Genomic DNA, 122,132 nt, shown 5'->3' with positions numbered 1-122,132 from the left:
GAAGAGTCATGAAGAGGGCGGAGGCAAAGTTATCTTCACGTAGGCACCATCTCAGATTGCTTGGGGAAAACAATGGGGAGGAAGGGACAGGCAGCTGTGGAGAAGGGGGGACCGTCAGTCTCAGCAAATGCTTCATGGCAGCAAGACCTGTCGGAGATGATTTGCTCTACTCATTAGGGCTGACATCCCTGTATAGATCCTGTCTTTGCGAATAAAGAGTTGACTCCAACTTGCTCAGTGTGATTTATTGCTGGCTTACTCCTGTCACTGCCTCACTCTGCTTAATGGTAGGTCCAGTCTTGATCACATAGTGCCCCCACTTGCCAGGAGCAGCTACAGCTGTGAGAGTTAAGGAAACGTACATGATTATGACATCACTAGCACATGACATTGCTGGCATGTGACATCACAAAAAGTGATACTGCTGGTGGGACAATAATGGGCAACTTCATTCCCCTCTTGTTTCCCAGAACCAGAAGAGGCATTAAAAGGATGGAGAAGAGGTTGGCTTCACAGAGGCGCAATCTCAGATTGCTTGGGGGAAACTCTGGAGGCGAGAAAACTTAGATGGCTGTGGAGAGGCAGAGTCTTTCAGTCTCGGCAACTGATCCATGGGGCAAGGCGTACTGGAGATAAGTTGTTGTGCTCATTAGGCCTGGCATTCTGCCAAGTCTGCACAGATCATGTTCTTGCAAATGAAGAGTTAACTTCAACTTGCACAGTGTGATTTATTGCTGGCTCGCCCATGAAAACTACCCTCTGTAAAGCATAACACATAGCCACTCTGTTGTACCAAACAGCCTGCATGGTTGGTCTGGTTTTAAGGCCCAGTATACCTTGGGTGGCGCTGTGGGTTAAACCACAGAGCCTAGAACTTGCCAATCAGAAGGTCGGCAGTTTGAATCCCTGTGATGGAGTGAGCTCCCGTGGCTCGTTCCCTGCTCCTGCTAACCTAGCAGTTTGAAAGCATGTCAAAGTGCAAGTAGATAAATAGGTACCGCTCCGGTGGGAAGATAAACGGTGTTTCTGTGCGCTGCTCTGGTTCACCAGAAGCGGCTTAGTCATCCTGGCCACATGACCCAACAGCTGTACGCCGGCTCCCACGGCCAGTAAAGCGAGATGAGCGCCGCAACCCCAGAGTTGGTCACGACTGGACCTAATGGTCAGGGGTCCCTTTACCTTTACCTTTATACATGAAGGAGCATCTCCACCCCATTGTTCAGCCCAGACACTGAAGTCCAGCTTCAAGGGCCTTCTGGTGGTTCCCTCACTGCAAGAAGTGAGGTTTCAGGGAACCAGGCAGAGGGCCTTCTCGGTAGTGGTGCCCGCCCTGTGGAATGCCCTCCCATCAGATGTCAAGGAAATAAACAACTATCTGACTTTTAGAAGACATCTGAAGTGAAGAAAGGAGAGTGGGAGCCTTGAAGCTAGCTGCCTAGCACATAGATAGCAGTGACAATAACTATTTTTGAATTAGCGTCTATAAATAAAAATTAGTATATGCATTTGTTCTGCAAATCTGTCTCTTTTACTCTCTCCCCCTCTCCCTTTAATGGGGCACAAGCAGCGATGGGGGAAATCTGTCAACTCTGGTTTCTTGTTTTCCCAATTTTAACTTTAGCTACATTTCCACATCAGTTTGTGATTTTTAAAAAAAGGCCATGTGAAAATTCACCAGCAGTTTAATGCGAATTTATTTTTGTATGCATTTTTGCATCCAATACACACATTTTTGCAAAGCGGTTCCCTCTAACAGAATGCATTTTTGTATGTAGTTTTAAACAAGATGTGCATTTTATGCATACTCTATATCCTAGTGCAAATTAATTGGCTGGAAAACTGCACTGCAAAATTTGGAGATCTGCAATTTTTGACAGATGGTTGTGTTCCGACTCATGGATAACTTTGGAAAGTGCCGATTAGGTAGGTTTGCCTTTAAAATGTGACCTGAATCTAATTTCTTCCCTTTCCTCTGTTGAAGTTGCCACCCTAAGTTGAGGACAGGCTTAAATCTCTCCTTCTAAAACTGGCGGCATTGAAGCTAATATTTCTAGCATATTTCCCTTCATCTCTCCTTAACTTCTTTAACAACACCATAAACATTCTGAGCCTGAGGGATAAGGCAGCGTATAAATTGCTCTAAATCGAAGGGACGTATAACTGTAACTTGATTAATCTGCTCATTAACTAAATTTAGCACCTGGCACAGCATAGCCTCACATGCAGTAAACTGGGTGGAATTATTAAGGGCTGCATTTTAACCACTCTTCACCCCATACCTCAAACATTTTGAAAGGTGGGTTTATATTCGCAAGGTTATTCTAACTGATTTGTGTGCTAAAACATGTTCTTTTGTATTTAATAAAGATCAAAGATTGTTGTACAGTTCTACCTTGGATGCTGAATGCCTTGCAAGTCGAACGTTTTGGCTCCCGAACGCCGCAAATCCGGAAGTGAGTGTTCCAGTTTGTGAACGTTCTTTGGAATCCGAAGATCCAGCGTGGCTTCCGATTGGCTGCAGGAGCTTCCTACAGCCAATCAGAAGAGGTGCCTTGGTTTCCAAACATTTTGGAAGTCGAACGGACTTCCGGAACGGATTCTGTTCTATTTCTGAGGTTGTATTTCTTATTCTTGCAATTTAAAACAATTTTAGCAGTTTCAAGGTTTGTGCTTTTCATTGTTTACTACATCTGTTTTTGAAAATTGAAATTAGCAATTCTGGCTGGGTGTGTAAGTAGTTAGCCTTGCCTAGAGTGCATCTGTCTCCTGAGAAATCTCAATGTGGGACAAGAAGCTACAGTTAGAACTGGATATGGAACAACTGATTGGTTCAAAATTGGGAAAGGAGTACGACAAGGCTGTATATTGTCTCCCTGCTTATTTAACTTACCGTATTTTTCGCTCTATAAGACGCACCAGACCACAAGACGCACCTAGTTTTTGGAGGAGGAAAACAAGAAAAAAAAATTTTGAATCTCAGAAGCCAGAACAGCAAGAGGGATCACTGCACAGTGAAAGCAGCAATCCCTCTTGCTGTTCTGGCTTCTGGGATAGCTGCGCAGCCTGCATTCGCTCCATAAGACGCACACACATTTCCTTATATGCAGAATTCATCATGCGAAAGGCTGGGCTGGATGAATCCCTAGCCGGAATTAAGATTGCTGGAAGAAATATCAACAACCTCAGATATGCAGATGACACAACATTGATGACAGAAAATGAGGAGGAATTAAAGAACCTTTTAATGAGGGTGAAAGAGGAGAGTGCAAAATATGGTCTGAAGCACAACATCACAAAAAATGAAGATCATGGCCACTGGTCCCATCACCTCCTGGCAAATAGAAGGGGAAGAAATGGAGGCAGTGAGAGATTTTACTTTCTTCGGCTCCATGATCATTGCAGATGGTGACAGCAGCCACGAAATTAAAAGACGCCTGCTTCTTGGGAGAAAAGCAATGACAAACCTAGATAGCATCTTGAAAAGCAGAGACATCACCTTGCCAACAAAGGTCCATATACTTAAAGCTATGGTTTTCCCAGTAGTGATGTATGGAAGTGAAAGCTGGACCATAAAGAAGGCTGATGGCCGAAGAATTGATGCTTTTGAATTATAGTGCTGGAGGAGACTCTTGAGAGTCCCATGGACTGCAAGAAGATCAAACCTATCCTTTCTAAGGAAATCAGCCCTGCGTGCTCACTGGAAGGACAGATCGTGAAGCTGAGTCTCCAAGACTTTGGCCACCTCATGAGAAGAGAAGACTCCCTGGAAAAGACCCTGATGTTGGGAAAGATGGAGGGCACAAGGAGAAGGGGATGACAGAGGATGAGATGGTTTGATAGTGTTCTCGAAGCTACCAGCATGAGTTTGACTAAACTGCGGGAGGCAGTGGAGGTCAGAAGTGTCTGGCGTGCTCTGGTCCATGGGGTCACAAAGAGTCAGACACGACTAAATGACTAAAGAACAACAAATAGTGCAAAATAGCCTGGCACCTACACGGCTGCCAGGCCACACTTCTCATCAACCCCAGAAGATTGCCCGCATGGGTTATTGCCCCTGGTCTGGGGCGTTTGGTGTCTTTTCTTCCTCCAGTAGCTGTGCCTTTCCACCATAGATTCCCTGGAGAATACAGTCTTGAGAATGTTGTTGCATCTCACACAGGATCAGATCACTGGGTTGTCTTCTGTAGCCCAGTTCACAAAGGCCAATGAGCTGGTGGTTTCAAGGAGAAGAACAGGATCCATTAATCATGTAAGTTTCTTTCAAGATGGAACCCAGAGATACGATACTTTGAATAAAGGCAAGGAAGAGTGCTAGTTTGCCAACGCAGCGTTCCAAGATCAATGTGGTCAAATCAAAGGCTGCCTGGTTGATGGAAGAGATCCAGAGCAGGTGTGTGTGTGATATCACTGCAGGTGATCAAACTGGAAACCACACAACTAGCAGCCTCCATACCAGGAAGCAAGTTGGTGAGAAAGCCTCTAAGGCCCATCAGAGTGGAGTTAGGTAAGTCATGCCATCTCAAAGAAGCCACACGGTGACATAAATTAAGGGTGACCAGATGCAATGGAGGACAGGCCATCTCTGCTTTTAGGAATTGTGCAAAAGAGAAGGTCTGGGGGAAGTTCTGTCGCCTATGTGTGAGACAATGCCCCTGAAACAGTTGCCTGCACAACTACTAACTCCAACCAGAAGGTTATTGTGAGAAACTGGGTTGCCAGATCACTACTCGGGGAAGCCAACTTTTTCCTTTAGTATTAGTATATGGAATCTGCAACAAAATGCTGCAGTGTGGAATTCTTTTCTTTAGGTTATTTGGGAAGAGCTGTAGCTTGGTGATTTTATAGGAATGTTTCCAAGCACAGTTCAAAGTGTTGGTGCTGACCTTTAAAGCCCTAAACGGCCTCGGTCCAGTATACCTGAAGGAGCATCTCCACCCCCATCGTTCTACCTGGACACTGAGGTCCAGTGCCGAGGGCCTTCTGGCGGTTCCCTCACTGTGAGAAGTGAGGTTACAGGGAACCAGGCAGAGGGCCTTCTCGGTAGTGGCACCCGCCCTGTGGAATGCCCTGCCACCAGATGTCAAAGAGAAAAACAACTACCAGACTTTTAGAAGACATATGAAGGCATCCCTGTTTAGGGAAGCTTTTAATGTTTAACAGACTATTGTATTTTAATATTTTGTTGGAAGCCGCCCAGAGTGGCTGGGGAAACCCAGCCAGATGGGCAGGGTGCAAATAAATAAATAAAAATTATTATTATTATTATCCCATTCAGGTTTTTTTATAATTTCATTTTTCATTTTTTTCATTTTGAACAAAAAAAATATTTACAAATCCAATTTACTTTCCCTTTGACTTGCCTCCCCTCCTTTCTGCAGTTATTTGTTTTATATCTTTTTATTGCTGCATATCCAGTTAAAATCTATTTACTAATTCCCCCTTAGGTTCTCCCTAGCTGACTCTTGCTGCACGGGTCTCTATATCAATCCTGCTAATGTTTTAGTTTGTTTGCAATGTGCATGGAGGGAGTCCAGATCTTACAGCAAGTCATTCATTGCAAGAGGGCCTTGTCCCCTACAGCGGCGCAGCTAACCTTCAGCCAGCCTGCCCAAGATGGATCCCAGTCTTTCTTCTTCTTCTTCCCAGCACCCTTTGCTCAAAAATCTCTCTTTTCCAGTCACTTCAAACACCCCCCATCACCTTGGCAACATCTGTCTCCCCAGGCCAAAGGATTCCTCTTGGATAGCCCATCAGCCCCTTTTGTCATGTTAACAGACAGATGCTTTGCATAAGCCAAGCGAGGGATTCCTTGTTTGGCACAGTTCTGCAGCTTTCTTTCTTTCTTTCTTTCTTTCTTTCTTTCTTTCTTTCTTTCTTTCTTTGCAAATTTATTTATTTGGGTTTTTCAAATTAAAAAAGAATCTCCTGGACTTTCCTCCTCACCTTTGTGGGTCCTATTGTTAGTCCTTTCCTCCTGCATCTTTTACAGTAGCACCTCGGGTTAAGTACTTAATTCGTTCTGGAGGTCTGTACTTAATCTGAAACTTTTCTTAACCTGAAGCACCATTTTAGCTAATGGGAACGATTTCTGTTCTCATCCTGAAGCAAAGTTCTTAACCTGAAGCACTATTTCTGGCTTAGTGGAGTGTGTAACCTGAAGCGTATGTAACCTGAAGCGTATGTAACCCGAGGTACCACTGTATAATAATCCAAATCTTTTGCATCTCCATTATGTCCCAAATTCACCATTAAATTGCAAGTGTTATTCCAATCCCACTAAAAATTTTAGCTGTTTACAATGGTTTTTTAGATTATAAATTCCCCCCATTCCGCTTGTACTTTCACCCACATCCCAACTCATCAAAATCCTACCACTTATCAATTTCTAGGGTTTAGGGGGGGTTCCCCCCCAACTCAATAACACCTCTAAATGTATAATGTGGAGATGCCTTTAGTGGCAAATCTTCTCATGTTGCCTTTCCTTTCTTGGGAGTGCCATTGCCACATTCCAGCAACCCAAGACCAAACATGCAGTGACCGTGGAGAGCTATAATTTAAAAAGCATTAAACCTGGAATCTTCCGAGCTTCTGAGAGCAGTAAAGGAAGTTGAAGAAAACGTCCCTTGTTCTCATTCGGTGTGTTTCTCCCTGTGTGTGTTTTTAATGGAGCGACGAGCTTACTTAATGAGGATCCACCTCTCTTTTAATAAGTATCACTGTGCGGTTTGTTGCACAGCATGGGAGAGGCATCGCAGAACCTCCCAGGTTTACTGGAGAACTCGAAACACATTTATAATTAACTGGTGGCAAGATCAGGGCTTGCAAGATGTGATTACTTTTATTGCTCTCAATTGGATTAAGAACAGAAAGCTGTCAAAGGGAACTTCCTGGGGCCGTAGGATTGCCAACTTTACAGCTGACAGTCGTAGCCGGTGCTTTTAACAGGGGCTTCTTGCGCAAAAGTAATTGGGTGATCCTCTTTGTCTCCCCCTGCTGATTTCTGCACTTCAGGCTGCAGTTAGGGGCACAAGAGCAGGCTGGACCGGGAGAGCTCAGTCGGTTAAAGTGTGGTGCTGATAATGTCAACGTTGCAGGTTTGATCCCTGTTTCAGACAGTGGCATATTCCTGCATTGCAGAGGGTTGGACTAGATATACCTGAAGGAGCATGTGATGGCCTGGGATTCAGACTCAGAGGCTGAACCTGAGGAATCCCAGCCTGCAAAGGAATTCCCCGCCACCAGAACCAGCTGAGCCGAGGCTGGGGCTTGAACCTGAAGGGTCCTCACCTGTGCTGGATCCTCAGGTGCAGGTACCTGCTGAGTCTGCTCTGGCTCCTGAGGCGATGGAGGACCCATTGCCTGCAGGTGCTCCACTCTCAGCCCCGTCAGGGGAAGCTGAGGTTGCCTCTGGGTCTGGTAACCCTCCAGCCTCTCCTGAGCTGCAGAGGCTCAGGGCAGAGAGGCGGAGGGAACTAAGTTCCCGCAGGAGGAGGGCTCACCTCCAGGCCAGGAGAGGCGAGTCACCTGTGGACCGGGGCCGCCCTATGCCTTGGGGCAGATAAAAGCCGGCCAGCCCTAGTCCCAGGTTGCGGGAGCAACGTTGTTGCTAGCCGGTTTCTGCCTGTACCCTGTCCTGCTCTTCTGCCAGAGTTCCTGACCTCACCCAACTCCCTGCCTTGGATGCAGCTACAGCTTCGACAGACAGCCTCCATACTGCACCATCAACCTCGGACTGGACTCAGACCTCGCCTCTCAGTTAGCCCCCGGGACCAACACAGAGTGTCTCCACCCCCATCGTTCAGCCCGGACACTGAGGTCCAGCTCCGAGGGCCTTCTGGTGGTTCCCTCACTGCGAGAAGCAAAGTTACAGGGAACCAGGCAGAGGGCCTTTTTGGTAGTGGCGCCCACCCTTTGGAACGCCCTCCCATCAGATGTCAAATAAACAAACAACAATCTGACTTTCAGAAGACATCTGAAGGCAGTCCTGTTTAGGAAAGTTTTTAAGGTTTGATGTTTTCTTGTGTTTTTGATTTTCTGTTGGGAGCCACCCAGACTGGCCGGGGAAACCCAGCCAGATGGGTGGGGTATAAATAATATACAATTGTACCTTGGGTTACATATGCTTCAGGTTACATACACTTCAGGTTGCAGACTCCACTAACCCAGAAATAGTGCTTCAGGTTAAGAACTTTGCTTCAGGATAAGAACAGAAATCATGCTCTGGGGGTGCAGCGGCAGCAGGTGGCCCCATTAGCTAAAGTGGTGCTTCAGGTTAAGAACAGTTTCAGGTTAAAAACAGACCTCCGGAACGAATTAAGTACTTAACCCGAGGTACCACTGTAATAATAATAATAATAATAATAATAATAATAATAATAATAATAATTATTATTATTATTATTATTATTATTATTATTATTGATCCTCAGGGTCCCTTCCAATCTATGGTCCTTCTTTTTGATCATGTAGCACATTGTTCTATGTAGCCCATTTCTTTAAAAGGATGTGAGGTAATGTGAAATCTATTTCAATTATGCACTTAAGGCTACAATCCTGTATCGACTTCCCCACTTTAACCCCTCCCCATTTATGGGATTTTCTTTATATGTATGTACAGGGCTTTTGTTTTAGCAGGAACTCACCAGAACTCAGTTCCAGCACCTCTCAGGCTGGTGCCATTGCCATTATAAGAGAACAAGAGAGGTGTTCATGGTGTGTTCCGGCACCTCTTTTTCTAGAAATAACAGCACTGTTAGGTGTATGTGTGAGGATAGGAGTACACCTACCCACCCACACCAATGATTTATTTCATTTATTGGCCATAACAATCTATATACCACTTAGCACCATAGTCTCTAAGCAGTTAAAAAAAAAGGCCCAATGAGTATTCACAAACTGAGGCGGAAGACTGGAAAAATGAGAAACTGAAATTGATATATTTGCCGATCCATAACTGAGGATTTTAAATAAAAGAAAACGGTTCTCAACCGATTTCATGTTTAAATCAGTCATATATTTATTGCTAATCCCTTAAAAAAAACACCACCACACACACCATAGCCCTCAGGTTCCATGAACCTGTTTCTCTCCCATAGCTTCATTTCTCCTGATAATCTATCATTAGATATAGATAGATGATAGATAGATAGATAGATAGATAGATGATAGATAGATAGATAGATAGATAGATATAGATAGATAGTCCCAGACTATGCTTGCTTAGGGGACGACAGAGGACGAGATGGTTGGACAGTGTTCTTGAAGCTACAAACATGAGTCTGACCAAACTGTGGCAGGCAGTGGAAGACAGGAGTGCCTGGCGTGCTCTGGTCCATGGCATAGCTGTCAAGTGTCCCTTATTTGAAGGGACAGTCCCTTATTCCAGCGCCATGTCCCACTGCTGTCCCTTATTGATGGATGTCCCTTAAATGTCCCTTAAATGATGTCCCTTAAATATTAAAGGAAGCAGCTCCTCTCCCTCCCTCCTTGCCGGCCAGGGAGGAGGGAGGCTCCAACTGTGTTGCTTGGCTGTGTTGCTCACCCAATAAGAAGTCTAAGAATGACTGGGGGGTGGAGCTTGAATGCCTTGTGTGTGGCTAGTTAATGCAAGCTGAGGGGGTTTTTGAATGCTGGACGCCATTTTGCTGCACGTGCTGCTGCAAACTTTGCAATGCAAAGCCAGGCTGGGGAGCCATCTTAAGTTGAGGCTGCATAGGCCTTGTGGTGCATGTGATTCAAGATTCTATTCAGTTGAACCTCTGGTTACAAAGTTGGTTGGACAGTGTTCTTGAAGCTACCAGCATGAGTTTGACCAGACTGCAGGAAGACAGGAAGACTGGAGTGCCTGGAACAGGTGAGGCTGCAGGTCCCTTATTTTGGCTGCTGGTCCCTTATTTTCAAGGCTGCTAGTCTCTTAGTTTCAAATCTGTAAGTTGACAGCTATGGTCCATGGGGTCACGAAGAGTCGGACATGACTAAACGACTAAACAACAACAACAATGCTTGCTTTTAAACTTTTCAAAAACTGCACAAACATCCCTAATAGGGTTTGGATTTATAACTGTGAAATCCTTCCTGCTAATACCAAAGATTTATTTTTCAGTAGACAGACCAGTTTGTTCACTTTTTCCTGTAACAGCTGAACTTTCAAGCCACATCTTTAATGTCCAAGCACAGCAGCACAATAATATTTTGCATTAGGAAATGCCGCCCTCTGACTTATTTATTTCTGCTGGCAGAGCATTTTGTGTGTAACTCTAAGGTCCTTGCCTGCCCATAAAAAGATAAACCAAAGATCTTGCCATTTTTAAATTAAACAGTCATTTACTTTTAACATTATATTTAATCTTAGGAAAAAAATACAAGGCTTTACATTCATTTTTATAACCAGGCCAGCCACAAGAGATTTATGCCTCCCCAGCTGGATCAGTCTTTTCTTACTTCCTGCATCAGTTTGGAGTGATTATATTGAATTAAATCTTCCAGATCTTGAGTAATCCAAATCCCCAGGTATCGTTTGGGGGGTCTTTCTCCATGGAATTCAATATCTTTTCACAATATTATCTTTCATATCCCTCTGGCATATGATAAGCAAACCACTTTTGCTTTTACAGTTTGAAATCTGCCCAAGTTCATTGAGCAAGCTTGTTTCAAATGATTTCTCTGAATCCCTCAAAATTATTTGCATTTTGAATGATTACCTATTATTTGCATCCTTGATAATTATCAGGTCCATTTTGACGGCCTCCGCCGCCATTAAAAGGTAAAGGGACCCCTGATCATTAGGTCCAGTCGTGACTGACTCTGGGGTTGCGGTGCTCATCTCGCTTTATTGGCCAAGGGAGCCGGCGTACAGCTTCCAGGTCATGTGGCCAGCATGACTAAGCCGCTTCTGGCGAACCAGAGCAGCGCACGGAAACGCCGCTTACCTTCCCGCCGGAGCAGTACCTATTTATTTACTTGCACTTTGATGTGCTTTCGAACTGCTAGGTTGGCAGGAGCAGGGACTGAGCAACGGGAACTCACCCCGTCGCAGGGATTCGAACCACTGACCTTCTGATCAGCAAGTCCTAGGCTCTGTGGTTTAACCCACAGCGCCACCCACGTCCCTCCTCCGCCATTACTTATATCCAAATGTTGAATCACAGTGGTGTCAATGAGCCTCCTTGTTGAGTCTGCAGTTTAAAATGTTACCTTATTTACAAATATTGAGGCTGTAGGATTAGTATAAATCAGTTTGATTCATGTGATGAAATTCTTAATGACATCTTCCTTTGAGTAGATATGTACAGGAGTGCACCTGGATGTTGATTCCTGGCAAGATTAAGCAGAACTGAACAATGGGGTCAGGGAAGGCTAATTCAAGCTGTGGGGCCAAGCAGTGTGTGCGGGTGGTGCTGAGGTCTAAACCATTGAGCCTCTTGGTCTTGCCGATCAAAAGGTCGGCGGTTCAAATCCCTGCAATGAAATGAGCTCCAGTTGCTCTGTCCCAGCTCCTGCCAACCTAGCAGTTCGAAAGCACACCAGTGCAAGTAGATAAATAGGTACCGCTTCGGCGGGAAGGTAAACGGTGTTTCCGTGCGCTCTGGTTTCTATCATGGTGTCCTGTTGTGCCAGAAGCAGTTTAGTCATGCTGGCCACATGAACGGGAAAGCTGTCTGTGGACAAGCGCTGGCTCCCTTGGCCTGAAAGCAAGATGAGTGCCACAACCCCATAGTTGCCTTTGACTGGACTTAACTGTCCAGGGGTCCTTACCTTTTACCTTTTTAACTTTCCTTGTAACACTAAACTGGGGTGAGTGGGTGATGGGGAACTTGCAGGTGTGAAGTAGCACATGGGAGGGTTGCTTAACCCTCCACCCACCCCTCTCCTGCAAATACCATTCCTAGGTTGTTTTACCCTCTGGGCTTTGACACTGAAAGTGAGCCAGGTGGTGGTTAAAGAGACCTGGGGGTGGTAGAGGGATTGCATAGGATGACCAGTGAGCACAAGAAAAGTTAAGCACCCCTTCCTCTTCAATGATCCTTCCCCCGAAAGCCCCCCTTCCCATTATCTTAGCAGATGTGGGACTGGAATCATGCATTTTGCAGAACTGCATTTTGTTCCACCCTGAGTCAGATTTGAGAAGAAAACATGAGGCAACCAACCTCATATAATCAATATGCTTGAGTCTAATTAATGCATGAAAGGGTTAATACCATAGAGTAAGTTGTCCTGCTAGGCTTAGCTATGTCACTTCCCTAACGTTGAGAGGAGATAGGTAATCAAGTCTATTGTCCCCTGGCCCCCAGTCTACCTGAGAGGCTCAGTGTATGAAGAGGTTTGCACTGGCTGTTTCAGCTCAACCGCATGGCTCTCACCAGCCATTATTGAGTTCCTATACCAATAATTTAGGAGCTTATACCACTTTGTAACTAAGCTAAGTTTTACTGCCTATGCAACTTTTCTGACTGCTGTATCGAAAAGCCCATGAATCTGACCTTTGGAGAGTTTGTAAGTAAGCCATTTTTTAAGTTACCAAATGTGTGGCCTTTCCCTACGCTGGGGGAAGAGGGATATTTTAATGGTCCAACAGCCAATATTTCCATGTTTTACTTTGCTGCATATTTTGTGGTTTTAAATCTCTGCTGGGGTTCTCTCACCAAAGAGTACTTGCCCAAAACTTGGATCGTGGCATCTAGAGATTTCTCCCTCCCCACACCGCCCCACAGTTGCCACCAAAAGAAAAGGGCGTATTTCTTAAGTCTCTCAACAGCAAAGCAAAGCAATAAAAACTCAGCACATAGGTAAGCATTAGACATTATATCTGATTCCACTCTGCCAGGATACAATGCTAAGTTTAAGTTACACCGTAAAAGCTGTTATTGAGCAGAAACTATGCAGAGTCCAAAACCACAACCATTTAGAGAGTTGAGTTCAGTGTCCTTTCCTTTATCCTCTCTGCCTGTGGACTGGTTTGAGCTGGAGGTTATTAAAGTGGGGAGAGGCTAAAGTTTTCTTCTGGAGGCTCTGTGTGCAGTACAGTTTTGATACGTAGCCAGCGGACCCCTCCAATGTGCTTTCAGACAATTATCTGAAAGGAACACACATAAAAATCACATGACTGCACCAACAGTGGTTGCAAGCGTTTTGTGCAAATTTTGCTCTGACCCTTCGTCTCATTTCGTCAAGGAATGAGCCTTGGATCGCTCAAAGCAGCACATAGCTGACACAGCAACACACCTAAGCAGTAATAAAAACATGGATGCTGAATTCCAAAACACAGTGGCCATATCAGCCATTAGTTAAAAGCCTTGGTAGATCAATGTGGGTGGAATGCAAACTGCAAGAACAGAAATCCCAAAACAGGGGCCAATGCTGAAAAGGTCCTGCTCTGTCCCCTGACAAATGCCACTCAGTTTATCTCAATGAACAGGGCAGTGTGTCCTGTGTCATTGTCTGAGGCCAAATGGGAACGTATCGTCCCAAAGCAGTGCTACCATCGAGTCTCAGCTAGATCTCGTGAGATTTCAATGAGATCTTGCAAGATCTCATGAGATTTTGGCAAGATCTCGTGAGATCTCACCAGAAGCTGGTGCCACTGCCAGCACCACTCCTCTGTTGATGGTGGAGGTGACGGCTGTGATGGTCAGGGGACTTCAGGTGCAGATGTCTCATCCTGCCTCAAGGGTAGGCCAGCCCCGTCAATGAAATGAGAGCAGATCCTTACTGGATAATCTAAACCAGGGTTTCCCAAATTTGGGTTCTAGCTGTTTTTGGACTACAACTCCCATCATCCCCAGGTAGCAGGACCAGTGGTCAGGGATGATGGGAACTGTAGTCCAATAACAGCTGGAAACCATGATTGAAATATAAGGAAATGCTTCAGTTGTTTATCTGAATCAATTCATTCTGTAACTGAAAGAAAGAATGAATGAAAGAGGAAAAGGTTTTCCTGTACTGGAAGAATGAGATAGAAGAGCCCAGATGGTTAACCTGTGGCCCTCCAGATGTTGTTGGACTGCAACTCCTGTCTGTGCCAGCTGGAAGGCCCATGATCAAGGTTGATGGGAGTTGTAGTCCAACAGCATTTGCAGGGCAACCTCATCCTTGTATAGGGCATTGCACCATTTCAGAGTGCAGGTGGAGCATATAATTTTTAAATGCTCCTTCACATGAAAAAATTCCCGGCATGTAGAAACTTAGCACACAAGGATGGAGAAAGGTTCTAACTCAGTGCTTCCCTTGCTGTGAGAATTCTGTGTGTTTGTTTTATGTGGAGGGACTCTCAATGTGTCAGGGACTGTGCTGAGGAGGGCTGCACTGAGGAAGAATAGTGAGAGCCTCTCCCTCCCCCTGCTCCTGATCAGGGTCCTGAATCTTCCCAGGAGGACAGTATAGATTTGGAACAGTGGTTTGCAGAGGGGCATAGTTCAGAAGGCAGAAGCTGGGAAATACTGGATGGGGAACAGCTAGAAGAAGAAGAAACACTGGAAGAGAGAGGGTTAACAGATTCACAGTCTCTGGACAGCATTCACCCCCCTTCTCTAAAGTCACAGAGAGCTCAGAAAGTGTCAGAACAGAAAGCGCAGAGGGCACAAGCTCAGATCACAAGACGTAGGAGTGACGTAGATTAATAGGGATGGAGAGGGGGAGTGACCCTTAATTGGGAGCACCACCATTTCTAGGAGATTGGTTCTTTGTTCTCACTGTGATTATTAAAGATTCTAATTGGTAAGACATTCCTTTATTTGATCTTCTTATCTACTGCCACGGGGGAAAGCCGATTCCCTGAAGCCTGACAGCATCCCAGCAGACCCCATTGCTGATAATGGTCCCTGGCCACCATCCCCCCCTTTAAAATAACTTTGTCGGACATGAGCAGCCTAATTTTACCAGCCATTTTAATTTCCCACAATGCTCCTGACATCATTTGGGGCACTGCTCTGAGTGCTGCTGCCTACTGCCCCCATCACCAGGTGAGCCTTCCAGGGGCCACCAATGGACCACTAAACTCCAGCCTCTTCATACCTGGAGCTGGTCCTGCACTTCGCCAAAGCACCACCTTTCTCAGCCAACCAATTGCCCCCTCTTTCTGCCAATTCTGACGCTTACGGTTGCATCCTCACACCCTGCCCATTGAGGTCTGTTGTACAGTTGCTGTCTCCATCACTTTTGCTGCTTCCTCTGTCACAAACACCTGACCCAATACTCATGGCTTTGTGACATCAACAGTAATGTGGCCAATACCCACCCTCTGCTCAGAAAACTCTGCATACCTAGCAACCAGTGCACTTAAGGCATGGGACAAAAAGAGATTAGGGTTCTTTGTTTTCTCACTGTGATTATCAAAGTTTCTAATTGGTAAGAAGACTCCTGTTCCTTTGTTCTGCTTATCTACTGCCATGGGGGGAGGAAGCCAGTTCCCTGAAGCCTGACACAAAGATGTGATTGTTGTACCTGCAGTCTGAAGCGGTACGGTCTGTTCTACCATCCCAGGGCTCTCCCACTGCATTCTGTTGTGGGTTTAGATACAACCTGGTTTCCGCTGCCAGCCCGTTACATAATTTCCAAAATTATTAATTTGTTCAGGGCGCTAGCCAGTCTTCTCTTTGGAGGCTCACTGTTCAAATCAGTCTGCAGCTCAGCAAGGCATTAATACTCTGTGCCAGGACTTGGATAGAAGAAGGGTGGCAACTTTGCTTGACAAATCTATCAAAACAGAGTTTGACCTTTGATGGTTATTCATTGAGCTGATCGTCTTTGTAAGTGACTAAGGTAGTTAACGCATCATAAAAATCTACACAAGCAACTTGGCAAGTGTCCTCTTGGTTGCCTTGGCCAATTACCGCATCCATCACTTAGGCTGATGGAATGAAAGAGCAATGTTTTATATGTAAATCACTCGCTGTACCATTTTCATTTTTCATGGGAAGTCTGCACAAGCCTTTTAAAATATCCATCTCCGGCACCCAGAGATTTGCTTTTATCTTTCACCATTAATATTTACCACCACCCAGGCATAGGAGATAGTCGCTGGGAAGTTCCAGTTTCCTTGCCAAGACAGACTTTTGTTTAAATTTATAATGGTCGCTCTTTGGGGAATTGCTGAGAAGTTAAGTCTGTGCTTTGTTTTCGATCGGCTTGGATTCGGAGCATCTCAAGTCAGAAAAAAGGTATCGCACATCTGGAGAGTGTCATGTACAGTAGTGCTTTGAGTGTTCTGCTAAGACTGGGGAAGAGACCGAGGTGCAAATCTTCACCACCCAGTTATGAAGCTTACTGGGTGATCTTGGATGAGTCTCTATCTCTCTCAGCCTAACCCACCCCACAGGGTTGTTGTGAGAGTAAAAGTGGAGGGAGATAATGTTTGAATTCATAGGCTACCCTGTGTGCTGGTACGGGAGGGGGGGTTTACCGTGTGGCGTGGTCCGTGTCCGGTCTGAGGCTGAAGCAGGGTCCAAGGCAGGGAGTCGGGCGTGGTCAGGAACTCTGGCAGAAAGCAGGACAGGGTGCCAGCAGGAACAGGTAACCAACGATGTTGCTCTTACGATATGGATGCAATGCAGCTGCAAACTGCTAGCTTGAAAACATCACATGATGGGAATGTTGGAGCTGACTGTGGGAAACAGCCTTCCAGCCAGCTCACAGGGCGGTTCACCGGAAATTGCACCGAGTGTAATTTGAGCTCTTCCTCTTGCTCTTGTACAGGAAGTACAGGAAGTGTTTGTCACTTGACTGCTGGAGTTTGAAGAGAGCAGTCATGTTTTCTGTAATGCTGCAAAGACAGAAATAAAAGCATGTAAATACGTTTCTGTCTATCTCCTTTTCCCTGCCGGGGAGCAGGAGGGAGGGGGTGTGTTCTTCCCATGTTTGGGAAGAATCGCCTATCGTGACCTAGCCTGGATCTTGCTAGGAGGGAACAGCCAGGGAGGTCAACAGGAGACCAAGCCAGGTGCCTGGGAGAGTTGCCAGTTTCTCCCGATAAAGGCTTGATTTCCGACAGTTGCTCCCGCAACCTGGGACTGGGCAGGCTGGCCTTTATCTTCTCTGAGGCATAGGGCGGCCCCGGTCGACAGGTGACTCGCCTCTCCTGGCCTGGAGGTGAGCACTCCTCCTGCAGGAACTTAGTTCCCTCCGCCTCTCCGCCTCTCTGCCCTGAGCCTCTGCAGCTCAAGAGAGGCTGGAGGGTTACTGAACCCAGAGGCAACCTCAGCTTCCCCTGACGGGGCTGAGAGTGGAGCACATGCAGGCAATGGATCCTCCATCACCTCCGGAGTCAGAGCAGACTCAGCCGGTGCCTGCACCTGAGGATCCAGCACAGGTGAGGGCCCTTCAGGTTCAAGCCCCTGCCCCAGCTCAGCCGGCCCTGGAGGTGGGGACTCCTGTGCAGGCTGGGATTCCTCAGGTTCAGCCTCTGAATCAGATTCCCAGGCCATCACACCCTGAGAGTGTTTGTGTGGAAGGGTGGGATTTAAAACATTGCACAAATAAGTAAAGAAAAAAAGGAGGGACAGAACAGAAGAGACTATGGGTCATGCAATTTAATTGAACAGCAAACAGGATGAGAGCTGAGTTGTAACTGGTTGTTGAGTGCAACTATAGTCAGGAACTCGAGGCCAGGATGACTCAAGTCCCTGGCCCTCAAGACTTTCCCCAAGCCACGCCACGCTCTTCCCAGTTGGTTACATTCTGTCCTACAGGGAAGTGGGTGGCGCTGTGGTCTAAACCACAGTGCCTAGGACTTGCTGATCAGAAGGTTGGTGGTTCAAATCCCCGCAACCGGGTGAGCTCCCGTTGCTCTGTCCCAGCTCCTGCCAACCTAGCAGTTCGAAAGCATGCCAGTGCAAGTAGATAAATAGGTACCACTGTGGTGGGAAGGTAAACGGTGTTTCCGTGCGCTCTGGTTTCCGTCACTATGTTCTGTTGCACCAGAAGCAGTTTAGTCATGCTGGCCATATGACCCGGAAAGCTGCCTGTGGACAAACGCCAGCTCCCTCAGCCTGAAAACGAGATGTGCACCGCAACCCCATAGTCACCTTTGACTGGACTTCACTGTCCAGAGGTCCTTTACCTTTACTTTACCTTACATCCTGTCCTGACACTTATCTGCTTCCTTTTCATGTGCTGGAATGTGCCCTTGTCCTGTGACAGTTCCACTTTCTTGTCTGAATGAAGGCTGAGGGAGGGTGTAGTAACCTTGAACTTTTAAACACACACACACACACACACACACACACACACACACACACAAATTCATTGGTTTTTAGGCAAATACAGATACAAGAACCATTAAACACTTATCCAGCAGTACACCTAATGGTGTTTGTTCTATCCATTGACTTTAGACACAAGCTTACACATTCCATTCCATGTTAAAACCTATTACTTAACATAACCTCTTCGCTGAGAAGATTGAGCAGTTAGTATAACAAGTTCTTGATGTGGGTCATTAACATACTTAAAGCAAGGGGTTCACCTTGGACAGTGTCTCTATTTGTCATGCCTTTAATTTCACTTCTGTGTCTGGTGAGATGCTAAGACATTGCTGTATTCCAGATATTATTTTCCCTATCTTCTTCTTCTTTAAATATCTATTTTATTTGCTTTTCTGTTATGTCTCATAATCAACACATGCTATGTTACAGTCATACATAAAAAAATAGCATAGGTATAAAACATAAACATATGATAGTGATAATAACGTATCTAGATTCTAACGTATCTGGGAATGGCGGGGTATAATAATAATAATAATAATAATAATAATAATAATAATAATAATTTCTTCCAAGATTATTTAAATCCTCTATGTCTTTTCTTTCTTTTATTTTCTTTTACACAGTAGTCATCATAAATAAATGAGAATAAAAATGTGCACCCCACTATCCAACCTCCCAAAATTTCAACACCTCTTGCAATAGTTTGACCTCTTTCCGTTTTAACAGTAGAAACACCCTCCATATCTCCTCATAATCATTTCTCCTGCTTTCCCCCCATCTTACTTTAATGGCACATGTTAATTTATCATTAATAGCTATATCCCATTCCCTTATCTTCTGTCCTCAACATCTCACTGCCTCTCCCCAGCATATGTCAGCAGAGGCAATTGCCTCACATTGCCCAATGACAGGGCTGGCTCTGACCTTTATGTATTGCAGCAGCAGCAGAGATCCAGACTTTAGGTCCACCCAGGCACGCCAGAGTTAAATTTGCTGGTGTTCCAAAGGGAGCACCTTTCTTCTAACCTAATGAATGGAAGAGGGACAAAAGGCAGGAGGTAAACAGTGAACCCAGGCACCAGGCCCACAAACTTTTGTTTGGTCCTCCGGTGAACAAGTGGCCTTTTGTTTTCTTCTTGTACCAGCCTATGGAGTGCATCTCCAATTAGTGTAATTCAGCCCAGCTCTTCCCTGGAACTCTGCTGACAGTCACCACCCGCAGATGTCCTTTTAACAAGACTTGGACTGCACCGCCTGCCAGTTACATCGCTCTGCCGTTTCATTATATTGTGCAGATTATCACTGATATTCATTTTTAACTTGGTATTCATCCCTTGGCATTCTCATGTAGGAGGCCACTGCATTTAGCTCAGAAAAGCCTTAGAGTGGCATAATCATTTCTTCCAGTGATTCAAGTTCTCATTTATTCCTCTTGTGTGCACCATGAATCCCCAAGGGACTAGAGCAGTCTTACCTTCTTCTTCTTCTTTGGCGACCACTCATAGCTGATTAAGATTGTCTTCCATGAACATGGTTTTAACAGTGAGTCCGTAAGTGACTGTGGAGGCCAATTCTGGATCCACACGTCCTTCCACAGTGGGGACATAGGTTTCCGGGCGGGAGTTGATCAAGGTGAAGGTTTGTCAAGCGTGCCTTCCTCTTAGCACGTTTCTCCTTTTCGTCCTGAGTTTGAGTGTCTTCAAAGCCCATGGCACCTTTGGTAAAGGCTGTTCTCCAATTGGAGTGCTTGCAAGCCAGTGTTCCCCAGTTGTCGGTGTTTATACTACATTTTTAAAGATTTGCCTTGAGAGAGTCTTTAAATCTCTTTTGTTGACCACCAGCATTACGCTTTCCATTTTTAAATTTGGAATAGAGTAGTTCCTTTATCTAAAATGTATAAACTGTTGTTATATTGGAATTTGGAAGACGAAGAAGTTAAGTCGGTGATGATCAGCTGGGCCAGGGATGTGGGTCATAATATACAATTCGAAGAGTGGGAGAAACTGTGGAGTGAGGGACTAAAATTCACTGCTTGTATGACGTTAAAAGAAAACACGATGAAGATGTTCTATAGATGGTACATGACGCCGGTGAAACTGGCAAAAATGTACAAGACATGCAATCGGTGTTGGAAATGCAGGGATAAAGAGGGTAGTTTCTTCCATTTGTGGTGGGACTGTAAGAAAGTGAAAGACTTCTGGGAGAAAATATACAATGAGTTAAAGAAGATTTTAAAATACACATTTACGAAAAAACCAGAAGTCTTTCTGTTGGGAATGGTAGGAAGTGAGATAAAAAGGGAAGACTGCAAATTCTTTAGATACGCAATCACAGCCGCAAGAGTGTTACTGGCCCAGGGTTGGAAACAACAAGATATACTGACCATAGAAGAGTGGAGAATAAAACTGTTAGATTACGCAGAGCTAGACAAATTGACAGGGAAGATCAGATACTTAAGAGACCAAAAATTCATCGAGAACTGGGGGAAATTTGTGGAATATCTGGAATGTTTAAGTGAAGGACAGATGACGCTCAAGGGATTTAAAGAAGCACTGTAAGAAAAGTAAGAAGTATTGTCTAAAGGGAATAGAAAAAAAGGAGATAAATAATGTCAATACAAATTGGAGAAATGTGTAATCAAATTATGACTATGAATGATTTACGGAACAGTTGAGGGAAGTCCAAAAGAGAAATAAGTAATGGAAAAGATGTGAAATTTATGCACGTTGTTTTGTTTTATTTGTGGATTAATTATTTATTTTTGTTTTGTTATTATTTATTTTTGTTTAATTTGTGGATTAATAAAAATTACATGGAAAAAAAAAAGATTGTCTTCCATGAACATGGTTTTAACAGTGAGTCCGTAAGTGACTGTGGAGGCCAATTCTGGATCCACACGTCCTTCCACAGTGGGGACATAGGTTCCCGGGCGGGAGTTGATCAAGGTGAAGGTTTGTCAAGCGTGCCTTCCTCTTAGCACGTTTCTCCTTTTCGTCCTGAGTTTGAGTGTCTTCAAAGCCCATGGCACCTTTGGTAAAGGCTGTTCTCCAATTGGAGTGCTTGCAAGCCAGTGTTCCCCAGTTGTCGATGTTTATACTACATTTTTAAAGATTTGCCTTGAGAGAGTCTTTAAATCTCTTTTGTTGACCACCAGCATTACGCTTTCCATTTTTAAATTTGGAATAGAGTAGTTCCTTTGGAAGATGATAATCAGGCATCTGAACATAACCAGTCCAACAAAGTTGATGTTGAAGACCACGTTATGATAGACGGCAGAGGCCCCTGGGTCTAGTAGCACTTTTGTGATGTCACATGCCAGCAATGTCATGTGCTAGTGATGTCATAATCATGTATGTTTCCTTAACTCTCACAGCTGTAGCTGCTCCTGGCAAGGGGCCCACTATGTGATCAAGACTGGACCTACCATTAGGCAGAGTGAGGCAGTGACAGAAGTAAGCAAGCAATAAATCACACTGAGCAAGTTGGAGTCAACTCTTTATTCACAAACACAGGAATGTCAGCCCCAATGAGAACGGCAACTCATCTCTGGCAGGTCTTGCTGCCACGAAGCACTTGCTGAGACTGAAGGTCCCTGCCTCTCCACAGCTGCCTGTCCCTTCCTCCCCAGGGTTTCTCCCAAGCAATCTGAGATGATGCCTGCATGAAGATAACTTTGGCCTCCATCCTCTTCATGAGGTTCTGGGAGAGAAGCTGTGAGGGGAGCTTGTCACAGCTTCAGGGGGAGACACCCATGCCTCTTCACCAGCCTGACTCACCTCTGCTTCTTGGCCTCCCTCATCTCCTACTTCAGTTTCTGCCACTTATTCTAGACTTCTTTCTGTCACAGAGTCTCCCTTCTCACAAAGCCCTGTTACCTCTTCAGTTTCCAACACCTCCTCTTCCCAGTCATCCCACCAACAATCCATTCCTCTGAGTCGTCTTTCCTTGGGGGTTCCCCAGCTGGTTCCGCCCAACATTCCTTTGCATCCATCCAGTCCATGACGGACAGCTGTCTCAGGTGGAAAATGCTGGGAGACAGGCAGTAGGGAATAGGATGGTGGTTCAGTAGCAGGGAGGCTGGTGCAGGGCAAATGTACTAGTGGAGCCATTCTGGCACTCCTCCCTGCACCCTGATACCCACAGCTCAAGTAGATATTCCCCATTTCTGCCAAACCATTGTGGCAAGTGAAGTTACAACTCAGTCTAGTTACCGTTGGTATTCAACTCCCAGTAAACTCGCAAAAATGTATAAAACAGGGTCAAATATATGTTGGAAATGCATTGAAAAAGAAGGCACCTTTTATCATATTTGGTGGATGTGTAAGGTAGGAAAAGAATTTTGGGAAATGATATATAATGAATTGAAAAAAAATGTTTAAAATAACTTTTTCTAAAAAAACAACCCTGAAGCCTTTATTTTAGGACTTACAGGTGCCGAAATCTCAATAGAGCAGAAAATATTATTTATGTATGTGACCACGATTGCGTGGATGTTATTGGCCCAGAGGTGGAAAGAAAATAAAGTCCCGACCAGAGAAGAATGGCAGATGAAGTTGATTATGTTGAAATGGAAAAAATAACCGGAAGGGTCAGAAATCAGGAAGACCAAAACTTTAATAAGGAATGGGGAAAATTTATAATTTATCTTAGAAATCATTGTAAACAGTTATAATTGTTAGTAGGATTGGGATAACACTTGTAGTTTGATGGTGTATTTTGGATACACAGTCATACCTTGAGTTGAATGCGCTTCGGGTTGAGCTCGTTTGAGTTGTGCTCCGCGGCAACCCGGAAGTAATGGAGCACATTACTTCCGGGTTTCGCCGCTCGCGCAGGCGCAGATGCTCAAAATTATGTCACGCGCATGCGCGGTAGCAGCGAAACACGACCTGCGCACACGCAGCCGCACCGTCGCGTCTTGCGTTCCATTCGGGATGCGAACGGGGCTCCAGAATGGATCCCGTTCGCATCCCGAGGTACCACTGTAATGGAGATGTAAAAAATCTGGATAATTATAAAAAATGCAGAAGGAAATGATTAACAGTAGGACCCACAAAGGAGAGGAGGGAAGTCCAGGAGATTCTTTGGAATCTTGTTTCTATGATGTAGGATATTTGATGGTAAAACTTTAATTGGAAAAACCAAATAAATAAATTTATAAAAAACAATAACAACAACTCAGTCTAGTTTGAATTCTCAGACTGCCTCACTCTTCTCATTCTGGCTACTAGGGCTCTGTCGACATTTCCCCCCCCCCCCTTCCCATAGGGAACCTGAGGTTATTGTTGACAGGGCATTAGAGTGAAGTTTATTGTACGCGCTGCAAGACAGATTACGGCAAAATCAAACATCAGATTTTCTACCTTGGAAATAAACCGCCAAGTGACTAAGAAATAAAATGTACTTTCCCCGGAAATATGTAAACAACTATCATTCATGCTGAAGTTCCAATGGCAGTATATGAGTTTTTCAATTAAATTCAAGTCAGCCATGCAGGGACTATGACATCCGTAATTAAAATGTGTTACTTGGGAACTAATAACTTCGAAGCCGAGAGGACGTTTTTGTAAATCAAGTGTAAATACCATTCGCTGCCTCGGATGCTAGAATTATGCTCTCAAGTTTATTCCTGATTAACCACATTGCATCTGTCTGAACTAGGACTATCATCCATTTTTATTGATCAGTCATCTGCTTTTTTAACCAACTGATCCATTAATCACATAGATTTAAATAATGTGCATGTTGATGCAAACCTCAATATAAGTGTCTTTTGAGACACGGATTGAACGATAACTTACAACCGAACAAGGAAAAATCAGCTGCTGCTGATTTGTTAGAGGAAATATTAAAGCTGAACATTTGTTTGTTTTCATTCATTGCCACAGTAACTCACAGTAACATTGCCACAGTAACTAAAATAGCTGGGGGGTGGGGGGGGTGAGAGATGAATACTTAAGGTGCAGTCATCACCAAAGAATGTAAATTAAAATACAGCCCCTTGCAATTCTCCATCTTATTTGTGGCCAAGAACCACAGGGGGAACCATATCACCAGATTTCTCCAGGAGGAGCAGAAATACCCAAGTGTTTTTGGCAGTCGGGCTCCTCATTAGCAATGGCAGTAGCACAAGTGCTTTCTTAAAAAAAACAAAAACATTTTCCTGAAGGAGTATCAGCACAGTCTGGCAGCCATTTTGAAATTTCCGCAAATCCTTCGCCTCCACATTACCAAGCTAGGGGCATGGGTGTAGCAAGGGCGGGGGGGGGGCAGTAAATAAATAAAAATACTTAACTAAAAGCAGAGATAATCAGAATATTTGACACTGAAATGTATTGTAGTGCGGTCATTCAGGACCTTGCGGAGAGTAAAGACCTGGTTAAAGTCGATGATGGCAGTCGACGGTGAGAATCTCAATGGGCTTGGGGGAAAAGGAGGAATTTGAGAAGGAAGTGCTGAAAAGTTTGTTTTAGTTTAGATTTTTTTAAAAATCAGATGAAAAAAGCGTGTTCTCTGTAATTTTGCAAAATATACCGTATTTTTTGCCCTATAGGACGCACTTTTCCCCCTCCAAAAATGAAGGGGAAATGTGGGTGCGTCCTATGGGGGCAAATGCAGGCTTTCGCTGAAGCCTGGAGAGCGAGAGGGGTCGGTGCGCACTGACCCCTCTCGCTTTCCAGGCTTCAGGAAGCTCTGCGCTACCCTCCCGAGCCCGGTGCAGCTTCACGCCAGGCTCTGGAGGGTTGTGCAGAGCTGCCTGCATTCCGAAGCCTCGGGCGCACTGAAGAGCGCACCCGGGCTTTGCACAGCTGTCCGCAAGCCTGGGGAGACTGGCGCAGCTCCCTAGGCTTGCGGATAGCAAGCTGTTCTGGGGGCTGGGGTCAGGGGAAGCTCGGGCTTCCCCCGCGCCAGCCCCGTGCCTGGGGGGGGAAATATATATTTTTTCTTTATTCCCCCCCCAAAAAACCTAGGTGCGTCCTATAGGGCGGTGCGTCCTATGGGGCGAAAAATACGGTACTCATTAACTGCATGAAAGGTACTCCCTGATGTTATTTTTTTAAAAATTAACTTTTTAGTTTTCAAATGACTGAAGATTTTGACAGATTTTTCTGAACACTTGGGATCAAAAGAAAGTAATTTATAACAAATGGGTGTTGTTGTTTTTTAAAATTATTTATGCTTTTCGGGTTTCTACATTTCACTAATTTTGCAATCATTTTAACATTTCAAAACTTGACTTCCTTCCCCTTCTTCCTGTGGTTCCTTAAATTTATTTTTAATATCTTCTGCATATCCAGATTAGCTTAATTAGTTCATTTATGTGTCTACTTTAAATATGTACTCTTATCAAACTGCAGGGTATTACAATAATCCTGCCAATGTTCTCATGTGTTTGTGATTTATTTGTAAATAGTCAAGAAACAATTTCCATTTTTTAAATAAAAAGTTTGTTATCTTGATTTCTTATTCTTCTGCTAAGCTTTGCCATTTCTGCATATTCCATAAGTTTTTGTATCCCTTTGCTGGGACTTCTGCTTCTTTCCATTTGGGGGCGAGTAACATTCTCTTCACTTTAGTCGCAGACGTGAATAAGTTTCTATACAGTTTCGATACTTCTGTCCCTGTAATTTCCAAAATTATAAATTGTTGAGACATTTCATTCCTTATCTGCTGGACAGAGGATGCTGACAGGTTGCTGTCCTGCCCTCCAACATAAATCCCAGCTATTCCCCTGCCCCAGGGTTAACACTAATACTTCCTTTGTTGCTAGGCACACAACATTTCCCCTATTGAAATGAATCCTTCTAACTCCCATGGAGGTCAATCTGCATAGCTAGGGTCTTATCCAAAGATCTCAAGAGAATCGGTGAAGAGGAGACTGTGGGATGTGATACACAAGGAGCAGTCAAATACGACATTCCTTGTTTTCCTAGAGTGGACATGCAAGGGGATGTTTGGTCCAGCCATTTGGAACTTCCTGTTTCCTCCTGGGCTGGGTGATACTTCCTTTGCATGTGACCAGAGGTGGGCATGACCTTACCTGTGCAGGTAACAAAAGCACATGGCACGCAGCACTCTCTCTTTCTCTTTGACTTCTTCCGTCGTGGGAGCAATAGCTTTTTAGCTAGAGATGCTCTATTGGCTTTCAGCCAAAAGAGGACACTGGGATTATTCCCATTTGGAATAGTTCCGCATGTACCGTAAATACTTTGCAACTAAATCTGCCTTCAGGGAGCCAACTGTGGACTGATGATGTTGTGAGTAAACTTCTTTAATTGACTTTAAATAAGATTGTCATGTGTTTATTCTTTTGAGAGGGATAAAATGGGGAACTTACCAGGAACATTGAATTGTATGATAAAAGGTAAAGGTAAAGGGACTCCTGACCATTAGGTCCAGTCACGGGCGACTCTGGGGTTGCGGCGCTCATCTCGCTTTTCTGGCCGAGGGAGCCGGCGTACAGCTTCCGGGTCATGTGGCCAGCATGACTAAGCCGCTTCTGGCGAACCAGAGCAGAGCACGGAAACGCCGTTTACTTTCCCCCTGGAGCGGTACCTATTTATCTACTTGCACTTTGGCATGCTTTCAAACTGCTAGGTTGGCAGGAGCAGGGACCGAGCAACGGGAGCTCACCCCATTGCGGGGATTTGAACCACCGACCTTCTGATCAGCAAGTCCTAGGCTCTGTGGTTTAACCCACAGCACCACCCACGAATTGTATGATAGTGAGAGGCTTAAACAAGCCTACAACCAGCTACCCGCTGTGCGTTTGAAAGGGGAATGCACTCTGCTAACTAAAGGGATTTGCTAACACAAGTTAGGAAGGATATTAATAAACAATATATCCTCTCCTGCCTTCCTGAACATTCCCACAGAGACAAGGCAAATGGATACCTGATGCCTTGAAGACCATTGAATTACATTACTGGAGAGCATCAAGAGACTACATATGATCAGAATAGTAGAGAGAACCCTTCTGTAGATGAGGACCAGAAAGTTTTCCTGCTAGTCGCCTCTAGCTCAGTCTTCCAAATCTGCCCACAATCCTGTGGGCCAGTTCATCTCATTCATGGCTTGGTGTTTGTTTGATAGATTGAGCTTTATTTAAGTTAAAAAAGCCACCCCACATTATTTAATTAGTGCTAAAACACTAAGCGTGATTGCCCAATTATTGCCTACAAAACATCAAAAGTGTTTACTTTTTTTTGCATAGCAATTGTAGTTCAAAAGTGGTTAATTTAAAAAAGGGTGGGCATTATTGCATTGGTGGATAGTGGAAATGCACCAAGTTTTGAAAATAAAATAAAAAACCAATTCTTCAATTAGTGCTATAATGCTCTTTTATTTCAATGCTAATTGCACATATATTTCACTATTTTAAAAATACAGCCCTGGAAAGCATTTTTTAAAACGCTGATTAAAAAAAAGCATGGCACCCACAGAAATAGTCTTAAATATAGCAAAGGGGTGTGCCAAGAGATGACCCTTTTCTAGCTCAATACATCACTAGGCATGTTGAAACCATTCCATTTTTTAATTTTTCATTTCACTTTTATTTGTAATATTGCCTTTCTACATTACTATACGCAAAATGGTTTATAAGCTGAAGAAACAACGAAGATCATACACCTTATAAATAACCTGTACAAAAATGTCTTCTAGGGCTGGAGGTTGGGGCAAGGCTGGTGGAAAAAGACTTTGCCGGCCAAGCAGAAAGTCTCTCTCCCTCATCATGACTCTGGGAAGGGCAGAACAAGAGGCAGAACAATGGGTTCCTTTCCCATTCCTTCCAAAAGCATTTCCTGCAGTTGGGGGGGGGGAGGGACTGTGGGTGTTATGTACTGAAGTTCTCACCCTGGGCCAGCAGGGGGATAATGTAGATAGCTATGCAAATGAAGGATCGAAAGTGACGTTCAGTGATTGGATAGTTTTGGAAAGTTGCTACAGTAACGTTGTAGAGGAGCTCAATATAAGCAGGCTGACTGAGCCCTTCAGTTCAGTTCTGTTCTGGCCTGTGAATAAACAAGAGCTGTTTGAAGAATCACTGTGTCGTCTGATATGTTCACCCACAACTTAACAGTGGGGGTGGAAAAACTGCAGGGAAAACACAGGAGGACAAATATTTGATTATAATGTCTGTCAGATGACGCAGAAAAAGTGAATGTTTGGCCCACTTTCAGAGAGAGTGCATCTGATGAATATTCTGCATTTGTGAATATTAATCCCTCCCCTGCTGAACTTCCCCCTGCTGTATCTCCCTCCCTTCCCTGTTTTGTTGTTTCTTCCGCTGCTAACAGTTAAGATTTGTAGACCTATTAGGGCAGGAGCAGGCATTTCGCTGATATCAACACCGCCAGGGACATCAACATTTGCAGCTGAGAATTCCAAGGAGAATTTGGGGAACAGATTTCTGTTGCAGTACATGACGTGAAGGGAATTCTAGGCGAACAGGAGATACTGCAGGGGGTACTTGAGTAATTTCCAGTGCTGCGGCAGAGCTCTGCCTGATAAGATGGCATCTGCAGGAGGGGTGAGATGATATTTCAGGTATCCTGAGTCCAAGGTGCATAGCAGGAGTTTATATACCAAGATCAGCACCTTATAGATAAAGGTAAAGGACCCCTGGATGGCTAAGACCAGTTAAAGGTGACTATGGGGTTGTGACACTCATCTTGCTTTCAGGCTGAGGGAGCCAGTGTTTGTCCACAGACAGCTTCCTGGGTCATGTGGCCAGCAGGACTAAACCGCTTCTGGTGCAAAAGGACACCGTGGTGGAAACCAGTGCAAACGGAAACACCATTTACTTTCCCACCAGAGCAGTACCTATTTATCTACTTGCACTGGCTTGCTTTTGAACTGCTAGGTTGGCAGGAGCTGGGACAGAGAAATGGGAGCTCACTCCGTCATGGGGATTCGAACCGCCAACTTTCTGATCGGCAAGCCCAAGAGGCTCAGTGGTTCAGACCACAGTGCCACCCATGTCCCAACTCCAACTCCAAGGAGCGAGTGGCAATGGCAGCAGCAGTGGGCAATGCATTTGCTGGAGGCCAGATCTGCTGCCTCTGTGGATTCTGCCGCCTGAGGTGGTTGTTTCACCTTTCCTCATGGGTGGGTCAACCTGGGCTGGAAAGTTCATAGTAGGTGCCACAACCCATCTCTTCTGTCTTTCTTTCTTTCCTCATTCCAGTTATATATATATATATACACACACACAGTGGAACCTCAGGTTGCGAACGTGATTCGTGCGGGAAGCACGTTCGCAACCTGCAGGGTTCACAACCCGCAGTGCCGCGTCTGCTCACATGCGGGTCACAATTCGGTGCTTCTGCGCATGTGCAAAGCACGATTTACTGCTTATGTGCGAGCGCCGAAACCCAGAGGTCACCTGTTCCAGTACTTCCGGGTTCGGCATGGTGTGCAACCCGAAAGGCATAACCTGAAACGTCTGTAACCCAAGGTACCACTATACCGTATTTTTCGCTCTATAGGACACACTTCCCCCCTCCAAAAATTAAGGGGAAATGTGTGTGCGTCCTATGGAGCGAATGCAGGCTCCTTGGCTTCAGCGACAGCAACGCGAAGCCTCCAAAGCGCAGAGGGAGTGCACCGACCCCTCTCACTCTGCAGGCTTCAGGGATAGCCGCCTGAAGCCTTCGGAGCACAGCGCGAGTTCCCACTGTGCTCCGGAGGCTTCGGGTTCCTTTTGCTGAAGCTGGGATAGCAAGAAATGGAAGGGACTCTGTTTCTCCTGCTGCTTTGCTGAAGGGGCGCTGAGCAAAGAGGGGGAGATATATTTTTTCTTGTTCTCCCCCTCTAAAACAAGGTGCGTCTTATGGTCAGGTGTGTCCTATAGAGCGAAAAATACAGTATATATATATATCTCTATCTATCTATATATCTACACACACACACACACAGAGAGAGAGAGAGAGAGAGAGAGAGAGAGAGAGAGAGAGACCTTTTTTTCTTTATGCTCTACAAATTGGAGAAGACAGGAGATTATTTGGATGGCCTCATGGCTTGATTGTGAATGTTATAATTGCACTTGAAACATTATGCAAGTCTCAGCCATGAGGGCAGGCGCTTTTATTACATTGTCTAGCGCGTGACTGGCGAAGGCTCATTCTGAGCTGGCCAGCCTTGGCCAGATGCTGAGCTTCATAAAGCACCGATATTTATACAATATTTATTGGAAGCAGATTTTGGCTCGGCATCAAGGCAGCCGCATCAGAGCAGATGTGTGAGTCACTGAAAGGCTCCTTCTACACTCTGGCAAGTCACCGCAGCTGCTTTGGTTAACCGACAGCTCTTTAGATTATAATGAATAATTGGCAGTCAGACAAAACAACGGCTCTTCCTACATGAACTCATTAGCCTAAACTGTTCAGCAAAAGTATACAGAAAAGGGAGAGCCTTAACCAAACAGTGGTGGAACTAGGCCAGAGGCCTCGGAAATGGCAAAATACAAAAGTGTTCTGTTCGTTCTGCCTTTGCTTGCTTTCAGCCAATGGCTACTGAACCATAGCTGTCAACTTACAGATTTGAAAATAAGGGACCAGCAGCCTCGAAAATAAGGGATCAGCAGCCAAAATAAGGGATTTTCCAAGCACAGGTATGTTCAACTTCTGAGCACCTCCGAGCCAAAGGCAGAAAGCCCAGCCAGCAGCCAAACGAAGCCTCAAGCGGTGGTTCCCACGGCGCAGCAACCCAGCAAAGGGAATGCAGCAAGGAAAAACACCGTCACCTCTCCGCTGGGAAGCGCTGAGCAAAGGCGAGTCTCCAGGCAACGCGGCCAATTTGATTGGCACAAGACATGCAAGCTCCATCCCCCAGTCGTTCTTAGACTCCTTATTGGGTGAGCAACACAGCCAAGCAACACAGTTGGAGCCTCCCTCCTCCCTGGCCGGCAGGGAGGGAGGGAGAGGAGCTGCTTCCTTTGAAACCCAGGATATTTAAGGGACATCATCAATAAGGGACAGCAGCGGGACACTGCGCTGGGATAAGGGACTTTCCCACCAAATAAGGGACGGTTGACACCTATGTACGGAACCTATAAAGGTCCTTCTGGCTTTAAGGACTGCAATCCTCAAGACATTGCAGCATACGCTCCAACTTTCCTCAGATGACAAAAAGGGACATTTCTCACTCCTCCCCTAACTGACCCTCCTCAGCCCCCAATTTTTTGTGTCCCCTCCACCCGCAGAGCATTTGCTAACAGAATAACGGCGAGTGCCATCGCCACTTCACCAATGGGATACAGCACACATGCCCTCCACCGTCCTGAGGAATCCCCTTAATCTCTAATTTTATTTAATTCTTTGGTAGATTGACAAAAAGAACAATGCACACCAATAAATGAATTTTAGAAAGGGCCAAGATTAGACGCAGATGCAGAAAGGATTTAAAAAATTAATCAAGACTGGTTGCATCTCACTCTGTTCCCTCTTTCTTTCCACCCAGGGCGGCCCTGCCCTCTGCTTGCCCCTCAGAGCCAGTGTATCATTCAGGTCTGGACCTCTGCTCCTCCTCGCCCTCAGCCTCTTTGATCTGCCCAAGGGAGGAAGCTGGTAGCGGCGGCCATGGAGAGTCAACTGGGTGCTCTCTTGCAGCTGCCACCATTTTCGTCACTCAGGACAAGCACCGACTCATCCTCCTCCCTGAATGTGGCACTGGTGGGGGAAATAGGGACACCCCAAGATCAAATCAGAAGCCGGGACTTTTGCAAAACAAATTATGGTGTAAAAGATTAAAATACAGTGGTACCTCAGGTTAAGAACTTAATTTGTTCCGGAGGTCCGTTCTTAACCTGAAATTGTTCTTAACCTGAAGCAGCACTTTAGCTAATGGGGCCTCCCGCTGCCGCCGTGCCGCCAGAGCACGATTTCTGTTCTTATCCTGAAGCAGAGTTCTTAGCCCAAGGTACTATCTCTGGGTTAGCAGAGTCTGTAACCTGAAGCATATGTAACCTGAAGCGTATGTAACCTGAGGTACCACTGTAGAAAGAAAGGGGGGGGGGGAGAAGTGAGAAGGAAACAATTTACTAAATATGACAGTAGAACCGTGCTGAGGACAAAGGAAGTCAATTAGAAGAAAAGAAGAACTGAAATACGGTTACATGTTCATTGTCCATTATTTGTTCCGTATTGGTTTTTGTCTCTTCTTTTGAAGTTTTCTCCCCCCCCCTTTTTTCTTTTATTAGTGTTATGTGTTTTTGTGTTGCAAAATAAAATAAACATATTAAAAAAACCCAAACAAACCGGAAGCCAGGATGGCTTTTGCAATTCCGGACTGTCCCTGGAAAATCGGGACGCTTGGAGTGTATGTTGCAGCGCTCCCACAATTTAGCTAGGTTTGCCCAGTTGTGCTTGTGCCAATACAGTCATACCTCATGTTACGTCCGCTTCATGTTACCCGCTTCATGTTAAGTTCTTTCAGGTTACGTCCCGCGGTGACCCAGAAGTACCAGAAGGGGTTACTTCCGGGTTTCGCCGCTCACGCATACGCAGACGCGCAAAATGACGTCACACGTGTGCGCAGACGCGGCTAATTGCAACCCGCGCATGCGCAGACGCGCCACTGCAGGTTGCGTTCTTTTCATGTTGCGAACGGGTCTCCAGAACGGATCTCGTTCGCAACCAGAGGTACCACTGTACTGATTTTATTATTTTTGTGGAGTAGGATGATTTCAAAAGCAGGCCAAACGGGCGGCCAAATGGGCAGGGAACTCTGTGCCCTAAAAAAGGGACAATGGCCTATTTTAAGGGATGAGTAGCAACCCTCATTTCTGCACACACTCATATCTTGCATCCAGGAAAACAGAGGCATCATTAGAGTCCAGCAGCCACTCCAGCCAGGAAATTAAGGAGGGTATAAAGCAGGTTTTAAGGGATGCGGGTGGCGCTGTGGATTAAACCACAGAGCCTAGGACTTGCCGATCAGAAGGTCGGCAGTTCGAATCCCCGTGACGGGGTGAGCTCCCGTTGCTCGGTCCCTGCTCACCTAGCAGTTCGAAAGCGCATCAAAGTGCAAGTAGATCAATAGGTACCACCCCGGTGGGAAGGTAAACGGCGTTTCCGTGCGCTGCTCTGGTTCGCCAGAAGCGGCTTAGTCATGCTGGCCACATGACCCGGAAGCTGTACGCTGGCTCCCTCGGCCAATAAAGCGAGATGAGCGCCACAGCCCCAGAGTCGGTCATGACTGGACCTAATGGTCAGGGGTCCCTTTACCTAAAGCAGGTTTGGTAGGGGTATGGCTGGGGAGGCAGACTCTGAAGTGCTGCATAAGTACTTTAATGCTAAGCATGATAGTTATGCTTATCTGGCTATTGGTGCTGTTCCACAGGATCTGGGCACAGAGGGGAAAAACACCCTAGAATTTGAAGTCTGGTGTTGTTATCTGGGGGGTGTGAATGTACAGAATCCATTACAGTAGATGCAAGAAGGCCCATTCAAAGCTCCATATCCATAGAATGTGGTTATGTCATAAGTTGTTTCTCCTGCACCACTCCCCCAACTGCTCAACTTCCTTCCTATAGGCCGCCTCCCCCTCTCCAGCCATGATTAAACCAACCACCGTTTTAGCATCTGCAAACTTAATGATCTTATTACTGGGGTATTTGGGGGCACAGTCAGCTGTATAGAGTGTATATAAAAGCGGGCTCAACACACACCCCTGCGGCGTCCCCGTATTCATGATGAGATCCCCAGAGACATGGAAACCCAACCTGACCCTTTGGGAACAGTTTGATAGAAAATCTAATATCCACCTACACAAACACTGTGGAAGTCCCAGGTCTAATAATTATGGGGTGAAACTTGAGGAAAACTTAAGACTCGAGTTAAACACCGTGTCTAATAACTAGATTGCCAGCTCTGCCGGCTATGTTCACAACTCCGTCATTTACGCAGACAGCTAGGGAGGAATTGGACAGCCGTATCAGATCAGCCCGAAAGAGCTAATGAGCGCTTGTATGTTTCCCTGTGCCTGGGGCGAGTGTCACTGCCATGCCCAGGGGGCAGAGGATGCCAGCAGCCAGCCAACGTTGTATCCCATCTTGTGCTCACATATGCTTCATTCCGGCATCTGGTCCTCTCCTTTAATTAATGCTCATTTCTATGTGATAGAATGTGTCCGGCCACAGCTGAGAAGGTTGAATTTGCATCCCAATGTTTGAGGCAGTGAAATTCACTATCTGTTACCAGTATGGGACCAGGAGCTAATTTTTTCAGCAGGTCCAGTTGGCTGTCAATCATACTTTTCGTTTGGCTTTTCCCTGCAAAAGATAATATGTCATGATGGCTCAAGATGTCTGGCGATATTATTTACAGACACCACTTAGTTTTGCTGGGCATTATAGAAGTATGTTTATATTATTGTAAACTGTTTTTATTGCATTTTAAAAGCAATGTTTTAAAAGAGGACCATAAAGAAGGCTGATCGCCGAAGAAGTGATGCTTTTGAATTATGGTGCTGGAGGAGACTCTTGAGAGTCCCATGGACTGCAAGAAGATCAAACCTATCCATTCTGAAGGAAATCAGCCCTGAGTGCTCACTGGAAGGACAGATCGTGAAGCTGAGGCTCCAATACTTTGGCCACCTCATGAGAAGAGAAGACTCCCTGGAAAAGACCCTGATGTTGGGAAAGATGGAGGGCACAAGGAGAAGGGGACGACAGAGGATGAGATGGTTGGACAGTGTTCTTGAAGCTACCAGCATGAGTTTGACCAAACTGCAGGAGGCAGTGGAAGATAGGAGTGCCTGGCGTGCTCTGGTCCATGAGGTCACGAAGAGTCGGACACAACTAAACGACTAAACAACAACAACAAAAACAATGTGTATTCAACACAGCACAAAGGGGACTTAGCTGCATTTATTGTTTATATTTATATATATTTATCTTTATTGAATTTATATACCGGCCTATACCCGAAGGTCTCAGGGCAGCTCACAGAACAGATCACAATATATAAAATTAAAATAATAATAACCCAATAACACCCCCTCCCCCCAAAAAGCCACATTTTAAAAAGGTATAGGATGTCAATCAGGTCAACCAAAGTCTGGTTAAAAAGGAACCTTTTATCTTCTTTTGAAGGTAGAAGACTATTTATGTATGCCACAACTGTGGCAAGAATTCTTTTAGCCCAGAAATGAAAACAACAAGAAGTACCAGTGAAAGAAGAGTGGCAAATGCAAATGATGGACTTTGCAGAACTGGCGAAGCTGACAGGAAAAATCTGAAACCAGCATGATCAAGTATTCCAAAAGGACTGGAGTAAATTTATACGATATCTGAAAGATTATTGTGTACGCAATAAACATCACTAGCAGGGTTGGTGGGAAAGTCCCTTATCACTAGCAGGGTTGTCTGAAGACTGGCAACGAGAAATTTTCTTTTTTTATAATTTTTTTTTATTAGTTTTCCAACACAAATTAAAAACAAAACAACACACAATACATAAACAAACAAAACGTATAAAACATGTATAATTTAAATCCTCTTTTTCATAAACCTTACTTCCCAGACTTCCCCTTACCTCTCCTTTTCTGCATCCCTATTTTAAAGTTTTTTCAACAACTCCTCACACCAATTGTCTAATTACTTATTTTCTTTTTTTAGCTTCTTCTCATACAGCTATAATTCTATATTTTCATTTCCCTTGACATTTTAGCACTCTTCAATTTTGCAACAGTTCTTAAGATATACTTTAAATTTCTTCCAATCTTCTTCCACCGTCTCTTTTTCTTGGTCACGGATCAAGTGGACACGGATACTGTGGACAATATGGAGAGATACAAAATATAGACTATGATAGAATATGAAGCTGAAAACGTTGACATTAGGAGCCACGGAGGGGAGGGGGAGGTCTTGAGATTCAGAGAAATCTGTACAGTGGTACCTCGGGTTAAGTACTTAATTCGTTCCGGAGGTCCGTTCTTAACCTGAAACTGTTCTTAACCTGAAGCACCACTTTGGCTAATGGGGCCTCCTGCTGCTGCCGCGCTGCCAGAGCACAATTTCTGTTCTCATCCTGCAGCAAAGTTCTTAACCCAAGGTACTATTTCTGGGTTAGCGGAGTCTGTAACCTGAAGCGTATGTAACCTGAGGTACCACTGTATATGGAAATGTATTTGCTTTTGTTATAAATTCATATTTGAAAAAACAAATAAAAACATCTTTTTAAATAATAATAATAATAATCTCAGATACGAAAATAGCTCCTCCCCACCCCAACCTCAATTCTCTTTCCACCATCACTCCACCTGCTGCCTAAACCTACCTGTCGAATGCGCAAAGCACGCTTGCCTGTCACGTTTCAAAATATGAAATTCAAACAAAGGCATTCCCCTGACAGCGCCAGTTTCAGAATGTTCCACTTCATCCTTTGCTTTGTTATTTGCAGCTCAGCCGCAATCATCTGCTTCAGGAATTTGCATAACCCTGGAGCGGCTGCCTCGGTATGCAGATTAAGCATTCAAATAAGGCAAGGAGCCTTCAGCTCCTGGAGAACAACAAGGCTGGATTTGAGGCTCAAACATCACTCTCAACATTGCTCACCACGGGAAACCTCCGGGTAAAAAACACGACCATCCCTTGCTCAGTCGATGGTCTGATCCGATGAGCTGTTGTGGCAGAAAAAGAAGTGGATTTTTAGGCACGATGGCTGATGATCCAGATCAGTGACCCGGCATGGCCTTGCGCCTATGTCACGAATGACCCAGGGCACTTTGCCAACTCAGAAACTTGGGGCTATTGCCTAAATAATAATTTTAAAAATGGTGCTGTGCTGGACACATTAGTAAACTGGCTTACAGTCTAACAGGGACCCCTGACCATTAGGTCCAGTCATGACTGACTCTGGGGTTGCGGCGCTCATCTCGCTTTCTTGGCCGAGGGAGCCGGCGTACAGCTTCCGGGTCATGTGGCCAGCATGAGTAAGCCGCTTCTGGCGAACCAGAGCAGCGCATGGAAACGCCATTTACCTTCCCACCGGAGCGGTACCTATTTATCTCCTTGCACTTTATGTGCTTTCAAACTGCTGGGTTGGCAGTAGCAGGGACCGAGCCAGAACTCCTTTCGCCCATTGTGATCACCAATGGACTCTTCATGCTCCCTGGTCATCCCATCTTTCAGTTACACTTCTGTTGGCTATGGTTTTAAGACAAAACTGCTCCCTTTCCCTTATGGGGTATCCAAGAGCCCATATAGAGTCCTTATGTAGGTTCTCTATCGGTAGGAGAAGATAACCGAGGCCAACCAGAGAATATTGAGAAGCAAGGAAGCCAGCAAGCCTGATCTTTATTAACTGCTGCAACAGGGTGCTCGCTCACCACACGGAGGAGGCAGGAGGGACCCTGAACAATGGTGCGCAAGCCCTTATATAGACTTTTGAAATTGCCTATCCTGTAGCTCAAGACCACCCCCCAAAACACCATACATACATCACTGAAGGAGGCGTTCTCCAACACAAATCCTGTTTGTCAGGATACCTGATAATGGTCACTGATTGCTTTACTTGGGCAGCCTGACCATTCCTTTTGAGATGCTAAATACTTATTTCCTGAATCTAGGTCACAGGCTCACCCTATTCCTACACAAAGACAAGATTTGTGAGCAAAGAGACAAAGGGGAGGCTTTTCCCATTTCCTTCCTCACTGCAGAAGAATATTTGAGGTCACTGGGAGAGTCAAAATGGTTTCAGGATTGTTCTCCTGTACTATTTCAGACACATGGTTTATATACTTATGTATGTGTTTGCCTTGTACATTTATGAACATTTAATATATATATTTGAGACCTTAAATTCTTATAACACTATGATTATTAATGTCTTGCTTGCTTAACCTGACTACTGCCATTTTCATTTTAAAGCAGAAAATGCCTTTGGGAGATGGGAATGCTTTTGAGTCTGCAAAGTCAGCCATTTGTAATTGATACGCACGCAACCCCAAAAGTCTTGTTGCCTTATCAGCCTCTTGCAGAGTTCTATTATTATTAGTGATGAATGTTCGTCTTTTTTTTTTTGAAAAAAAAGGCAATAGTTGTATCACACACAAAGGACAAAGCAGCCAAAGGAACAATGACCCCCCCCCCCGATTATACTTACATCTCAATGTAAAAAACAGCTAATCAATACAGTAGCACCTCGGGTTATGCAACCCTCAGGTTACGTAAACTTCAGGTTGCGAAAGTGGCAAACCCGGAAGTATTTGACCGGGTTTCGCCGTGTGCGCATGTGCAGAAGTGGTCTACCACTGTGTGCATGCGTATAACAGTGATCCTCGGGTTGCGAAAACCTCGGGATCCGGCTGGACCTCCAGAACGGATCCCGTTCGCAACCCAAGGTTCCAGTGTACATCCCTGGCTAATATGGGCTGTTGTTGTATTGTGAGGGGGGTGCAGTAAGGTGCATCCTTCTAACAGAAACAGAAGAAGACCAAAGCATAGTTCATACATAAGCAATAAGGTGAAAGCCAAACAACTGAATCATAATTACAATGGACACATTGGAACTTACAGGAGCTGGGTTGTTTTAGCAGACTGAAATAGTTTACTGAAGAACTGGGTTTCCTCCAGAATTAATAGTTTTGCATCATTGAAAGGGGCCGGACGCTTCTGCCAAGGGGGGAAAAAAGCAGCCCCAGGTTTTCTTCTTCTTTTTCTCCTGCCTGCTGAGCTTGTAATTGGAATTTTAATAAGTATTGTTACCTGGGGGAAGGAGGGGTGGCAGCCTATGACGTCACTCATGATCTCACAGTGGAGACATGGAGGTTTGTCCTGATTATTTAGAGGCAGCAAAGCTTCCTATTTCAAAAGGACAGTGGTGTTAAGGGGCAGATTTCTCTTCATCCGACGAGACGCTTGCCTAGGAGACAGGTAGGGTTGTTAGACAGATACCAGAGCACCAATAGATGCAAGCTCAGGAGCCTTGCTGATTTTTCTGCCATTGTGCCTGTGCTATATTTCTCTGATCCATATTTCCCAGTTAAACACATTATGGTCTTGCCCAACCTGGTGTCCTTTGCTGATTGGGGCTGATGGAAGCTGTAAAATAAAATCTGGAGGGCCCTGGGATGTAGAAAGGCGGATCTGCCATTACACAACGTAAGCTTTGCACCTGTTTACTTTCTTATTATTACTCCCACCCTGCAGAAATAGTGGAAGGTAGGTGGAAGTAGGAGGAGGGCAGAGGAGACAGGTAAGTAGTTAGTGTGGTGTAGTGGTTAAGAGCAGTAGACTCATAATCTGGTGATCCAGGTTCACGCATAGCTGTCAACTTTCAGATTTGAAAATAAGGGATCAGCAGCCTCACCTGTTCCAGGGACAGTCTACGGGATATCTAACAATTTGGGATAGCAGCGGGAAACGACGCTGGAATAAGGGAATTTCCCGCCCAAAAACGGAAGGTTGACAGCTATTTGTTCGCGTCTCCACTCCTCCACATGTAGCTGCTGGGTGACCTTGGGCCAGTCACACTTCTCTGAAGTCTCTCAGCCTCACTCACCTCACAGAGTGTTTGTTGTGGGGGAGGAAGGGAAAGGAGAATGTTAGACGATTTGAGACTCCTTTGGGTAGTGATAAAGTGGGATATCAAATCCAAACTACTACTACTACTACTACTATTCTTCTTCTTCTTCTTCTTCTTCTTCTTCTTCTTCTTCTTCTTCTTCTTCTTCTTCTTCTTCTTCTTCTGTCACCATCAACTGAAAGTCCCTCTAGTAGCACCTGATCCAACCTTTGCTGCTGGAATTTTATTTAAGCAATAGCGAAAGAAACTAAACTTCCCCCACAATAGCCCTGAGGATAGACTGCCTGGTTTCCCAAACTTGGGTCGCCAGCTGTTTTGGGACTACAACTCCCATCATCCCTGACCCCTGGTCTTGCTAGCTAGGGATGACGGGAGCTGTAGTCCAGCTGGAGACCCAGGTTTGGGAAAAACCCAGAAAACTGGGGAAACTGATAAAGTGTGTCAATTTCAATGTGATGAGGAACCTGGAAATCCCATGCCGTCCACCTGCAGCTGGCACAGTAGGCAGAACAGGTCTCTTCCCTCTGCAACCCCAAATAATCTGGTGTGAAAGGGGGGCAGATTTGGTGGGGAGGAGGCTGTGTGTGGGGTGTGTGTGTGTGTGTGTGTGTGTATGCAATCTTGCCCTCAGGATTGTGGGTGCCCACGTTGCAATGGCCGGCGTCAACTCTTTCTCCTCCTATCCGTAACCAGCGAGGCACCCTTTTCCGTGGGAGAGACTCGGACTCATAGGCAGAGAGGCTGTGAGCCCCACACCTGGAAAAGGTGTGGGATGTAATCCATTGGAGCAGTCAAACACAACATTCCTTGTTTCCCTAGAGTGGTACAGGCAGGGGGAAGTTATGCCAGCCAGTATAACTTCCTGTTCCACTGGAGCCTCCTCCCCCTACATGTGACCAGGGAGACTAGCTCATATATAAGAGTTGGTGAATAAATAAGGGAATGTTTTTATCCTTTTCGTCAAGCCACCTGCCGCAATAAACCACCTTTTTGTCCAGCGTTTTATTTAGAGCTGCAGGAATGAAAAGCAGGGGGGAAAGCTTTCCGTTTGCTCATTTTTAGCCTTGTTTGGTTGAAGTTGGTATTATTAAAAGCATGCAGAGAAGAGGGGATAATGAACTTAACTTCCCAGTGGTAATTAAGAACCTCAGTCAAGCATGAGGATGAAAGAATGAACAATCATTTCCACTGGGAAACTGGCTTAGAGAAAGAATGCGCTTTTGAGAACTCATACTTGCACAAGGCAGCCACATAAGCAAAATTATTATCTCCTAACCCCCCCCCCCCACTTTCTTCTGCATTTCCCTCAAGCCAAATTCTCAGATAATTTTTTTTGTACCAGTTAAGTCCTTCTTGGCAGGCCTGTTTACATTGGTTCTTTTTCGGTTGTCGATAACTAGTTAGGGCTGCCATATGTCTGGGAATTCCAAGATATGTCCTCTTTTTTGGGGGGGCCTACATGTCCATCCGGGGGAAATTTTACACTTTAAAACAAATGTCCTGGATTTTGGCCACCCTTGTTGTTGTTTAGTCGTTTAGTCGTGTCCGACTCTTCATGACCCCCCTGGACCAGAGTACGCCAGGCACTCCTTCCACTGCCTCCCGCAGTTTGGTCAGACTCATGCTGATAGCTTCGAGAACACCATCCAACCATCTTGTCCTCTGTCGTCCCCTTCTCCTTGTGCCCTCCATCTTTCCCAACACCAGGGTCTTTTCCAGGGAGTCTTCTCTTCTCATGAGGTGGCCAAAGTATTGGAGCCTCAGCTTCATGATCTGTCCTACCAGTGAGCACTCAGGGCTGACTTCCTTCAGAATGGATAGGTTTGATCTTCTTGCAGTCCATGGGACTCTCAAGAGTCTCCTCCAGCACCATAATTCAAAAGCATCAATTCTTTGACGATCAGCCTTCTTTATGGTCCAGCTCTCACCTCCATACATCACTACTGGGAAAACCATGGCTTTAACTATACGGACCTTTGTTGGCAAGGGTATGGTCAGGGAACTGCCATCAGTGCCGGAGGGAGAGAGCAAAAGCCAGAGGGATTCCAGAGAGCGTCCAGGGATCGGGAGAAGCAGCCTATCTTCTGGGGAAGAGAATCAGCGTAGCACCAGTGGAGAAGGGGGGCAGATGGGGGAAGCGGCGAGGCGGTCCCATGACTCTTTGCCTGGGACCAGCGGGGAGAGTAGGGGTCCTCCATTGCCCACGCCCTCCTTGCGCAGAAGGCTTTCGCACAGAGAGAGTAGGAGGAGACTAGGCGTCAAAGAGCTTCTTTGCTGGAAGAAGTTTAAGAAACGCCCACTGATGGATTCTGCCAGCGATTGAGTCAGCCACGGGCGAGTGGCTGTCCGGACAGAAAACGTTCACTTTGGCAACCCAGCCAGGTGTTTGCACCCAGCCGGGGAGATAAACACCGGCTTACGCACGAGCAACCCCTAGAACCATTATAGGTATGTCTCTGCTTTTTAAGCTGCTGTCTAGGTTTGTCATTGCTTTTCTCCCAAGAAGCAGGCGTCTTTTAATTTCGTGGCTGCTGTCACCATCTGCAGTGATTTGGCCACCCTATAACTAGTCATTTCTACACCCAGAGCTCCCAGCCTCTTTCCTTGCCCCTAAGAATAAGCAAGAGCTGAATTAGGAATGGTTGAACACAGGTTGAACACAGGAAGAAGATCTCTCCTGGATCAGATCAAAGGACCATCTCAACCCAGCGGTTGAGCTAGTCGCTCTGGCACCTGGGGCGGTGTCCATGCCGTGCATCTGGGCACGGGGCAATGGCCACGATTGTGCCAGTGGTGCCATCCAGTGCGCAGTGGCGGAGCAAGGTCTGGTTGATTGCTGTACAGCATTTTGTCACCCCCCTCGGAGGTGGCACCTGGGGCGCACTGCACCCCACCGCACCCACCTTGCGACACCTCTGTCTCATCCAACCTCCTGTTTTCACATTGGCCAGCCAGATGCCATCGGAAACCCATGAGCATTTCAGTGATGTCAGATAGCAGATAGGAGAACTGAATTAGATGGTTATAGCAAAATATGCAGGAATGGTGGGAAAACTAAATGAACCATGGAAGGCGAAGGAGGGAAGTCGCTGAACGTATGGTATAATGCAAGATGTTTATTTTGAGATGTAAAATTGAAAACTTAATTGTTTATATATATATGGAGACCCATGAGCAGGACCTGAGTACAACAGCACTCTCTCTTCTTCCAGTTCCCAGCAACAGATTTTCAAAGTTTTACAGCTTCCAAGAGTGGAGGTAGAAAGCAGGGGTGAGCAACCTGCAGCCTAAAGGTCACTTAATTTCACGTTGCTGGCAAAGTTGACCACAACTTTATTTTTTGGGACACAATGGAAACTGAAAGAAGGTCCTGCCTTGGATTTCCTTTTTTCCCCCCCTCAATTAATTTTTTATTAAGTTTCAATTTTGTAAACAAATGAACATGAAATTTACTATCAAATTTAATACACAATTTAAAAGCTGACTTCCCACCCTTCTTCCATGCTGTTGCTATTCCCCACCCTTCTATGCTGCATTATACAGTGGTACCTCAGGATACATACGCTTCAGGTTACAGACTCCGCTAACCCAGAAATAGAGCTTCAGGTTAAGAACTTTGCTTCAGGATGAGAACAGAAATTGTGCTCCGGCGGCACGACAGCATCGGGAGGCCCCATTAGCTAAAGTGGTGCTTCAGGTTAAGAACAGTTTCAGGTTAAGAACGGACCTCCGGAACGATTTAAGTACTTAACCCGAGGTACCACTGTACTGTTATCTATTCCACAATTCTTTCATTACTATTATTCTTTACTTTCTAACTCCTGTCCTGCTCATAATTTAGTCCTGCCTGTGATTCCATTTAACATATAACATTGCCACATTATCCAAATAGGGAGTTTCTTTTTTCAAATCAAATTCATCCCTTGAACTCTTCTTTGCTGTCATCTTTGCCATGTCCACATAGGTGTTTACAAATAATTCTTATATTAGCCTCCTCCTTGGACTTCCTGTGACACCACAGATTTTGGTGGAGCACCATGAAAATCTGAACTCAAATGAGACCTACCGCCTTTGCCTTCATCCAACCAACAGCAGAGCCAGGGTACGGATGTTTGAAATAGAGGAAGGGGTGTAAGATAAGATGCAATCTCCTACCGGCAAGTTACCATAGGTCTAAGCGTATTGTCACATGCTAGGTAGAACACATATTTTTTGGCAGGAGGTTGGAAGAAGTGGGTCATCTGCCATTTGGATAGTTCGTACAAATATCCTGAGGTGCATGTGATTCTCCACTTTCCTAAGGAAAAAGGAAATTTCTGGGGCTATCACTACAGGGTCTTTTTGCTTGGAAGGAGACTCACGACATTTTGGTGGCATCTGTTTGTTTACAAATCTGCAAACTGAGCACGGCTAAGGTAGCACCCAGACAGATGGCATTAGTTGAAGAAACCGCACCACTTCCCCTAAAGGTAGACAACAACCAGTAAGAGGCCCCCTCCCTGTTCCTTCTTCCAGACATTGCAAAACCAGGTTTCTGTCTCTCTTGGCAAAATTCTCAAACTATTTTATCTTTAGAATGGTCCTAACAGTGTTATAGGTCTTGGGCACCAACTATGTTAAAGGAAACATTCTAGCCAGCTAGACTCTTCATCTGCCCATTAGCAAACAATCAAATGTACAAAAGGCAGTTCTCTCTTCATTTGAGACTGTTGAAGCAATGATTCTTCAACATCAACTTCGTTGGACTGGTCATGTTGTTCTGATGCCTGATTATCATCTTCCAAAGCAATTACTCTATCCCAAACTTAAAAATGGAAAGCGTAATGCTGGTGGTCAACAAAAGAGGTTTAAAGACTGTAGACTGTCTCAAGGCAAATCTAAATAAATGTAGTATAAACACCGACAACTGGGAAACGCTGGCCTGTGAGTGCTCCAGTTGGAGAACTGCCTTTACTAAAGGTGTCATGGACTTTGAAGACACTCGAACTCAGGACACAAGGGAGAAACGCGCTAAGAGGAAGGTACGCTTGTTAAATCCGCAGCGTGATCAACTCCCACTAGGGAACCAATGTCCCCACTGTGGAAGGACGTGTGGGTCCAGAATTGGCCTCCACAGTCACTTATGGATTCACTGTTAAAACCGTTTTTATGGAAGTCAATCTTACTCGGCTACAAGTGATCGCCAAAGAAGAAGCACAATAGCACTGTTGGCATCTTGTCTGTCTTGAGAGACAATGGAGTGTGCCTCTGGGGGTGAAGTCATACCGCTGGAGAATCACAGCACCTCCTTGGGCTGCTGTATTAGTAGTGATCTCTCTGGGGTGCAAGCCTGGGCAGTGTGTATGGAGGTCCCAGTGATGTGGTTCAAAGGAGAGTGGATCAATACATTTGGCACCAAGCTTGGCTGCAGGAGTTGCTGGAAGGAGGCATAAAAGCCACCATCCAACCATCTTAGGGACTTCATCTTAGGGAATTGAGTATACTCCTTAGCCTTTTCTTCTGAGAGCCACTGAGAGCCAGTGTGGTGTAGTGGTTAAGAGCGTTAGATTCGTAATCTGGGGAACCGAGTTCGCGTCTCCGCTCCTCCACATGCAGCTGCTGGGTGACCTTGGGCTAGTCCCACTTCTTTGAAGTCTCTCAGCCCCACTCACCTCACAGAGTGTTTGTTGTGGGGGAGGAAGGGAAAGGAGAAGTTAGCCGCTTTGAGACTCCTTCAGGTAGTGATAAAGTGGGATATCAAATCCAAACTCCTCTTCCTCCTCCTCCTCCTCCTCCTCCTCCTCCTCCTCCTCCTCTTCTTCTTCTTCTTCTTCTTCTTCTTCTTCTTCTTCTTCTTCTTCTCCCGATGATGTCCCACAAGGAACTGGGTACAGATTTTTCTTCAGAGTTTACTTCCGAAGCCTTTTTCACTTAGCATTCCCAAAGTTTACATATGTTTGCATGGGTGTGTGTATTTGGGACCAATGAACCCATTGCTCCCTGCGTTCTCAATAGATCCCACACAGTCCCCATCAGAAGTCTCTTTTATCATCAATTGCAAGATGCAATTAGCCCAATTACATTGACTTTGCAAAGGGACACGCCTTACAACTTAAAAGCTTTGTCCTTGGAGAAGTGGTTTCTGAAAGCATATAACTAAGAGGAATGGCCTTTTTTTTAAAAAAAAAAAAATGAACGAAAGAGCTTTCCCCTTTCCATCTCCTCTGTATCAAGGCACCTCTATCTGGAACACAGATAATGATCAAGGAGCCTCGTTTCTCTGTTCAATAAGATGGACATGAAAAACACTTTGCCTTTTCATCATGGAAATAAAAAGGATCTGAAACTTGAAAACTCATTAGGCACGGATTGATGTTCAACTCAGCTTCCGAATGATCCTCACAGCAATGGTGTAGGAGCAAGATTTTCCCCTCGTGAAGACAATAATCCAGGCAGGTATTTTGCCGCTTGAAATGTGCTCAAAATGCAGCCCTTCTACTTTTAAGGAAATGTGAAACCATAATTGTTTTCTGTCAGACACCCATTTCTCAGAGACAGGCAATAGAGGCGCCCAAAGAAACGGTCTCTGGTCTATCAGCTAAAATCTCCCTCCCTCTCCTTAACCTGTACAATTTTGGGAGAGGGGAGACTGTGGCACTGGGGAGAAGGAGGGCTGGTGAGGCCCCCTAGATTTAGAGGCCCTAGGCTTCAGCCTACTTAGCCTATACATAAATCTGGCACTGCAGATGCCTGATTATCGTCTCCCAAAGCAACTACTCTATTCCAAACTTAAAAATGGAAAGCATAATGCTGGCGGTAAACAAAAGAGGTTAAAAGACTCAAGGCAAATCTAAAAAAAATGTGGTATAAACACTGACAACTGGGAAACACAGGCCTGTGAACATTCCAGTTGGAGAACAGCCTTTACCAAAGGTGTCATGGACTTTGAAGACGCTCGAACTCAGAATGAAAGGGAGAAATGTGCTAAGAGGAAGGCATGCTTGGCAAATCCACGCTGTGGTCAACTCCCACCCGGAAACCTATGATGTCTCTACTGTGGAAGAACATGTGGATCCAGAATTGGCCTCCACAATCACTTACGGACTCACTGTTAAAACCGTGTTCATGGAAGACAATCTTACTCAGCTATGAGTGATTGCCAAAGAAGAAGAAGAGCTACTGCAAGCTAGAGAATTACCTCCCATATTAAGGAAAACCCAGGTTCTCCAATTAGCGGCGACCAGCCCATCAGACCATGCCAGAGGCACTACTCTTCTCCCGCCTCAGACATCTTTGGCAGAGCGCCAAACTGCCAGCCCAATTGCTTGAGAGAGGAATTTGAAAAAGGGTGAAGCTACATCGGCGGCAGGCTGCTCCCCTGGATTTTGGCACTCTGACTCCAATTCTTTCTGGCTAGGATTATGTTTTATTCATCAAAATATGCATAATAGCATGCTCTAAAAGTTTGGTTAAGACATGCAGTATCTAAAAGCATGCAATTGGAAGAATGTTGGTGCTCAAACGTTGGCTCCCACCCCCATGTAAAAACCAAATATCCAATGCATTTTAGTCACACTGAATCCCGAATGGCATGTAAATTTAAAGTGTTGTTTTGTCAGATGGTACGGGATTTGTTCTTCAAGATTAGTCTTGAGTTTTATCCCAAAATGGTTGTTGTTGTTGTTTAGTCGTTAGTCGTTTAGTCGTGTCCAACTCTTCGTGACCCCCTGGACCAGAGCACACCAGGCACTCCTGTCTTCCACTGCCTCCCGCAGTTTGGTCAAACTCATGCTGGTAGCTTCAAGAACAGTATCCAACCATCTCGTCCTCTGTCATCTCCTTCTCCTTGTGCCCCCCATCTTTCCCAACATCAGGGTCTTTTCCAGGGAGTCTTCTCTTCTCATGAGGTGGCCAAAGTATTGGAGCCTCAGCTTCAGGATCTGTCCTTCCCGTGAGCACTCAGGGCTGATTTCCTTAATAATGGATAGGTTTGATCTTCTTGCAGTCCATGGGACTCTCAAGAGTCTCCTCCAGCACCATAATTCAAAAGCATCAATTCTTCAGCGATCAGCCTTCTTTATGGTCCAGCTCTCACTTCCATACATCACTACTGGGAAAACCATGGCTTTAACTATACGGAAATAACAACAACCATTGCTTTTTTCTAAAAAAATGTTTTCTTGACTCAAGAAAATCACCATTTTATAATTCAAATTGGAAAAAATAAATACAGTGGTCCCTCTGGATACGAATTTAATTCATTCCGGGGGTCCGTGTGCACACCGAAAAATCCATATCCAGAGGCGCCACTTCTGTGTGCACAGTGTGATAGAACGCTTCTGCGCATGCGCGAGCAGTGAAACCTGGAAAAATACTTCCGGGTTTGCCACTTTCACAACCCAAAGTTTATGTTACTCGAGAGTAACATAACCCAAGGGTCTAAAGGTAAAGGTAAAGGGACCCCTGACCATTAGGTCCAGTTGTGACCGACTCTGGGGTTGCAGTGTTCATCTCGCTTTACTGGCCGAGGGAGCCGGCGTACAGCTTCCAGGTCATGTGGCCAGCATGACTAAGCCGCTTCTGGCGAAGCAGAGCAGCGCATGGAAATGCCGTTTACCTTCCCGCTGAAGCGGTACCCATTTATCTACTTGCACTTTGACGTGCTTTTGAACTCCTAGGTTGGCAGGAGCAGGGACCGAGCAACGGGAGCTCACCCCGTCACGGGGATTCGAACCGCTGACCTTCTGATCGGCAAGTCCTAGGCTCTGTGGTTTAACCCACAGCGCCACCTGTGTCCCAGTAACCCGAGGGTCTACTGTACAGAAAATGGACAGAAGTACAAAGATTCACAAACTGTTTAGAGGTATGCGTACCCCTGCATACCCCCAGAAAAAAGCACTGATGATGATGATAAAATAAAATAAAAAAACACAATTCTTGGTTTACTCACAACGATGTCAATATTAATTGAGAATAAAAGTAAACATTGGTCCCAGCTGCGCAGGAGAAGGAGACACTCATTTCGACTTGTTCCAGCTCATTCACATCACACTAAATCATGGTTTAGGTCAGTGGTTTTCAACCAGTGTGCCGTGGCACCCTGGGGTGCCCTGAATGATGGTCAGGGTGCCAGGCAACTCTGTCCCTCTTCCCTCCCTCCTCTGATGCCCTCTCATGTCTCTGCCTCCCAAAGGCTCACACAGCTGTTTGTTGCAGCAGCCCTGGCTACAAGCTACGCAGGTGAATGGTGCCTCAGGCGCTGGCCAGGGGGTGCTGGTTGTCAGGAACTGAGACAGCATCAGAGTAAGCAGGCAAGTGGGTGAGGGAGCCCAGCCAGCGAGTCCATCTGCCCTTGCTGTTGGGAATGGGCAGACAAGTCCCAGGCGCCTTGGGGCACTGTGAGGAGGCACCTCTCTTTGGGGCGGGGGTGGGGCAGGACCAGAAGGAGAAAAGAGGAGGCTGAGGGAACACTCCACAAGGGAGGGTGTTCGAAAAAGGGTGGGATGCCGCCAGCTCTGCAGGCAAGGGGTGACATAAATGGGCTCCTGAGCCCCACAGGGGTGCCACAGAAAAAAATGTGGTTGGTCAAGGGAGCCGTGGACTCAAAAAGGTTGAAAAAAGGTTTAGGGTGTTATTCAAACATAGCCACAGTTTCTTGGACCTTTGCCTCAATTTCATGTTTTATTACAACTTTTTTAACAATACAAGGACTGAAATATACTCAGTCAAGAGTGGATCTCATGCTCTTTATTCAGCTCATAGTGGTGAAGAGGAATGAAAGTCCCCTCAAAGTATCTGCTTTATATACATTATTTACACAATGGGCTGCACGTGATTGGCTAATTCCGGAAGTCTCCTGTAGGCCAATCAGGTTGTGGATTCACTTCCATCTGGAGCTGGATTGGGTGGGTCCTGCAGACCAATCATACTGCTGCGTTGTTCTAGGACCAATCAGACTGCTGCATTCTGGACCCTATTGTTCTAGGACCAATCAGACTGCTGCATTTTGGATCCTATTCAACTCAGTACATAACAAGGACTATTATTTGTTGTCATACACAGATTGGACATTTCTATCCCAGCTTTCTGTCCACTAAGTTATAGAGCAAATCTTGCAAGGAAATTGGAATGGCGGAGGCTGACTCGGTCTGATTGTCAGATGCCATCACAGATATGAGATGCCATCATAGATATGTTTGGGCCATAAAAAAGAGCTGTTGATGGAAGGAAGGGGCAATTCCATCATTGCCTATGGGCAGCAAACTGTGCAGAAAGAGAGAGTCTCCGCTTCAGCCATTGCGTTCTCTTCACCTCTCCTCCTGCTCCTTTAACTCGTTTAATGAAGCTGTCACTCAATACAAGATCTTTCCTTCAGCAGAACAGCAGCCAAGGTCACTTCTTCATTTCACAGACTCCACAAAAAGATCAGGGGCTTGAAGCAAAGGTCAGATAAATCACCCCTTTCCCTGGAGAATTTAGTTCCCTGGACTCTGTTTGCTGCTCTTTGTACTTTTGCGAGGTAAGTTCTACAATGCAATCATATTCAAGGGGTTCGGTTAGTGCCAGTTTACATAATACTTTATCAGTGAGAGAAGTTTTGATCCAAATGCTTGCGGATATGCACTCATGTGGGGAAACTTAAGTGTGTGAAGCACACAATCTTTCAGGGACTGGGCCAGGGAGGAGTGGTGGAGACCGCCTCCCCATCCTGACCCTTCCAGGGAGGAGGAAGAGGGAAACAGTACAGTGGTACCCTGGGTTACAGACACTTCAGTTACAGATGCTACAGGTAACAGACCCCGCTAACCTAGAAATAGTACCTCAGGTTAAGAACTTTACTTCAAGATGAGAACAGAAATCACGTGGCAGCATCAGGAGGCCCCATTAGCTAAAGTGGTACCTCAGGTTAAGAACAGTTTCAGGTTAAGAACGGACCTCCAGAACAAATTAAGTTCTTAACCCAAGGTACCACTGTATAAATTTATAACAGGGGTTTGAGGGAGGTAGCAGTTCAGAGTCCGATGAGGGGAAAAGCTCATACCATCACCTCCATTGCAATAGAACAGCCCTGAAAGAAGCTGATGAGCAGGGGGCCTGTGTTGCAGTGGCGTAGCGTGGGGGGTGCAGGGGGGGCCGGCCGCACCAGGCGCAACATCTGGGGGTTAGGGTTAGGGTGCGCAAATCCACGGGTTAGGGGGTGCAAATTACTTGTCTTGCCCCAGGTGCTGACAACCCATGCTACGCCACTGCTGTGTTGTGTTTTCAATTGTCCAACTAAATGCAATGTAGAAAAGATGCGGTTTGATGAGTGCATCTGGGGCAGTGTAGCAGACATTCCTCCATACTCACGATAGCAGTTTCTTTTTTGAGATATTTTTTATTTGGTTTTACAAATCTAAAATTACAGTAATACCGCATCACACATTCACAATTAAAAGATTCCTCTGAATCTCTGGACTTCCCACCTTTTCTTCCATGGGTACTGTTGTTAAACTTTTTTTACTGCATCTTTTCCAGTAATCTATATTTCTTTATAACTCCATAGTTCTGGTTCCATTAGAAGTGTTATCGCAATTCTGCTAGTGTTTTCAACTGCTTACAGTGGTCTCCATACCAAATATGGAGTCTGGTTGTACCAAAATGGAGGACTAATGACTCTACAAAAATCCACATAGCGTGTTCTCACTAGCAGAGAGCACGTGTTGCGGTTGGGGAACAGGCCACCATCATGACTAGGCAAATTTGGTGAGAACCCAAGCCTGTAAAGGGTTAACTGGGTTGCTGGGGATTTTTGAGTGTTGCCAATTCGGAGGAGGGGTAAGAGTCTATAAATAGAGGAGATAGACGAGAGGACGTCCTCTTGGCCGTTTTGCATCGGATCACCCGCCCCCCTCCCTTTTATAGGGTGGTTCTTGGGTTCATTTGACCTTGCTATGCCTGTCATGGGGTCGTTCGCCTTTGAGCGGGGGCCTGGTAGGAATTTTGCCATTTGGCTGATTGGCTGTTGCCATTTGGTTTTTGCCTACTGCGTAGCAAATCGTCACAACTTGTAAGGTTGGCGGTTAGGCATTGGTTAAATTGGTGCTTGGAGGGGTAAGGTGCCTATCCCTCCAAATGATGCGAATGGGAATTCCGTTAAAGGAATCCAGGGGCTTGCCATTCTTTCGTCCTTGTCCGTGGTGCCGGGCTTGGGCCGTGCAAGCCCCACCGGAACATGAGGGTGAGCGGTGTTGGACTGGTTCCCAGCCTCATTTCTCTCCCAATACTTGTTTCCCACGCTGGCTTCCGAGGTGCCCGGAAGTGCCAGCTCTGTCCTTGGGGGGCAAGGACAGATAGTCATAACCAATGCCTAAGCAACCACTCACATTTTCTGTATTTTAATAAAGTTGTGGCCAAAAATAAGCCAAAAACCTTAAACAAAAATTAACGTGTGATGTGTGAATTTTTGGGGGGTGGCACTGTGGAACTCAACACGCAACCCTGTTTAGGTTTGCATAGGACGTTTTTAGTGAAAATCAGGAGTTCTCAAATGGGTTGTTGAGGCTAATTTTCAAACGTACTGATACCCAGAGCAAGGCTATGAGGTCAACCAGGCATGCCAGAGGAAGAACTAGAATGAAACATGGTAGATTACGAGTGGAAGTGATTGGCAGACTCTGGAGTTTGCTGGTCACCTGCGATAACTGGTTTTACTGGTCAGTTCAAGAAAACATGTGTTAATTGGTAACCCTGCCACCATTCAGCTGACGCCTTTGCCTGAATTCTCATTACTAGCTTTTACTTTTAATGTAGGAGCAGCGGGTAATGGCATATTCTATTCCCCCGCCCACCCTGGAATATAACAAATAAACAAACCCTACATTCTCCTGGTTATCCGCGAGGGAATCTGTCTCTGAAAGCTAGGTTTCTGCTCTTGAACTTCCATACCAGCAATTTTTAGCCAGAAGGCATTTAGAGTAGAAAGGGCAGGAAGGTAGCCACCCCCTCCCCACACGTCCATTCCTCCTAAAGCTCTTCTTCATAAATAAATGCATCTTAAATAATCCAATAAGTAAACACCACCACTGAAATGTAAGCAGATTTACTGAAAGATCCTGCCGGTTTGTTGGCAGAGTTGGAAGATACGATAGCCCGGAAAGAAATCAATAAGCACTCGGGTCTTAAGCAAGAAAAGAAAAGAAACTTGGCAAAGCTTGAAACTGTTTAATTATTTTGATGAGAGTGAGGAAGAAAGAAAGAGGGAGCAAGGGAGGGAGGGAGCTTTTGGTGGAACCTGCTGCATCAGCGAAATTTCCTTTTTAAGTGTGCGACAGGCACCGCCGTGCAGCGGACAGGACATTTTGCAACGCACAACACGGGTGGGAGCGGGTGGGAAAAAGCACAGGAAAGGAGGAAGAACGATGCGGCCTCCCTTGGGTGCAGACGGATCTGAACAGCGGGGTCTGTATCTCAAAGGTATCTCCGGACTGTCGCTATTCTGTAAGAGCGATTTGACTGCAGACCAGAACTCCAAGTCTGAACAATTCAAGTGTTCTTCTTGCCACAGTGCAACAAATCCACTGTAAAAACACAAAGAAGACATTTTGCAGTCGGGAAAGTGATGGGAAATGCATCAAAAAGTGTGGGATGAATGAATGAATGATTAATGGGGAAATATGTTTTTTTAAAACACCTCCTGAATGCAGTATGAATACTCATTGACCTATAAGCATATCAGATCAAATGCTCCATTGTCAGGCTTCGGGGAATTGGTGCCCCCCCCCCATGGCAGTCGATAAGAGATCAAACGAAAGCAACGCCTTACCAGTTAGAATCTTTAATAACCACAATGAGAGAACAAAGAACCCATCTCCTAGAAATGGCGGTGCTCCCAATTAAGGGATACTCCCCCCACTGTCCCTATTAATCTACGTCACTCTTGTAATCTGAGCTTGTACCCTCTGTGCTTTCTGTTCTGACACTTTCTGAGCTCTCTCTGACTTTGGAGAAGGGGGTTGGATGCTGTCCAGAGACTGTGAATCTGTTTAACCCTCTCTCTTACAGTGCTTCTTCTCCTAGCTGTTCCCCGTCCAGTATTTCCCAGCTTCTGCCTTTGGAACTATGCCCCTCTGCAAACCACTGTTCCAAATCTATACTGTCCTCCTACTCCTGGGAAGATTCAGGAGCTGGAGCAGGGGGAGGGGATGGCTCCTACCAATCCGTCTCAGTGTAGGCCTCCACAGCATGGTCCTGGACATCCATAGAGACCTGACATAGTTTAACCAGCATGTAAGCTTGGCACAAGCAAATCAGGATGAATGCTGAATATGGGTGTCTGGAGGAGCCTACAAGTTTATTGGTCCTGTTCCTCAACACATGTGTGTGTGCATCTCTCAGTGCTGACACTTCTCCATCCACTCAACCCCTTGAAAATGACGCCTTATAAGAACACAAGAATTACTGTGCTGGGTCAGGCAATGGCATCCAATTCCCACCATCTGATGCCTAGGGAAATCCCACAAGGAGGACCTGAGTGCAACAGCAGCCCTCTCCCATCTTCTGATTCCTCTGATGGTCCAGGAAGAGCATGGCTGTTGTGGCCCTTCTCAGTGCCGGCTGTGAGGAAACTGGTCAAACTCCCCTAAAAATCCCCTACAGGTAAAGGTAAAGGGACCCCTGACCATTAGGTCCAGTCGTGACCAACTCTGGGGTTGCGGCGCTCATCTTGCTTTATGGGCCGAAGGAGCCGGCATACAGCTTCCGGGTCATGTGGCCAGCATGACTAAGCCGCTTCTGGCGAGCCAGAGCAACACACAGAAACGCCGTTTACCTTTCCGCCGGAGTGGTACCTATTTATCTACTTGCACTTTGGCGTGCTTTTGAATTGCTAGGTTGGCAAGAGCTGGGACCAAGCAATGGGAGCTCACCCCGTCTCAGGGATTCGAACCGCTGACCTTCTGATCGGCAAGTCCTAGGCTCTGTGGTTTAACCCACAGCGCCACCTGAGTCCCTAAACTCCCCTAAAACCACCTTTGCAGTGGCCCTCCTCGCAGTGGGGCAGCATTTTCAGTTTTGCTTAGAGCAGCAAAATGTCCTGGGCAGCAGAGCATCTTCCAAATACAGCGGATGCTCGGGTTGCGAATGTGATCCATGCGGGATGCACGTTCACAACCCACAGTGTTCGCAACCCGCAGCAGCATGTCTGCACACACGCGGGTTGCGATTTAGCACTTCTGTGCATGCGTGACCGCCAAAACCCAGAAGTAACCCATTCCGGTACTTCCGTGTTTCGGCGAGTCTGTAACCCGAAAAAACGCAACCTGAAGCATCTGTAAGCCAAGGTATAACTGTACGGCCTCATCCATCATGCCAGACTTTCTACTTCATTCCAGACTGGCATGGCTGGGCATCTATTTCTGCTGCATTCCTGAATGATTTGGGGAGCTTGCTCACGTGAGAAAAGCCATCTGCCTCGGACGCCCATCTGCGGAGGCGAGCCTGGGTTGCATAATGAGATTCAAAATACCAGAAAAGAAGAGAGCATTTTTTAGGCAGAAGTCAAACGGCTACAGAAATTTCCCCGAGTAGCTGCTGTCTCCTGCTTGTTCTTTGCACTGTGTTTTGAGCAATGTGCCAAATGATATGATGGGTGATCTTGGGGCATTTGGGCATGCTACAGTGCATTCCCCCAAGACTAATGGCTGCTGTGTTGCTGGCTTTAATTCTATATATATGAGGTTGTCTATTCGTGTTAGGCAGGCTTACTCTTAGTGGCTATATTTCTTGGCATCCAAAATCATGGCCCGATTTCCTAGGAAGTAAAGGGATTGGGAGTGCCATTAAAAGGCTGCTGCAGATCGCCAGTTACTATTCTTGTTGTTTGTGTTCTCTGCTTCCCCCAAGTAGTAGACATTTCCAGGGCAGGTTTTCAAGGTCAAGTGCCTTGTGGGAATAGATTATCGGAGACCTACAGTATTTTAAAAGTCATATTTGATTACCTACAAATACGCAGGTTGAGCGGTCCAGAGGGTGGAAGGAGGAGGCAGGGACAGGGACAGGCTTTGCTAGTGCTAAACCACCAAAATCTCACCACCACCTCAAAAGCAACTACAGTGGTACCTCGGGTTAAGTACTTAATTCCGGAGGTCCATACTTAACCTGAAACTGTTCTTGGTTCAAGCCGTTGGTTCAAGTCCTATCTTCCAGAGCAGGAGAAAGCAAGCTAGCTCCATCTTCCATGTGACAGCCCTTGAGATATTTGAAGATGGCTATCATATCTCCTCTCAGTCTTCTCTTTCCCAGGCTAAACATATCCAGCTCCTTCAACCATTCCTCATAAAACTTGGTTTCCAGACCCTTGATCATCTTAGTTGCCTCCCTCGGCACACATCACAGCTCCATGTGAAGTTGCCTTGTCCTCACCAAAGGTGACCACTGGTGCTTCTGGGCCAGCCCACCCATGAGGCAAGGTGAGGCAAGTGCCTCAGGTGGCAGGATCCATGACAGCAGCAGATACCAATGTTGATCATCCTTCCCTCCTTGTTCCTGATGTAGATCGCCCCTCATCCCTGCTTCCCTAGAGCCATTTTGGGGTCCGCAACAGGTGCCAAAATTTCTTGGGCTGGCCCTGTCTAGAGACCAAGATTGTTTAGACCCATAGCTGAGAGCTGCCAAGAATATAAAAGGCAGAATCTTGCCTTGAAACCATGAACAGCATTGCTGTTGGACCTCCAGGTAAGATCTTTGCTGTGTGTTCTGACAGCTTACCTGGAAAATTAAGATCCCTTGAGTGGCTGGTGTGGTGGCTGAGGGAAGCATTCTGGTCCCTTCTTTAAAGAGTCTGAACCCTTGCCAACTTAAACATAGAATCCTCTTCCCCGGCTGTCCTGCAGAGTGATCTCCCTTGAGGTCTGCATCATCTCTGGACACAGTCCTGACAACCTGAATAAAGGGTGCATCTGTCTTGATGCAACTAATCGTTACACTGGTCTGGATTTATTCCCTATCACCTCCTATACCACAGAAATGGGGACCCTGTGGTCTTCCAGAAGTTGGGCTCCAACTCCCACAATCCCTTTGGCCTTGTTGGCATGGGATGATGGGCAGTTGAGAGTCCAGCCATGTTTGGAGAGCCACACTTTCCCCACCCTGGTCTTATTTACCTCCCAACTCTCTTCCCAGCTCGAAAGCAAACCAATTTATCTACAAGGAATCGGAAACTCGCCCTTCCTTGGTTGAGATCCTGATGGAGCCAGCTGTCATGATGCCACTCTAACCATTTTGAGATCCAGAGGATTTTCCTCCCTGGCAGCCTTTCCAGTACAGTGGTACCTCAGGTTAAGTACTTAATTCGTTCCGGAGGTCCGTTCTTAACCTGAAACTGTTCTTAACCTGAAGCACTATTTCTGGGATAGCGGAGTCTATAACCTGAAGCGTATGTAACCTGAAGGGCATGTAACCCGAGGTACCACTGTATACAAATGTGTCCGGACAAAATTACTGGAGTGATTCCGCCTCCCCAGAATACTTAGCATGCGGGGGATTTTTGAAAGTCAGTTGGGAACGAGCTCATCTGAGTTTAAGTCTTTGTCTCAGACTTGGCTGCAGATCTAATTAAACGATGTTGGCTTGTTGTTAGTTGCTCATTTATCTGATCAGATTGCCCAGAGGCTTCATTCCCTTCTTTCTGTAAGATCTCCCAAGCCTTTGATTAAAAGACAGAAGACAAAATGGCGCCCCTCCCCCTTTCCCATTCATTCTTCACTTTGATGGAGCTTTCTCATTTACCTGCCCTGAGCTTGAAGGGAGGGATGGAGCAGACAGTTCAGAGGAGGAAGGAGCTCTGCCTCCCTGGTTATTATCTTCCAAACCAAGCTCATCCTCCCCACCGCCCCACACGTTGCTGCATGGATTGTAACCACGTGGTCCCAGGCTGCAAGCTCAGACCTTGAAATAAGCTCTGTGCGATGGAGCCCTTCATCCAGAACTAAGACTCTGTGATGGGCAATGGCGAGATGGAGGTAGGGAGGCCTGAGTAGAGCTGGAATGGAGTGAGAAAGAGGGGGTCAGGCCTGAGCGATGCTGTCATACGGAGCCGAAACAAATTTGCTTCCTGAACTCCTGCGACTGTCCTCCCCCGCCCCAATCTGGATGTGCACATATTCGCCGTTCATTGTCAGCATTCGACACAGAAAGATGCTGCAATCCCAGTCATTTGACACTATCTGACAGCTGGCATGCAGCAGCTGTCAGCGCTGAGCATTATCAGATAGGTAGCAGTTAGCATCTGAATGTATATATATATGGACACCACACTGTCTAGCCCTGGGTTAGGCGCATGTGCACTGCTTCTCTCCTTTCGAAAATAGCTTTGGAAGATGTGTGTGTGTGTAAATTAGGTTTGAGTCATTTGGGGGGGGGGGGAGTTGCAGCTGACACATGATAGCTGCCAGGATTTGACACCTGACTCTAGGAGCAGTGAACATTTGACAATATCGGGCTGATGATGTAACCCATGCACCGACTCTCTACTGAGCACATGCAGCAATGTTGTTAAAGGAAGATACACCACTAGGTAAAAAGGTAAAGGACCCCTGGATGGTTAAGTCCAGTCAAAGGCAACTATGGGGTTGTGGTGCTCATCTCGCTTTCAGGCCGAGGGAGCCGGCGCTTGTCCACAGACAGCTTTCTGGGTCATGTGGCCAGCATGACTAAACTGCTTCTGGTACAACAGAACACCATGACAGAAGCCAGAACTCATGGATGAGCCATTTACCTTCCCGTCGCAGTGGTACCTATTTATCTACTTGCACTTGTGTGCTTTTGAACTGCTAGGTTGGCAGGAACTGGGACCGAGAAACGGGAGCTCACCCCGTCACGGGGATTTGACCCGCCAACCTTTCGATCGGCAAGCCCAAGAGGCTCAGTGGTTTAGTGCTGATTCCCTGGCGGTCCGCTGGAATGTGGAGTTAACCAGGGCTATTGACTATTTGGCTCTGAAGCGCCCTCTCCGATTGCATGGAGCCCGGACAGCCCGGTGGTTTTCCATGGATCTGAGAGCAATGAAACAATCGTTGAGACGGCTAGAGCGCCGGTGGCGGATAACTCATTCCGAATCTGACCGGACACAGGTTAGAGCTCAACGTCAAGCCTACCAAGTGGCGATAGTGACGGTGAAGAAGAATTTCTTCACCGCCTCTATTGCATCTGCAGAAAACAGCAGCAGGAGACATTTTCAGGTGGTTCACAATTTAGCGGAACCACCTGCAACATCGGGGCCCAGTACGGGCCACATGTTCACCTGCAATGATTTTGCAAAGTTTTTTGCAGATAAAATCACTCAGATTCGGGAAGAAGTAGACTCCACCGTGGGAGCAGGGCCGGGGCGGGAGAGTGCTAGAGTTTTGTCTAGTCAAGTTGAGTGGGATCAATTCCAATCTGTTACCTCCGAGGATGTGGACAGGCTGCTTGGACGAGTGAAACCAACCACCTGTCTCCTGGATCCTTGCCCATCCTGGCTTATAAAAGCTAGCCGGGAAGGACTGGGTGATGGGCTTCGTGGGTGGTGAATGCTTCCCTCTGTGAGGGAGCCTTCCCAGACCCGCTGAAAGAGGCAGTTATTAAACCGCTTCTTAAAAAACCATCTTTAGATGCGGCCACAATGGCCAACTATCGCCCAGTCTGAAATCTTCCATTCTTGGGCAAGGTGATTGAGCGAGCGGTTGCCGAACAACTCCAGGCACGCCTGGAAGAAGCGGACCATTTGGATCCCTTCCAGTCAGGATTCAGGCCTCATAATGGGACTGAAACTGCCTTGGTCGCACTGGTTGATGATCTCCGGCGGGCTAGGGACAAAGGTGAGAGCTGTTTCCTAGTTCTGCTGGATCTCTCAGCGGCGTTTGATACCATCGACCATAACATCCTTCTGGACTGTCTTGAGGGGCTGGGAGCTGGGGGCACTGTCATACAGTGGTTCCGCTCCTTCCTCCTGGGCCGTGTTCAGAAAGTGGTGGTGGGGGGTGAGTGTTCAGACCCCTGGGCTCTCACTTGTGGGGTGCATCAGGGTTCTGTCCTCTCCCCCATGCTTTTCAACATGCAGCCACTGGGAGAGATCATCAGGAGGTTTGGGCTGGGTATTCATCAATATGCAGATGACAGCCAGCTCTACCTCTCTTTTAAATCAGAACCAGTGAAGGCGGTGAAGGTCCTGTGTGAGTGTCTGGAGGCGGTTGGAGGATGGATGGCGGCTAACAGATTGAGGTTGAATCCTGACAAGACAGAAGTACTGTTTTTGGGGGACAGGAGGCGGGCAGGTGTGGAGGATTCCCTGGTCCTGAATGGGGTAACTGTGCCCCTGAAGGACCAGGTGCGCAGCTTGGGAGTCATTTTGGACTCACAGCTGTCCATGGAGGCACAGGTCAAATCTGTGTCCAGGGCAGCTGTTTACCAGCTCCATCTGGTACGTAGGCTGACACCCTATCTGCCCGCAGACTGCCTCACCAGAGGGGTGCATGCTCTGGTTATCTCCCGCTTGGACTACTGCAATGAACTCTATGTGGGGCTACCTTTGAAGGTGACTCGGAAACTACAACTAATCCAGAATGCAGCAGCTAGACTGGTGACTGGGGGCGGCCGCCGAGACCATATAACACCGGTCTTGAAAGACCTACATTGGCTCCCAGTACGTTTCCAAGCAAAATTCAAAGTGTTGGTGCTGACCTTTAAAGCCCTAAACGGCCTCGGTCCAGTATACCTGAAGGAGCGTCTCCACCCCCATCGTTCTGCCCGGACACTGAGATCCAGTGCCGAGGGCCTTCTGGTGGTTCCCTCATTGCGAGAAGCAAAGCTACAGGGAACCAGGCAGAAGGCCTTCTCGGTAGTGGCACCCGCCCTGTGGAACGCCCTTCCAGCAGATGTCAAAGCGATAAACAACTACCTGACATTCAGAAGACATCTTAAGGCAGCCCTGTTCAGGGAAGTTTTTAACATGTGATATTTTACTGTATTTTTGGTTTTTATGGAAGCCGCCCAGAGTGGCTGGGGAGGCCCAGCCAGATGGGCGGGGTATAAGTAATAAATTATTATAATTATAATTAGACCACAGCGCCACCCGCACCCTCTAACATGCAGTACTAATGTGCCAATAACAAGCAGAAGCAATTTGTATTTGACAATATCTAAGTTATTGCAAATCTGCAACACAACTGAGCACTCTTTATACAGCCTTCCCAACCTATTGTCCTCTGGGTGTTTCTACAGTTCCCATCAGCCTCCGTTGGCAGGGCCAATAGTTGGGAATCATGGGAGTTGTAGTCAAAAACACCTGGGGGGTACAAAGCTGGGGAAGGCTGCTTAGTGATGAAGCCATCACATTTCTTCCATTTCTGCTTCCGTCGGGTGTGTTTCTCAAGCATCCCTTCATTTTTTTGTCTTTTGTCAAAGGCCTGAAAACCTGGAATACACTAAGAGCTGCATACATGCCAAACATCTGAAGCACACCCACCGCAAGAATCTTGGGAACTGTAATTTGTTAAGGGTGCTGGGAGTTGTAGCTCTGTGAGGGGCAGCGGGTGGCGCTGTGGTCTAAACCACGGAGCCTCTTGGGCTTGCCTATCAGAAGGTTGGCAGTTCAAATCCCTATGATGTGGTGAGCTCCCGTTGCTCTGTTCCAGCTCCTGCCAACCTAGCAGTTCGAGAGTACACCAGTGAAAGTAGATAAATAGGTACCGCTGCAGCGGGAAGGTAAACGGCGTTTCTGTGTGCTCTGGTTTCCGTCACAGTGTCCCTATGCATCAGAAGCAGTTTAGTCATATAGGCCACATGACCCGGAAAACTGTCTGTGGACAAACACCAGCTCACTCAGCCTGAAAGCAAAATGAGCGCCGCAACCCTATAGTCGCCTTTGTCTGGACTTACTGTAGCTGTCCAGGAGTCCTTTACTCTTACCTTTTTACAGTTCCCAGTATTCTACACAGAGGTGTGTGTGCTTTAAATGTCCTGTAAATGTATGGTGTGTCCACAGCTGAGATCAGAGTTAAACGACAGCCTGCAAAGGCTGTTTCTTAAGTCTACTCTGGGGAACTGGCCAGGCCTGTACTGACAGATCCAGGGGCCTCAGCAGCTAGAGCCGAATTTAAGGCAGTGTGGATGGTTCCCCTGCATGAGCTGAGAGGGTGCATCATCATAATAATCAGGGCTTTTTTCAGCTGGAACTCACTGGAACTCAGTGCTGGGACATCTCACTTGGGCGCCATTGCCATTATAAGAGAACAAGGGAGGCTTTCATGGTGAGTTATGGCACCTCTTTTTCTAAAATATAGCCCAAAAAAGAATAAGAATTATAAACCTGTATTTATAAAGATACTCAAAGATTTGGGAGGGGGATTTTGTCCTCATTCAGGGCGCCATATTACCAAAGTCCATCCCTGCTCAGTGGGACTTCCTTCTTCTTCATCATCATCATCATCACATTTAATTTGTATACCGTCTTTCTATCTTACAATACCCAGGGCAGTTTACAAGTTCAAGAAACAAAGAATGTACACCTTATAACAATCTAATGCAATACAACAATGTGATAATAAAACATAATTTTAAAATTAGCAACCTACATCAAATAAAGCAACATTCAACAATAGTATTAAATATCAGCATATAAAAATTAAACAAAAATCCACTCTTAAGAATTACAATAAATAATTTCTAAACTACAATCAATAAAACAACAGCAAGCCACAGTGCATAAAATAATAAAATACAAATTGAGACTGGAGAGTGGGGCAAGGCAGGTGGAAAGTTTCCAAAGGGTCGAGCCCTTTCTCTGCCTAGTTTGGAGGACGAATCTCCCTTTCCAAAGCCAGCCCCGGCCGTCTGTGAAGGACAGATTGTATTAACAGCAAGATCCCCATCCCAGGCCCTGCAAGCAGATTGCTGTTTGCCTCTTCATAAATTAGCTTTTATCAAAGGTGTCAGGATTTAAGTGAATTACCGTGCCTTTCAACAAATTACACGAGGTTCCCCCCCCCCGTACTCCTCCTTATCTTGAATTGCTCTTGATAATGGCATCAACTGGACTGTTTCTCTCTGCCCAAATTGATGCGTTCCTCAGACATTCAATTAAATGCTGAGCCATAGATTGCATTATGTAAAGGTTAGATGGGTCCCTGTTTGTGAACGAAAAGACATGAACCCTGCTCACCTTTGAATCGAGGAGGTCAACATGCCATTCATCCCCTACTGAAAGCCGCGCTCAGCCCAACGCCAGTCGACGCTGTTTAAAGGCTTCTTGGAGACAAAGAGTCAGTGACCTTTGCGGGGAAAGTTTTCATGAGCTAAAAGTTACATTCGATTTACACTGAACCAGCAATTGCCAGTGGGATTAAACAAACAAAGCTGATTTGAAGCAGGAGGTCACTTGGAGGAGGCTTGGAGGGCAAAGGTTGCAAGTAGCCCAGATTCTTTTGCTCCTGCCCTTCTTGTTCCCTTTCAGCTGCCGGCTTTGTGAATTTGGCATCTTGCAGATCTGTGTGCTCCCTCCTCCTGTCCTGCTGGTTGGGATTTTCCAGGCCTCTGCAAAGCTGCATGTTAGATGCTCAAACAGTTAAGGGATTTTGTGGCAGTGATGAAGAACCCCCAGGCAACAGCTGGATGGGCAGTGATGATGTCACAAAAGCTGAGGGGATGATGTCACAGTGAATCTGAACAGCAGAGGAGAGCTTAGGAGTTGCTCCCAGAAATGAAACTTACCCCCCAACATTTCTCCATGAAAATAGGGACATCCTATTCAACACCAGCAGCAGCAGCAATAATAATATTTATACCCCACCAATCTGACTCTACCACTCTGGGTGGCTTCCAACATATTTAGAAACATGTTGTTGTTGTTGTTTAGTCGTGTCCGACTCTTCGTGACCCCATGGACCATAGCACACCAGGCACTCCTGTCTTCCACTGCCTCCCGCAGTTTGGACAAACTCATGCTGGTAACCTTGAAAACACTATCCAACCATCTCGTCCTCTGTCGTCCCCTTCTCCTTGTGCCCTCCATCTTTCCCAACATCAGGGTCTTTTCCAGGGAGTCTTCTCTTCTCATGAGGTGGCCAAAGTCTTGGAGCCTCAGCTTCAGGATCTGTCCTTCCAGTGAGCACTCAGGGCTGATTTCCTTAAGAATGGAGAGGTTTGATCTTCCTGCAGTCCGTGGGACTCTCAAGAGTCTCCTCCAGCACCATAATTCAAAAGCATCAATTCTTCGGCGATCAGCCTTCTTTATGGTCCAGCTCTCACTTCCATACATCACGACTGGGAAAACCATAGCTTTAACATTTAACATAATAAAGCATTAAACATTTTTTTAAAACTTCGCTATACAGGGCTGCCTTCAGATGTCTTCTAAAGGTGATATACTTTTCTCCTTGGCTCAGGGGTTGCCCCAACATTTCTCCTATGAAAATAGGGACGTCCTAAGGAAAAGCGGGACGTTCTGGGATCAAATCAGAAATTGGGACGGCTTCTGTAAATCCAAGACTGTCCCTGGAAAATAGGGATACTTGGAAGGTCTGGATGGAGTAACTGGGACCCAATTAAAGAGAAAGTGAAAATGGATAACGGGACGATGAAAAGCATAGCTGTCTACCTTTCCCCTTTCTTGCGAGGAATCCTATTCGGAATAAGGGGATTTCCCTTAAAAAAAGGGAAACGTTGGCAGCTATGATGAAACCCTTTCAGAGAAACTCTTTCAGAGAAGGCTGGGCCAAGGCAGCAGGAGGCAAAGAAGATGGAGTTGAGGACTCTGTGGCTCTCTAGATTTTGCTGGACCACAGATTCCCTAATCCTTGATCGCTGGCCATGTTGACTGAGGCTGACAGATGCTGCAATCCAGCAACATCTGTCTTGAAGAAAGAGTTCTGCACATGGGCAAGGAAATAAGGAGAGAGACAGAGGAGCTTCGAAGCTGGCGGGAGCTAATATTTGGACCTCTAGATGCTGCTGGATCATCTGACCATTGACTGAGATGCACAATCCTGTAGTTTGTTAAGGGTGCTGAGCAGGGTAAACTACAGTCCCAAGGATTCTTTTGGTTGTGCTGTTTTTGTTGTTGTTTATTGAATTTATATACCACCCTATATCCATGGGGTCTCAGTGTTAAATGTATAGTCTTTACATAGTCCGAGCCTCTTGAGAGCCAGTGTGGTGTAGTGGTTAAGAGCAGTAGACTCGTAATCTGGTGAACTGGGTTCGCGTCTCCGCTCCTCCACATGCAGCTGCTGGGTGACCTTGGGCCAGTCACCCTAACCCTAACCTCACTCACCTCACAGAGTGTTTGTTGTGGGGAGGAAGGGAAAGTAGAATGTTAGCCGCTTTGAGACTCCTTCGGGTAGTGATAAAGCCGGATATCAAATCCAAACTACTACTCTTCTTCTTCTTCTTCTTCTTCTTCTTCTTCTTCTTCTTCTTCTTCTTCAAATATCTCATTCCATAGGGAAAAAAGATGCAGGTGGGGAAAGAGGGGGAAAGTGCATTCTGGTTTCAAATTGCGGACTCTGCATTCTGGTTTTTATGTGGTCCCAGCTCTGTTGCTTCTCTCCAAAGGTTCTTATGGGTGACCCATCATTGCCAGATCAGAAGAGTAATTTATTCTGCACACTCTGTCTGTCTCCCTGCTGATGAATTGTTCCCAAATGGAACCTGATTGTCTCAGAGATTTATTCCACCCTGAAAACCCCTTGTGAAAATCTTACAAATAATTCTTGGTGTCTGGTGCCGTGAAAAGTTTGCAGAGAGCATTCAGGTCCGATCGGGTGAGATTTTTGATAGAGCGCTTAAGTCCTACAGGATATTTTTCATCTCTGTTTGGAGGAGACTTAATTACTGTTTTGAAATTTGATGCCAGTGTTTTCGAGCAATGAGGGGCACCGGCCCCTGTTTTATTTTATTTTGAAAAATGTGAATTATTCATGAACCAGCGGGCTGGCTCCTTTCGCTCACTGTCAGAGCCGCTCCACACTTTACACAGCAATTCTGTTTGCTGCGGGTATACTGGCATCTCCTGCAAGGAATGAATGACAGACACGTATCCTTAAATTCCCATTAGCCACAATGGAGGTATGGGGTATTAGGGGAGGGGTGGGTGATATATCTGGCAGCCAAAAAGGTAAAGGTAAAGGGACCCCTGACCATTAGGTCCAGTCGTGACTGACTCTGGGGTTGCGGCGCTCATCTCGCTTTATTGGCCGAGGGAGCCGGCGTACAGCTTCCGGGTCATGTGGCCAGCATGACTAAGCTGCTTCTGGCAAAACAGAGCAGTGCACGGAAATGCCGTTTACCTTCCCGCCAGAGTGGTACCTATTTATCTACTTGCACTTTGATGTGCTTTTGAACTGCTAGGTTGGCAGGAGCAGGGACCGAGCAACAGGAGCTCACCCCGTCATGGGGATTCGAACCGCTGACCTTCTCATCGGCAAGTCCTAGGCTCTGTGGTTTAACCCACAGCGCCACCCACATCCCTTATCTGGCAGCCAAGCAGATGCCAAATGTATCGCTCTGCTTTCCTTTGGACCACATCACCGAGGCCAAGAGTGGGGAGTCTTGTTGTCTGGGCAGCCCAGGACCTCCACACACACTGCCCAGGCTTGCGCCCAGGAGAGAAGGCACACTCCATTGCCTCTCGAGACAGATGGATGCCAACAAGTGCAGGAGTGCCCCTTCAGATGCCCAAAATGCAGTAATATTGGGGAAGCAATGCAGAACAACTGGAAAAGCAAAATTATATGTGGAAAGTCCAGTAAAATTCTGGGAGGTTGACTTCACCCTCAGAGGTGCACTCCACTGTCTATTTTCCCCGTGTGGAGGAAATAGGCCCAGCCTACTGCGGCACCGAGGTTATGGGATGTCCTCCTGAATGAGTCTCACCCAACTCCATTTCTGCTCACCATCTGGCCGGCAGTCAAGACATAATCATTGAAGGGTGTTTTTGAGCTGCCTTATAACTGTATTTTTCTTTCTTTCCAAAAATATGTTGAGGTGGTCTTTTAATCTCCACGGACTGATAACATTTTAAATTTCTGTTTTCTCCTTTCTGTTTTATTAGTTCATTTTGCTCTCTGATGGATTGCATTGTGCGGATTTTGTGAGCCGCGTGAGTATTGTTTAAAATGGAAAAGTAGGTTAAAAGTACCGTGTTATCAACTGTAGTCAATTAATGGCGCAGTGCTATCTCGTTCCTCGGAGAATTGCATAGAACTTAATAGTACACAAAATGGAAATCGTTGGACTGGGCCTCGAATGCTCTTTTTCCGTGAGAAACCCATGCATTTGTCATTAAAAATGAAAACAAAAACCCGCACCCAATTATTGTAAATATCCATCCATTTACTCTTCACCCACTTGCACGGTATTAAAACAAGATTCACATAAATATCCAAGATGCTATGAGTATCAGTGACAATAGGCAAAGGAGAAATAGGGGGCAAAATCCCCCCCCCAATTCCCCTTAAAGGAACTATCACTGGTTATTGGTGAGTTTCTAATAGTAGGGAAATATTGGAGTATAATATGCATTCAGTGAGACCAGTTGTTGTTTAGTCGTGTCTGCCTCTTCGTGACTCCATGGACCAGAGCACGCCAGGCACTCCTGTCTTCCACTGCCTCCCGCACTTTGGTCAAACTCATGCTGGTAGCTTTGAGAACACTATCCAACCATCTCGTCCTCTGTCGTCCACTTCTCCTTGTGCCCTCCATCTTTCCCACCATCAGGGTCTTTTCCGGGGAGTCTTCTCTTCTCATGAGGTGGCCAAAGTCTTGGAGCCTCAGCTTCAGGATCTGTCCTTCCAGTGAGCACTCAGGACTGATTTCCTTCAGAATGGAGAGGTTGGATCTTCTTGCAGTCCATGGGACTCTCAAGAGTCTCCTCCAGCACCAGAATTCAGACCATAACAGACCAGTAGCAGCACACTTACTTTGCATCAGAGGTGTTTGTGTGTGTGGGGGGGGTGGCCCCTTGTCAGGCTGCTACCAATGACTCCCGGCTGGGTCCTGAGAGTGCTGAGTTCTCCCAATGTGGTGCCTGCCAGCATGCCCCCCACCCTCATGCCTCGCCACCGCTACCTGCATGCTGCCAGGCCTGGCCGAGGTGGAGGCGGATGGCGCCACCGGTGCCACCCACCAAGAAGGGAGGAAAGCAGGAAAGTGTCCCAGGGTGGAAACCCCCCACCCCCCCAGCACATTCCTCCACCCAGCTGCCTAATCTACCAGGGGGTGCGACACTTGCCCTGCAACAGCAAGCCATGCTACACCACTGCTTTGTATGCAGAAGTTCCCGTGTTCAGTCCCTGGCATCTTCTGGTGGCACTGGATGAGAGCTCTGCCTGAAACCCTGGAGAGCTGCTGCCACTCACCAATTCTCCTCCCCCCGCCTTCTTTCTTACATTTAGATCTCACCTCTCCTCCAAGGAGCATAGCTGGCATCCCCCCCCCCCATTTTATCGTCACAACCACCCTGTGAAGTTGGTTAGGCTGAGAGTGAGTGACTGGTCCAAGGTCACCTAGTGAACTTCATGTCTGAGTGGGGATTTGATCCCTGGTCTCCCAGGTCCCAGTCCAGCACACTCTAACCACTGCACCACACTGTCTCTCTGTTGACAATATTGAGCGAGATGGACCAATGGTCTGTCTTGGTGTGGCAACTTCTTTTGCCCTGAAATTCAGGGCTCCATGAACAGTTTTATGCAGAAGCAGAAGCTGAAAGACAGTATCCCCCCACCGCTCATTTCCTCACACGTGTCCTAGGCTTTTGCCCTGTCTATTCTGCATTCTTTTATTTTTTTTGCCTGATGCTTCCACTAATTATTTTATTACGTTGTGGATCTGTTCCAGGCATTCTGAGCATTCTTGGCAGCAAATTACTGGCGGTGTGAACGTCGTAGCCTCCAGCTCTTAAATTGGCAGGGTGCAAAAATCGGGTTGAGATCTGTGCTTTTAGATGCGTTTTGGCAAAAAAAATAATAAATGAGAAAGGCTTGCGAGAAGTTCTGTTGGGAGCGTTTAGCCAGAGGTCAGTGGAGCTTCTGACCAAAGTCCACTGAGAGAAAGTAGAGCCAAATGAATGAGAATATTTTTCTGGAGTGCATTTCCTACCCCAGCTTCACTCCGTGGCCTAGTATAGGAATGAATTATCAGACTATAAAGTGGCTGCGGCCATTGCTACCCCTCCCAATGCCCTCCCCGTGTTGTACTGCAAGTTTAATATTCCTGTGAAATTAGCCATCACAGTCAAAAGGCTTTGGGTTATGCCAGCTATTTGCTGGGAGATTCGCATCGCCTCCCTCTTTGGCCCACGCTGAAGAGTAAATAAACTGACAGAGCTCAGCGCGGTGACTCAGACTTTTATCAAGAATTCAAGGAAATGAAGCAGATTCTAATGTATGATTAACCTGGTACAGCAAATATCTCATGTCCTTGCCTATAACCTCCAGGCACCGAGAGTGCGTAACTGCACCAGGGCGGAAGCGAGGAAGTTAGCAATATTTTGCTGTGACCTCCATGGCAGCTCTCTGCTTCTCCCTTCCGTCCCAGGCTGCTCCTGTCTCTGCTTGGCGTAGCCTCCACCTGTTCATGTTTCCTGCTACACACACACACACAAACAGGAGCATTATCTTGCAAATGGCTCCTGAAGATCAGCTTTCCCCCTCTCTGTGTATGATTTTCGTGTGCTCACCCACACCCTCCTGTTTCCCTCTGGTTGCAGTATTAATTACCGTATTTTTTGCTCTATAAGACTCACTTTTTCCCTCCTAAAAAGTAAGGAGAAATGTGTGCGCATCTTATGGAGTGAATGCAGGCTGCGCAGCTATCCCAGAAGCCAGAACAGCAAGAGGGATTGCTGCTTTCACTGCGCAGCAATCCCTCTTGATGTTCTGGCTTCTGAGATTCAGAATATTTATTTTCTTGTCTTCCTCCTCCAAAAACTAGGTGCGTCTTGTGGTCTGGTGCGTCTTATAGAGCGAAAAATACGGTATTTTCTTGCCACTAGGCTTCAGCACCAGGAAACACAGCTTGATGGAATGTCTCGCCTGAATCACTCGTCCTCCACAACACATTTCTCATTTATGACATGGACACAAATACACAAATATGTGTGTACCTGTGCACACACACACACCCTTCAAAAATCCTAGGTAGTGTTATTTGAAGAGCAACTGTAATCAACATATTTCGCTAGTAGGACTACAAGACGTTTTGTAAGGAGAAATATACGAAGTGTTACAAAGTAGAAAAAGATAGAGATATTAATTATGAGATTGAAATGTACTAGGGAAAATAAGAAATGCATACTAAGAGATTTGACTGGAGAATTTTCAGACAGGACTGATGGAAGTCAAAAAAAATGAATAAGATGTAAAAGTATGTTTAATTACTGTTGGAAGTGATATGTTAAAAAACTAATAAAAAATTATATATATATAAATCCTAGGTAGTGTGCAAGAGCACAAAAGCAAAACTTATTCAACCTTCATCATTATGTCTAACAAATGAGGAAATTGAAGCCTTGTGCTTTGGAGATGGGCGTGGTTCTGCCTATTAATACACGTGTGTGTGTGTGTGTGTGTGTGTGTGTGTGTGTGGTGTTATGTACTGAAGTTCTCACCCTGGGCCAGCAGGGGGATACTGTAGATAGTTATGCAAATAAAGGATTGAAAGTGATGTTCAGTGATTGGATAGTTTTAGAAAGTTGTTACAGTAACGTTGTACTGGAGCTCTATATAAGCAGGCTGACTGAACCCTTCAGTTCAGTTCTGCCCTGGCCTGTGAATAAACAAGAGCTGTTTGAAGAATCGCTGTGTCGTCTGATATGTTCACCCACAACTTAACATATGATAAAGGGGTAAAGGGTCCCAGATGTTTACGTCCAGTCAAAGGTGACCCTGAATACATAACATTTGGCATTGACAGCACCACACTCTACCAACTGAGCTACCCAGCTAAAAGAGCTGCTCATAGATGGCTACATTTCCGAGGCAGAGCTGAGGCTATGTTGAGATTTGAACCAAAGACTTTCACAGAGATGCTCACTGGGTAGATTTTAGCACTTATTGCTTAGATTCCATGCAAAATACATAGATTCAGTATCTGGTAGAGTTGCAAGAAATGTATTTTCTCTCTTTTTCTTATAGGAATACATCATAACCAACAATTTCTGCCCAAGAACCGATGTCCCTGTGGTGGGACTGCTCATGCTTGCAATTACCTTGTGTCAAATTTCTACAGGCTGTTACTCAGTGTCACCTAAAATGGTTTCAACGCAGAGCTACCGCTGGGGACATGTGAACCCTGCCACGGAAAGGGCTCGTCCCTTGGTGGTTTGCTTGTTAAATCTGTTGTAGAAAGCGGACGTGCCGGGGCCTGTTGGGGAATGTGACAGTGTGGATGTGCCAAGCATAGCAGCTTCACGAGCCTGTAGCTGAGCTGTTGATGTTTCTGCCTTGAAATGAGTAGCTAATAACTCATTTGCTTGGTCTAGCTGACTGCATTCATTGTCTCACCTGTCATTTACAAATGCTGGGGGGAAGATACTGTTTCAGAATCAATAAAAAGCAGTGAAATGCCCACTAAGTCATGGATATCTATGGAAATTTGGTCCTGGAGATACACTGTGTGCCACCCTCAACTTCCTTTCCAAGTTGAATTTCCTCCTAACTTGCTTTTCCCCATGGCTCCCATTTCCTGTTTCTCTTCACCCCAAGTTTGTGGACCTCTTCTATGCCCCTGGGATGCGGGTGATGCTGTGATCTAAACCACTGAGCCTCTTGGGCTTGCCGATCAGAAGGTCGGCAGTTTGAATCCCCATGATGGGGTGACCTCCCGTTACTCTGTCCCAGCTCCTGCCAACCTAGCAGTTTGAAAGCACATTAGTGCAAGTAGATAAATAGGTACCACTGCGGCAGTAAATGGTAGTTCCATGCACTCTGGTTTCCGTCACAGTGTTCCGTTGCACCAGAAGCGGTTTAGTCATGCTGGCCACATGACCCGGAAAGCTGCCTGTGGACAAACGCTGGTTCCCTTGGCCTGAAAGTGAGATAAGTGAGATGAGTGCTGCAACCCCATAGACACCTTTGACGGGACTTAACCGTCCAGGGATCTGTTTTTATGCCACTGGGAAACCCACCAACCCACCCACAAATGGCTTACTTGACGTCAACCAAAATGGCACTCTTCTGATTGGCGATGCCAGGCCACAACATAGTTTCAAAGCTGAACACTGGAGAGGGAGATTAGAAGGGGCCAAGGTAGGTATTAGCAGTAGGTCCTTTCAAAGCGCTATGGCCCTAACCAGTGCCAGAGGACCCTGTGTACTGATTCTGAGCCTGATCCATTAGAGCAGAATTCCTGAACCTCAGCCCTCCAGATGTTTTGAGACTACAATTCCCATCATCCCTGACCACTGCTCCTGCTAGCTAGGAAACATGGGAGTTGTAGGCCAAAAACATCTGGAGGGCCGAGGTTGAGGAAGCCTGCATTAGGGAGTGGGGAAGAAATTTGGTTTGCTTTACATCTTAAAGAGAACCAGCTGGATTCACACTTCTCCCCGAAACAGTACCCAAGCTGAAACACAGCTATTCTTCAAAATGTTCACCCTTAATTTTTTTTGGAATGTAGTCTTCCAACTAAACGATGGGTACAAAACTGACCCTTGGGGAAAGTGCGGATTAAAAATGCATCTATCATTAACATACAGAAAACTGCTGCATCAGGGAAAATTAATTGATGAAATGTATGTCAAAGAAAGTGTGCACGGAAATGCTGATGTATTTTTGACTTTTAAAAAAAAGTGCAGAAATGTGGCAAACTGGGAAATGATTGAAAAATGAGAAACTGGGACAAATCAAAATTGACATATTCATTCATATTCATTGGTTCATTGACATATTCATTCATCCCTACATCACCTCTGCTTACTGACAGTTGCAGCCTAGCTTCAGCCCCTCACTCTTCCCAAGGTCCCCAGGGTCTGGGTTCAATGGGATCCTGACAGGTTCCTAGAGGGGGAGGGGACTGACTGCACAATGAGCAGAGTTTGTGTGTTTTGTTCACCTCAGACTCTAGAGAAGATGTTCCACTGTTGCCTTTTCAGGACAGGAATTATGCTGGCATTAGAGGACTGTCTTCAGACATCTTCTGAAGGTTGTATAGTTGGTCATCTTCTTGGCTCAGGTGTCGCATAACGCAAACCCTCCAACATTTCTCCAATGACAATAACAACATCCTAAGGAAAAGGGGACGTGGGTGGCGCTGTGGGTTAAACCACAGTCCCTAGGACTTGCCATCAGAAGGTCGGCGGTTCAAATCCCTGTGACGGGGTGAGCTCCCATTGCTCGGTCCCTGCTCCTGCCAACCTAGCAGTTCGAAAGCACGCCAGTGCAAGTAGATAAATAGGTACTGCTCCAGTGGAAAGGTAAATGGCATTTCCGTGCGCTGCTCTGGTTCGCCAGAAGTGGCTTAGTCGTGCTGGCCACATGACCCGGAAACAGTACGCCGGCTTCCTCGGCCAATAAAGCGAGATGAGCGCCGCAACCCCAGAGTCGGCCATGATTGGACCTAATGGTCAGGGTTCCCTTTACCTTTACTAAGGAAAAGTGGGACATTCTGGGATCAAATAAGAAACTGTGACAGCTTCTGTAAATCCTAGACTGTCCTTGGAAAATAGGGAGACTTGGAGGGTCTACATTTCGAAGCTCCATAATAATAATAATAATAATAATAATAATAATATATTTATACCCTGCCCATATAAAAGGTAAAGGTACCCCTGCCCGTATGGGCCAGTCTTGCCAGACTCTAGGGTTGTGCGCTCATCTCACTCTATAGGCCGGGAGCCAGCGCTGTCCGCAGACACTTCCGGGTCACGTGGCCAGCATGACAAGCTGCATCAGGCGAGCCAGCGCAGCACACGGAACGCTGTTTACCTTCCCGCTAGTGAGCGGTCCCTATTTATCTACTTGCACCCGGAGGTGCTTTCGAACTGCTAGGTTGCCAGGCGCTGGGACCGAGCGACGGGAGCGCACCCCGCCGCGGGGATTCGAACCGCCAACCTTTCGATTGGCAAGTCCTAGGCGCTGAGGCTTTAACCCACAGCGCCACCCACGTCCCTACCCCTGCCCATATGGCAGCTCCCAAAAAACATGATAAAACATCAAACATTAAAAACTTCCCTAAACAGGGTTGCCTTCAGATGTTGAATACAATATTGTAGTAAAAGCAATCATGAAACTTATGGCAAACATGCTATGTTGTGATAGTATGGAGCATACTGGTTGCTAAGCATGCAAATGTGAATGAGATCAAGATAGGAATTGCTGTTATGTCAGCTGGTGCCACAGAAGTAACGGTGGCTCTCTAAAGCAGGAGAATGCAGTCCTGTTCTAAGGGGGAGAAGCCATGATTACTGAGTATTCTCTCCCAGGTGAGGTATTAATATAGAGTGCCATGGCATGCAGAAGAAGAAGCATGTTGGATCAGGTCAGAGGTCACCTCGCAGGTGGGCACCATTGCCATTATAAGTTGGATTGTGGGGAGGGGAGGTGCGGCCATCAGCTGCCCCTCCAGGAACTGGGTATTCCGTAAAAGGAATCTGGGGGTCCTGGATCTCGTCCGAAGTCCGCTTGAGGGGCTACGGCCATGCCAGGACCACAGGAACCCCGGGGTGAGCTTAGGTTGGTCCTCATCGACCTAGTTCCCTCGTTTGGTTTACCCCATTGGACAATCGCCCTGAGAGGTGGAGCCAGTTATAGTGGGGAGTCAATGCCTAAGCCAATACCGCTCACGTGATTGTATTTCAATAAAGTTGTGGCCAAAAATTTTGCCCAATAACTTAAACTAATACAAGTGTCCGTGTGTATTTATTTTGGGGGTGGGTCTTGGGGCCTCGAGACGCAATTGTAGTTCAACAACATCTGGGGACCCGGAGGTTGAGAAAGGCTGCTCTAGAAGAATAGAGCTGGTCCTCACATACTCTGCCCAGTGTATGAAGCTGCTCCTTCCTTCTATCTCAAGCTCCATGCTGTTCATTTTCACTTGGGGTGAGCCCAGAGTTTTACTATTATGAGTGAGAGAGGGAAGAAAGCCCCACTCTCCACTATTATATTCATAATTTGATAAGCCCCTCTCCCCACTTTCCTCCCTCTCCATGCTCCCTCTGTTCTGTTATTGAACTGAAGGTAGCCTCAATCAGTCAGCAAACAAGCCATAGATGGAGGCGGGCATCGCAGTGCCTACTGTGGCAGAGCTTGATCTTAAGGAACCATCAGGATTACAGATCATTGCCTGGCTGAATGATGTCTTTCCTGGAGGAAGCTTATTAACGATGCTGCACTCTGAGGCTTGGCTTCGAGTAATAATTCTTTTAGCTGCACAAGGGAGCTTGTCACTGCAATCATACTTCTTCACCGCAGGAGCCGAGTAGGACCTTCCATGTGAATCGAAGAGCAAGCCACTTATCTCCTGTAACTAACTCTGTGTTGGCCATTTCCATAAAGAAAGTTTTCATTTCCTTCCTTGCCTCTGGAAACCATATTTTTAAATGTTGAAACCTGTGACCCTCCAGACATTGTGGGACTGGAGCTGATGGAAGGTGTAGTTTAATTTCTACTTTAAAAGACCAGTACATATTCCAGTGCTTGGGGTTCCCTAGCCCTCCAGATATTTGGACTGAATATGAGGAAATATGAGGAAAGCTGAAGCACTCCTTAACAGCAGGGCCTCTGGTATTATTTACAATACCTCTATATCTGGCTGGGGCAGCGGGGATAGTATAGCATCAATAGGAGTATAGCATCTAGATCAAGGGAAGTAATAGTGCCACTGTATTCTGCTCTGGTCAGACCTCACCTGGAGTACTGTGTCCAGTTCTGGGCACCACAGTTCAAGAAGGACACTGACAAACTGGAACGTGTCCAGAGGAGGGCAACCAAAATGGTCAAAGGCCTGGAAACGATGCCTTATGAGGAACGGCTAAGGGAGCTGGGCATGTTTAGCCTGGAGAAGAGGAGGTTAAGGGGTGATATGATAGCCATGTTCAAATATATAAAAGGATGTCACATAGAGGAGGGAAAAAGTTTGTTTTCTGCTGCTCCAGAGAAGCGGACACGGAGCAATGGATCCAAACTACAAGAAAGAAGATTCCACGTAAAGATTAGGAAGAACTTCCTGACAGTAAGAGCTGTTCGACAGTGGAATTTGCTGCCAAGGAGTGTGGTGGAGTCTCCTTCTTTGGAGGTCTTTAAGCAAAGGCTTGACAACCATATGTCAGGAGTGCTCTGATGGTGTTTCCTGCTTGGCAGGGGGTTGGACTCGATGGCCCTTGGGGTCTCTTCCAACTCTATGATTCTATGATTCTAACTTTTCTGAAAATCGACATGGCTTGTTGCAGAATGATGTTTTTATAGTGCCTTAAATTATTTCCATTCTGTTCTGTTGACGAAACAGCTGGCTTGCTATTGCAACAGATAGTTAAAGCTATGAAAGAAGCATTTCAACTTGTTTAGAAAACTTAATTTTAAGCATTTGTGATTTAAAGAATTGGGGAATTTTACTTCCTCAGAGTTAGGAAAGGATGATTTTGTCAGTTTTGGTTTCTTTCAGTTCTAATTTTTCCAATCATAAATTCAGTCCTCTACATTTCTGCAGCAGTTTACAAATTTGTTTACATTTAAAAAATAATAATAATAAATCATCATGAAAACTCATTAGCATCTTTCTTCTAATTTCTTCTAACCCAGACATTTTTGCACGCAATCCCCCCATTACATTGCATTTTAATGTGCTGTTTTCATTCATTTTAAGAGAGTTTTCTGTTTTTATGATGAATTTTAATTGTTCTTGTTCTCTGTGTGGTTCTTAAAAAACATTCTTTGCACACCACTTAGAAATTCTGAATATTATACGGTACAGTTGTACCTCAGAAGTCAAACGCCTTGTGACTCGAACTTTTTTGCTCCCGAATGCCACAAATCCGGAAGTGAGTGTTCCACTTTGTGAACGTTTTTTGAAACCTGTACCTCTGACGCGGGTTCCTGCAGCCAATCAGAAACCACGCCTTGGCTTCCGAATGTTTTGAAAGTAAAACAGACTTCCAGAACGGATTCCATTTGACTTCTGAGGTACGACTGTATAACTGTATGAACATCTGAAATGAAAATAAATTATTCACACTTTTCTTTAAAATACCATATTTTTTGCTCTATAAGACTCACTTTTTCCATCCTAAAAAGTAAGGGGAAATGTGTGTGCGTCTTATGGAGCGAATGAAGGCTGCACAGCTATCTCAGAAGCCAGAACAGCAAGAGGGATCGCTGCGCAGTGAAAGCAGCAATCCCTCTTGCTGTTCTGGCTTCTGAGATTCAGAGTATTTTTTTTCTTGTTTTCCTCCTCCAAAAATTAGGTGTGTCTTGTGGTCTGGTGCGTCTTATAGAGCGAAAAATACGGTACTTAGAAGCAGAGGGCTTTGCCTGTGCAGCTATCCCAGAAGCCAGAACAACAAGAGGGATCGCTGCGCAGTGAAAGCAGCAATCCCTCTTGCTGTTCTGGCTTCTGAGATTCAGAATATTTTTTTCTTGTTTTCCTCCTCCAAAAACTAGGTGTGTCTTGTGGTCTGGTGCGTCTTATAGAGTGAAAAATACGGTATACATTTTAGCACACATTGTTTGGTTAGACAACTATAGTGCAAAATCTGGAGAAATGGGAATTTGAAGGACAGCTGTGTGTTAGTTCGTAAAGTGTGAATTTTCTCACTAAAATGCAAACAAGCTAAAAATTTATCTTCCCTGTCCTCACACAGTGTGCAAGATAAGAAGCTGGGCTACAGAGCAGGGAGAGGCAGTTCTGTGGCCCAGGACCAAACTATTTCATGCTGGGAATGGATCGGTCCAGAGATGGGCGTGGCCAACCCTGCTGGTCAGTTTCCTTTTTCTCATCCATCTTCTTCAGCCTCCTTGACACCCGCTCAACTACCTTCTTCCAAAGATGTTAGCTGTCAGCTACAGTTTGCCTGCTTGACTAAGCATCTGCTCAAACATGCCCCAGACTGACGGATCTTTCTGACTTGCTTCCCTCTGAGGCTTTTGTCGGGGGAGGCTGCCAAGGATGGCAGCCTGGGAAATCAAAGCAAAGAAAGCTCACATTGAAAGGGGGACCCATTTTTACATCTCCTTGCTTCTGTTTGCTTTCCAGCGAGCCGGCCTTTGATACCGCCAACGGGTGGCAAAGGCGAGGGGGACAGAGGCTGTAGTCCTTGCGTGCTGTTGGGTCATTGTCCTTATGTCATTGGCTGGAAGAGGGATCACAATGAATGTTCCATGCAGCAATTTTTATCAGAGCCAGAGGTGGCTTGCTGGGGGTCTGGGGTGGGGTGGAGAGCCGGTGTGGTGTAGTGGTTAAGAGCACTGGACTCATAATCTGGTGAACCGGGTTCGATTCCCCACTCCTCCACATGCAGCTGCTGGGTGACCTTGGGCCAGTCACACTTCCCTCTGAAGTCTCTCAGCCTCACTCGCCTCACAGAGTGTTTGTTGTGGGGGAGGAAGGGAAGGAAGAATGTTAGCCGCTTTGAGACTCCTTCGGGTAGTGATAAAGCGGGATATCAAATCCAAACTCTTCTTCTTCTCTGCTGGTTGCCTGGCAGGTGGGTTGTGGTTGCTTACTGGGAGGGTGTCAGGGACTGGGCAGAGGAAGAAAGGTGGAGACTGCCTCCCCAGCCTGACCTTTCCAGAGAAGAAGGAGACAGTTCAGAATTACAACAGGGAGGGAGGTCACCAGCTCAGAGGCAAATGAGGGGGGAAACTGGGAAATAATGGGAGAGGAGGAGGAGGAGGAGGCACCAGGGCAGGGACAGCTGACACAGTGTCTTTAGAAAGCATTCCAGAGTCCCCCCCCAGAACATGGTTGGTCCTTGAAAGTAGGAGAGCAAAGAGCTCAAAGGCAGAAGGCATTTTCCAGCACCCATAGCGATGATTCATGAGGAAGTGGGAGAGACAGAGCGGGTGGGGTTTCACTCATAGCAACGCCATTATTCCAATAGGCCACATTCCCACACCTCTCTGTGAATATTGAATAAACTCAGATGGTAAGGGCTTTTCCTTGTCTTGTCCGTTCCTGGCAACCTGCCGTCGGGGTTGGTTCCTCTGCCACCTGACAGAGGGGGACAAGCAAGCAGGCAGGAAGGTTGATGAAGTGCAAATGCCCTGGCAGAGCCAATGCAGTACTCCTGCCAGAGTGACTGCACCGCGCTGACCTCGCCACCATCTTGCTCCCTCCTGGTAAGTAACAGCAACCCACAAGTCTGCTATGATGCAGCGCTGTTCCCCATGGCCAATACCTTCTTTTAATGTTTACTCAGAAGTTAGTCCCATTCACACGGATCACGTTCACAACCCAAGCATCCACTGTACATTGAAGTCATCCTTTTCTTTGATTTTATTTTTGCTGAGATTTTAGCCATTTGTTATTTTTTAAAGCCCTAATAGAATGTACCAGGCAAATCCCGCAGTAGCCATATGAAAAGATTCAGAGGTGCCACGTTGCCCGCAAGATTGTGGGGACCGTCATGCAGGTGCAATATGTGCAGGGCTACCTGAAATGCGGGCCTTGCCCCCTTAAAACAAATATTGAGGAGACCGAGGTACCTTTGGCCCCCTAGAAGCACACCTGAAAAGACACCCCCATGCCCAAAACCACACTCCTCCAGAACCCCTTTTGTAAAAGGTGATGGCTACCTTGCAAGAGAGGATTTTCTGCACATTGCAGATGTTTGCAGTATCAGTGGATCGAGGCAATCCAATATCTTATGGTATATCATAGCTGTCAACTTACAGATTTGAAAATAAGGGATCAGCAGCCAAAATAAGGAGTTTTCCAAGCACAGGTATGTTCAACTTCTGAGCCCCTCCAAGCCAAAGGCAGAAAGCCCAGCCAGCAGCCAAACAAAGCCTCAAGCGGTGGTTCCCACAGCACAGCAACCCGACAAAGGGAATGCAGCAAGGAAAACCACTGTCACCTCTCCGCTGGGAAGCGCTGAGCAAAGGCAGGTCCCCAGGCAACGCGGCTGATTTGATCAGCAGAAGGCATGCAAGCTCCATCCCCCAGTCGTTCTTAGACTTCTTATTGGGTGAGCAACGCAGCCAAGCAACACAGTTGGAGCCTCCCTCCTCCCTGGCCGGCAGGGAGGGAGGGAGAGGAGCTGCTTCCTTTGAAACCTGGGAAACCTTATTGATAAGGGACATCATCAATAAGGGACAGCAGCAGGACACGGCACTGGGATAAGGGACTTGCCTGCCAAATAAGGGACGGTTGACAGCTATGGGTACACCACCTGTTTTGCATTCAGAAAGTGTCTATAATAAGCTACGGCCCAGCAATCTGGCAGGATTTCTTCATTACAGCACTCCAAACATCCCATCACTTTAAAAGAAAATAACAAGCAGAGCAAGGAACTCAAGGAGCAGAATGAACCAGCAAGTGACCTCATACAAATTACGATCATCCCAGTATGTAAATATGTTTCATATACCTGACATCTGTCATGCGCCAGAATGTTTTTTTAAAATATTCACCAAGAAATAAACCATATTGGAGGAAACAAGTCCTTCCTTCCTTTCCCTCCCCTCCCCTTTTGCCACCTTTGCAAAAGTCAAAGCTGATGAGTTCATGTCTCCACCTGGGCCATTTCCTAGATCCCATTGCATAATGGGAATGGACTCAGTAAGTAGCTATACAACCTTTGGAAGACATCTGAAGGCAGTCCTATAAAAGGAAGCTTTTAAAATGTTAAATGTTTTATTAAGTTTTTCTATATGTTGGAAGCTGTCCAGAATGGCTGAGGCAACCCAGTCAGATGGGTATTATTATTATTATTATTATTATTATTATTATTATTATTATTATATTTTATTGAATAGGTAAAGGTAAAGGGACCCCTGACCATTAGGTCCAGTTGTGGCTGACTCTGGGGTTGCGGCGCTCATCTTGCTTTATTGGCCGAGGGAGCCGGCGTACAGCTTCCGGGTCATGTGGCCAGCATGACTAAGCCGCTTCTGGCGAACCAGAGCAGCGCACGGAAACGCCATTTCCCTTCCCGCTGGAGCGGTACCTATTTATCTACTTGCACTTTGACATGCTTTTGAACTGCTAGGTTGGCAGGAGCAGGGACTGAGCAACGGGAGCCCACCCCGTCGCGGGGATTTGAACCGCCGACCTTCTGATCGGCAAGCCCTAGGCTCTGTGGCTTAATCCACAGCGCCACCCGTGTCCCTATTTTATTGAATAAGATGTCCCAATTTTCATCGGGGAAATGTTGGAGGGTATGTTATGGTACAGACTTTCTTTTCCAGGATCACTTAAATAAGTATATGGTGTTTGTATATCATGAAACGTTCACCCTCAGTCAGAAAAAATCTTGAGCAAGTTTTTGGGGTGCTCTTCCAGATGAGACTGTTGTCATGTACTCACCTTGCCTTATTCACTGAATTTTCCACAGAGCCCAGTTCGTAAATTGCTCCTGTTCATAAAACAAGTTGCCTTTAAAAAAAGAAAGAAAAAACGGAGGCTGTAATTCATTGTCTGTCGTGTCACAAGTAAAAAATATATAATTTCCCCCAAAAAATCCTGGCAGGGGGAACAAAGCACAGCTTGGGAGGGGGCGATGCCTCATTTGTCCCAACCTGGCCACAGTGCTAAATGGACTGCTTTCGTTCAGCCAAGTAACTTGAGTTCTTATTTAGTATTTTTCTGTTGTGAACCGCCCTGTGACCTTCTGAGAAAGGGCGGCAAACAAATTGAATATACGAATAATAAAATAAATACGTCCCTCTTTATGATCTCAAATAACCAGAAAGTGAAGGAATACCAGTCAAGCCTTAAAGTGTGTGCACAAATGAATTTCCATTCTCTCAAAACGAAGAAACACCTCCTGTTTAAGCATGTAGGTCATTGCTTGCGCCAAGCTGTGGCATAACAGAACGATGTGAATTCTGGAGATAAGACCCTTTATGGCAACAGAATGGTTCTGGACCAAACGTGTTAGATGGAATAAAGGGCTTGGAAACTAGATGAGACAAACTTTTGATTCTTCTGCGGAAAGCTGTGGCTCAGAAGTCCTCCAAGTACTGAAAACTATGACCCTTTACATTTTTCTGCAAATCCTCTTACTTTTATCTCCTGGCCTCAGTGCTATCGATGGAGGTACAGGTGGCACCGGCGATTTGGAGTGCCTTTGACCAGCTTAGGCTGGTTCTCCAGCTGTAGCCCTTTTTGGAGAAAGTAGACCTAGTCTCCTTTACACAAGGGGCATTCACATCCAGACAAGATTACTGAAATATGTTATACTTTCAAAACCCTTTTCGGAAACTCCAGCTGGTACAGAATGCAGCCAGTTTCCCTTCCCGCCACAGCAGTACCTATTTATCTACTTGCACTGGTGTGTTTTCAAACTGCTAGGTTGGCAGGAGCTGGGACAGAGGAAAAGAAGCTCACCCCATTGCGGGGATTTGAACTGCCAACCTTCTGATCAGCAAGCCCAAGTGGTTCAGTGGTTTAGACCACAGCGACGCCTGCTTTCCGTATTCCCAGTATGAAATATGCACAAGCCAAGAGAGAAAAGGTGAGACCACCTTTACCCAATTTACAGATCAAACTTTTCCTAGTTATGTTGGGAAGTTGTTTGTCCCATATAGAGCTCACCAACTTGCCATATCATTTCGCTAATTGCTTTAGGGGAACTGCAACCAGCAAACTAAAAAATCGTTTATTTATATATGTAGGGAACCCCGCCCTTCAATAAGTACCCAAGACCGAAAGATAAATTTTGGATGGGCGTTCTTAGTGAACAGTTTTACAATACCAGTTCAAATGATGATTTGACCAAGCAGCTAAATCTTTCTTTACAGTCCCGAAGGATCATAATTCTTCTAGCCTAGTTGGGATTCAGAAGTGATTATGTTAATGCATAGGTAGCTCAATGGCTTTGCCGTCTGTTGAAAAGCAAATTGTAGTTGCAAACATCCCTGTGTCTCAATCCGAGTTGTGACATTCAATATTTTCTGACTTGAAATGATTTATTTTGAGGCCAGAGACTGCACCATATTGATTAAGTCCCAACACAACTGCTGGTAATGATCTTTCAAGATGAGATAAATAGAAAATCATATCATCAGCATAAAGTGCAATTTTGTGGGATGTATTTTCAATTGCCTGTCAGCTCTCATGGTCAAAACAACGTCTGCTTTTAAGGTGCACAGAACTGCCAAGAAGAGGAAAACCCCAATGGGTACCCCTATTCAGTGCTTTTTAAAAAAATAAAAATAGTTGCTGATACAGTGGTACCTCAAGTTACAGAGCTTCAGGTTACAGACGCTTCAGGTTACAGACTCCGCTAACCCAGAAATAGTACCTCGGATTAAGAACTTTGCTTCAGGATGAGAACAGAAATCGCACGGCGGCAGTGGGAGGCCCCATTAGCTAAGGTGGTACCTCAGGTTAAGAACAGTTTCAGCTTAAGAACGGACCTCCGGAACGAATTAAGTTCATAACCCGAGGTACCACTGTACTCATTATGAAGTTGTTACAGTAAGTGCCACACTTTTAAACAAAAGGAGGTGCTAGTACTGCGTACCCTTAAGCACTGCCCCATTTGAAAAAAACCTTTGGGATGTCCACCCATTGATAATTGATTGCTTTAAGACTGGTGATAGAAAAACCATACTAAAATCTAAGCATTGTATTCTACATGGAGTGCTGCAACAGCCTCTGCCAATCTGGTTCCCTCCAGATGTGTTGGACAACAACTCAGCATCTTCTGGCTGGGGCTTTTGGGAATTGTTGTCCAAAACATCTGAGAGGCACCAGGTTGGCCAAGGCTGTATGTCCAACTCTGCCGAATGCCTTGTCAGCATCTGTTGACAGGAAGGAATAAGGGAATTGGGTTTTGTTTCACTGAATAAATTATGGAAAGTGTCCTCCTGACAGAGTCCATCTGCTGCTGCTAAGAAGTAAGTCCACCTTGAGTTGTTATGCATCAACAAATGTATTAATTCAATTTGCAAGGATTGCGGTAAATGTTTTTGCATCTTGATTCACTGAAGCAATATGTTTCTAGATGAGTCTCTAGACCTAAGATATTATTATTAAGATGAAATATGATGGAGGGGGGGGGCCTCTCCAGACTGGAGGGTGGTTTTTTTTTTGCAAATGTATCATTGACACAACAAGAGTGCATTAGTGGTGAATTTTACTGGACTGTCCACATATAATTCTGCTTTTTTCAGTTGTTCTGCATTGCTTCCCGAATATTACTGCTGTGCTGGGCCCGGGGGTTAACGGTCCAGTTCCGATCCTGAATACAAGGGTTCCGCGAGGAGTCAGTCCGACAGGGCCAAGGCAGGACATAAGGCAGGAAACCAGGCAAGGTCAGGCACAGGGTCTCAGGCAGGTTCTAGCAAACAGCAATGTTGCTCCCGCAACCTGGGGCGGGGTCCGACAGCCTTTTATCTTTGTCGGGGTAATGGCCGGTCCTGATCCCCCGGTGACTCACCTCCCTGTCTCGCCCAAAGGCAAGCACTCCTCCTGCAAGTACTCAGGTCTCCCCTTCTCTCAGACCTCAGTCTCTGCAGCTTGGGAGATGTCAGTGGGTTACTAGACCCAGGGGTCGCCTCAGCCTCTCCTGACCCAATTGGTAGAAGAGAAGCTGTAAGTGATTGCTCGGCTGAAGGCAACAAGGTAATCCCCGCTTCTGGAGCCAGGGCAGGCTCAGGCCCCTGACTCGCCCCAGCTGGTGCTTGTTGCAGGGGAACCTGTGCTCTTCAGAATCAGGCCCCAGACTCAGTTCAGACGCCGCCTGAGGCAAAGGATTGGGTGCAGACTGAGACTCCTCTGGTTCTGAGTCCGAGCCCGGATCCCAGGCCATCACAACTGCATTTTTGTCATCTGAAGGAGCACTGTTGCACTTGCTGGTATCCATCTGTCATGAGAGACAATGGAGTGTGCCTTCTCTCTGGGGCGCAAGCCTGAGCAGTGTGCATGGAGGTCCTGGGCTGCCCAGAAGACAAGACCGTCCTCTTGGCCTCATTGATGTGGTCCAAAGAAAAGCAGAGTAATATATTTGTCACCAGCCTGGCCACAGGAGTGGTACAATATGGTGTAGGATTTACTCCTTAGAGAGGGACGCGGGTGGTGCTGTGGGTAAAACCTCAGCGCCTAGGACTTGCCGATCGCATGGTCGGCGGTTTGAATCCCCGTGGCGGGGTGCGTTCCCATCATTCGGTCCCAGCGCCTGCCAACCTAGCAGTTCGAAAGCACCTCTGGGTGCAAATAGATAAATAGGGACCGCTTACCAGCGGGAAGGTAAACGGCGCTCCATGTGCTGCGCTGGCTCGCCAGATGCAGCTTGTCATGCTGGCCACGTGACCCGGAAGTGTCTGCGGACAGCGCTGGCTCCCGGTCTCTAGAGTGAGATGGGCGCACAACCCTAGAGTCTGGCAAGACTGGCCCGAACGGGCAGGGGTACCTTTACCTTTACTCCTTAGAGAAGCCTGAAATATATCCTGGCCCTGGGCATGGGGCCAAGCACCGCCATTGGACTTATTCTTAACCTTGTTAAGGATAGCAATTTAATTTGCGGACATTGTAAATGCTTATATGCATCACTATGTTTTTAAATTTGATTGGTTGGTAACTGAATTCTAGAGAGTTCTCTGGCAATTCTCATGTGATTGGTTAATGCTGGTCACATGGGAGGTATCTAGCGAAGGAGAGACTCCGTTTATGTGAAGCCAGATGACTGTGTCTTAGAATCCACTGTGAACACTGCTAAGTTGAATAGAGTGTTGGAGTGCTTCTCCTCTGCTTGAAAAAAAGAGAGCAAAGCTGCAGGTGACGGTAAAAGTGGAAATCTCTCATAGGAGCTGCAAAGCATGGCTGACCTGAGATACAGAAGGCTGAGGGCTGAGCTCCGGAAAGAAAGGAAAATACAGTTGTTTGGAAGTTAGAAGAAGAGACTAAACCTATGCTTGGTGAAGCATGTGACTGTAAATATTATGTTTTAATTATTCTATAACTACAGTGGTGCCCCGCAAGACAAACGCCTCGCAAGACGGAAAACCCGCTAGACGAAAGGGTTTTCCGTTTTGGAGGCGCTTCGCAAAACGAATTTCCCTATGGGCTTGCTTCGCAAGACGAAAATGTCTTGCGAGTTCTTGCGGGGTTTTTTCCCCTTTCCCCCCCTTTTCCTAAGCCCTAAGCCACTTATCAGCTGATCCGCTGATAAGCCGCTTATCAGCTGATCCGCTAAAAGCCACTAAACCGCTAATAGCGCTAATCCACTAAGCTGTCAATGGGCTTGCTTCACAAGACGAAGAAACCGCTATACGAAGAGCCTCACGGAACGGATTAATTTCGTCTTGCGAGGCACCACTGTACAAGTTTCTGCAAGTAAAGTTCCAAAGAAGGATGTCAATCATATATATGATTTCAGCTTCTTAGCTGCATTTTCACTACCATCATTTCAACAAACCTATGCATATTAGAATTTTTGCACTAAAATGCTTATGAAATTTCATGAGGACTTAAAAAAAACATTGCAGACTGATGTCGAAATGTAAACTTGAGATGGGGAAATAATGTTGGATTTGCCCATCCCTCCTCCTTCGTTCACACTCAGCGGCTGCCTAAGGACCCACACTGACAACAACAAATACTAGCATTTCAAAGGAAACCCCTCTATGCCTAACAAGGTGTTATTTTCCAGCTTTTTTATGGTAATTTGACTCTACCTGAGGTGCAATTTTGTTTGACGTTTTGCATGCATTGTGTGTGGCTCTGTAACGGGCAATTCGGAGTCTTGCCAGATCGTTCTGTGTCTCTGTGATGGGTCAAGTTCAGGCATAGACAGTTGTGTCGTATTCAGCAAAAGCTTTTGTTAATGTTGTCTGACTCTGTGACTGCCTGCCTGCCTGCCTGTAGTCTAATTTAATAGAAGCCACAAGTCTAGCCTGTTGTTGCTTATGCAGTCTACATGCCAGTATTCTCAATTTATTTTAGAGGAACGACTTCACTCAAGTCAGCTGACGGTCAGGTTTTGTTCTAGACCTGGGCTCAGTGAACTTTTTAAGTATGAGAAAGGAAGGTTGAGGGACAAAAGCTGGATTTTTCTCCAAAAATTTCCTTACCCCCCCCAACTTGTTCATTTGGTTCCACTTCCCATCCCACCACAAGAAAGATATATTTTTGCCGAATACATGACCCTGCCCTCATTCTGAATACTCAAGCCTATTTACAACTAGTTTGCTATGACAGAAATGGACAGGTGGCCCCAATGAAGCAAAATGCATTGGTGTTGAAAGTCGTAAATGACTTGGGCCCCCAAAATCCGAAAGATCACTACCATCCTTAAAGGCCTTTTTCAGTGTTAAGATCAGCAGAGGGGGTTGTTCCACCACCCCCAGAAGAAGAAGAGGAGTTTGGATTTGATATCCTGCTTTATCACTACCTGAAGGAGTCTCAAAGTGGCTAATGTTCTCCTTTCCCTTCCTCCCCCACAACAAACACTCTGTGAGGTGAGTGGGGCTAAGAGACTTCAGAGAAGTGTGACTAGCCCAAGGTCACCCAGCAGCTGCATGTGGAGGAGCGGGGAATCGAACCCGGTTCACCAGATTACGAGTCCAGTGCTCTTAACCACTACACCACACTGGCTCTCAGAAGTGAAGGGAATACTGACTCTGACACACACATGTCTGTACTATGAGCCAAGTTTTCTCTTCCCCTTTGCTAGCCCAAAGACAGCACTCTTCCATACAATGTGACTGCAAAACTGCAGGGCTGAGCTGTATGGAGGTCCTGGGTCATGTCCAATGGGCACATAAAGCAGCTACCTTGCTAAAAACTCAGTGGGTCTGGATCAGGTCAGTGCCTGGATGAGAGATCAGCTGTGAACTCCATTCACAATCCCTTTTGCTCTATGATGAAAAAAAGGGAGGGTATAAATCTACACAACAATAAACAAACAAATACATAATAACTACTGATCATAATACTTAATGATTAAAACCAAATATATTTCCAGTGAAGCTGTGGCCGCAGAGGCTTATGCTTTGATTTCTAATCACCCCAGTAAGAAATTGGAAAGAAAGTCAGTTCAGCACATTCTGTTATTTACCTAATAAAGGAGAGATTCGATAGCAAAATCATTTCATGCTCATTCTTTGCACAATGGTCTTTTGTTGGCAGCTCTTTGTTAAATGAAAACAGCAATGCAGAATGCCAGTCTTAATTAAATTTAGAGAGCGAGGGTTCTTTGGTGAAATAACGCAGAAAGACCACTGAGCCTCCTATGAAATAACTTGTGAACACAGCTTGTGTTCTGCAAGTGTAATCCTATCCCTGGTTGCCGTTGCAAAACCTCCCTCCAGCAGTCTGAGGCTGGTCCAAGTGTGTGATGGAGAAACTCCCAAGTCCTTTCATTACTATTGCATATGTGATTTGGCCAGATCTCTGTTGGAGCACTGCTGGCTGATGTTATAAAGTGCTATTATGGGTGGTAAAAGGGAAAGGGAAAGCACCCCTGGACAGTTGAGTCCAGTCAAAGGCAACTATGGGGTTGCGGCGCTCATCTCGCTTCAGGCTAAGGGAGCCAGTGTTTGTCCACAGACAGCTTTCCGGGTCATGTGGCCAGCATGACTAAACTGCTTCCGGCTCAATGGGACACGATGACAGAAACCAGAGCGCACGGAAACGCCATTTACCTTCCCACCACATTTATCTACTTGCACTGGTGTGCTTTCAAACTGCTAGGTTGGCAGGAGCTGGGACAGAGCAACGGGAGCTCACTCTGTTGCGGGGATTTGAACCGCTGACCTTCTGATCAGCAAGCCCAAGAGGCTCAGTGGTTTAGACCACAGCACCACTCACATCCCTGATGATGATGATGATGATGATGATGATACTTGAGCAGTTTGCCTTTGCGTCTAGCTTGATGTGTTTTCATTTTGTGGCCGAGTAGGTATTCAGAGTTGTGTCTCCCTGGCCCTAATCCAGCACTTCAACCGCTAAACCACACAAATTTTCTGGCTGCAAACAAACAAATACAAGCTGCAGAAGAACTCTGGGCACTCAAAACCAACAACTCAGGGTGGCAGAGTAGGAGATGGGTTGTTCTGTCTCCTTGAGAACAAGCCACCAAGCCAAACCTGTTGTGTCAGGATTTGCTGATCAGAAGGTTGGCAGTTCGAATCCCTGCGACTGGGTGAGCTCCCTTTGCTCTGTCTCAGCTCCTGCCAACCTAGCAGTTCAAAAGCACGCCAGTGCAAGTAGATAAATAGGTACCTCTGCGACAGGAAGGTAAATGGCGTTTCCATGTGCTCTGGCTTCCGTCATGGTGTTTTGTTGTGCCAGAAGTGGTTTAGTCCTTCTGGCCACATGACCCGGAAAGCTGTCTGTGGACAAATGCCAGCTCCCTCGGCCTGAAAGCGAGATGAGCGCTACAACCCCATAGTCGCCTTTGACTGGACTTAACCATCCAGGGGGTCTTTACCTTCTTCTTTTTTATCAAGTTTGGACAACTTGGAACAGAGTTAGCCCATGGAGAGCTATGAAGACGCATACAGTGGGCAGGGGGAACAGAGCAAGCAAAATTCCAAAGCAAGGAGTTGCCAGGAGGAAAAATAACCGAGGGTCTTGAGTTGAAACAAATACCCACCATTACACTGCAGGGTCTGTGTATCACAAGGGCTGTCTTAACTGCTAAGTACTCCTATCAATTGGGTAAGTAGTTTGTCTAGACTAGAGAATGGATGAGAGCAAACCTTCCTTTTGTCTTGGCCACAGATGACTTGCAGGGTTGGCCCAGGTTGAGCAAAAGAGCAGAATCTTCTCTTTTTATATAAATCTCACTAAATAGCATTGTGTTTCTAAATGTTTCTAAAGTTTTTTTCCCCCTCCTGGGCCAACAGCAGCAATAACTGTCAAAACGCGCCATAAAAATGCTGTTTTCTTCCTGCATTTTGGCATTCCTTGATCTGTAGTGCTTGGTGTTCGCTGAAAACCCTCAGGGCTAATGTCTCTCTTGTTCTTTGTTTAAAAAGTAACACGAGCTTTCCTTTTCTTTTTCTTTTTTTTTAAAAACTTCTATCTGAACAAGAAACAATAAAAGGGTTGAAAACTCTATAATGCTGCCAGCGTCCCAAGGTGTAAAATATGCCAGCTTTCTATATACACGCAGCTCAGCCTCCTTTATCCAAACTGGCAGGCAGACTTCAAAAACATTCAGATGGGGATTTTGATGAACAAGAAGGTTATTTATGTGAGACAGTCTTGCAGTTAAGCGCACATCCAAAAGTTAACCGTTTCTATAAAACAGTATAAAATATTAATTAAAAAAAAATACTGGTAAAACCAACAGACTTTTAATCAGGTGATATATGTTGTTTAGTCGTTTAGTTGTGTCCGACTCTTCGTGACCCCCTGGACCAGAGCACACCAGGCACTCCTGTCTTCCACTGCCTCCCGCAGTTTGGTCAAACTCATGCTGGTAGCTTCAAAAACACTATCCAACCATCTCATCCTCTGCTGCCCCCTTCTCCTAGTGCCCTCCATCTTTCCCAACATCAGGGTCTTTTCCAGGGAGTCTTCTCTTCTCATGAGGTGGCCAAAGTATTAGAGCCTCAGCTTCAGAATCTGTCCATCCAGTGAGCACCCAGGGCTGATTTCCTTAAGAATGGATGTGTTTGATCTTCTTGCGGTCCATGGGACTCTCAAGAGTCTCCTCCAGCACCATAATTCAAAAGCATCAATTCTTCAGCGATCAGCCTTCTTTATGATCCAGCTCTCACTTCCATACATCACTACTGGGAAAACCATGGCTTTAACTATACGGACCTTTGTTGGCAAGGTGATGTCGCTGCTTTTTAAGATGCTGAATATGGAATAATATGCAGTTGTAAATGTTGACAGTAGGACCCGTGGAGGAGATGGGGGAAAGTTTTGAGATTCGGAGAAATCTCTCTATATGTGGATTTGGGTTGCTATAAACTTTTATTTGTAAAATCAAATAAAAATTATTTTTTTAAAAAGGAAGAAGAAGGTAATGAAGACTCTCCCCCCCTGACCCTTTTACAATTCCAGAATTGCATCCAGCCTCTGGCTCTGCTGTCCAGAGCCTCTCTCCATCCCAACCAGCTTGCTTGCTTGGCTTTTTCCATCCTCTTTCCATCTGCAGTTGCATCCTTCTCTTTGCAGGCTTCTTTCCTCCCTCAGCTCTGCCCCCCTGCACCGTCCCTCTGCACCCACTGTTCCAGCCACCCTGCCTACAAAGGGGTCTGTTCTTGGTCAGTTGAGTGAATTGAGTCAACCCTCTATCAGAGGAGCTCCAGGTCGCACAGCAGAAAAGCATTTTCTATTACCGGTTTCTCCTGTGTGCCAGTTGAATTTTTCCTTTCTTCTTTTTTTTTTTTAAAAAGCAGGAGGCAGCTGAATTCTGCGCTAGTGCGCGCGCACAGAACACCGGTCCTTTCTCCTGTTGATTTCCTTGCCCAATTAGACATGCCATTAAATTGCAAGACCTAAAGGACAGTAAATTCAAAGCGAGGTAAATAAATGCAAAGGCATTGCCACGCTCCTCCGAGTGTATTTAAATTGACACTGCCAAGAATAAACACATCTCACCTGCCAAGTTGCTAATAACTTCTCAGGGTGTCAAAATGAAGTGTTTTTTTCCAGCAACGTATGATCTGGCCTATTTATGCTGTTTCTTCCTTTTGCATTCCCGGTTACTTCCAGGACCCATGCAAATCAATGCGTCTGTTCAAATGTTATTTCTGTGTCTCCCCCCCCACCCCCGAGTGTTTATTTAATTTTTTTAACAGAAGAATCATAAAAATAAATGAACAATCCCCTTCGTAGAAAACATTGATAGTTGCTCTATAATTATATTGCAACATGCAAGCACTTTTTAAAAAGTCATTGCATGGCTCACAGAGCAGAATCTGGCTCCTTGTGTTTGCACCAAATGAAAAGCACCCATGTATCTGTGAAGTAAAGTTACCAGATTTTTTCCAATGAATCCGGGGACACATTAATTAATTAATTAATTAATTAATTAATTAATTAATTACTACACGTTCGGGATGTTGAATGCTACAGTGATGGCAGTGGCAGAGGGGTGGCTGCCGCCTTAACCTCAACCGCCACACTTCCACTTCCTCTGAGGCTTCTATCTCTTTTCTCCATGAGCCTGGGCAGCCCCTGAGTTGTTGGTTCTTTGGTAGTGGTGGTGGGGAAGCATTGCCACACTGCCTTTCGGAGCATCCCCATCCCAGCTCCTACTTGCGTGCAAGCAGGAGGGGGCAGGGATCTCTCAGGCAGCACAATGTCTCCCCATTGGAGCAGCCCCAATCCCATTCCTACTTGTGTGCAAGCAAGAGGGGGCAGGGATCCCTCAGCTAGGAAGGGAAGCTTCCCATTGCCTAACCAAGATATCCCTGCCCCCTCCTGCTTCCACACAAGCTCTGATAGGCAGCATGAAGCCTCCCTTCACAGCTTAGTTGCTGGAGTCAGGGAAGGTGGAGGCAGCCTGGAAGCTGCATCTTAGAGCCCCTGCACCACCATCATATGGGGACTTCTGAGCAGCCCCTGAAGCCAGCCAGAGCCAACTGCTCTGGGCTGCTGAGACTGCCGCTGCTGCGTTTCCTGGGGACATTAGATGAAATCCGGGGACATTCCGGGGATGGAATTTGTCCGGGGATTTATTCACAAATCCGGGGGCTGTCCCTGGGAAACGGGGACATCTGGTCACCCTACTATAAAGTGATCCTGAGATATTATCCCATGGCTAATTCTACCACACCGAGCAAGCTTCTCATGCAGTTCCCTCTGCCAAATCCTAGTCATCCGGCCTCTCAGCATAAAACCCTCCTGCAATTTCCAGTGTTGGGCCAGCTCCCTATGAGCCACAGCTAGCAAATAGTTGGCCCAGTCTGTATGCAGAACTCTTCTGAAGGATATGTGTAGACAAGATGGCCAAAGCAGGAACCAGGGTCTAGGTTGTAATTTCTGAGATCATCCACCCAAATCATCTGTTTGTAGTTTTCTGAATCAGTGAGTCTAACTCCCTGCATCCCCTCCAACCCTTAGGTGAGATGGTCGTCTTGATCTGGTGCATCTTTAGCAGAGATGATTTGACACTTATATAGAGATGACGTTCAGAGCAGTTTCTCATATCAGAGCAGATGTAGCACGCAATAGCTATTGTTGTCAAACTGCTTCCCATTCACCACCTGGGATGGATAACTCCAGGTATGCTTTTGTTTTCCTTTCCATTGTGCCCACGGACAATTTTAGTGATAGCTGTCACTATCCTATACAGGAGCAGGTGGTGCTGTGGTCTAAACCACTGAGCCTCTTGGACTTGCCGATCAGAAGGTCGGCAGTTCGAATCCCCATGGAGCTGGAGCAGTACCTATTTATCCACTTGCACTTTGACATGCTTTCGAACTGCTAGGTTGGCAGGAGATGGGACCGAAAAACAGGAGCTCACCTTGTCGCGGGGATTTGAACCGCCGACCTTCTGATTGGCAAGTCCTAGGCTCTGTGGTTTAACCCACAGCGCCAGCCGCGTCCCTTTACCTTTACCTTTACTTTTACCACCAGGGGTCCTTAACCTTTTTTGCTGGAGCACTTTCAAATTGGGCTGAAATACCAAATATATGATGCTTTCATTGAAGCTTGCTGGACTATTCAGTTTGGCACATACACGTTTTTGTTTCCCCAATGCTTTAATCCTGTGGTACTTAAATATGCATAGGCGTTGGGTGAATGTGGGAATAGCACATACCAGCTTTTTTTTTTAAATGAAAAGAACGAAATTGACTTATTGCAGAAACCCCCATTGTGTTAAACCACTGCATGCTTCTCCCCCCCGTTTCTCATCATCTCCTTTTGATTTATCCCCGTCTTAGATTTGTTGCCTCTCGGGCAACTATTGCCCTGGGATAAAATAAATAAATGAATTATCAACTCTGCCAGGGCTTTCCCAAAGTGGATCTCAGAAAGGGGTAATGACAGATAGCGATGAACACTTCCCACAGATAAAAGCAAACAGAAGTCAATATTTTATCAGCCTAGTTGAAGGGATGGCTTAATTTATTTTAGTGGTCTAGTTGGCACTCTTGCTGGGAAAACCTAAAAGGCACCACCCACAAGCCGTTTTCCTAGATTGGAGAACCTATAATTTGGAAGAAATCTGTGATTAACTGAATGATGCATAAGCAATTGATTAATTAGATGAGTACATACGCTTTAAATTTGCATATGAATAAAGTTATTGTTCTTCAATTGTTCTTAGGTGCTTTTTAGATGCTGCAAACACTGGTACCATTTTAGAAGAGACTTTCCAAGTTTTGTGACAGAGGTGGAATGCCACTTCTAAGGTACTGTCTTTCAACCAGGGTTTTTGGAAGTGCTTGTTATCTAAAACTCTGTATGCCTACTTAAGCCAAATTCTTGTGTTTAGCACATGCACTAAAAATCCCTGCTGCCCAACTAATAGAAGGTTCGTATTCTCTGTTAGTTGACTAAATATGTTTCCGAGCACAATTCAAAGTGTTGGTGCTGACCTTTAAAGCCCTAAACGGCCTCGGTCCAGTATACCTGAAGGAGCGTCTCCACCTGTATCGTTCTGCCCGGACACTGAGGTCCAGCTCCAAGGGCCTTCTGGCGGTTCCCTCCCTGTGAGAAGCCAAGTTACAGGGAACCAGGCAGAGGGCCTTCTCGGTAGTGGCACCCACCCTGTGGAATGCCCTCCCACCAGATGTCAAAGAGAAAACTAACTACCAAACTTTTAGAAGACATCTGAAGGCTGCCCTGTTTAGGGAAGCTTTTAATGTTTAATAGGTTACTGTATTTTAGTGTTTTGTTGGAAGCCGCCCAGAGTGGCTGGGGAAACCCAGCCAGATGGATGGGGTATAAATAATATATTATTATTATTATTATTATTATTATTATTATTATTATTATTATTATTATTATATACATACCCTCCAACATTTCTCCAATGAAAATAGGCCATCCCATTCCATAAGGATAATTTTACTATTTATACCCTACACATCTTACTGGGTTGCCCCAGCCACTCTGAGCAGCTTCCAACATCTATAAAAACACAGTAGAACATTAAACATTTTAAAAACTTCCCTATACAGGATTGCCTTCTGACAGCTTGGGGGGTTGGATAACTCCATACCCTGCAACATTATTCTGAAGGGAAAGTGGGACATTCCGAGATCAAATCAGAAACCGGCATGGCTTCTCTAAATCAGGTACATCCCTAGAAAATAGGGACAGTTGGATGGTCTGTAAATATTGCAGCCTTGAAAACTTGCATCCTGGAATAGCAGGAGGAGCAAGAGATTGTAAACTTGTACTCTGAGAATATAGATGGAAAAGAAAAATGCAATGTTGTGTCTTGGCTTGCCTCATTACATAGCTGGTAGGCAGAATTTGGTTTCCAGGGCCGTAAATTGTGCATGCCTAAATGGTTGGAAAAGCTTCTCATACATAATTTTTTATTAGTTTTTTTAACATACCATTTTCAACAGTAATTAAACATATTTTTACATCTTATTCAATATTTTGACTTCCATCAGTCCAGTCTGAAAATTTCCCCATCTAATATCTTAGTATACATTTCTTATTTTGCCTGTTACATTTAAAACTCATAACCCATATCTCTATTCTTTATCTACTTTGTAGCACTTTATATATTTCTCCCTACAAAACTTATTTTAGTCCTAATGGTGCAATTTGTTGATTACAATTGCTCTTCAAATAGTTCATATACTTCTTCCCATCTTCTGTAAATCTCTGTTCCCGCCGGTTTTGAATCCTTCCTGTCATTTTGTCCAATTCTGCAGAGTCCATTATTTTCGCCTGCCATTCTTCTTCCGTCGGAATTTCTTCTCGCTTCCATTTCTGGGCTATGGAAAAGCTTCTCCTGTTCCGTTTCTCTTAAAGGCACAGGAACAGATCCAGTTAAAAAGGAGGAGTGGCACCTCTATGCTACCACGAGAGAGCTGGTTTCGCTGCACCCGAAATCCAGCACGTACCCGCAGTGGGATCTGAATGTGCTGGACTTGCTCCGAACAGGTCCATGCAATCCGTTGCATTGCTCAGTCCCGGATACTTCTGAGGTATGCAAAACCCTCCTAGCTTCTTTTGCAATCCTGTCCAAGGGGAGAAATTCCTTTCGCCCAAACTGTCACCTCATATCCTGCAGCAGGAGGTCTCGGTGCTTCTTATCGCTCCCGTTGCATGCCCAAACTGCACTGACTTGTCTGAAAATGATCCAGCTCTGCTTATTTTAAAGCCACTTGAAAAATAATTTAACTCGCGGAATGACATAGCAAATTACATATGGACGGTGGTGATAATATGTTCTTAGGTAGCAGAGGGGGTTGCAGAGGGGAGAAATCGTTTCTGAACGCTCTAGAAAAATTCCCTGTAAGTTGAAAATGAATGGAATCCAACAGGGAAGGAAGTATTCCCTGCTGGGCTAATGGTCTCTGTTTAAGTAGGGCTTATCTGGCTTTTAAGCAAGCCATGGTTAATAAAAAGGAAAAGTGGGATTGGAAGCTTCAAATCTTCTCAGCAGAGAATGGAAGCTTGAGGTTGCTGCTACTAGTTCAGGTTGCCCCAAACCATGGTTTACCAAGGCACTCATTATCGTATCTCAGGTTGCTCCCTCATGCAAAAACATTCAAACAACACAACTCACTGCAGGTTTATTTTTTATTTATTTTTATTAAAAATATATATTCAATTTTACACTATACAAGTCATACCTTGTGTTGCATTTGCTTCATGGTACATTTTTTTCAGGTTGTGTCCCGTGGTGACCTGGAAGTACCGGAAAGGGATACTTCCGGGTTTCGCCACTCGCACATGCACAGACGCGCAAATTGATGTGACACGCAGGCACAGAAGTGGCAAATCGTGACCCGTGTACACGCAGACGTGGGTTGTTTTCTGCTCATGTTGTGAACGGGCCTCCAGAACGGATACCGTTCGCAACCAGAGGTACCACTGTACATTGAATTCAAACATTAATCATAAACATCAACGTTTAGGATTCCCCAAATACTTAGACTTCCCTCCACACCTCCATGGTTTCCATTATCAAACATTTTCTACTGAATCATATAATTTCTCCATTTTTCTTAAAATAGTCCATTTTTAGCTTAGTTTTTAATACATTACAAGTGTTACTCAAATCCTGCCAAACTTTTTAGTTCCTTACAGTGTTCTCCTAAGTAACTTATAATTTTCCCCCATTCCTTATTAAAGCTTCTATCTTCATGATTTCTGATTTTCCTGGTCATTTTCGCCATTTCAGCGTAGTCCATCATCTTCATCAACCATTCGTCTCTAGTTAGGACTTGGTCTTCCTTCCAAACTCAGTGCAGGTTTAAAACTTTGTGAGCTGTGTTTCCTGTGTTTTGGATGGGTTTAAAGCCGTTTATAAATGTATTTATAAAAACATGTCTATATTGCTGCTCGGGTAAAAAAAAAGTGTGAGAGAGTATTCAAATCTTCTACTCATCGTCTGAAGCTGTCAACCCTGGAGCTGATTCACCTTGTTATTCTGGAGTCAGAGCTAAACTCTCTACTGGACAAGAGTTCTCAATGATGCATCCATCGTCTTGCCAACAAAGGTCCGTATAGTTAAAGCCATGGTTTTCCCAGTAGTGATGTATGGAAGTGAGAGCTGGACCATAAAGAAGGCTGATCGCTGAAGAATTGATGCTTTTGAATTATGGTGCTGGAGGAGACTCTTGAGAGTCCCATGGACTGCAAGAAGATCAAACCTATCCATTATTAAGGAAATCAGCCCTGAGTGCTCACGGGAAGGACAGATCCTGAAGCTGAGGCTCCAATACTTTGGCCACCTCATGAGAAGAGAAGACTCCCTGGAAAAGACCCTGATGTTGGGAAAGATGGAGGGCACAAGGAGAAGGGGACGACAGAGGACGAGATGGTTGGATAATGTTCTTGAAGCTACCAGCATGAGTCTGACCAAACTGCGAGAGGCAGTGGAAGACAGGAGTGCCTGGCGTGCTCTGGTCCATGGGGTCACGAAGAGTCGGACACGACTAAACAACTAAACAAAAACAGAGTGTGCAGTTGCAGCAGTGTGGGTTTGTGTGTGGATCTTTAAAAACAGCAGCATACTGACTTTGAGAACCTATGAAGCATAATTTGTAAAAGCAAGACAAGGATTGCAGCTCAGATAAGGATCCTGCCTTAGCCTAACCCGGGTTTGGCAACAGCTGATGATTCATTCTTTCAATCCCCTAATATTTATCTCTCAGCAACCAGGCATGACTCAAAACAAGACACTGCCTTTCCGAGGACAGCTGGGAATGTTTATTTCTGCCTAGTCCAGTACACTGTTTCCAACAGAGGCCAGCCTATGGGAAACCCCCAAGTAGGGACTGAAGGCCACAGCTCACCCTTGTCTGCATCTGAAGCTCAGAGGTTTTCTGCCTCTGAAAATGAAGGCTCAATTTAAATATCATGGCTTACCTCTCCTTTAATTTACCTCATCCCTTTCAATAGTCTAAGCTTGTGACCGTCTCCACAATTTGTGGTGATGTGTTCCATAAGTTCATCAAGTGTTTAGTGAATGTGTACATATTTTCTTTGGTCCCTCTGTCCTAACCTACTGCCAACTGATTTTATTGGGTTACTGAGAATATTGGAGAGATGGGGAAGAATGTCACTGTTTCTACAACCTGTACACTCCCTCTCCCAAAATTGCAAAGTCCCAGATGTTTCACCTACCACTACGCCAATGTGGTGTAGTGGTTAAAAGCGGTGGACTCGTAATCTGGTGAACCGGGTTCGCTTCCTCGCTCCTCCACATGCAGCTGCTGGGTGACCTTGGGCCAGTCACACTTCTCTGAAGTCTCTCAGCCTCACTCACCTCACAGAGTGTTTCTTGTGAGGGAGGAAGGGAAAGGAGAATGTTGGCTGCTTTGAGACTCCTTAAAGGGAGTGAAAGGCGGGATATCAAATCCAAACTCTTCCTCTTCTTCTTCTTTTCCTCATGGGAAAGGCTTTTCATCCCCTTCATAACTTTGTGAAGACACATAAAAAGCAAAGGTAGCTGTGTTGGTCCATAAGCAGGTGGGAAATCCTCCAAAATCCACAGCTGGACAATAATTTTACTGGCGCCAACCAAAATGTCACAAAATAGTTGCAAGCTTTTGAATTTTGCAGAAATACTCATCAAGCAAGATGTTACATGAAGCAGGAGATGGGGATAAAGATGCTTTTTAATTTTTTCCTCCTTTCTCCTCGCTCTGCTCTCTTTTCTGCTTCATGTAATGTTTTGTCTGATGGGGAACTCAAAAGCTTGCCACCGTTTTGCTCCATTTTGGGTGGTTCTTATAAAGCTTTTGCCCAACTGTGGAGTTTTCTACTGACTGTATCCTCTTTTGAGACGAGTCGAGTAACTAAACATTAGCACCACATTTGCCAATGTGGTCCCATGAGTGTTGGGGCACTCTTGAGATCTTCCGTTGACACCCATGAAGCCTCTGAGCCCCTCCACTCACTGCCCTCTTGGTCACAATGCAGTGAACGTGGTTACCTTTTTCTCCCTTGAAAAGTAAGTAGAGCGGAAGGAAGTTGGAAAAGTGACCCTCTTTCCCACTTCCTCTTTCAGTTCTATGTTCTTTCCAAGGCTCAGATAAATTCTGCTGTATCTAACTTTTACTTAGATCCCTTGGAAAAGGAAAGAGTGTGTGTGTGTAGGGCCGGATTTAGGTTTGATGAAGCCCTAAGCTACTGAAGGTAATGGGGCCCTTTATATGTCCAGCTGTCCTTTGTCAACAACAAATTGTCACTGTTTTTTGTGTTGAATATATGCTCTATGGTAATTTATGGACCTAATAAGTCCAAACACAACACAAAACACTGTTGCTGTATGTAGGTTTTATTTTATTTGTTTTTTTATCTTATATTTTGGAAATTTACATCCAGGTGTGTTTTTCCCCTTTACATTTTTTGGGGCCTCCTAAGATGGTGGGGCCATTAGCTATAGCTTGTTCAGCCTATACATAAATCCAGCAGTGTGTGTGTGTGTTCTCTCTTTCTATCTCTTTGTGAAAGTGGGAGAGAAAAGATCCAAGGGGAAAAACCCAAATGGGAATAAAATGTTGGCAAACCCTGCAATCTTTCAAGATTCCCCCCCCCCCCCTTTGATATTGCACTGTTTGTTTCCTTTAACTGAAAACTCATAGCATGCTGTTTACATGTATGCAATTCTTTTTTTCTGGGGGGACGCAAGGGTACGCATACCCCTAAACATTTTGTGAATCTAAGTTTGGCCTCATTGAGGGGCAGTATTTCAATATGAGTAAGAAAATGAGAGTACCCCTAAACATTATTTTTTTTTTTTAGAAAAAAAGCACTAGAGGTCAGTATTTGGTGTGCTGCTCTAGCAAAGCTTTGGAAGCTTGTGGATTTGGTAGAAATTCTCAGGAACTGTGAGATTAACAGCCCTGTGTACCCAGGACACTATTCTTACAAGTTTCCCCAAGACACTAAAATGGGAGTCATTGTCTGAAACCCCTCTATAAGAAACAGCATCTGGCTCTTCATCCTTTATCCCACCTCCCCCTTTTACATTCTCACTGCTTAATTTCACATCCTATTGCTAGCAATCCCTTGCCTTCCATTTATGGCTGCAATGTACATCTGTTTTATGAGCCAGTTTTGCATAAGAAAAGGGAGCCTGGGCAGTTAAACCTCCAGGACTTGGGGGCATCGCTTTTTAGGGTTTTCAAATGCAAATAGACCCTGTTGGGTAAAATTCCTCGAGAATTTTGCTCATTGTAAAACTATAATCCCCCCCCCCACTGCCCCAGGATGCTTTTCATGCCTTTTTTTATTGAAGGTGGTGGCACAACTCTAGAGCAAGTGGCTGGAGAGAGGCCATAGCTCAGCAGTCCAGCGCATACTTGGCATTCAGAAAGTTAAATCAATGGCATCTCCAGTCAAAGGACCTCAGAAAATAAGGCTGGGAGCGACCCCAAACCAGTGACTCAATCTGGAAACAGGGCTGAATGGGCCATTGCTTTCATGTACTACACGGGGGCTTCATTATATATCAGACATTCTGAGTTCCTTAAGCCTAATTTGTTCCTAATTTTGTGCACACCATTTAAGAGAAAAAAATACATTAGGAAGTATGGCAAAGAATCTAGTGACACCTAACTAATTTATGGTGATACGGCTTCTCCTTTGGCAATCACTCGTAGCTGAGTAAGATTGTCTTCCATAAACACGGTTTTAACAGTAAGTGACTGTGGAGGCCAATTCTGGATCCACACGTTCTTCCACAGTGGGGACATAGGTTTCAAGGTGGGACTTGATCACGGCAAGGGTTTGCCAAGCATGCCTTCCTCTTAGCGCATTTCTCCCTTTCATGCTGAGTTTGAGCGTCTTCAAAGCCCATGACACATTTGGTAAAGTCTGTTCTCCAACTAGAGCTCTCACAGGCCAGGGTCTCCCAGTTGTCAGTGTTTATACTACATTTTTTTAGATTTGCCTTGGGAGAGTCTTTGAACCTCTTTTGTTGACCACCAGCATTACGCTCACCATTTTTAAGTTTGGAGTTGAGTAGTTACTTTGGAAGATGATAATCAGGCATCCGCACAACATGACCAGTCCAACGAAGTTGATGTTGAAGAAGAATCATTGCTCTGACACTGGTGATACGTATCAAGGATGAGGAACCTTTGACCTTCCAGATGTTCCAAAACTACAACTTCCATCATCCCTTTGGCCATGCTTGCTGAGGCTGATGGGAGATGCAGCAACATCTGAAGAGCCAAAGGCCCCCCAAACCCTGGTATACATGGTATTTCATGGACTAGAGCAGGAATGAGAACCTGTGCCCCTCCAAACCTTGTTTGGTTTCAGCACCCATCATCTCTGATCATAGCTACTCTGGTTGGAACTGATGGAATCCAATAACATCTGGGAGGGGGTACAGGTCCCCTGTTCCTGGACTGATGAACTGGACCTTAGTCCACAGATTCTCATGCCACAATACATTTGTTAGTATTTAAGTTGCCACAAGACTCTTGTTGCTTTTGCTGCAAAGCCATTTCCGACCTGGGAGGAGAGGGGGTTGCGGGCAGAAATCCCTCCCACATCGCCACGCGGGGTGGTTAGGCATTGGCAGGGGTTAATTGTTATGCAAATGAAGAGGGGGGAGGAGCGCCATCACCTCCCCAAAATTGAATGGGTAGTCCGTTAGAGGACTCCGGGGGGCGTTGCCTTGTCCGAAACCTTGGAAGGTAAGGGCCTCCGGCATGCCCCAGAGCGGTGACACCCGTGGGATCCTAGTTGGCGTACTTCAACAGGACTCCCATGGCTTGTGGACAACCCTTCCCGGTCCCCATGCCGGGTAGTCGTTAGGAGCCAATGCCTAAGGCCAATACCTTTCAATTCTGTAATCAATAAAGTTGTGGCCTTTTTATGCCCATTAAACTTAAATTCTGTGTCCAGTGTCTTCATTTCACATGGGGGAGGGTCCTTGCCACACAACACAGACACTGTGAATGGTTACATTAGCAAAGGGACATTTCACTTGTATGTGTCAGGTGTGCATGCAGGAGCCAGGCCCTGTGACCAATAGGACTTTGCAGGACTGGGGCCTTCCTAAGTTTGTTCTTAAGAGGCAAGGTGCGGCCCCACAGGTGAGGCCGATTAGTAACTCACAGCACCTGGTGGCAAGAGCTGGGACGGGATATAAGGTCAGCATTTCCCTTCGGCTCTTTGCCACAGCAACAAGCTTCCGGCTTTGCTGCATTTGGCTTCTTGCTTCCTGGTCCTTGAACCTCAGTTTCTTGACTCCTTGCTTCTTGATCCTTGGACCCTTGACTTCATGACTCCTTGCTTCCTGACCCTCAGACCCTTGGCTTCTTGACTCCAGGCTCTCTGACCCTTGGACCCTTGGCTTCTTGACTCCTGGCTTCTGGACCCCCGTTCCTGCTCCCACCCCGCCATCTTGCTCCCAGTCCTGACATCCCCAGCCGGGACTTCGATCTCCCATGAACCAGACCGTGACAGTATGGAATAAAAAGGTCTTAGAATCTTGTTCCTTGGCATGACTCCAGAAGAGTGAATTCAGCCTTGTGGACCTTAAAACAGCCTTAAGGGATGCGGGTGGCGCTGTGTTCTAAACCACTGAGCCTCTTGGGCTTGCCGGTCAAAAGGTCAGCAGTTCGAATCCATGTGACGGAGTGAGCTCCCATTGCTCTGTCCCAGCTTCTGCCAACCTAGCAGTTTGAAAGCACACCCGTGGAAGTAGATAAATAGGTACCGCTGTAGCAGGAAGGTAAAGAATGTTTCTGTGCACTCTGGTTTCCGTCACAGTCTCCCATTACACCAGAAGCGGTTAGGTCATGCTGGCCACATGAGCGCCGCAACCCTTAAGTTGCCTTTGACTGGACTTAACCATCCAGGGTTCCTCTACCTTTACCTTTATGCTTAAGCATTTGCCTGGGAGCCATCAGTGACAAGGAATTCACATGGAAGTCCAAGCAGACAAGTGAGCAGCCTGGCTTAAGAGAGATGGGGCACCCGGCCCCTCCTCTGCACCATCATAGAAACCAGGTGGGCTGCCAGAGAAGGGAAAACCACCCCCTCCCAACCACAGAGAAATGCAACAGACCCGTTGCAGGAGAGAACTCATGAGGACTCAGCTGATGGAAACTATTTCCCATAGCTCAGTCCAGAGATATGCATGGTTTGGATGCCGTGGTTTTAACTGTGAGTCGCAGGGGCTAAGACAAAGAAAACAGTCACATTGAACATGCGGAGAGAGGGGAAGGTCCGTGGTTCTGTTTTACAGCATCTGTTTGGTACGGAAAAGGTCCCAGCTGTAATCCTGGCATCTCTAGGTAGGACTAGGAATGTCTCCTGCCTGAAATCCTGCTGCCAGTCGCATATAGACAATTTCTTGTGTCCTTTCCCTTCTGCTTCCTGCTCCAGCATTTGATAAGGCGCAAAAGGCATCGTTTCCATATAGATGAGAATTCCCTTTTTCAAAATTAAGCACCAAGTAGTTTGCATTTATTTCTCTGCCGATTCAGGAATTATTCCGAGAAATGGTTTACTTTTGGGATCACATTTTGAAGGTTACTTTCTCAGCCCAAAGGAGGAGAAGGATTAATCCTTTTTCTTTCCTCTGAAAGCCTGTCTTGTTAAAGAGCACAATTATAAAGCGGCAAAATCAAAAAGGACAATTATGTGGCTAATCCAGCAGCCATGTAATCGCATTATATACGGTCATGTATGGTGGTGGCAGACAGATGCACCCACTCACAGAGCTTCAAGCAAATCCCAGCCTTGTCTCATTTGACTTTGTGAATTCAGAGTTTCCTAAGTCTGAAGAGTTCCTTTTTCACTGGTCTATTTAAGTCTTTCATCATGCATTCAGACCTTAGGCGAAAAGGGGATCTGACCAAATTGTGAAAACAGATGTAATTTTTAAGAGAAGGAGACACAGTCCAGTACAAACATGCCTTTTTCAGTCTCCTGTTGAGACCTTTTTTAAAATAATAATAATAATAATAATCCTGCAATTTTACAGTGTGGTTAGCTGGACTGTGCAGGGTGTGTGAATTGGCTAGCACCCATGTCATCACCAACTTGCCTTACAGGGTCATTGTCAGGGCAGTGGAACTGTTCTTTTAAATGTTCTTGATTTGTGGGAAGGGTAAGGATGGCAGAAAATGACCCTTATAGATAGAAAGATATGCAGAGCAGTGTTCGGACAATGTCTGGTGAAATCTCAGAAGCCAAAGAAGGTGGTGGATAAAATTGTCACTAGTCTAAGTCTTAGAATCAGAATATCTGGCAACACATGTTCTCATTGTGGTGTCTAGCATATATACTTCTCAGTAGGTTACACTGAACACTTGTGGAGTTTTGGAAAAGTGCTTGGTCTTCATAGACAGACTGAGCCAAACTATTCCCCAGGAAAGTATATTATCAGTTGCCCTTTGGGAAGAATTATCAGTTTGTTCCTTTGTTTTTGTTTAATGCGGAAGATTCCTCATTTACCATTCCATGCTTGAATCATGCTTGCTGGTTGGTTCTGTTTGTCTGGCCTATGTTTCCACCTCAGTATATTTCTTTGGTAGTTCCCCTCGGCTCCATCATGCATAAGGCTAGAGAGAGAGGAATCTGCTTCCAGGACTTGGAGGTGCACAAAGGTGGCCTTTGATTGATGAGAGGCAGGTAGGGTGTTTCATTATGGAGAGTAGCTGTTGGATAATTTCATTAACCTGATGTGCACTTTTCATATTTCATCTTAATGCAGCCCTTAATCTTAATGGGTATTTGGCATTGCTAGAGTCTGCCTTGCAAGCTACCTATCCCTTGCTTTCACAGAACCTTAGTTAGCATTTTAATAGCGTGGGATAAAGCTCTTCTGTGGGGTTTTTTTAAATGCCTAGTAAGCATGGATCTCTCTCTCTCTCTCTCTCTCTCTCTCTCCTTCTCCTTCTCCTTCTCTGTCTGTCTCTCTGTGTCTGTGATTTCCCATGGACATGTTTCACTTGATTTCAGTTGTAGAATTTTCACCTGTTGGAAGTTCGGTTTTCAATCGTTCAGGAGCTGAAATGCTCGACGCCCAAGGCGTTTGGGAGCCAAGGAACGACTGTACTAGAGTAGATATGGGGACAGAGTTGGCATCTAGGTCTACCAGAGGGCCTAATCCCATACCCTCCAACATTCATCTGATGAAAATTTGTTGTTGTTTAGTCGTGTATGACTCTTTGTGACTCATGGACCAGAGCACGCCAGGCACTCCTGTCTTCCACTGCCTCCCGCAGTTTGGTCAAACTCATGCTGGTAGCTTCAAGAACACTGCCCAACCATCTCGTCCTCTGTCGTCCCCTTCTCCTTGTGCCCTCCATCATTCCCAGCATCAGGGTCTTTTCCATGGAGTCTTCTCTTCACACGAGGTGGCCAAAGTATTGGAGCCTCAGCTTCAGGATCTGTCCTTCCAGTGACCACTCAGGGCTGATTTCTTTAAGAATGAAATGAAATGAAATGAAAAGAAAAAAATATGAAAATAGCCCCCCCAAAAAAAAGTTTATGGGTATTGCCATTCAAATGGGATTCAAATGCAGGGTGGGACCTACCTGCCCCCCAATATTTTATTCAAGTTGACACCCCTGCAGCCAGGGGTGCAGCCAGCCAAATGTATAGGTTGTTGCACAGGAGGAAATTCCACAACCTTGGAGCTGTGACACCCCTAAAGAAGCATGCCCGGGGCAGCAGTGCAGGTTTTAGAAGCAGAAACTCTGGTGCATCTATGCTCATCTCAAGGGAAGTTGCCCATGCCCCATGAGAGGAAGGCAATTCTTTCTAGTTGAGGGCTTCTCTGTTCCCTGCCTTCGAGTGTAGTGACAAAAGAACATGCCTCCTGGAAACAATCTGGCGGTCCCAATTCTTCCAGTCTACAAATCTCAACATGTTCAGGGTGGCATGTCATAACTGTTCTGAAAGCAATTTCTTCTTCTTCTTCTTTTGACAAGACTGACAAAGACATCCAAAATCTGGGCCAGACTTTCCCTCAGGATGTTTCGGGAGAGCCAGAAGCCTTCTCTATCAGCTGCACTCCTGCCTGGGACCATAGATGTCTTCTCTCCTTTCATCTGAGGAAGGATTAAAGGCTGGCAAATGGAGGTGTCCGCTGAGATTAGCCCTGTCAGGTGAAGTTATACTCTTATCTCTTCAGCGCTGCTAGCAATTACTTCCAGAACATTTCAACTCATTTTACCTCAGCTGATGAAGGCTTGAGGTATGAGCTGAAATGTCCTGGAAGTAATTCTTAACAGTAATATAATTCTACTTGACATATTTATCCAACCATCCTTCTGCTAAAGACTATATACACTTTACTATATACACTTTATATCTATTGGTGAAATTGCACCTATCGTTTCCTTCTCTTACGGCAAGTGAAAGGAACTTGCAGTTCCATGCCTGCCAGTAACCGGTGTTATGAAGTCGAAAGGAGGTTCTGGAGTAATTCTACACGGGTGCTTCTTCCCTGAGGGCCAAAGCAGACATGGGTGAGGCAGCCATATTGGTTCTTGACCACTGGTTTTTGGTCCTTTGCCTTACATCCCTATCTCTTCAGACAATTTTCTCTCAGTCTGGTTCTCATCTGATATCAGAACTCACCTGGGGGAAAAGGGAGGGTAATTGAATGTGGTATGTAAGGATGGGGACGGTTAAGTTCACCTCACCCATATATATCATTTCCACCTGTCCAAGAAACCAAAAGTAGGAAATATTTTTTCAGTCTGAGGACCTTATTCCCTCTTGTGTAACCTTCTAGGAGGGCTGTTACATGCCAGTGGTGGATATTGTGATTTTATCCTGTGAACTGCCCTGAGACCTGTGGGTACCGACATCCCAAAGGAGCAAAAAAGACTCTTTATGTATGCGACAACAGCAGCACGGTTGTTACTAGCCCAGAGATGGAAAGAAGAAAGAGTCCCTAGACCACACCAAAATGGCAAAACTGACCGGAAAACTCAGAAACCAAGAAGACAAAAGCTTTAAGAAAGAATTTTTATTTATTTAGGAGACCACTGTAAGCAGATGAAAACATTAGCAAGATTTTAACTTCACTTGTAATATAACAAATATTATGGACAATATGGATAGATACAAAATATAGTCTATGAAATAATATGCAGTTGGAAATGTTGGAAACGCAGTTGGAAATGTTGACAATAGGACCCATGGAGGGGATGGGGGGAAGTCTCGAGATTCAGAGGAATCTCTTTTTATGGATATGTACTTGGTATTGCTGAACAGAAGGTCGGCGGTTCGAATCCCCGCCACGGGGTGAGCTCCTGTTGTTCGGTCCCAGCTCCTGCCAACCTAGCAGTTTGAAAGCACGTCAAAGTGCAAGTAGATAAATAGGTACCGCTCCGGCGGGAAGGGAAACAGCATTTCTGTGTGCTGCTCTGGTTCACCAGAAGTGGCTTAGTCATGCTGGCCACATGACCCAGAACCTGTACGCCGGTTCCCTCGGCCAGTAAAGCAAGATGAGCTCCACAACCCCAGAGTCATCCGCGACTGGACCTGACTGTCAGGGGTCCCTTTACCTTTGGTAATCGCAATAAATTTACATTTGTAAAATCAAATAAAAATGATTTTTTTAAAAAAAGAAGAAGGGTAACAAATAACCATTTCAGCCGAGGGAGAGACAGAGACCTGTGGGTATAGGGCTATCTATCTATCTATCTATCTATCTATCTATCTATCTATATCTGTCTATCATCTATCTATCTATTATAACATGCCCTGTTAGGGAAAGCTTACATGTACAGACTGGGTACATGCATGCCAGCTTGGGTAATATGAAAATTTTCCCCAACAAAGCAAATGTGGTCTCTGACACGGCATCTTGGTCTTTCTGGCTACTCCTGAATGGCCAATCATTTTCCATTCTCAATGAGCCTTTTTCTGTTGCTTTGTTTTCTGTTCCTCTGCTTCCACCTTGATTTGTTTTATTCTTTTATTTCCTTCTAGGTGTGCTTTGACAAATCTAATAATTCTGTCCCTCAAAATAAGCCCCCCTCCCTTTTGCCTTCAAAGTAAGATTTATAGTTCTGCAAAAGACATCAGCGGCAAACATAAATTTACTGGATGTATTGCTTACAGCCAAATAATACTTTTGTGCAGTTTGATTTTCTTTTGAGTCCTTAAGGTATAGTCATTCAGGGGTTTTCTGAACAATGCTATAAAGGGCTTGTGGTCTGTTTCAACCTGAAAGTCTGGCCTTAGATATATGTTGATGAAAGCATTCACAAGTAAACAAGATTCCCATCTACTCTTTCTCAATATGTGTATCTTGTTTCTGTGTCAGTAATTGATTTAGATGAATACCCCACTGGCAGAAGGCATCATGTTTCTGTAGACATACTGTTCCCGGCCTAGACGGTGACACATCAGTTGAAGTTTTGATGGGCCTATCTGGAGCAGAAAACTAATAACAGCTCTTGTACATTGTTGTTTGACAGTAATTCATGATTTCTCCCCTTGCTCATCCTGGCATCGTTCATTTTTATATTCCAAAGGTTTCCTTAGAGATGTTGCGTTTGTGGATAAGTTAATTTCCCCAGGTAATTTAGCATTCCCAGAAAGCTCTGAACATCTTTCTTTGATTAGAGTTGTGGCGACATTTCACTCATCTGAACTCTCCTCTGCCTCCCCAAAATAATTTGGAAACCTCCCACACTTTCCCACACTCTGTTTTTCTCTGCTCAGTTTTAGATTTGCAGCTTCTGTTGCTTCTCCTGACAAGTCCTAGTCTGTGATCGTGTGTCAGGGACCGTGCTGAGGAGGGCTGCGCTGAGGAAGAATGGTGGGAGCCATCTCCTCCCCCTGCTCCTGATCCTGAATCTTCCCAGGAGCAGCAGGACAGTATAGATTTGGAACAGTGGTTTGCAGAGGGACATCGTTCAGAAGGCAGAAGCTGGGAAATACGGAATGGGGAACAGCTAGGAGAAGAAACACTGGGAGAGAGAGGGTTAACAGATTCACAGTCTCTGGACAGCATTCACCCCACCCTTCCCCAAAGACATAGAGTGCTCAGAAAGTGTCAGAACAGAAAGAACAGAGGATACAAGCTCAGTTTACAAGACGTAGGAGTGACTTAGATTAATAGGGACGGAGAGGGGGAGTGACCCTTAATTGGGAGCACCGCCATTTCTAGGAGATTGGTTCTTTGTTCTCTCACTGTGATTATTAAAGATTGGTAAGACGTTCCTTTCTTTGATATTCTTATCTACTGCCACGAGGGGAGAAAGCTGATTCCCCGAAGCTTGACAGCATCCCAGCAGACCCCATTGCTGATAATGGTCCCTGGCCACCATCCCCCCACCTTAAAATAACTTGTTTTTGTCTGACAGCCTGATTTTAGCAGCCATTTTAATTTCCCACAATGCTCCTGACATCATTTGAGGCACTGCTCTGAGTGCTGCTGCCTACTGCCCCCATCATCAGGTGAGCCTTCCAGGGGCCACCAATGGACCACTAAACTCCAGCCTCTTCATACCTGGGGCTGGTCCTGCACTTCGCCAAAGCACCATCTTTCTCAGCCACCCAATTGCCCCCTCTTTCTGCCAATTCTGACGCTTACGGTTGCATCCTCATACCCTGCCCATTGAGGTCTGTTGTACAGCTGCTGTCTCCATCACTTTTGCTGCTTCCTCTGTCACAAACACCTGACCCAACACTCATGGCTTTGTGACATCAACAGTAATGTGGCCAATACCCACCCTCTGCTCAGAAAACTCTGCATATCCAGCAACCAGCGCACTTAAGGCATGGGACAAAAAGAGATTAGGGTGCAGATTGGTGTAGTGATGGCTGATGTCACAAAGACGTTGGTTTTACCCTAACTCTCCCATGGACAGATTCACAGTCTCTGGACAGCATTCACTCCCACCTTCCCCAAAGACATGGAGGGAGTGCTCAGAAAGAGCTGCTTTTACAAAAAGGTTTAAGAACCTAAATGGCACAAATTCAAAGAAAGGAATACAAGATAAGCTGTTTTAGATTTTAAACAAACTTAATCTGACACGCTCCCATGGTCTAGATGTTACTGCTGATGTTAAAGACTCTTAACCTTTTTGTAAAAGCAGCACTAGAATTTTCACAGTTGAGTCTTCAACCCTTAATTCCTGTGCTTTACTTTCTTCAAGTTGGGCTTTGTTTAAAACTTGCCATTTAGGTTTTCAAACCTTTTTTGTAAATTCGGTATTAGAAACTGTACTTTTGAGTCCTCAATCCTTTATTACTGTGTTTTGCTTTACCTAGGTCGAGCTAGGAATATAATACTTCAGAATTTTTGGGTGTTCCACCCCCCCTTTTTTTTAATTTTGGTCATTTAAAGTTTATGATTTTTCTATTTCCTTCTGAAGAAACTGAATAGTTCAGTGAAATGAGGTTTGTAGCCGGCATCTCGTTAAGGCTTTGTTCTATTTTAGGTTTTTCTAATTTTTTTCCTTAAGCTTTTTGATTTTTATTATTTAGTTTATTTCCACAAGATAATAATAATAATAATAAATTTTATTTATATCCCGCCCTCCCCGGCTGAAACCGGGCTCAGGGCGGCTTACAACACTAAAACAGTGCAACATTATAAAAAAAAATTATAAAAATTAATTAAAATCAAAATTGATGGCAACCATAAACTAAAGTTTTGTAAAGATTGCCAAGGAGGGAGTCAGGCTGCGCCCTGACCAAAGCCCTGGTGGAACAGCTCTGTCTTGCAGGCCCTGCGGAAAGATGTCAAGTCCTGCAGGGCCCTAGTCTCTTGTGACAGAGCGTTCCACCAGGTTGGAGCCGCAGCCGAAAAAGCCCTGGCTCTAGTTGAGGCCAGCCTAACCTCTCTGTGGCCTGGGACCTTCAAGATGTTTTTATTTGAAGACCGTAAGTTCCTCTGTGGGGCATACCAGGAGAGGCAGTCCCGTAGGTACGAGGGTCCTAGGCCGTATAGGGCTTTGAAGGTTAAAACCAGCACCTTAAACCTTATCCTGTACTCCACCGGGAGCCAGTGCAGCTGGTATAGCACCGGGTGAATGTGATCTCGCGGCGAAGACCTCGTAAGGAGTCTCGCCACGGCATTCTGCACCCGCTGGAGTTTCTGGGTCAGTCTCAAGGGCAGCCCCATGTAGAGCAAGTTACAATAATCCAGTCTGGAGGTGACCGTCGCGTGGATCACAGTGGCTAGGTCAGGGCAAGAGAGATAATATTTCATGTCGATTACTTCTCATTTCAGGGATTTTCATGGTATTTCATTTGTTTTGTGATGGTAAGAGGAGGCTAGTACGACTGTCTCTATACCAAAGACACTGGAGAAGCATGTGCTCTGTTGTTTCTGTTTGTCCAGAGTCACAGGGGCATTGCCTCTCCACATAAGCAATCTTCCTACATCAGCCTTCAAGGACAGCCGGGACTTCAGGTTTAGCTAGATATGCCATAGGAGAGGCAGAGTACCTGGAGGAATCATTGGCAATAAATGTTGGGGTCCTGGCTAGATCCAATGGGTGCTCGATGTCTGCAGTTTCCTACCCAAATTTCAAATCCTCTCCTTTCTATCTCCCCAGCACAAGGCTCTGCAAGAAAAGTCTAACAACGATTGCAACAATATTCTTAGCCTCTATGAACAGGCCGTGCCAACAAAGGTCCGTATAGTTAAAGCTATGGTTTTCCCAGTAGTAATGTATGGAAGTGAGAGCTGGACCATCAAGAAGGCTGATCGCCGAAGAATTGATGCTTTTGAATTCTGGTGCTGGAGGAGACTCTTGAGAGTCCTGTGGACTGCAAGAAGATCAAACACATCCATTCTTAAGGAAATCAGCCCTGAGTGCTCACTGGAAGGACAGATCCTGAAGCTGAGGCTCCAATACTTTGGCCACCTCATGAGAAGAGAAGACTCCCTGGAAAAGACCCTGATGTTGGGAAAGATGGAGGGCACAAGAAGGGGACGACAGAGGACGAGATGGTTGGACAGTATTCTCGAAGCTACCAGCCTGAGTTTGACCAAACTGCGGGAAGCAGTGGAAGACAGGAGTGCCTGGTGTGCTCTGGTCCATGGGGTCACGAAGAGTCAGACACGACTAAACGACTAAACAACAAAATGAACAAGCCAGCTCTTGGATCTTTTCTGACGTGGTAAACAGAGCTCTAAGGGAAAGCGCTTACGCTACGGAAGGCCAGCAAAGCTATTCTCATTCCCATACAGCTTCATTCCTCTTCCGAGGGAAGTATGATTCATCGTCGAGACTAAGAGGAGCCACACATGCGGACGATGTATAAGGTCACCTACGGTAACAGATGATGCTGGATGTTTGGGGAGCAATAGAAATCCGTCTTCTTGTGTAAACCCTTCTTCTAAGTGGTCATATATCTTTTGTTATATCGCCGAGGATATGTCGGTGCTGCAGCCGATGGATGCTGCTGGGAATAATGGTGACTTTGGAAGATGGAAAGTTTCGAAGGCCCCTCAGATGCTGCAGCTGAGATTAGGAAAGTGGTGTGCGTTTCTCCCAATGACATCATTCTGGAAATGCAATCAGCATGCAGTCAAGGTAGACAGACGCAGAAGCCCAGAGATTTCATTTTCATTATTGGATTTTGTAAAAAGGCAGAGAAATCCCACACCCAATTAGACTGCTGAAGATTCTGCGGTGTTTGCATCTGCTTATTATGCCGTTGTGGACACAACCATGGCAGGAATGTGGAATTTGGCAATCAACACAAAGAATGCACATGATATAAATAGGGTTGTCATATGTCAGGAATACTGCAGTGTGCAGGCAGAAATCGCCAAAACAACTTTTCTTTTATATATAATTTTTATTAAATTTTCTCATTTGACATCAATAAGATATCAGTGACTTCCCTTCTTCTCTGTCCATGGTTCATTTTACATATAACAAATCCCTGCATATTTTACAAAAACTATACCATTCAGTATTCCACTATTGCATCCATCAAAACTTATTTACACTGTTGAATTTATTTTAATGCTTTCCAGTCTTCTTTAAATGTATGTTCTTCTTGTTCTCTTATTCTATATGTTAAGTCTGCAAGTTCTGCATATTCCATCAACTTAAGTTGCCATTCTTCTTTGATTGTGTTGCCACCCTCCGGACCTCTCAAGGAGGAGGCAGATGAAGGAGGGCCTCAGAAGATGATCTCAGGGTCCAGGTAGGTTCATATGGAAAGAGGCGGTCAAGAATACTGATAGCCAGAAGTTGGAAATGTGAAACAACATCTACAATAATAGATTAGCAATCACTCATGCTAGAGTACTTCCAATTAGCAAAGCTGACCTGAAAAGTCAGAGGAGCCCCAAACCAAAAAAATTTCAGAGAATGGAGACTATTCAAAGAATATATAAGATTATATTCTAATAATGATGTTATCCCAGCAGAACTGAATGATACTTGTATATAATAAACAAAAGGAATAAATATACTAGATGAATATACAGGAAAAGTCATAAAACAAACTGTGCAATAAAATTAAGACAATAGAAAAAGTACAACGAGAACGACTGGAAGTTTCTTTCAGGATGTTATAACCAATATTCATTTCCTGTTAACTCTTTTTTGCTTTTTATTTTATTTTTTATTTTCTTTATCTTCTGTTTATTATATTTTTGTGTTTAATTTTGTGTAACTATTTGTTATATATATATATGATATTTTAAATAAATAAAGGCAATTTAAAAAAAAAAAAGCAAAGAGGCAGTCCCTGAGGTATTGCTGTCCTGAGAAGGAAACTTCTGCCGGCTTAGGAAGGGAGGCGCAATGCCAGGATGTCAGGATGTTGGCGCCCCCACATTCGCCCTTGCAAGCTGGCACCTCTGGCCATAAATGTTCTCCTACAAAACATTTCACCGTATGCCACTGGGGGGGGTTGCTGGGGGGGGGAGCAGCAGGTGGAGGAAGGGTTAAGCATCTGAGTTCAGCTGCACATCGCACCTTCCTCTACTTGCAACTGTTTGATAGTTACGCGGGATCCCACCCCAGACAGAGTTCTGCCATTAAAGAAAGAGATTTGAATCAAACTTTGTATGCATATATGCACTAGGAGTCGTATTTCATTGTTCCTCGGCTGTTTGGAAAGGTCTTGTGCATGCTGGATGCTGCAAAAAGGAATACCGTATTTTTTGCTCTATAAGACTCATTTTTTCCCTCCTAAAAAGTAAGGGGAAATGTGTGTGCGTCTTATGGAGCGAATGCAGGCTGCGCAGCTATCCCAGAAGCCAGAACAGCAAGAGGGATTGCTGCTTTCACTGCGCAGCGATCCCTCTTGCTGTTCTGGCTTCTGAGATTCAGAATATTTTTTTTCTTGTTTTCCTCCTCCAAAAACTAGGTGCGTCTTGTGGTCTGGTGCGTCTTATAGAGCGAAAAATACGGTGATTGTTTTTTAAAAAAATTAAAAGCAGAAGCTGATGCAGTAAAAAAAGGACGGGAAAATTAATTGGCACTGCAGGCAGGGTTAAAATCTTGTAATGATAGGGACCAAGCTTGTAAATATAAACATTCACCATTAAAATGTCTTTTCAGATTTATAGCTTAAATTGAAAAGGCTGCAGCTGGTGGTAATGAACTGCCAAAATTTCTAGTAGACTACACAGAAACCAAGAAGACCATGTCTAAAACCAGCCATCCTCCCTCAAGTTCTCACTAAAGGCCTAGTTCTCACTGAAGTGGTAATGCTTTGTTTGAGCTATGCCACCTAACCTGCCCATTGCTACAAGCATGCTGGCAGGGATGGGACACGGGTGGCGCTGTGGGTTAAACCACAGAGCCTAGGACTTGCTGATCAGAAAGTTGGCAGTTCGAATCCCTTTGACAGAGTGAGCTCCCGTTGCTCGGTCCCTGCTCCTGCCAACCTAGGAGTTTGAAAGCACGTCAAAGTGCAAGTAGATAAATAGGTACACTCCAGTGGGAAGGTAAACGGCGTTTCCGTGTGCTGCTCTGGTTCACCAGAAGTGGCTTGGTCATGCTGGCCACAACCCCAGAGTCGTCCGCGACTGGACCTAGTGGTCGGGGTCCCTTTAGTCAATTTGTTCCTGTTTTCCAGGGGCTGTCCCAGATATACAGAAGTCACCCCAGATTCTTATTTGATTGCAGAATGTCCCACCTTTCCTAAGGCGTCCTTATTTTCACCAGAGAAACATTGGAGGGTATGTGACGTCCAGGCCAAGGAGATAAGTAACCATACAACCTTTAGAGGACATCTGAAGGCAGCCTTGTATAGGGAAGTCTTTTAATGTTTGATGTCTATTATGTTTCCATATATGTTGGAAGCCACCCAGAGTGGCTGGGGCAACCCAGTGGGTATAAATAATAAAATTATTCTTATTCTTATGTGGGGCTACCTTTGAAGGTGACCCATAAACTACAATTAATCCAGAATGAGGCAGCTAGACTGGTGACTGGGAGTGGCCGCCGAGACCATATAACCCCGGTCCTGAAAGATCTACATTGGCTCCCAGTACGTTTCTGAGCACAATTCAAAGTGTTGGTACTGACCTTTAAAGCCCTAAACGGCCTTGGTCCAGTATACCTGAAGGCGCGTCTCCACCCCCATTGTTCAACCCAGACAGTGAGGTCCAGCACCGAGGGCCTTCTGGAGGTTCCCTCACTGCGAGAAGCCAAGTTACAGGGAACCAGGCAGAGGGCCTTTTCGGTAGTGGTGCCCGCCCTATGGAACACCCTTCCTTCAGATGTCAAGGAAGTAAACAACTATCTGACTTTTAGAAGACATCTGAAGGCAGCCCTGTTTAGGGAAGTTTTTAATGTTTGATGTTTTTTTGTGTTTTTAATATTCTGTTGGGAGCTGCCCAGAGCGGCTGGGGAAATCCAGCCAGATGGGCGGGGTACAATTATCATCATCATCATCATCATCATCATCTGCAGGAGGCAGTAGAAGACAGGAGTGCCAGGTGTGCTCTGGCCCATGGGGTCACGAAGAGTCGGACATGACTAAATGACTAAACAACAACAACAACATTATCATTATCATCATCATCATCATCCTGGAATGTCCCACTTTTCCTAAGGCGTTTCTATTTTCATCGGAGAAACCTTGGAGGGTATGGAGTTATGTGACCCCTGAGCCAAGGAGATAAGTAAATACAACCTTTAGAAGAGACCCGAAGGCAGCCCTGTATAGAGAAGTTTTTAAATGTTTATTATGTTTTTATATATGTTGGAAGATGCCCAGAATGACTGAGGCAACCCAGTGGGTATAAATAATATAATTATTCTTATTCTGGAATAGGACGTCCCTATTTTCATAAGAGAGGGACGTGGGCGGCACTGTGGTCTAAACCACAGAGCCTAGGGCTTGCTGATCAGAAGGTTAGCGGTTCGAATCCCCGCGATGGGGTGAGCTCCCGTTGTTCAGTCCCAACTCCTGCCAACCTAGCAGTTCAAAAGCACGTCAAAGTGCAAGTAGATAAATAGGTACCGCTCTGGTGGGAAGGTAAACGGCGTTTCCGTGTGCTGCTCTGGTTCGCCAGAAGTGGCTTAGTCATGCTGGCCACATGACCCAGAAGCTGTCTGTGGACAAATGCCTGCTCCCTCGGCCTATAGAGCGAGATGGGCGCCGCAACCCCAGAGTTGGCCACGACTGGACCTAAAGGTCAGGGGTACCTTTACCTTTATTTTCATCAGAGAAATGTTGGAGGATATGTTTAGCTTAGGCACCCTCCCTCAGCTTCAGCCTCTCTCCCCAAATACTTCACACCATGGCTGAGATGCGTGTGTATGTGTGTGTGCAGGCAACATTTCACAAGGAGTGGAGCTATTTGTGAAATGCCCCCCTCTTGTTCTGCCCGAGCGGGAGTTATGAATGAGTCACTCAGCATGAGCGCAGTCAAGCAGCCCTCCCCACCTCAGCCTCCCAACGGCACGGAGCTTTCAGTACATCTCGGTGAGGAGAGCAATAAAAGCTTTTATTAGTTTGTAGTACTAATTTATTTCAGATTGATTGTTCCATTAAAACATCACTTTCAATATTCTTGCTGGGAAAGCATCGTAAAAACAAGCGTGTGCAGCTTGCCTACGTCCCGGCCGGGCCGGAGCCTTCACCTTCGCCGGCTTCTGGGAGAAATGCCTGACACCAACAGCAAGCCTTGCATACCGATCAGGCCAGGTACTGTTTACACAATGGCATTTGCCTGTGCAACCATCCAAAATGGCGCCATAGTTACAGCCGCAGCTGCATTGTCCCAAAGTAGGACACATGAAGCAGGCAGAGGGTTCAGTGGGGGTGGCAGAAAAGCAAAGGGGGGGGGGAGAGAAAGGAAATACGATGTGGAGGCTAGTTAGGGGAAGCCTGCATGGCCAGAACAGAAGGTTGGGAAAGTTTGGCAGATGCTGGTGTCGTAAACAAAAATCCAAGGGCCCATATAGAGTCCTTACGTAGGTTCCCTATTGGTAGGAGAAAATAACAGAGGCCAACCAGAGAATATTGAGAAGCAAAGCAGCTAGTAAGCTGGATCTTTATTGATCCGTTGCAACAGGGTGCTCCCCTCACCCGCCGGAGAGGAAGAGGAACCCAGAAAAATGGTGCACAAGGCCTTATATGGACTTTTGAAATTGCCACCCTGTAGATCAAGACCACCCCCAGAAACATCATACATACATCACAGAAGGCGTGTAACCTAAGACCACCCCCCAGATACATCATACCTACATTACAGAAAAGGCGGTCTAAAACAGAAATCTGAATGTTGTTTTTCTCCTGTCGTTGTTTATCTCCTGTCTGGCAGGTTACTTGATTGGATTGCCTGGGGAGCCTGGCCAGTCTTTTGTAATGATAAATACTTAGTTCCTGGGCCAGGTCACGGGCTCACACCCTATTCAAACACAGACATACCCTTAAGACAGGATTTGTGAAGGAAAAGACAATGGGGAGGCTTTTCCATTTTCCTTTGACCTTGCAGAGAAAACATTTGGTCAGTTTGGGACAGTTTGGGAATCAAAATGGTTTCAGGTCGGTCTTTCTGTGCTGATCTATGTACGTGCTTGGTTGGCACACTTATGAACATGGAACATATATCTAAGACCTCAAAATTCCTATCACACCTGTCAACCAAGCAGCGGTGGCCTGGCTTGTTTCGCCACCTGAGAAAAAATAGTGTTATAAGAATTTTAAGGTCCCAAATAAAGAAAAAATATTAATAAATGCACACATATCCAAATATAGGAACCATAAGTCTGAAATAGTATGGGAGAGCAATCCCGAAGCCATTTCGACTCTCCCTATAATCTCAAATATTCCTCTGCAGTAAGGGAGGCAAATGGGGAAAGCCTCCCCACTGTCTTTTTGCTTGCAAATCCTGTCTTAAGGGTGTGTTTGTGTAGCAATAGGGTGAGCCTGTGACCTGGACTCAGGAACTAAAGTATTAACCATCACAAAAGAATGGCCAGGCTGCCCAGATAAGGCAATCAGTGCCCACTATCAAGTATCCTGGCAGGCAGGATTTCTGCTGTAGACCGCCTCCTTCTGTGATTTTTTTGTGGGGGGGGGTCTTGGGCTACAAGGTGGGCAATTTCAAAAGTCTATATAAGGGCTTTTGCACCATTGTTCAGGGTTCTTCTTCCTCCTGGTGTGTGGTGAGTGGGGACCCTGTTGCAACAGTTCCTTTAATAAAGATCAGGCTTACCAGCCGCTTTGCTTCTCAATATACTCTGGTTCCATTCTTATCCATTCTTAAGGAAATCAGCCCTGAGTGCTCACTGGAAGGACAGATCCTGAAGCTGAGGCTCCAATACTTTGGCCACCTCATGAGAAGAGAAGACCCTGGAAAAGACCCTGATGTTGGGAAAGATGGAGGGCACAAGGAGAAGTGGACGACAGAGGACGAGATGCTTGGACAGTGTTCTCGAAGCTACCAGCATGAGTTTGACCAAACTGCGGGAGGCAGTGGAAGACAGAAGTGCCTGGCGTGCTCTGGTCCATGGGGTCACGAAGAGTCGGACACGACTAAATGACTAAACAACAACAACAACATAATCTGGTTGGCCTTTGTTATTTTCTCCTGCTAACAGGGTAACCCATTTAAGGACTCTATACAGGCTCTATACAGGCTCTTATAGCAATAGGAAGGTGCTGCCACCCTCCGCTCCAGAGAGCCAGTGTGGTGTAGTGGTTAAGAGCGGTAGTCTTGTAATCTGGGGAACCGGGTTCGAGTCTCCGCTCCTCCACATGCAGCTGCTGGGTGACCTTGGGCTAGTCACACTTCTCTGAAGTCTCTCAGCCTCACTCACCTCACAGAGTGTTTGTTGTGAGGGAGGAAGGGAAAGGAGAATGTTAGCCGCTTTGAGACTCCTTAAAGGGAGTGAAAGGCGGGATATCAAATCCAAACTCTTCTTCTTCTTCTTCCATGAAAGCCTCATTTACATGGGTTCATTAAGCTGTTGCAGCAGGGACTGGTTCCCACCCATTGGGATTCTGCCACCCAAGGTGGCTGCTTCTCTCAGCCTCATGGTCAGGCCAGTCCTGTGATTGTGACCACCTTTTCAGGTGTCTCTTGGGGTAGAATCCGGCCATAAAGCATGTTCGCTCCTTCCGGCGCTGCACAAAGTGAGGGTGTACTGCTATGCTGTCCCAGCCTAGGGCATTCTGAGTTTTCTTTCGGGTCATATGATCTGCACTCCTTCTGCCCTCTTCCCAAAACTAGTTAGCAATGTCTAGGGCACTGCCTCAAACTTGGTTCATCTAGCCCGGTCTTGTTGACACTAACCAGCAGTAACACTCCAGGGTTCCAGGCAGGCGTTTTCCTGGAGATATCAGGGATTGAACCTGGGTTCCTTTGCATGCAGAGTGTTTGGTCTACCACAGAGCTGTGCAAATTCAACACAGGATCCAGTCTAATTCTCCTGGATCCAACTTTTATCCTGTTCCCTTGGAAAAACAACAGCAACAAGAAGGTGTGCATGTACCTGCATGGCTGCGCATGTGCATTCTGTCTGAGTATAATGGGGGGGGGGGGACTTACCATATTTTTCGCTCTATAGGACGCACCGGACCATAGGAGGGGGGGATTTTTTTCTTGTTCTCCCCCTCTAAAACAAGGTGCATTCTGTGCGTTCAAGGTGCGTTCACCCATAGCCTGCCACTGGGCTCCGGAGGCTTTGGGTTCCTTTCGACCTGCTCTTTGGGGCTGGCGGGGGGGAGCGCTGCTTTCCCCCACTGCCAGCCCCAAAGACAAGGTCAGGGAGCAGCGGGAAGGCGGCGCTTGTGGGGCTGGCAGTGGGGGGAAGCGTTGCAGCCTTCCCCCCCACCTTTGTAGCCTCCACAGGGCAGCCCCGCAGCGCTCCGTCTCGCTGTTCTGGCTGCGGAAACAGCCTTTGTAGCCTCTGCAGGGCAGCGGGGTGAAGGCACCCCACTGCCTTGGAGAGGCTTTGCGCAGCTAACCCCAAGCTAGAAGAGTGAGATGGAGCGCTGCGCAGCACTCCGTCTCCCTGTTCTGGCTTTGGGCTTAGCTGCGCAGCCTGCATTCGCTCTATAGGACACACACACATTTCCCCTTAATTTTTGGAGGGGGAAAAGTGCATCCTATAGAGTGAAAAATATGGTACCTAGGGAAGGGGAGAAAAATGCACCCAGAGGGGGTGGTGTCCCATCGTACACTTGCAAAATTCCCAATGTTCCTACCAGACCATTGACGTTGGTGAGCCTTGGTCTAGCTACTCATAAGCAGAGGGCTTTGCCTGTAAAAAAAAAAACTACACGGAGGTCCAACACAGAGGAAAAGGTGTTGAAAATACAGAGGAAAAGGTGTTGAAAATACCAGCTCCAGGTGCTTCTGCAGTGAAAAGGGGCAACCCCCCCCCCCAAAACCACGCCCACAATTGCAGTATATTCCAGAAAAGGGTTGAAAATCTAGCCGAAATATTTGCTAAGATTCAATATTTACTAGACTCCCACCATTTGCCGTTCCCCATTTGAACACTAAATTTCAAATTTGTTCACATCTCGAACCGTCTGTTTCACCTTCAGTTTGGAAAGCTGGGTGCTTTGGATTTATTGGCTTCACCTGATTTGTTTTCCTTTCCAATTCTCGCCAGGCTGTAAATTTCATCCTAAACCGTCGGCGCGGCTGCATATCATTACAAGCTTGCCTTCAAATGGCAGTCAGATTTCAAATATTGAAAGAATCGAATGCACCGGATGTCAAATACAGATGTGAAATATCCAGCACACTTTCAAATATTTGAAGAAGGGCCTGGTCATATTTGAGAACAACGGAAGTATTTTGAGGGGAACAAATTAAATGTCGGCTCTGCAAAGTGGAACAGGATAGCAATGTCACTGGTGTTGCGGGCCTTACAGGCAATTTCTGCAGGTGGCAGGTGGAGTCATGTACAGCTGTTCTCTACTTGTAGCACCTCAAGATCTCAGTTATGTGGGACTGTTGATCTGTTGTTGGGGCATTGGTGGAATGATTCAGCTTTGCAGTACGGCATTGGGCAGGTTGTATGGCTTTTCCCAGTCAGTGGAGACAAGCAAAACCTAATACAGTCGTACCTTGGTTTCCCAGCACCTTAGTTCTCAAATGTTTTGGCTCCCGAATGACGCAAACCCGGAAGTGAGTGTTCTGGTTTGCGAACTATTTTTGGAAGCCAAACGTCCGATGGGGCTTCCACGGCTTCCGCAGCCAGTCAGAAGCCACACTTTGGTTTCTGAATGTTTTGGAAATTGAACGGACTTCTGGAACGGATTCCGTTCAACTTCCAAGGTATGCACCCTAATCTCTGAGTGGTGAGAGATTTCATGG

The 122,132-nt window shown here is 45.8% G+C and overlaps 5 long non-coding RNA genes across 6 annotated transcripts; 1 reads left to right on the top strand and 4 right to left on the bottom strand.

Moving 5' to 3' along the window:
- Positions 1-12,782: 12,782 nt before the first annotated feature.
- LOC310835273 lies at positions 12,783-15,164 on the bottom strand. The gene is made up of 2 exons (XR_014559489.1): positions 15,010-15,164; positions 12,783-13,072 (listed from the first exon to the last, which is right to left on the bottom strand). It is a non-coding gene; the product is annotated as an uncharacterized lncRNA (long non-coding RNA).
- A 19,118-nt stretch (positions 15,165-34,282) lies between these two features.
- Positions 34,283-38,898, bottom strand: LOC310834512. The gene is made up of 3 exons (XR_014559269.1): positions 38,720-38,898; positions 36,482-36,824; positions 34,283-34,473 (listed from the first exon to the last, which is right to left on the bottom strand). It is a non-coding gene; the product is annotated as an uncharacterized lncRNA (long non-coding RNA).
- Positions 38,899-39,017: 119 nt separating this feature from the next.
- Positions 39,018-71,734, top strand: LOC310835366. The gene is made up of 4 exons (XR_014559603.1): positions 39,018-39,078; positions 50,121-50,228; positions 66,774-66,821; positions 70,855-71,734. It is a non-coding gene; the product is annotated as an uncharacterized lncRNA (long non-coding RNA).
- Positions 52,898-63,286, bottom strand: LOC310835297. The gene is made up of 2 exons (XR_014559521.1): positions 62,886-63,286; positions 52,898-53,268 (listed from the first exon to the last, which is right to left on the bottom strand). It is a non-coding gene; the product is annotated as an uncharacterized lncRNA (long non-coding RNA).
- Positions 71,735-81,140: 9,406 nt separating the features above from the next.
- Positions 81,141-110,026, bottom strand: LOC310835281. 2 transcript variants are annotated; one of them, XR_014559500.1, is made up of 3 exons: positions 109,872-110,026; positions 106,731-106,981; positions 81,141-81,247 (listed from the first exon to the last, which is right to left on the bottom strand). It is a non-coding gene; the product is annotated as an uncharacterized lncRNA (long non-coding RNA). The 2 variants fall into 2 exon arrangements; XR_014559501.1 differs by lacking the exon at positions 81,141-81,247 and adding an exon at positions 87,518-87,675.
- Positions 110,027-122,132: the final 12,106 nt, after the last annotated feature.

This window comes from Podarcis gaigeae (assembly GCF_964106915.1).
Source record: "Podarcis gaigeae genome assembly, chromosome: 17".
NCBI classification, from domain to species: Eukaryota; Metazoa; Chordata; class Lepidosauria; order Squamata; family Lacertidae; genus Podarcis; species Podarcis gaigeae.
The sequence above is the reverse complement of the archived record's forward strand: the minus strand, read 5'-3'. Positions and strand labels throughout refer to the sequence as shown.